The 143541-nt window shown below is 48.3% G+C and overlaps 2 protein-coding genes and 1 pseudogene across 3 annotated transcripts in view; all 3 read right to left on the bottom strand.

Moving 5' to 3' along the window:
• LOC121443308 (ephrin-B1-like) overlaps window positions 1-8824 on the bottom strand; it is a 10941-nt gene extending 2117 nt beyond the window's left edge. For both annotated transcript variants that reach the window (XM_041645016.1, XM_041645014.1), the window contains exons 1-2: window positions 8310-8824; window positions 1-111 (exon numbers count right to left, since the gene is read on the bottom strand). The exon at window positions 1-111 is cut by the window's left edge and continues 167 nt beyond it. In XM_041645016.1, the coding sequence (XP_041500950.1) occupies window positions 1-111; window positions 8310-8437 (239 nt within the window). In that variant the 5' untranslated portion in view covers window positions 8438-8824. The remainder of the gene's footprint in view (window positions 112-8309) is intronic.
• A 51886-nt stretch (window positions 8825-60710) lies between these two features.
• On the bottom strand, window positions 60711-62852 carry LOC121443296 (annotated as a pseudogene).
• Window positions 62853-63252: 400 nt separating this feature from the next.
• LOC121443295 (stAR-related lipid transfer protein 8-like) lies at window positions 63253-137968 on the bottom strand. Its single transcript, XM_041645000.1, has 17 exons — window positions 137756-137968; window positions 121476-121509; window positions 121107-121167; window positions 118480-118634; window positions 76494-76574; window positions 72998-73070; window positions 72032-72095; window positions 69476-70872; window positions 68703-68876; window positions 67808-67967; window positions 67140-67338; window positions 66547-66757; window positions 66204-66318; window positions 65028-65252; window positions 63953-64170; window positions 63671-63847; window positions 63253-63501 (listed from the first exon to the last, which is right to left on the bottom strand). Exons 1-17 carry the CDS (start codon window positions 137966-137968, stop codon window positions 63384-63386), a joined length of 3675 nt encoding a protein of 1224 aa, XP_041500934.1. The 3' UTR covers window positions 63253-63383.
• Between the last annotated feature and the right edge of the window lie 5573 nt (window positions 137969-143541).

Genomic DNA, 143541 nt, shown 5'->3' with positions numbered 1-143541 from the left:
AGGTACAGCTTGTAGTACTCGTAGGGCCGCCCTGCTTCTGCTCGGGGGCAGATGATGTCCAGTTTGTCTCCAATCTTCGGGTAGATCACCAAGCCCTTCCCACTTAGGAACCTGCCCAAAAGAAAGAAAATGGTCAACCTCAAGGTTGGGATCTCTGGCTACCCCCAAAACCAGGGGTTATGAAAATGAAGGCCAGACCAGTCTTACTGGGTAGAGATATCAAATCAGCCTTCTGTTCTTCCTCTATCCTTAGGCTGGGGGTGGGGGTGGGGAGAAAGAACCACACTGCCAGCAGGGTGTGGAAGGGGTGGCCCATAGGCAAGGCTGCCAGGCTTTCAGTGCTTTGCAGGGTGGGGCAATGCCTGGCTAGGGGAGCCCTTTGTCCTAATGGGGCATTTCCGCAGGGGGGCTGACGTGGCCAAATGGGACAGGTACCAATGTGTCAGGCCCAGGCTCCCTGGAGGTGGTTCCCTGTTCCCCATACTTCCCAACACACTCACATTCCTTCAAAGGCCACTACTACTATTTACACACACACACACACACACACACACACACACACACACGGCAGGGGGTAGGCAGGGGGGAGGCAGGGGGAAAGAGAGAGAGAGCAAGCCCACACATGTCTTAGCCACCACCCCCGCAGCTCCCAGCCAAAGGCTAGAGGAGCTCAACCTGCCTGGGACCTCCCCCCCACTACCACATCTTACTAATCTTGGGCATGATGGGGAGATAGGAACAAGCAATGAAGCCAGGATCTGATGGCCACCATCTCTGGTTAGGAGCAGCTCTATCATATCATTCTGATGATGCACCCCCATCCCAAGAGCCTAAATCCCCAAACTTGACCAGTTTCTCACTCAACATGACTAAGGGAAGTAAAAAAAAGAAGGGTACTTCTACCAAGGACAGCAGGTAGAAGACAGGATCGCCTACATACCTGTCATCTAACCTCTTCCTTCCACACTGCAGCTACTACAGATCCCAAGAGGAGATGACTAAATGCCTTGGACCAGGCTTCACTGTCTATCTGGAAAGCACAGTAAAGAAATGAAGCTCTGTTGGCCATTTCTCAGCTTGTTCAGGCAGAAGCCGGGAACAAAGAGAAAGAACACATGTTGGAACCAAATTCCAAAGCTAGGCGCTTAGTAGCTCCATAGTCTTGGGTGAGCTGCACAGTCTCTTTGAACTTGCTTCACTTATAAATGAGGGCCCCTCACTCCTAGGACTGGGGGTGGCTGAGAACCTAGAATGCAGTAGGTACTCAATAACATTGAATCCATCTCTGAAATAGTCCGCCAAGAAGCAGGAGATCAGATACCAACATTAAGTTCTGTGGTTTCTCGGGCAAGATCTAGGAAGAGAAGATACACCTTGACTCTCATGGACTTGATTATCTGGTTTGGTTCCAAAAAGTAAACAGCCTACACTCTAGCCATAGACAGCTCTAGGCTATCTGCAGGTTACATGTGAAGATGGTGCTTCACATACCCAGGGTGGGAGGCATCAAGAGACATCCCATCTGACCATAACACTGCAATGCTCTGAGATGGTTTCATACAAAGATCAGGAAGAAGGTGGGCACTAGGTAAATGATAAGACGTCAGTGCATAGCAACAGTGGACAGCAATGGCTGAGACAAAACCCAGGCCTGCTGATGACTCACTCAGCCTGCACAGGAAAGAGTGGAGAGCATCAAAAGAAGTGAAATAGTTATCTAGGGCTGGAAGAAATTCCTCAAGGGCCATGGCAAGCAGTGTGGGCTTCATCCCCTCGGTGACAGACACCCTAACAGAAAGGACAATGGAGGCTGAAAGGGATGCATACAAAGAAGAGTGTCGTTGGGGTGTTGGTGCAGAACCCCAGTTCACAGGTTCCTACAATGCGGTTCCGATTGGACACAGCGAAGACAAGTGTACTGAGCTCTGGGCAGATGTCCTCACATTGTCAAACATGTGCCCTTGTCCTGACACCTCACTAGGCAGGGAGGGGATTTGACTAAGTGGCTGAAGTAGATGGAAAAAATAAACCAAACCCTCCATGTCCTGTGATGTTCTACAAAGCTAAGAGGTTCCATCTTGATGTACAGGAGGGTCAGTGCCAGAATGGGACACTTCATCCTTTGGTCTCTACCTCTCCAGTTCTTCGGCGGACAGAGAGTAAGCAAACAGGACATGGAGGCCCAAGGAAACATTTGAGATGGAACACCCCATCATCCATGTGCCGTACGAAGCCCACAAGTTTCACCAAAGCCTCTACTTCTCAAGGCATTTTTTGCTTTCCTCTGGTTCTCCCCGGGTGGCAAGAACAGACCATTTTTAACATTTCAGAGCTCAAAGGAACCCTAGAGACCCAGCCTAGACTCTTAATATGAAGAAATAAACGATCAGAGAGATGTTCCCATTCAGGAATGTTGCTGAAATCCCTAGGGCTCTAACAGGACTCAACGGTGTCTGATCCTTATACAGCTGCACTGCAGCACGACATGGAAGTGTAGCTACGCAGATGACACGGAGGCCAGCTCACTTCCTAACCACTGGGCCGCAGCTTTCTCACCAGAGAAATGTGTCCTCTCTAATACACTCTTTCACAGCTACCCACCCAGACTCCAGAGCCCCAGCATTCGGCAGGGCTTTTTAGCTACTTGGGGTTCTACTTTGAACCCAGACACATTGAGGAAACAGATGTCTGCTTGGTGGGGGGAGGGGAAGAAGAAAGGACTATTGCCCCCAACACCCCTCAGAGTGTCTCCAACCTCAGTGAACAGACTTCATAAATATTCATCAGCTCATTTACATAGCAGCCGGCAGAAGAAAACTCACCTTCTCCTAAAGTGTGGAAGGGAGAGGAATCTAATGAGGCCTGAATCCCTGACCCCATCCCACACTTTCTTAGCATCTTCCTCTAACTGGACAAATTTCACTTAGGCCCATGAGAAGTCCAAGACATGGGATCACAACAAGGGTTGAGTGAATAGCCAATGAAAGTGAAGCCCAGAGCCAGGCAGTGTTTGTGATACTTTATAGGGACACCCTACCTATCTTCCCCCTTTCTCACCGAGTGGGAAAAGAGGAAAAGGAACAGGCCCCTAACGTAAACTCTTTAGGTACCACCTTTCAGAAAGGACTGTCCCCCCCCCCATCATCAAGCCAAGCTTTCCTGCCTGGGGCCACCCCCAGACAAAGCCCTTTTCTAAAAAATAAGGGGATTGACATGGCCCTGCAGGAAACCTAAAGCAGGTCACCATGGCAACCCGAGGCCTTCCCTGCCTAGCCTCTGATAGCCCTGGGACCCCAGGGAGCCACCCCAGGGAGTAAAAGGACTTTAGGAAGGCAGTTGGAACTACTTCAGCTCCAGTCCTGCGACTGCCCTCTCCCTAGCCCAAGTCTCTCCCTCATCCGATCTGATTGGAAATGCCGCTGAAAACTACGCAAATCCCGAGCTATGAAAATCCCACGGGCTCTGGGGACAGTAGCCTCCGAGGCCCTGAAATGATGAGACACTAACAGCCCTCACTAATAGCCTTCAGCTCAGATGCACTCGTCTCTACCTTCCTGTCTGTCACCTATACTACAGGGGACGAGCTCGCAGCTGGGACCCTTCTGCCTAGAAAGCTATTCTTGCCCCACCAGGCCTGTCTTTCTTCCCTCAACCTCTTGCTTGGGCTCTCCCAGAGAGGTTTCAGTGGGAGGCCAGTTCTCAGTCCTGCAAGTCTAAATGCGGTAGGAGACTCCCGCCACAATTTTAGTTTGGTAACCCCACCACTACTAGGCCTGTTCTCACCCCAGGATAGTAATACTGATGAGGGACAGACCCCAAGCCAGAACTCAAGTCTGCTCTCATCCCAGCTAGGGTGGGGAGCCCCCAAATTAAAGGCTCCTCTTTCACTCCCCCTGCTCCACCCAGCCCCCGAGGCAGCAGGAGCAGGCCTGGCGTGTCCCAGCAGTGCCCGCCCAGGCGTGGGTGGGCAGGAACAGCAGCTGGGCCCTGGCACACACACAACTCTGTCGGAGGCAGGCAAGCCAGAGAGTCCTGGAGGAAGTCACTCTCCCCACCTACATGAACTATGCCCGCCTCTTTGTCCCACCTGATCAAAGCTGGTCCACTGGGGTTTAGTCTTCCCCCTGCCATGTTTTCCCCGCTCCCCGCCTCACCTCCCAGAGTTCCTAAGAGGAAGAGATTCCTGGCCCAGAGAGAAACCAAAGGAACTACTCAGAGCTGGGAGGGGCAGCGTGCTGGTTGGTGAGTTGGGCTAGGTCACCTGTGCAGGGTGCCCTCAGAGCTAAGCCTAGGGAAGGTAAATGAAGAGGCTGGAACACTACTTACCCTACAAGAGGCAGGGCCTGAGTTATACACAGAGCAGATGCAGGCCCGCCTGGGAGGTGAGAGGGGAGAGCCCAGGGGCAGTAGAGGTCTCTTTCCAACCCTGATTTGAATTCCTATTCCCTGCAGCAGGCCAGCCTGGAAAGAATGGCACTCGGCACAGCTCTCCCCGATTCAACAAGTCAGTTCCCCTTCCTGGGCATATGCCTCCTTCTCTGGAAAATGGGGCCAAGGCCGACTTCCCAGGGCTGTTGGGAGCACCCGATGAGATCATATGTGAGAGTACATTGTAAGAAGCAAGGTACTACCTGCCTATTACTTAGCATGCCAACCACAGTAGCGTTCAGAAGAAGCAAGGTGAAAATGCTCCCACCTCTGGCTTGCTGGCACCCTGACCCCAAACCACCACCACAGAAACATCCTAGGGAGAAGGGTCTTTCACAGTCTTAAAATGCTGCTGGCGCGCAGCCTCCACTTCAGATCCCCTTTTAACCACAGAGTGAGCTAGCGCTAGCCCTCAAACCTGGTATTCCCATGGCAACCAGCAGCCTTCTGGTTGGCCCACTGACCCCATACATAGCCCTAACCCCAGAAAAGTGCTGCACTGATCCAGCAGTGCCCAGGGCCCAGCCATCCCCATGCACCCGAGCTGGTAAGGCAACGGAGAGCCCCAAGAGCCCAAGAGAAGAAAGGGAACCCCCAACTAAGGTCTCACCCCAGCTTCCTCATAGGCCCTTGCCTAGCTTCCCTGGGTGGGGTCAGGAGACAGGAAGTCTTAGGAACTGCTGGGTTCCCAGGCCTCTCACCTGTGGCCAATCAGACATAAACTAGAATACCTGACTATTCCGAGAAACTCTGGAAAGGAGTCCCTTGGGCTGGCCTCCCCAGGACTACGAGCTGGAACAGCTGTGAGGGGGCTGGGGCCACCACTTTAGCTTGGAGAAAGCAAGCAGGAGTTGGGGTCTGCAGCTGCCCCACCCATGCTGGATGGAGTCAAGGGTCCTGGATGCCAAACTGAGCTCCCTACCCCACCCCCATTGTGGGAAGGTTTGTAATGTGATCTCAAACACATTCCCAGTCCTTGGATGTGGGGGGACCTGAGTGGGGGGGCAGTACAGGGTCAGAATGGGACCAAAAGACTGAACTGCAGCAGATGGACTTGGCGGAGGACTCAAGTGTGAGGCTTACCGGCTGCCCCAAGTTCCCGAGGGGAAGCAGCTGGGGGAGGTGGCTTCCCTGAGACCTTTTAGGCCATGCCCCCAGGCCACGAACATACTTGCTCCAGTTTTCACCAAACCCCAGTGGAATCAAACCCATCTTCTCACCCTTTACTCTTGGGGCACATCTGCCAGGAGGGACCCAGGTGGCAGAAGCTCCCATCACCTAGGGACCACTACCCTGACAGTCCCTAGCAGCAGTTCAAGAGACAGATAGGCTGGGAGCCTTCAGCGGGCTCTTGCAGCTCCCCAGGGCCAGGGCTGCATGTGCCCTGCAACCTAGAAGCAGACCCTATCACTTCTTTATTTTGATTTTTTTTTTCTCAAAGAGGAAGCAATTAAGCAGGGTTTATAGGCACTGCGAGATATTTAGAGGGAGGGGTGCCAGCTCCTGACAGGGCTGAGGAGAGGGACCAAAAAGCTAGGAGAGGAAGAGGGGAGGGATAAGAGAAAATGAGCCTGCGAGGGAAAGCACGGGCATGTGCGAGAAACAAAAGGACTTGAGAAAAAGAGGCAGAGAGTGACTAAGAGTGAGAGGGAGTGTGAGAAAGAGGGAGAGCAGGCGAGCCTAGCTGGAGAGGGAGGTGAGCTCCACTCTCACGGGGTGGAGAGGGCAACAATGCCGGCCTGAGAGGGCGAACTCAGGCAGGACCCAAGAAAGCAGAAGGACAGACAGCGTTTATGAGAAAAGCTGTGGCAGCCCAGGGGTTGGGTGCGGTGGCACAGGCAGGCCCCCCGAGCCCAGGGCAGTGCCTGGGTCCTGTCCTCCTGCCCTGCACCTGGTGCCAACAAACGCGGATACAGACTGCATTCCAGACCCCTGAGCCTAGATGAAACGGAGGGGGGGGGCACCACCAGATCAGTCCAAAACTGTTCCCAGAAACTGTTCATTACAGGACACAATCCAGGCAGGTTCTACTGAGTCCAAAGTCAGTCCCATTCCCCACCCCAGGAAGCCTGGCCTCAGCTTGAGCTGGACAGGATGAGAGCAGAGGGGACACAACCTTCTCTAGCTGGTTAACTGCTCTGGAGCTCTAAAGGCAGAGAACACATAAAGAGGGATGCTCTGTAGATCTTGTTTCTCCCAGCAGCCCCAACTCTGCAGGAGGGCACCTCTCCAGCTGTGGAGTTGCAGGGTATCTCAACCCAAGAGAGCAATTAGGTCACTCCCATGAGCCCCTAGGATGGGCTACCCTAGGGGGATTGCAATTCTCCTCGCTAAGGAGCATTTCCAGCCTCCACCCTTACAGAAAAGAACTGGGCACTTTACAAGCTCTCCCCATGGGCTTAATAGCCTAGAGGGGTCCCCAAAACCATTTGAGTCCCAGCAGTTAAGGCACAGTAACCAAAGTGGCTTCTAAGTAAGGTAGAAATCCTTGCCAGTCCCTTTCCTTGTAAGGAGGCAAAATCCTTCACCCTGACCCCCCTTTAGCCACCAACGGGTAATGGGACCCTATCTTAACCAAAGAGAAAACAAGAAGCCCTCTTCTCTCACTTTTGGGGTGAGAGATACACCATCCCTGGGATTCAAAAGGCAAAGGCAGGCGAGAACCTAGGAAGTTAGCAGGGAGCCCACAAGAGTGGACAGGAGGAAATTCCAGAAACAGAAATATGGGAACATGGAAGGAACAGTCACCCCCCTCCCCCCAGTTTTCCACTAACTGTGTCGTCCACACACTCCCTGGACTTCCAGAAAACGGGCAGAGCAATTATGACCCTGAGTTCCAATCTGAGTCCTAGATGCCAAAAGAGAAAGGGTCCAGAGGTCACAACAGCCCAGAAACCACTGAGCCACCGCCCTGAAAGGTGTGTGTTGTTTAGAGATGGGAGGGGGCAGAGTTAGGAAGGGGAAGGAGAAGAAAGAAAAGGCCCTTCTTTATATCACTCCCCCCCCACCACTGGAGAAATCTAAGCAAGGCTCTCCAATCTTGAGGGGGGGGGTGACTAGAACCTGCCTGGACAGGAATCACGTTCCCCACCCACCTCCCTCGCTGGCTCCACTACCATTCTCAGCCCTGGCTGGCTCTCGAAGAAGCTCTGCTGCCTGGTTCAATTGGACCCCCGACGGGCACAGGATGGAGCCCCCTCCTCAAACAAACCCTCTTCCACTCCGCCCTTCTCCACCCGCCGCCTTTGTGAGCCAGGAAGCAGCGCCCGCCTTTCTACCTCCCCGGCAAAGAGAAATGGAGGAGGGGGGGGGGGTACTGCAAGAAGAGACGGCAAAGAGAAAGACGGGGAGACAAACAGGGAAGAAAGACAAATGAAAATGGGAGAAGCCAGAGAAGCGATACAGATGCTACCACTCGCTCGGGGCGCTAGGTCCAGAGCCGCCCTGACACCTAAGCAAAAGAGGAACCTATGTTCTGGCCTGATCCCTCGTTCAGGTCGATCTCACCCCTGGAGTGGCTGTGAGTGAAAACCACCACGTTCCCAGGGGCCCCGGAGTGGGCTGCTTACTCGCCCCCACCCAGCTCTCTGGTGCGCTCTCGAGCGCCCAGACATCCTAATCTGCCTGGTGTGATCATCGCGACTCGATCTGGGACTTGAGGAAGCTAGGGCCAAACCGAAGGGTCACAACACAGTCAAGTGCTCCCACCCCACCCTTCTGCACCCTGCCCCGACTGCCCGCAAGAAAACATTAGGAAAGGCCAGACATAAAACAGGGCGCCGGACGGCCTATGGATACCCCCCCACGCACTTGGGGGTGCACGACCTCACCCCGAAGGAGTGCCTCCCACCCTCAGGGACCAGAGCCGATAAGTTACTCACTTAGGGTTAAGAGAGCTCCAGGACACGGGCTCCAGGTTCTTGGCCAGCGGCGTGGCCAGCCGGCACAGCGTTAGCATGACCATCGCCACAAGCCACTTGCTGAGCCAACGCTGCCCAGGCCGGGCCATTTTCCCGGGGGCAGGATGCACTTCAGGATCCCCTGGCGCCTCCTCAGTAAAGCTCGCCTCGCCTGCCCGTGCCGCGCAGCGCTCGGAGCCACTCAGGCGCCCATCCTCCGCAGCCGCCGGCCTTGAAGTACTCCCCTCCCGCCGGCCTCGGGGTCGCTCTCCTGCGCCCGGCTGGCCAGGAGGACTCACTGGGCAGACGTCCCCAACACGGACATGAGCTGCGGCCTCCGCGGACTCTCTCCCCTGGCCTCTCCGCCGCACGAGGCGCGACGGGGGCTCGCCGCCCCCGAGTGATCCCGCCGGATTCCGCTTGGCTCCCCCAGACTGTTTGAGACCTCGAGTCCTTTCCCCGACGGGGTCTCCCCGCAGAGCGCTCAGTGGTTGCCCCGATGCCTCGATGGTCCTGGGATTGTCGCCTCGGGGAAGAAGAGGGGGGATATCTCCCAATAACCCAAGCTCGGTCCCGAGGCTCCCGACGGAGTGAGTCCCCCTAGCACGGACTCCGTTCCTCCGGGCCACAGTGGGACTCCGCGCCGCGCGTCCCACGACAGCTTCTACTTTAGCACCGGCCCCTCTCAGTGTACTTAAAAGACTAGCACGACCCTGCTGAGCAAACCAGTCCCACCAATTTGCACCTCTGAAGCCTCGGCCGGGTAGCCCGGCAGCCCGGTCGCCAAGTCCTTAATCCCCGGCGATTGAGCCCGAGTGTCTGCAGCCAGTGCGAATCTCACACACCCCCCACTGCTGTCCATCGCGCTTAGACTCCCTCCGCTGCCGCTGAGCTTTCTACACCCCTGCTCAGGCGAGCACAAGGCCAACCCTGCTCCTTCGAACCAATAGAAAGCTCCGTGACGGGGTCCTTGCCCCATACCACGCCCACAGAGCAGGAAGGGGCGGGGCTTCGGGGAGCTCTTAAGGACGCTGCGCTCTCGATGGCATTAATCTCAACGTGCGGCTCTTGCGGTTATGCTAGTGCCCCGCTTAGTCTGGTTCCCAGGGCGTTCTTGGGAAGCTGGCGCTTTTCAAAAGCTGCTGGCCTGCTCTCTTTTACGCACACCTGGTCACCATCCGGCCCACTGACCTAGACCAGACAAGCCCTGTCCCAAGTATCTCCAGAAAGCATAGTTCTTGCATTCTTTTTCACGCGCGCGCCTACGCACACCCCCCCCCCACCTATGCATACACATACTCGCGTACCAGCCGCAGAATCCCACTGTTCCCACTTCTGTGGCCAAATCAGTCTGTCTGTTCCTGCCAGTACCCACACTCTGCTGAGACCTCTTTCCACCCTCGAAATGCACTCCTTCCTTTCACTGACCACAACAAAAGTGTCAGCTCTGGGTGCTGGAGACTAGGAAAAAGTACTGTGTCCAAAGGGCAACGGGAGTTTATTTGCATCTAGAGACCAAGCCTTTAAGAATCTCATCTTTGACAGTGAGCCCTGTGAGAACACTCCCTATCCCCCAACCCGGGTACACAGATTTAGTCAGTCTTGTCTGAAGGCACACGAAAGGGCCTGGGGTAGGCGAATAGGGACAAAAGGTCAGGACTATACAGAAAGCTCGAGGGTAGAGAGGAAAAGGAGCAGAGCAGAAGCCCTTTGAAAAAGCATAAGCGGGCATCTGGGCCCTGAGATTCCGGACTCCAGCCTTTCCCGGCCTCGGCCTCACCATCTGGGGCTTTGTCTCCCAGCCCTGGCCCATTCTCTCCGCCCCTCCTTGTCTCTTTGCTTATAATTTGGCTCAATCCCATAGCTCAGACCCCCCCCCTCCCGGTTTGACCTACTCGCCTTCCTCAGGTCCCAGCGGACGTACCCACGTGCCAATGTCTCCCCCTGCTGGCCTTCTGTAGACTTGCAGGCTCCCGGGACAAGCCGAGGCCAGACCCAGAGCTTGCCCTGCAAGCCTGGCACTTGAATTTGAGCACACAAACAGGGACAGGCGTGGCTTTAGCGAGAGGCGCCACTCGGTGTAGGAAAGATTGGAAAGATCTAGGGGAAAGATCTGGATTTGGGACTTGGTTTTTGGGGGTTGCCAAGGATAGAATGACTTCCTATTCATGCTCCTCTATCCCCTCCTTACCTGACTCTTCCTCTCCACTTTTCTTTCTCTTTTTAATGAATCCGGGCTCTAACTTAGGGCCTCAGACTTACTAGGCAAGGGCTCTATCAAGAATTGAATTCTTCTTCCTTCTTGCGGCTTTTCTATGGAGATAATTGATTGAGCGCCTTTCTTTAAAAGTGCTCTGCCATTTATATGAGTTCCATGTCCACCATTTCCCCTGATGGGAGTGGAGCTACGAGTCTCCAAGCACCACCTCTGTAGTTGCAATGTGGTCATCTATGTCGGGCAGGGTAGAAGGGAAGAGGCTGAGTCCCTCCTACCTTTGGAGATGGAGACTTTGCCCCACCCGGTGGCTCTGGGTCCGTAGTCTAGGTTCTCTGTGTTCCCAACTGGACCCTGCACTGGGATGTAAGCGGAACAAAGAGAGATGAGAAAGGTGAAAAGACACGCCAGCAGTCCACCCGAGACACGCCAGCAGTCCACCCAAGACACGCCAGCAGCCCACCTGAGATCCACGCCATCAAGAGGAACCAAGCATGAATCTAAAAGGCAGCCAGCGGCTTGCGGCAGGAACCACCGACGTCAGGCCGTTTGCTTTCCCCACCCTTTGAGGTCAGTTCTGCTGTCCCTGTTTTTACTTCCGAGGGAAACTAAGGCTCAGGGTTGAAGAAGTGACTCTTCCCTGGGGGAAGAGGCTTCGGTTTCTGATGTCTCTATCCCCAGTCTCGTGTACTTTGGCACTCCCATGGACAAGGACATCTCCTGGCCATTCTCTGCACAGCCCAGATGGACACACTGTGGCCCTCTGCGCTTGCTTGCTCTCTCGGTTCATTGACAGTCACAGGCTGGATGGGGGCCTGGACAGCAGCTGCCTTCAGACCACGGCTCCTCACTCACAGGTCTCAGAAGGTCACCAGGCCTGGGGAAGGCCATTGATTTTGTCCCCAAGCTAAAGTTCTTCTCAGACAGGATCATTAGTGCTAAGCCCAGGTTGGCCCCAGAATCTTCCTCTCCATGGCTGCCATGTCCTGTGCCTCTCCAGACAACAGCCCCAAATTAAGTGGGAGCTGCATGGTTGTGATTTTTGCTCCCGGACTTGGGAAACCTGGGAAGCCAGTAGCTTCTGAGTGTGCTGACCTCTAATTCGGGAGGAGGGGACAGTGGAGGAAACGAGGATTGGATTCTTAGGTCCTGACCTGCTCCACACACTGCCCAGCTCTGGTCATAACATGGCCTTTCTGCCTCAGCCTGCCCACGCTAGCCTCAGGGACTTCAGGGCCATGGCCAGACCTACTCTCTGCCTCGGCCAGAGCTGGCCACTGAAAGTTCCCACCCCTGCCAGACCCTGGCAGGACCTCAGTTTGTAGTGATCCAGGTCCCTGACTGAGGGAAACAATTATTCCCTCCGTGAGCCCTAGAGGATCCGTGGGGGAATGCTATTCTCTTATCCAAGCCCTTCCAGTCACCAGACTGCCAGAGCCCACAGCTCCCCGGTCACCATGTCAGCATAAACACGTGCACACCAGGATTCAAGACCACTTGTGTTTCCTAAGTACGGGCCAGGCTAGTGAGCTGAGCAAGCCTTGTCCACGGAAGTGCCAAGCATTGTGGGGCTCCAGGCCCAGGTATGTAAGGAAACATATGGTAGCAGCAGGAAGCCTCAGGCACTGGACGGCATGTGCGCATGCTCCTCCCACACACACCATGGAGCTGCGCCTTCTGGTCCCAGCTGCTCACGCCCATAGGAGGGAAGGGAGGGGCTAACTTTCAGTTCTATCCCCTTGGGCAAAGCACCTCACATCTGGGGGCTTGTTACTGTTCTTGGCCTGGAGGAATTTTATTAAATGAGATAATGTGCAGACAAGGTTTGGTTAGCGTCTCCCCTGCCCTACCAGGGGGCTTACTCAATGGAAACTTCCTTCTTCCACAGAGCCTCCCATGGAGACGCGCTTATCCCTAGTGACACACCTTTGCTCCAGTCCACACATGCTTTGTGTGCCACGTGCATATTTTCCAGTTCCCCTCTAGTCTTACACACATTCACGTTCCCATCCAAACTCCTGGGCTGCAGCTGGCGGGGCAAGGGCCTGCCCTTCCGGCACCTAGAGTCTAGTCCTTCATCTCTCACTTGTCGGTGCAAAGGTGCCTTCCTCTGGCTGCAGATCTTGTCCTTGACCTTTCTCCCTGCCCAGAGCTAGTTACCCCAGGCCACCCCTCCAGAAAGGACAGAAGGCAGGCCACCTGGACAAATGAGTCTCTAATCACAGCTCTCTGTCACCACCCCAGGGCTCTGGGCTGGGGAGTGGCGTTTAGAGGAGCCACCAGGACCAGCCAGAGGCAACAGCTGGAAAAGCAACTGAAGGGGCAAGGGGCAAGTTTCCTGACTCTAGATGCCATGCCAATTGGCGAACCCAGTGAGTCTGGCCACCCTCTGATCTCAGCAGGCAACTCTGGCACCCCTGGGCTTCTTGTCTGTCCCCTCAAAATACGCTGCATCTGCCTGTACCCTCCTACCATTGTACACGCCCGTGCCCCCCAGGCAAAGAAGAGCCCCAAGCCAGAAAGAGCAGGTGACTGCTGTCACCTGGTGCCACAACACCTCACTTTAGTCTTGCCACATCCCTGACATTGCGCCTTCCCGTTTGAAACAGAAAGCCCGAGGCCCCGAGTTCAGTGTGGCTGCATCCTGTCCTCTGCTCCGCCATCTTGAGTCCTCAAGCAGCTCAGCCCTAGTCCTGCTTACGACCACCTCCATTTGCCTCCTAGCTGAGGGCAGCTCATCTCCAGACTGGGCCCAAGCTAACTTCCCTCCTCCAGGGGATTTCCTGGCTTGTCCATGTGACTCTCCGAGCCACCCCCCTCTTCTTTCTCTACCATCTGTTCCAGGACCCTAGAACTAGACCACCCAGAGCCTGTCCTGGGCAACTTGCTGGGGAAGTACGTTTCACAACAGGGGCCGGGGACTGTCAGGGTGATCCCAGGGGCCAAAGGTTCGACCATTCTTTACCCCTAGCCCTTCTCTGTCCCCACCCCTGCTGTGTGCCTGGTTTATGGGTGTTTGCACTGAGGTCACCTTGATCTGTCAGTTGACAGCCTGGCTCTGGTCAGGCCACTAATGGGGATGACACCAGGAAGAAGAGCCCCCACCAGGTCTGGTCCCTCGCCCTCCTGTGTCTCTCTGTCCCACCCAGTCACATCCCTTAGTCCTAGTAACCTGACCCAAGTCTTCAAGTCCCATTTAGGCAAATGGTCTGCCTTAGACCCAAAAGAACGTGGAAAGGGCATAGAAAGGGCATAGGAGAGCCAGTGCCTAGCAGCTGGGTGAGGCTCTGGCCTGCAGCTAGGGGTCAGGGTTTCTTTGAGACATTACCCCTGGCATCTCAGCCCTCTTGTGTTTCGCCAAGCTGGTCTCAGCTTCTTTTACAAGGTCCTCTGTCCTGCCTGCTCTCTGGTGCAAGAAGAGGTGGCCCAGGTGTGGGGGGAGCCTGGAGCACTGTGGCCCAGGCCACCTGTCGCTCCCTCACTCTGGTTACCTGGGGAATGTATAAGGAGGGGTAAGGCCATTCATCACTGTCTAGGGCTCAGGAATTCAGGGGAAGGGAACAGCAGCTGTCCCTACTTGTCACTGACCCAAGCCTGGCTTCCTATCTTAGAGGGGGAGGGCAATGGTGTCTGGAGGAACAGCACCTTTGCCCAGACCAAAGAAAACAGCGGACCCAGCAGTCTCCGTGTTTACGGAGCCAAGCTTCTGTGGAGGAACAAGCCAGGTTGAGCAAGCAATGGAACAGTCTGAGGGGCGGCAGCTGCCTGGAAGAGCTAAGCCCGCATAAGCCTGTGCACTCGCTTCTTGCCTCATACCTTAGCAAACAGGCTAAAGGGTCAGATTCTGGGGTTTCTTCACTGATAACCCCAGGCCTGTGGGAGACAGGTCACGAGTTTTAAGGGACTTCCTTGGACAGATAAGAGCCCAAATCCACCTTGCCAGATAACTCCTGGCAGATATGCGGCACTTAGGCCCAAGGCCCTCCTGCTGTTCTTCAATCAGTTCAGATGACAACATGGCTGACCCTGAAACCTCCATTCCCTGTGCACGACTTAGCCCTGGTGGGGTTTATAGCCCATTCCCACCTCCACCTACTTCCCACAAGAGCCCAATTTCTTTTGAGACCTTTAGACTCCCCGCTACATCCCCACACCCAGGTCTCTACCTCCCCGAAGCTGCCTCTGAGGTAGGTGAGGCTGAGGTGCTGATCCCAATGAACACACCGCCTAGGGGCTTCCCCACAGAACGCTGACACTCACACTTCCCACTCACGCTTTCAAGGCCTGGCTGGTCATTCACAGCCCTTCTTCAGGACACAGAGCAAAGCATATGACAGCCTCTGCCTGGTGACAAGGGCGTGTGAACTTTCTTCCAGGGATTTGTCCTAGGTGAGCGGTGTGAAGGTAGAAAGATTAGAAGCCCATGAAAGGAGAGTGACTGAAGGTATCAGAATTACAAAGACAGGAGAGGGAACGAGGGAAGAGGTGGGTATCAAAGGTAAGAAAAGTAGGTTTTTTGACAGGTCATGAAATCAAGGAGACAAAGTCCTTGAGGAAATACTTCCCTTGCCCCAGCAGCTTCCCTATTCTTCAAACTCTGTCTCCCTCCAGTGGCCAGTTTAAAAATTGCACTCTCAAAGCTCACCCAGCCTGATGCCCAACAATTCAAACAACAGCTCAGGAGTCTGCCAATTTGCAGTGCTGGCTGGGTGAAGGCTAACCTCCGTCCTAAGATGGAAAATTAAGTTACCAAGTCTTAAGCATTCACTTCTGGGTAGCCTTCTTAGAAGACGCTAGTCCTGACTCACAGCACTGTCTCAAATTGCCATTTTTGGACTCAGGCAATTAATGTGCATCTTACCTGTCCCATTAAACACTAACCTGAAACAGAATCCTCTGACTGTTTCTCCTTTATCCGGCGTGCCAAGTCTAAGTACAAGGGCGGACACACAGGGACACTAATTGCCAATAGAGATGATGGCGGCTCCGAGCGTGAAAGCTATAATTTACTGAGCACCTGTTATGCTCCAGGGACTCAAACAGAATGGATTTTATATACACACAAGGAATTCAGGGCTCTCAGAAGCCAAACAACTTAAACAGCATCTCTCGTCCAAGGGTTCTTGTGTCAGAACCCGAGGTTTGACCCAGGTCTTTCTGGCTCTTAGGTACAGGCACCGCCATCTTCTATGCGACAGATACTTTCTTTATCCTTGAAAGGGAGAGGAGGATGACCCCAAGTCAGTTCCTAACAGCACAGCTGATGTGGTCCGCAGTGAGTCTTGTGTGGAGCTCAGCACACGGAAAGCCTTGCTGTGTTAACATCCTTCTATCTCCCCTCCCCAAGGCGACTCTGCTCCAGTTTGATCAATTGGCTGATGGATCAATATAGGCTGAGTTGCTCCGTCTCCCTGATCTGCCAAACAAGGACGCTGTCTGTGGTCCAGCCAAAGACCCCTCCAGTCAGCGGACCCAGGGAAATGTCTAGACTCCAGGGCCAAGGAAAGTGATTCCATGAGAAGTTTGTTCAGTCTTCTAGGGATCAGCATGGGTCGGTCCAGTTCACAAACACTGTTGGCCCTTCCATGGGAGCCTAAGCATATTCTGAAGCCTGAAACCTAACAAGAGAGATGAGAACCAAATTTGCTAATACAGGCTAGTAATCACAGCAGTCACAGGTTCAAGGTCATCCCCAGCCACATAATGACTTTGAGGCTAGTCTAAGCTATGTGAGGTGCAGAGAGAGAGAGAGAGAGAGAGAGAGAGAGAGAGAGAGAGAGAGAGTTGTGTGTCTTTCCCTCCTTGATGCTATGCTGTTAGCTAACATTCTCAAGCCAACAAGCACCGTACAAAAGAGGCCCCCACCAATTGGCCCTGGATTCTTTTTCAATCTCTATTTTATGCATATGGGTGTTTTGACTGTAAGTATTTCCGTGGAAGACATGTGTGCCAGGTACCCACCAAGGTCAGAAGAGGGCATTAGGTTCCCTAGAGCTGGAATTCGGCATGATGCAAGCCACCACATGAGTGTTAGGAACAAAATCCAGGACTTCTGCAAGAGCAACAAGTGTTCTTAACACTCGTTCAGCCATGTCTCCAGGGCCCCGAAGTTTACTCTCGTCCGGCCTTGCTTGAGACATTTTATTTGTAAGCAGCTTGATAACCCTGGAGGACGCTGAGATAGGTCACTGTGGCCCAACAAAGCCCCTCCATGAGGGTCCCTTCAGGAGCTCAGTTGTCCAGAAGAGTGCCTGCTTTGGCTTGAGCCAACTATGAGGGGCCAAGGTGGGCGCCACCCTCCCTCTTTTTTCCTGCCTCCCCACTGACTTGGCCACAGTCGGGCATTAAGGCCCAGGACTTGGTAAACTGTGATCCCTCCTCTTTCTGCTTTATTTGGGGAGGAACACACTGATTACTGTAGAGAATCTTGGCTGTATCCCCCAGGGCCTCCCAGGGCCCGCTGGTGACACTTTCGGAAGGGACAGGCCATCCTTAGCAACTCAACTTCCACCAGCGACTGACAGGCTCTCTTCCAGCCTGGCTGATTGCTCAGACTGACGACGCTTGCCTGCCACTCGGAAAATCGACACTCCAGGTACTCACTCATTAGAGGAGATGGGCCTGCTGCTGCTGCCTGCACGTATCGGAACCTCCGGGAGAAACACAGCTAGCGCCTACACAACGGGCATTAAGGTCAGCAAGCCTTCCCCGCACACTCTTCCACGCCCTGATGAAATCGGACCGCTGGAGTCCGTGGGGCCCAGGTGGGCACTGTGGGAGCATATGTCACCCTACTCGGCTCATCAAGGCTTGGACAGGGAGGGCTGTCACCCAGGCCTCGTCGTGAGGGAGTAGGTCATCGCGGAAGCTGAATGATGCGTGAAAAGCATTTATCCTGAATGCCATAGAAAGGTTAGGCCTTCTTGGCTGGTTTTGAGCACTTCAAATATTTGCTCACCATTTATATCTCATTCCTGCTCTTCACTTTTATTGAAACTGGGGTTTGGAGTCTACGTTACTTTGACCATGTCACTGATTTTCAGGTTTGCCCTTATTTCTTGACAGCTTGACAGAGGGCGAATGTGTATGCCAGAAAAGCTGCTTCTTTAAAGTGTCCATCCAGAGCCGGGGGGTGAGGCCACACCTCCCCAGCAGACTGCTTGCCTGCCATGTTAAAGCCCAGGGCTTCTCTCCCAACACCATGAAAATCAGCCAGTCGACCAATCAGCAGTACCTAGCTCTGTGCACCTTAATGCACTTGGATCGCTTGGTAAATATCACCATAGACTAATTTCAAAAGGTTTCACTACCACCTTGGTAAACCTATATCTGTTTTCAGCCACTACCCATCCCATCCTCCTTCCTCAGTCCAACTGGAGACTACTCTTCTCCTCCTCAGTAGATCTGCCTATCCTGAACATGTCATATAAATGCACACATCGTGTGCGCTTTGGTGGCTTTCTATGTTGGATTTATTTTAGAGGTTCATCCATGTTGAATGATATTTCTATGTGATCTATTACTGCATGGACCAAGGATGCAAGTTTACCCCTTTCTCACTTCATGAACATTGGGATCGTTTCTCCTCCTGCCTATTATGAGCCACATTGTAGGGCTGGAGAGATTGCCCAGTGGTTAGAGACAATGGCTGCTCTTGCAAAAGATCTGGGATAGACTCCGGCGCCCACATGGTGGCTCATAACTGTAGCTCCAGTCCCAGGTAAGTGATGCCTCTTCTGGACACACACACGCACGCACGCACGCACACACACACACACACACACACCCTTCCAGCTGAGGTTTGGGAGCTCAACCAAGGATGAACATTCAAGAATAGGTGGGAAAGGATTCGGGAAGTGAGTGGCCAGTGGATTGTGGGGAATTGTTTTTAATCTTACAATAAAGTCAATGGAAGTCATGAAACAAAGAACCCATCAAAATCTGCAAAGCTAACATCTCAGTTTGAGTTCTGAACCAGAAAGAGCCAGTGTTCCCACTGAAGACCGCCGGGAAGATGCTGTTACCTAGGCAACGACCAGGCAGCCCTTTGTTCTCCTCAGCAGACCTTCTAGTGATTGGATAAATCTCATCCACTTTAGGAAGGGCAATCTGCTTTACTCATTACACCCACTTAAATGTTAATGTTGGAGCGCAAGGGTTAAGAGCTCCTGCTGCTCTCACAAAGGATCAGTATTGGGTTACCAGACCAACATGTTGGCTATGGTCATCTGTATGTAACATCAGATCCAGGGGATCCAATGCCCTCTTCTGGCCTCCGCAAGCACATGGCATGCATATGGCGAACAGACACACGTGTGAACACTCATACATAGAAAAAACTGGATTATAATATAATCCAAAATCCCTCGCATAGAAATTTACAGGATAATCATTTGGGTTTGGTGGTGTGGTTACCGTTAGTCTGTTTTCTTCTGTCAGTGAACTTCGGAGCTTTATTATACTCTGATGGAGGGGCTCGTGCCTTTGGCCTCCTGCTCCCCAAACTTTAATTCACTGCTACTCTGAGATTCCCAGCAACCCCTCATGATCTCCATGTGGACTTTTGAAGACAGTGAAGAAAGCTTATGTTTTCTTTCCTTATACACAGATACCATTATTTGCTGAATTGATGTTTGCATAGATGCGGAAAATCATACTAGAGTTTATCGCTAACTTGACTTTATTTTTGTCCTTAAACCTCTTCACTAATTGTCTCCACTGTCTCATTGATTTCTTGCTCTTCATTTCATGATGAACACACTATGTCTTTTTTTTATTTTCTGTACTGTTCCTGTCCAAAAAGACCATGAAGACTTTCCAGGAGATGCAGCTGCAGAATGATGGAGACGAGCTCCAGATGATGGAGATGAGCTCCAGATGATGGAGGCGAGCTCCAGATGGTGGAGACGAGCTCCAGATGGTGGAGGCGAGCTCCAGATGGTGGAGGCGAGCTCCAGATGGTGGAGGCGAGCTCCAGATGGTGGAGGCGAGCTCCAGATGGTGGAGGCGAGCTCCAGATGGTGGAGGCGAGCTCCAGATGGTGGAGACAAGCTCCAGATGATAAAGATGAACTCCAGACGATGGAGACGAGCTCCAGATGATGAAGACAAGCTCCAGATCATGGAGACAAGAAGCCTATTTCTAGGGGCAAAGTCAGTGGAAAAGAACATGCTTAATGTTTGGAGGACTGATTGAGATCTCCCAGCTCATGTGGCAGAGGAGAAAACAAGCGAGAAAGATATGGGCACTCCAACAAAGGTTAAGGAAATGAAAGCAATCCCTGGGAACACAAACCTTAGGTGTCTGAGATCAAGAAATACTGGAGCAGAGCCCAGAGGAAATAATGAGGATTTTTAAGACAAGATATTTCTATGGACCCAGGTTGTATTTGAACTCTTGATCCTTCAGCTCAGTCTCTTGAGTGCTAGGATTATAGACACCACATATCCACCTCCCAGAATAATGTTGGATCAAGCATCTGTATACTACTTGGTACATTCAAATTAATATACAAAATTAAACATTAAAAGACCATCTCTTATTAAGTTGGCACTAATACACATCTCCTTAAACCTGTTTTAACCTTCAAAGACAGTATAAAGAGGCATAATTCCACCCAGAATGTAGCGATATCCTACAACTATCCTGTGCACAGCCCCAAATGCACTAAGCCTGTCCCCAGAAATGAAGGAAAGGTCTTGAAGTGCTGCTATCTTCTCCAGGTGGCTTATAACTTAAATATACTATAAAGGTAACAATACTCAGATACTATGATGATAAAATCAAATAGCTCCCCGCTTTTCTTTCATGGGGACACTTGTTATTGGATTATTTACTAAGATAACCCAGACAGATCACTTCATCCCAAGATCCTTAACTTAGTCATGTCTACCAAAAATGCTTTTGGAAATAAGATAAAACCACAGGTCCAGGATTTAGGACATATCTTTTGACATACATCATTCACTCTCCAGGGTAGGCACTGGGATAAAGAGGATGAGGTGAAAAGCAGGGACAGAGACAGTGCAGTCCTGATGTGCGTGTCTCAACGTGCCACCAGCTCATAGACATTGCCTGAGAGCTTACTACTTACCACACTCCATCCTACTTCCTTTATGTACATGACACCCTTGAAGTGGCTCGACCCTCCAAGTTCTCACTGTTATTACTGCCATTGGTCATCAAGGAGATGAGAATATGGAGAGGTAAAGTACCTTGTCTGCCTTCCCACAGTTAGGAAGTGCTGGTGTCCGGTTACTAGCTGTCTGACTTCAAACCCCTGCAGACAAGCGGAGGGATTGGGCATCAAGGAGCTGCAGTGGTGTCATTTGCCTCTTAATATAGCTCATGAGAGAAGCTGGACTCTGAGGTCAAATTGATTTGGGTTTCAATACCACTTCTGACCCTTATGAACCGCGATGTGACCATTTTGAGTAGAGACTAAGGCTAATGCACACAGCCCTCTAGAGTGTACCGCGTTGTCTTAAAAAAAGAAGACACACACGCGATGTGTGTGTGTGTGTGTGTGTGTGTGTGTGTGTACCAGCGCGTGTGGTATGTGGTGTGTAGAGAGTTGGATAACATAGCCTGAGTCAAGTATGGGAAAGTCCTGCTAGGGACACCTTGGGTCATACAAGACCCTAGTACCCATGTTAAGATAATGAAAAGAAACAAAACCTCATGTGATGGAGGAAGGTCATTGGCTAATAAAGGCACTGCCCTGGCCCATTTTATTGGTTAGAGGATAGGTGGGAGGAGTAAACAGAACAGGACGCTGGGAGGAAGAGGAAGTGAGCTCAGACTCGACCGCTGTCCTCTCGGGAGCAGACGCCTGAGAGAGACGCCATGCTCCTGGCTCCTGGGCAGACGCACGCTAAGAAGCTCCGACCCAGGATGGACTAGGCTAGAATCTCCCCGGTAAGCGCACCTTGGGGTGCTACACACAGATGATTAGAAATGGGCTAAATTAATATGTGAGAATTAGCCTAGAAAAGAATGGGCCAAGCAGTGATTAAAAGAATACAGTGTTCGTGTAATTATTTCAGGGCATAAGCTAGCCAGGCAGGCGGCTGGGGTGTTGGGGACGCAGCCCCGCCGCCGCCCTTATTACTTCACTCATGCCTCTCTATGAGGCATATGGGCACGGGCAAATGGCAGATGGGCATCTCCAGTGAGCCTTCAGCCAACATGAGAGATGAGATGGGCGTAGGAGCAGTTGAGGGCACTCGTGGCAAAGTTAGAAGCTCAGTTTCACTCAAAACTGTGTGCCGTCTAGGATTTACTAGGTCTCAGGTAGTAAGTGAGGGAGGATAGGAATGAGCAGGCAACACCATCCTGCTGTCTCCCTTGTCCCTCAGCCCTGCAGCACAGCAGTGAGCACACCCGAGATGGCCTCGTGCTCAGATGCTCTAGATGGTCCTTACACTCCATGGAGCGAGGTGGGGACCAAGACACTTGCAGAGTCATCAACGGTCTAGAGAGGAGACGATAGGAGTATGAGACAGAAAGGCTGGAACTGGCGAGTGGGGACCCTTCAGAGACAGGCATAGTGGTACCCTTGGGGAGTTCTTGTGTGAAGTGGGATCAGGACAATTAAAGGAGCCTTGCACTATCGCTACAGTTCCCTACACCGCACGGGGCTGCCTATGAGCTCTCACTGCAGCCCAAGGTGGCAGGAAACTCCCAGCAATCCCCCTGCCTCAGGCTCCCTAGTGTTGGAATTACAAACAGGTAGCGCTGTTCTTGACCTTGACTGGTGACCTTACTGTGAGTGTTCCTTGTTTCCATCTCTCCTGGCCTTGCTTGCCACGCTGCCAAGCTATGATGAAGGAAGAAAGGGTCCTCAGACGCAGAGTTTCAATCTTTCCTCATTCGTTTCTTTTTGCTTGCTTGCATCTTGTTTGGTTTCTTGTCAAGAGGATACAATTAGGTCATCTGGAGAGAACCGAAACAGAGGAGACAACACCATCATGTTGGTATTTTCTTTGATTAATGATCCATAGAACTTGGCTTCACTTAGAATGAGTTCAAGGCTCATCTGCGTCTTGGTATAAACCAACATTTCATCTTTTCTCATGGTCAAATATAATATCCTGTTGCTGGATACACGATATTCCACTGGCTCATTTTTCAGTAGACAGACATTTGAACTGTTTTCTTCCAGTTGTTATGAATAATCCTGCTGTGAACATTTGTGTCTAAGTCTGTGTCAACACATATTTTCATGTCCCTTAAGGACTGGATTTTCAGTGTCATATGGTAAATGTGTTTAATATTTGGAAGGATAGCTTCTATTTCTTCTTTCTTTTCTTTTCCTTTTCTTCTTTCTTTCTTTCTTTTTTTTTGAGACAGGGCTTCTTCTCTGTGCATCCTGGACTGTCCTGGAACTCACTCTGTAGACCAGGATGACCTCGAACTCAGAGATTCACTTTCTTTCTCCTGAGTGCTGGGATTAAAGGAGTGTGCCACCATTTAACCTGACTTAACCTCTATTTCTTTCTTCGTGGCTCTAGTGATGTTGTCATACAGTTCACTGCATTGGTTTCCTGAAACATTCCTGTTTTCTTCCGTTTCTTGGTGAGTACCGTTTTTGAAACATCCCTCTCAAAAATTATAATCAGCTCAATATTCTATATCTTAGGCCTTGAGCACAGAAGCCAGAATAAAGATGTGTCTTTCGATACAGAGGGAAACTAGACACGGCTGGGTAAATTCCATGTGACCTGAGCTACCACCGAGAGCCAAATGCTGAGAAAGCACAAAGAACAAGAAGAGTCAAATTTCCTGTGGCGTGCTAAGGAGAGCTTCTGAAGGAAGGCAACACAGGCCCAGCCTGACAGGATGAATGTGGAACTATGAAAGACATGGAGGAGAGGGCACGTGCATCAGGTAGAGGCAAAAAGATGGGCTATCTCTGTGTGGCGACACACCTTTAATCCCAGCATTCAGGAGGCAGAGGCAGGTAGATCTCTGTGAGTTTAAGGCCAGTCTGAATGACGTAGTAACTTCCGGGACAGTCGTGGCCTCTGTCCGAAATAAAACAGGAATGACAATAATAACGCCTTGCGAAAGCATGGAGAACTGAAGAAAATGGTTTCCAAGATGCCGCAAATAGATCGGCGGCATGGCCAGGGGCCTAAATCCTTTCAGAAAGAGCCAGTTGTGACATTGGCAATGTCAGCCGAGATGAAGCTGTGAGGGGATCAAAGTGGTACATGAAGGAGTCACAGTGTAACCTGCTTAGCTTTAGTAAGAATTCGGCCAGGAGGAACACGGTCGGCTTTGCAGAATTGATGACATCTTTTAAAAGAAAACTAATGTGTTTGTGGTTAAAAATCAAAGAGCAAGCATTGTTTATGATGGCAATCAACAGTCATGTTTGCCCTCTCATCTCCCACAATATACCTTCCCTTCTCTCAGCTGTTTCTCTTGGTAATGAGTTCCTTTGTTTATTCCTACGAATAAGCTTAAGCTGTTGCCTCCTAATGTGTCGGCTGAAGATAGCATCTCCGCTGCCACTATCTTCTGAGTGCACACCTTATCCTCCATTCCCTTACTGCTTTTATGTGTAGCTTTAGATAGTATGCTCTGGCCTATATTTCTTGTTCTGCCAACCCTAGACCGTATCTCTTGACTCCCCCATCCTATGAGATAAGGATGCTCGGCGGGCTGGCTGACCCTCAGCCCTTCTCTTCTTCTCTGCATCTCATCTTCAGTTACATGCGCATTTCATTTCACATTGTTGACACGGTCTTTCTGCAAGCGTAGTTAAATCACCCATGGCTTCTCCGTAGGCTGAGTTTAGAAGTTGGGAAGAAGGAGGCAGATATAGAGCTCAGACGGTAAGCTCATTTGTTGCTCTTGCAGGGGATCAGAGGACCAGGGTTCAACTCCCAACACCCACATTGTGGCTCACATGCATCTGCAACGCCAGTTCCAGGGGATCCAACATAGTCTTCTGACTCCTGTGGGCACCAGGCTCACATGCAGTGCACGTACATACATCCAGGCAAGACACTCATACACGCAAAAGAAACGAACCTTTCAAAACTGAAAAGAAACAGAAGCTACATGATTGAGGCTATATATTGTGGTCCATTCATAGCCCAGCTGTATATTATGCAACCATTTCCATTTCTTACACAGTGGTTTTGTTTCCCTAGAATTTTCTTTCTTTTCATTAACAGCTTTTTTTCTTGATTGTTTTTCTGTCTCTCTCTCTTTTTTTTTTTTTGAGCTGGCCCAATATATAGTCCAGACTGGCCTGGAATTTTTCAATGTGGCTCAGACTGGCCCCTAGTTAAGGCCGTCCCACCTCAGCTTTCAAGAGCACAAGCGCCGCCACACTAGTCGTGACTGGGGAGTATTTCATATAGAGACGGAATACTCGGATTATCCATTTATCCATAATGGACATACTGGTCATTTCTACTCTTTCGCTAGTATGAATAATGGTGTTATAAACATTTGTAAACAAACGTTTGAACATGGGCTCTGTTTCCTTGAGTCACAGAAGAAGTGGGATTTCTAGGTTTAACTTACTAAGTAGCTGTCAATTACTTCGACGTTGGCTGCCTCATTTTACACTGCAGCGACTATATAGTTCCCAGTATGTCCACATCTTTACCAACCCGTGTGTGTGTGTGTGTGTGTGTCTCCTTGGTACACGCACATGTGTGTATACATATGTGTATGTATGTGTTTGTATGCTTATATAAGCATACATGTATGTAAATGGAACGTGGTAACTTTTAGGGTCATTCCTCTATAAAGCCACCCACTTTGTTTCTTTAGTTTTGGAGTCTTGCACTGGCCTGGAATTCATCAGGTAGGCTTGGCTAGGTGGCCAGCAAACCCTGAGGATCTGTTTATCCCCATATCTCTTGGGCTAGGATTATAAGGGTACCCCATCACCCTCGGCATTCATTCGCGTGTATTCTAGGGATCAAACTCAAGTCTTGATGCTTGCAAGACAAATACTTTAACTGACTGTCTTCCCAGTACACTTTTTGTTGCTTTTGGTTTTGAAAATTGTGACCAATCTAGAGGTGGTGAAATGATAGTTCTTGCAATGTCCAAGTCCTACAGTCAATAATCTCACTAGTCTTGCTCAAAACCTATCCCTGGTCTCGTGTGTGTGTGTGTGTTTTTTCAGAGCGTTCATCACAGTTTATACTTAGGGATTATTCTGAAGAATTTCTTGCCTGATGTCTGCCTCTCCTAGCAGGCCAAAGTTCCATAAAGCAGAATGTCAAATGCCCACTCTTTAACATGGTGCTTGGCACATAGTAGGCTCCATAAATGTTTATAAAATACAGGGAACAATAATTATTAAGAAAACAAAAATACCTGGCTCTAATTTCTTTTTCTTTTCACTAGCCCATTCTGCTTTGACGCTGAATATTATACCTGGCAACCAGGTAGAGCTCAAAAATAGTTTCTTCTCTCTCTCATACCTGAATATCCTTCATCCTCTCACCCTCCATCCATACTTCCTCCTCCCCCCGCCCATTTCCATTGCTAACCAGTTTTCCAGGAACGTCTGCCTGTAAGTGTTGGTAGATGCTAAACCACAGTAGGTCTGCCTTAAGTATCCAAGACCTGTCACTCACCTTGCAACTAGGGCCAGGGTAGAGAACTCACGTCCATGAGGCAAGCATGGAAAACAAGAGGGATATCAAGAGCTTTCTTTGGGGCTGGAGAGATGGCTCAGAGGTTAAGAGTACTGCCTGCTCTTCCAGAGGTCCTGAGTTCAATTCCCAGCAACCACATGGTGGCTCACAACCACCTGTAATGAGATCTGGTGCCCCTTCTGGCCAGCAAGCATACATACAGACAGAACACTGTATATATAATAAATAAATCTTTTTTTTTTTTTTAAAAAAAGAGCTTTCTTTGACATTTCTCACTAGCCCCAAATGAAACCTAGCTAAGGTTGCTAGAGAACCGAGCCCCACTGCGCATCCATAGGAAACCCACATGGAGAACTCTGCAGAAAACAGCTAGACAGAATCTCCAAGCTCCAATTCTAAATCAGGAAAGAACACAGACGTGTCAGGTTCTATTCTGTGTCACCAACCTCTGACACTCAAGCCACTCCACACATCCCTAGCAACAATTCTCAGAACACAGGGAAGTCACTACTCCTAAAGAGAGCTATAGTAAGTTCCCTCTCTTGTCAGTTGGGCCGTCTTTCTCTCCATACTATGCTATGAAAGTTCAGACCCCATCCTAGTCAGAGGATATAAAGGTTTGAAGGACTCAGCACATATATATATATATATATATATATATATATATATATATAAACCTATATCTATATTTATCACTATAACTGTATCTGTCTACATCTAACATGGAAATTAAATACACTAAAATATTAGCAATGATTACACTGGATGTAGGGGGGTTATTTGTGATTTTTCTTCTCTATAATGATCAACACTTGCTAAGTGTTGTCCATTAAATCTATGAGATAAGGAAGGAGTGGCCTGCGATATGCTATAATTGAACCTTAGTGGCATTGCACTTACTGGAAGAAACTAGTCATTTATTTATGGGAAGTTTCCAGGGGAGACTCTATAGTTGGCAAACAGATCCGAATGACCTAAAGACAGCAGTTATGTGGGGCTAGAACTGTCTGAAGAGTGTGAACTTCCCTGGAGAGATGAAAACATTCTTGACTGCTGTGCTGGTTGGTTTTTGTCAACTTGATACAAGCCTAGACCTACCTAGGAGGAGGGAACCCTAAGTGAGAAATTGCCTGTGGAGGTTTAAATGACAATGGCCCCCACAGGCTCATTCGTTTGAACACTTGGTCCTTGGTGAGTGGAACTGTTTGTGTGTGTGTGTGGGGGGGATTAGGCCGTGTGATATTCTTGGGAGAGGTGTGTAACTAGGGTGGACTTTGAGGTTTCCAAGGCCCACACCATTCCCAGTTAGCTCTCTCTGTCTCTCTGCCTTATGATTATGAAGTGGATGTAAGCTCCCAGCTACTGCTCCAGCACCATCCCTGACTGCCAGCTGCCGTGCTCCCCACCATGACGCTCATGACTCTAACCCTCTACAGCCATGAGCCCCAAATCCAACCTTTTCAGTTATCAGTTGCCTTGCTTGAGGTGTTTTGTCATGGCAATATAAAAGTTAGTGACTAGAACAGTGTCCCATCAGATCGGCCTAAAGACAAGTTTCGGGGCCATTTTCCTGATTAACGGTGCGGGAGTGCCCATCCCTCTGGAGGCAGTGCCCGTCCCTCTGGAGGCCGTGCCCATCCCTCTGGAGGCAGTGCCCATCCCTCTGGAGGCAGTGCCCATCCCTCTGGAGGCAGTGCCCATCCCTCTGGAGGCAGTGCTACTCTGTGCCCTTTGTCCTGGGTGCTTGAAAAAAGCAGGCTGAGCAAGCCAGCAAGCAGCTCTTATCCATGGCTTCTGCTTTAGTTCCTGCCTTCTGGTTCCTGGCCTGCTTTTGTTCTTACCCTGACTTTCCTCCACGAACTGTAACCTGGGATGTGTAAGCCAAACCAACCCTTTCCTTTCGTGTTGCTTTTGATTGTCTTTCTCAGAGCTATAGGAAGCAAACTCTGATCATTGTGATGATAAACCATGTAACTGTGTACCTTCAGTTTACAAAGCGTACTCTGTAGGATATGGGAATAATATCTCAATTCACTTGCTACTTAAAAAAGGATTATGAAACTAACTTTTAAAATATGTGTTGTGTTTAGAACCTGAGAGAGTGTACTGGCCGTTTTGTTTGTCGTTTTCATTGTATAACTTGTTTTTCAAGAAGAAAAGGTGAGCGTGGAGAATAAAGGCAAGAAAGAGTCAAGCAGGCGTGGAAGGAGTGAGGCCAGCAAGAGGCTGCCTTGCCCAGGTGGTCCTGCCTGATAGCCAGAGTTCACAGGTCAAGACAGGGAGTCTGCACCCACCATGACTCTTCAGCTGGCCTGCCCTGCCACTCCCAGGCCCGAGAGAGCCCTGCTCTGCCTCACCAGGCCTCACTCCCAAGATGCCTCCATGCCCTTCCATGTGTGTGTTCTACTCCCAGCCCTGTCTTGTGTGACCTCTGAACGCGAGTCTGTCTCTTCGCCTGGCAAGTAGGCATATTCAGAACAGTTTGGTAATACTCTGGAGAAGGGAATCGGCACGAGGTAGGAGAAAACACTTCCAACTGTTCGATTCTCTGGAGGGGGTAGGGCTAGAGATTATATGCATATACACACAGTTATATGTATATTGTTTATATACAAACGCTGGTGTTTATTATTTTTAAAAACCAGATGACTTACCACTGTGCTGGATTCCCAAGTGCCCAGGCGATCTGAATCTTTTCAGAAGATAAGAGAAACACACTGAAGAGTTCAGTGCTCTGGAAGCAGAGCTGGTGAGCAGAGGAGGCCAGGGAGAAAATATTCCAGATATGCAAACAAGCACAAGGCCACACATATAGTATCTGAAAGATAGCAGATAGCAGATGGAAAACCCTTTTCTTTGCTCGGTTCCTCATTCTCTTTCTGTCTCAGGTTTTCAGAGCTGTGACTGCCACAGGTTGGAACAAAGCTACGGTTCTGGGAAGGGGTAAAATATAAATTATATGTAGATTATCTTTGAAGTATGTAGTCAGAGAGATGAATATATAGTCAAGAAAGTGCCACCGGTCCTGGCTAGCTTCCATGTCAAGTGTGTGTGTGTGTGTGTGTATGTGTGTGTTTACATTATGTTCTTGCTTGTATTATGCAGATACACATATGCATGTGTGCGTGGATACCAGAGGACAAAGTCCAGTGTCATTTTGCCACAAGGTCGTCTACCTATATTCAGGGTCAACCTCAATTCTCCAGAGACGGATGTACTATTCCAGTATAAATCTTTTTGCAACATCTTTATAGTTTTCTGCATGAGGAACTTCAGCGACATTGTGGGTGGCCTTGCCCAGCTGTGAGAAATGGCTAAACTCTAGGAGATGCTTCAAAGGCACACATAGACTTTGGAGAAGACCACCATTATAGTGCCACCCACTATGGAAAAAGAGTATGTCATCTAGACCAAAACTGGGTCAGGTAAGAGGTATCACGTTCTTTTGTGGAAATAGTGACTTCTCCCAAGATGCCCCGAGGCCTTTCTCTAGGATGCAAGGGACATATATAGGGTGCTGAGTGTCAGGTTGGTCCCATTTTCTACCCTCACTTCTACTGTGAGGATTTAGAATTTTCAGCTATGATGAGGAGATAATGACACTGCCCCACAAGGTAGCTGTCAAGTCTCTAACAGGAAGGTACTCAGTCAGGCATGGTAGAAACTGTCCAGTCAGGCATGGCAGCTATGCCTGTGATCTCAGCACTTGGGAGACTGAGGCAGGAGAATGGCCACAACTTGAAGGTGAGGCTGGACTATTTAGTGGGGAGTTTCAGCCCAGTTTGGACTACAGTGTGAGACGCTGCCACCAGAGTATGTTGAAGAACAACAGGAGAGGAGAGGCATAAAGTGAGAGAATGGGGAAAAAGAAGGAGGAGGGAGAGCAGGAGAGAAGGGAGGAGGGAGGAGAAGAGGAGGGAGAAAGAGGAAAAAGAAGAAAGGGAGAGGAGAGGAGAGGAGAAGAGGGGAGGGGAGGGGAGGGGAGGAGAGGAGAGGAGAGGAGAGGAGAGGAGAGGAGAGGAGAGGAGAGGAGAGGGAGAGGGAGAGATACCCAGGGCTGCAGGGAACCACCAGTATGTGACTGCTTCCCTGCCTTCCGCACATTAGACGCAGGACATCCAAGGGCCCTGGCCTTGCTATTTCACAGCCTGTTTGAAGAGGATAGAGTGGCGATTGGAAGGGCACAGCAACAAATCCAAATTAACTCTCAGTGAAGCCATTCTGCTCCCAGGGCTGAAGACATTAGATTAATTGCCTCCCTAAATGTCTCCATGCACCTTGAAGGAAGATGTTATCTAAGATGTTATCTTGGAGGAAGAGTCTAACCTTGTTGAGGACCAGGAATAATCAGTAAGGTGAGGTGCCTGGCCCAGGGTTACAGGGCCAGCAAGTGGTAGAGACAGCTTCTGCAAGGTCTTGATGGTGCATGCCTGACACAATAGAGTTGAGGCTCATGGGGTATGAAGTAAGACTTGGGGCTCAAAGCAGTATGAAAAGGGACAGTCTTCAGCAGTAACCAGGCTGATTGCCTTTGAAGACGAGGGGACAAAAATCTCAATTAGAGAAGACAATGGAAAGCGAAGCAGAAAAGCAACCCGAAGATGTGTGTAATGGTCAGTAGAGCCCCAGGGAAGCACTAGCCAGGAATCAATGCCACCACATCTATCCTTAATGCTTAGTGTCCCTATACACAGTTTCTCTTCCTTGGGCCTCAGTTTCCCCTGCAAAGGGGAGGGAGTTAGAGAAGGTCCCTTGCAGAGCCCTTAGGGGAATTCAGCGAGGAAATTCAGATACAGCTCCTGAAATACTGTTCATCAGTTCGTATTCCTTCACAGAGGTCAGGCAGGCGAGTCAAGGACGGAGGTCACAGTCATGGGTGCCCTGGGAATTTTTTTCCTGAAGAGAACAGAGAGCTCGATGATTTGCGAACTTGGGAGTGTCTCTTGCCACAACTGTGTTCTTCTACAAAGGTCAGATTAATGGACTCATAATAGAGACTCTCCTGCAGAGGTCAAGGAATTCCGACATTACTTTGATGTGTGGCTACAATGGAAACATTTTGTACTTGTGAATGGGATAGAGAGAAAGCAATGGCAACTTGAGTACCCAAAGCATCCACTCTGGAATGTGGTGTCTTAGCCAGATAGCCAGGGGTGGAGTCTTCTGTGTTTTCCTGAGACCTAACCTGCTACAGCTTCCCGGCAATCAAAAACCCAGGTGCACTCATCTTTAAGTGATGAGGTCTCATTATAGTTTTTCTCCGGGTCTGACACAATGAGAGAGACTTGCTGAGGATATGGGAGGCCGAGACATCCGAGGGAGTGGGGCTGAATGGGAATAACCCATCACGACGTGGCAGGAGAGAGGGGAGGGAAAACAGGCGACTAATTGTGTATGTCACTCTCACAGTAACTGCTCCTGAAATAGTGACAGCAATCCACTGACGAGGTCTTCGTGCTCATAACCTATTTACCTCCCCCTGGGACTTCACCAGACAATCCTGTTGTGCTGGAGTCTAGCCTCCAGTACCCGAACAGAGCAGACTCCTTACTATAGCAGATAAGCTGTTAAAAATGTAATGTGACGCTAAGCCCCAGTCTCTTCCAAGGGTCCAACAGAGACCTATGGGTCTTGCTTCCTCACAAATCTGATTCAGGTGGGGCTCCTTCAGCCTGCACCACCGCCTGCCGCAGTCCAAACAGTCTCGCTCTTCTACCATCTCCTCCTGTTGTGCCTCTGCTTCTACTTGTTCTTGATCGCCTTTGGTCTTTCCTGGACAACAATGCAAGGGAACTTGCAAAACAAACAAACAAACAAACCAAGCAAAAAACAAAAAGCAGCTAGCCTCTGGCTTTTTAAAGCAGAGGGTGGGCTTATAGCACACAGTTTAGAAGCACAGGGTTGTAGACATGGCCAAGATGGGTCTTCTGGCCAGGAGGTTCGCTAATTGCCCCAGAGTAGGGCAACTACAGGGATGGCCCAGAGGAAGAGGATGAGTGTCAACTTCCTGTGGGTTAGTGAGACCGATGAGGAGGAGAGGGCAAACTCCTGGAAGGACCAAACAATCCGCCAGCATTCTCTGCTTGGCCTCTGATGCCCCAAGCTGGCTGCCAGGGTAGAGGGAGTCCCAGGCAGGCCTTGATGCTTCAGCAGAGCAGGGGTGGTGAAGAGCCTGGGAACTCGGGTGCAGTCCACATCGACGCCCCTCCCTCTGTGGCTTGAGATCTTCTTTGCGGGTAGTCATGGGCCAAGTAACCCAGCTAGGTGAGGTCCAGCTGCTTAGCCAGCCAGCCTCATGCCCAAGTGTGGGCTTCCAGAGATGCTCACATTTCCTAGGCACCCACACTTCTGATAGGACCTGTGACCACACAGAGCACTGAAGCTGAGAACGTGCATTTCTGGCGAGCTCCCAGATGCTGCCAGGCTGCTGGCACTCCCGAGCTAATTCGGTGCCCTCCGATCCATGAGTCCTGGAGGTCCATGATAATGGCACAAGTTCTTATGAAAGTGAATCCAAAGCTGGTGACTGAACTCCCTCTTGGGTCCATGCACAGCCTCTGAGGGCCAGCGGTGGGAGATGGAAACCTCCACATGATCACCCAGTTCTAGTTACGTGACTTATTACCTAAGTCACAGAGCCCGTGTGCTCTCCTCTGTTCACAGAGAGGACACAGCCACATGCACAGATCATAGTGGTCAGCTGCTTGCCCAGCGCCCACCAGTGTTGTGTCCCTTGTTGTCGGTTTGTCCTCCTGATGCTACCTAACATCTTCCTTTGTTACTCTGCTTAGGTTGTGAGCTGAACTGTAGCGGGAAGGACTTTAGAAAAGGAGGAATGGGTGCCTGTTCTGGGTGCCCTAGTGTCACCCCAAACTGTATCACCCTTCACCCACCCACCCTCCTTGGGTGGTCTTCATTGGTTGTTTTACCAAGTCCATTCATTCCCTTCTAGGTAAACTGCATGAGCTTTCAAGTAAGACTCCTCTAGGATTTGGCAGGTAGCCTGGAAGGGTAAGTGCTGGCAAGGGACCAGACTGCCAGAGAGGGCATTTCCACCAAGGGGGACAGAGCTTATGCCTTTCCCAGCTCTCATGCCCAGGTGGGAACATGGGTGCAGAGCCATAGAGCCACGGCTTTGAGGGTTCTCAGGGAATCTAGACATTCAGTCGTTGACATGAAATCTACCTGTTTGTAAATGGTTTAGTGAGCTAGATGAGAAATTCAAGTTCAGGGTAACCGCTAGTCAGTCATGCAAGCATGCTTGCGCGGAGGCATGCACGCTCCCCAGGTCGCTTACTGGACCATTGTTGTAAAATGGCGTGGCCATCCTTCAGAGCAGTGGTTCCTCACCTTCCTAATGCTGCGACAGCTTCATACAGTCCCTCATGCTGTGGTCACCCCCAACCACATAATTATTTTCCTTGCTACTTTGAAAGTGCAATTTTGCTACTGTTATGATTTGTAGCACAAATATCTGACATACACGATAGCTGATATGTAACCCCAGTGAAAGGGTCATTCGTTGACAAACACTGCTCTAGAGTCAGGGCGAGGCACCCATCTCTCTTGGGCTCAGGTCACGCCTGGTGTCACCAGCCACTCAGCGTCACCCATAATTCACAGCACTACCCATACTGGCATTGACCTCTAAGCTTGGGTGCCCACAAAGCAGCTGTGCACACGCACTGTGGGAGTGGCCTGGGTGGGTGACACAGGCACTATACAGACATTGGTGGGAAGCCGCTGATACAAAAAGGAGGACTTGCTTCCTGGGCTGCCCCTGCAGCTGCCCTGGTGATAGAAGCAGCTGGAGCAAGCAGGTCCCTGAGAGCTGGGCTGCTGGGTGGAGGGGAAGCTGCAGCCTGGAGCCAGCTAGGCTTGGTATAGTCCACAAGAGGGCAGTGGTACTCCACGGGGAATGTAGCCATGGGCACCAGGAAGCTGCTGAAGTAAAGCCCACCTCCAGCTACTGCCGCCTAGTCATTTCAGGGTTCTCTGGTCTCTAGGTCTTACCCTTCCCAACTTGTTCCCAACCGTGTTCCTTCCCCTGCCCACTCAGTTCTCCCCAAGCCCTTAAAATAAAGAGGCCTCCTTTCAGGGGGGCAGTAACTGTGCCAACAAATATTTACTGAGTGTTTAATATGTGACAGCCCTTGTTGTCATGACCAGGTATAGACCAGGGACCGACGTCAGTAAGAACCGTGCACTTGCTTAGCAAGCATTCTACACGAGGAACAAATATAGTAAGTCATCAAAACAGTGAGTGCTTGAAAGTGACCAGTTCTTTGGTGAAGAGTAAAGCGTGAAAGAGACAGGCAGCAGAGAGTGTATTGTGCTTCCACTGATTCATCCATCCGTCCATCCATCCATCCATCCATCCGTCCATCCATCCATCCACACACCTATCCACCCACCCACCTATTCAGTTGTTCATTTACCCACCAGTGCATCCACCAACACTCTGTCTGCCTACCTATCCACTTGTCTGTCCATCTAATCATCGACCAATTCACACATCCACCTACCCATCTGTAGGCCTCCTAGCAACTTATCCATCCACCGACCCACTCATTCACTTATCCATCCTTTCACCCACACTCCAACCCAAATTTCTTACTTTCTTTTCATAAGCTTTCTCCAGGGACGGTGACTGGAGGAAGGTAGGTAATAAGCAAGCAGATGCATGAGTTGTATTCAGCTATGCCAAGGGCTGTGAAGGTGACTAACCAGGGTGACATCGTCCTGGGTAGATGCCTACTTTGGTAGGGTGGTCAGCAAGCAAGTCTCTGAGGAGGTTAGCTACTCGAATAAGACCTCCAGGAAGGAAAAAGTCATCTAGGCAGAGACGCAGGTGGAAGGGTTCTGGGCAGTGGAAGTGGTGAGCAATTGTAATGGTCCTGGTGGGAACGGGTGAGCATTTTCAAGGACCAGCAGTCAACAAGGTTGCTGCTGTCCAGAGGTCAAGGGGAAAGAGGGACGAACAGGTTGGAGGGGTCAGTAGGTCCCCTGATGCGATGGGGCCTTTGGAGGTACTGGCTCAGTCTTGTTTGTTCTCCATCCACAGCTTCTCTGTCCCCAGCCCCCGTTCTCAGTGTCTGAGTTTCCTTCACTTATTCTGTTTCCTTTCCTTCTGTTATTTAGGAGTGGTTCCCGCTTCTGCTTTCTCTTCTGCCCATTCCCACCCGCACAGCTTCCGCTTCAATCTGTTAGATGTTTAGAGCTGTCTTGGGCATTTCTGCCCTCTGACCATCATGTCCTCCTCTTTCTGCCAACTGACCACCAAGCTGCCATTTGGGACCCACAATATAGCCCTCCCTGCCCACCACATTCCTCCGTTTCCTTTTCTTCTCTTCACTCGCCATGTATTAGGTGAAATCTGCCACAGGTGGAGGTATGGACCTGTTTCGAAGGCAGAAAGCCCTATGTCTGGGGCTCTGAACAACCTAACCATTCTGAGGCTTAGTTCCCCCAGGAATTAAAAAAGGCTTGCCACGTGCATCTAATACCTAGCAATGTTATGCTGTTTATCATACAAAGTTATCAGCATACCTACAGGTTACTGTATTTTAAGGCCTCCTGGAGCCACACCCATCTGATGATACTGACCTCAAACATTTCTCCACCTTGAAGTTATCACAGAGGCTTCCAGAAAGACATGAACCCTGTTTTGTCCGAATGGCTATTAATTATTTCATATTTTATCAGGGCTCCATCTTGCTTATACCCAACCCCCTCCACACACACTCAAGTTAAGTTTCTTAAGATAACCATCATATAATGTGTGCATTTCCAGGGAAGACATGAACAAAATTCTACTCAGTCCAGATAAAGCGCCAACCACTGGTCCAAGAAATAATTCCATGTGTAGTTTTGTCGGCAGTTAGTTTATTGGGGTTACTTATAAGAATATGGGTGCCTTGTACTTATAGGAGCATGGACGCCTCAAAGGCAGCTGCATTGCCAGGAATCTCATCCAGGAAATCAACAATTCTCCAAAAGCTGCACCCCTGAGCCTTCTTTTACTGTGTAACAGGTAGTTTTGCTGGTCAGAATATCTCCTTTCCCAAGCAGTTATTTTTTTCTTATATAAACTTTGGATGGGGAGGGTCTTGTGTAATCTGAAACCTTATGCAACTTCCTGAGACTTGTGACGTTTGTTTACTTCCTGAGCCTTCTAAGTTTCACTTACTTCCTAAGACTTCAGGAGCCACTTAGCTCCCTCTGAGAAAGAATTTTCAATGCTGGGGAAAAACCCACACAACTCATGACCACCCTTCTTATAGCTTGGGAACATCTGGAATCAGGCGCCATTAGTATTCAGTCCCAAGTCTTCTGCCCTATCCAGTGCAATGAGGTAGGAAGCCCAACCAATTGCATTTGGAGCCACTTTTGAGATGTGTTTACATTCTGCTTCTGCCAGTTCTTACCAGTCAGAACTTGTCCAGACGGCATTGTTCTCAGCAGCTTGGTTCTCTCATCTATAAATGGGCAGAGGAGTACATGACTTTTAGGGTGTTGTCAAGACTCCATAAAACGCACGGACACCTAACAGGTTGCCCAATCTGATCCTGGCATAAAGCAAGCATTTAATCCCCGTTGACCATGCTGCCTCATTCACTCTAGGGTCTTGCGCTACAGAGTCTCTGGCATAATTCACACAGCCTCCTTCACCTTCTGTAGGGTCCACAATCTTCAAGCCTTAGACAACCTTCCTTGGTCAGCTCCCCCCTGATCCCTTAGTACTCTAATGTCTTGTCATGTCTTGGGCTATGGGCATCAAGGATAGGCACCGGGAAGTGTTGTCTCATATGGGCACGACCAGCACAAGGTCTTCTGTAGAGAAGCCTGTGGAGTCTTCTCAGGGTGCTTGTGGCAGGTGGCATGTGCTCAGACTCAAGGGAGGCAGAGAGTTGTAGCAGAACCGGAGCTAGAAGCTGTAAGCAGACAACAGGATTGAAACAAACCTAGGGAATGGTGGTAAGGATGGCACCCACACTTCTGTGGCACGTGAGGGAATACATGGATACTAAGAACTGCTGCGTGCCAGGCTCCATGCCCTGCTCTTTCTCTGAGAATGCCCTGCCAACCTCGAAGTTCACTTGTGAAGTGTCAGCTTTCACTTGGTCTAAGAGACCTGGGACACCCCCCCACACACACTCCAGCCTGCTTTCTTTACATGGCAGCCCCGTGCAAAAGGTAGGGAGGAGTCTATGATCTTCTGCTTGAAGACTCTAGAATTGGGGTGCAAGAGCAGGTGACCGAAAAGTGGTCCGTGAGAGCTATTGAACATTGAGGAACTATATCTTACCAAGGGTGCCAGAAGCTAGCTGGCGCAGAAAACAGAGACAGCACGGAATGGGGTCGGGGCTGCTGCGTGCACACGGCTCTGCCCCATCAAGATTGCTGTCCTCCGCAGGCCACCCCAGAAGCTCTCTGGACATGGCCTTTGGTACCTTGCCTCTTGGATTTTAGCTATTGTCAAGAAGGTCCCTAAGTGATATAGGTATGAATAATTTGCATTGATATGGACTTTGCTTTAGTGATTTAAATTTAAGGCCAATTTTGTTATATGTATATATATTTCTGATATTGATTAAGGTATTGTGATTGTGTAGTTCATTTAAAAATGTAATGTACATAGGTTGTTAATGGATAATCATCGATAATAGTCAAGCTTGTAGTCAGTCTGGGGCTGCTGCAATACCTCAGAAAAACCAAGCCGAGTGTAATGAACGTGGGATTGCCACACAGTCCAGTGGCACAGATGAACTTTCCCAGGCCCTAGGTCATTTTACTTTCACGCCCCCTTCATTCATCAATAATATTAGCATGCACTTTATAACTGCATTGTTACAAAGTAAGTGTTGTCCAGCCAGCATCAATCGTTCTGCCTTGATTATTTCTACATGATTTTTTCCGATGTTTGTATAAATTAACACCAAAACATTCTTGTGCTGGACCATGCTCAGTGGTGACTTTACCTGGCAAAGCTCACCCAGAGGCTATGCACGAGTAAGGAGTTGCTGCTTGGTGGGCAGAAGGGCATACACCAGGACAACTACATGTCTATCTCCACACTCTGGGGACAGGAAGCACATGGGCTCTTTCAGCATTCTCTGTATCCCTCACTCTAGTATAGACACTCCTTCTCATTTCTCCCTTCTAAGTCTTAGCCAGACCCCACTCTGTTTAGGTTCCAAGATCAGACAAGAGCAGGCATGTTCTGAGTAGTCTTGTCATTTCTCAACTGTAGTCCAGAGGCTGTGCAAGCAGATTCCTGTCAGGGCCTCTCGCTGTCTCCAGTGATCTTAGGCAAGCTTCTTGCTGTCAGCTGAGAGCGATTTATGGCACCTGAGTGGGAAGGGATGAAGCAAGGCATGAGGAAGCTTCAGGGAGAACCCTATGGCTCCCACCGTTCTCCCTTCTGAGGGGTCGGGGAAAAGCTGCATCCAACTTGAGGCTGGTCTCCTTCCAATTACCTTCAGGGCCAGGGGACATCTGAATTGGTGGCGGTTTCAGGCTGTCCATGGACTGGGACACACTGTCCAGGTCGTTGAAAAACAGAAACACAAACAAGTACAGGAAACGGCTGTGTTCTGGCCTGTGACAGCTTTATGAGGAGGGGAACGGGGAAGATGGCAGAGTGTGAGGTGGAAGTTGGGGGGTGAGAAGAAGTTGTGCTGACAAAGGTTTCAGGGCTCAGGGAAAAAGGGTGGCATCTCAGAAACGGAAGAAGAAAAACCGAATAGCACTCTCCAGTATGGTTAACGTGACCTCCCCACCCGTTTTCTCATTAGATAATTGCAGTCCCTTTTAATCCTCATCTTAGAACCAGGCTCCAGAGACAGCGCGAAAACAAAGCCTGCCTTTTATACTTAGTTATATTTGGTTAGTGGTGAAGCTATATTTGGACAAATACTGTCTGGATGACTTCAAAGTATTGGGTAGGTGGGAAATTAGTCAACGATGAAGCAACAGGACTGAGGGTGGGTGAGACAGAAGTGCCTTTTCTCTTGTTTTCACCCATCTTGGGAGTCAGATCCATCTCTGTACTACCTGTAAAAACACACCTGACTTGTTTCCAAAAGGTGAGCGGCATCAGAGCAGCTAACATTTAATGCCTACAAAATGCCAAGCACTGCCTCATTTACAAACCTTTTTTTATGATGCTTGGCACTGTGCTGAGAACCTAATCTGCATGGGCTCATCTCCCTTGTGCATCAGTACTGTCACCAGTGACCCTGTTTCGTAGCTGAGAAAAGCTGAAACCCAGAGAAGTGAAGAAACCCTCCTTAGGTCAATTGCGTGGTAGCAAATGAGGATGCCCGGATTTGACGACTGGTCTGGCAAGGTCCAAAGCCCAAAGAAAGATTAGGATTGTGCAGGATGCTGAGTATTAGAAACAGGAGGAAAATACAGCAGAAAGTAGAACACAGTCATAAAATTATCAGCAATGACCCACGCACGGTAGAGACACCGGGGAGCGGGCATGTTTAGAAGATGACAGGAATTCAGCAGAAAGAACTGCAATAGAGGAGGCATTACACGGTAACACTGAAAGAGAGCTAGCAGAGCGAGTCAAACTGAAGAGGACAGAGGCAGTCTTGTGAAGATGAGAGAGAAGCCACATAAATAAGAAATGAATGAAAACCTATCAATTGTCTCATGAAAATCAATTCAGAATGATCATATGAAAGCGGTGCCATGAGTTACAAGGATAAACAGATTGCTAACTAAATTAAAACAGGAAGTGATACTTGAGTAGACTGTGAGTAGACAAAGAGATTGGAACTATGAAAAAAACAAATTCTTGAACTAAAGAATAACTGATCTAAAAAAGTTATACAGAGCTTACACATCAAACTTGATAGGCAGAAGAGAGCAAATAGAGACCGTGGAAACAGTTCATTTGAATTTATCCAGAATGGAGGGGCTTATGGGATACCATAGAGTGAACCAATGTACACATCATAGAAATCAAGAAATAAAAGGAAGAGAAAAAAGGGGGCAAAAAGAGTATATAAAGAATTAATGCTCAAAACTTGCCAAATGTAGATGGGAATGTTGGCATTTACATTCATGAAATAGAAAAAAAGACTATACTTAGATACACTAATGCTATATCTTTTTCATGTAGATAGATTTAAATTTTATAATTTGGCAATTTTATGCATGTATATAATGTATTCTGTTCACAATCTACACGCTCTTACCCCTCCCATTCCTGCCACCACCAGCAAAATGCCCCTGCTTCTTCAATGTCCTTTTTTATTTGGCTTTTAGAGTTCAAAGACAAAGAATGTGAAAGCATTAAAGGGGAGCACTCACCTTCTAGGCTGGGGAGGAATGGGGTGTAGAAAGTCCTGAAAGAAAAACACAGTCAATCCACAGCTCCAGCGCCAGCAGAACTGTCCTCTCCAAGTACGTGAATGATAAGGACATTCCTTCATCAACCAAAACCAAAGGAGATTGTCTCCACTTGCCAGATTTGCAAGAAATGCTAAAGGGAATTCTTGAACTTGAAACGAGAAGCTGCTAGACAGCAAAACGAAAGCATAGAGAACTGTCAAATTCCATAAAGATTAATATAGAGACGAGCGCAGCCCACTCCCAGGCTGTAATAACACTGGGGAAGTCATCTGTTAACTACAGAATGGAAGCTTAAAAACAAAACATTAAGAAATTTGCAACTATAGCCATGTATTAATGAGCACACAATGCAAAGGATAGCTATTCTGACATTGATAGTTTAAGAATACAGCAGAAGAGGGAAAGAGGAGGGAAGAAGAACGATATGACAGAAAACAACAGGCGATACTAAATCTTTAACTGTCAGTCACTGTCTTGAATGAAAATGCATGGAACTCCTAATCAACAAACTTGAACTAAGTAAATGGATTAAATAAGGCAATACCTAACTATATTTTACTTACAAGGAACTCATTCTATGTTTAAGTATGCATACAATCTGACTGTAAATTATGGAATAAGTTATTTCATGAACATAGTAAGCCATAAAGCAGGGGTAAGTATATTGGATAAAATAAGCTTTCTTTAAGTAACAAAAGGCCATAAAAGACAAAGGGCACGATATGAAGATAAAAAGTTAATTCTCCAAACACATATAATAATTATTTGTATTTAACATCAAAACACTGAAATATAGGAAGCAAACTTTCACAGACTTTGGGAAGAAATAGCAGCACATAAAAGTACATTTCAGCAACCACTTTCAACAGCAGCAGCAGAACTTAGGTAGGCGGAGAAGGCAGAACTGGATGCTGGGAGAAGGAAGGAGTCAGAGAAACGCCATGGATCTGCCACCAAAGATAGATGTGCTGAGACTTTGCAGGTAGACCATGACCTCGTGGTGATACACAGATTAATAGAGATGGGTTAAATTAAGATGTGACAGTTAGCCAATAAGAAACCAGAGCTAATGAGCCAAGCAGTGAGTGATTTGATTAATTCCGTTTTTGTGTGATTATTATTGGATGTAAGCTAACCAGGCGGTAGGGAACCAACAAGCGGCCTCCCTCCTCCTACACACACATGCTGATGGTGTTCATGTGGAAGGCAGGGGACAGCTTTATGGTGTCAGTTCTCTTCTCTTACCTTTATGTGTGTTTGGGGGCTCAAGCTCAATCATTAAGGCTTTCATCATTAGGCAGCTAGTGCCTCTACTGCTCAGCCACCTGGCTGGCCTAACCTCATGCTCTCCAATAACCAACAGGCCAAAGAAAAGATCAAAGGAGAAATTAGGAAAATGTGAAATGAAAAAGAAAATACAATATGGAAAACTTACAGGATACAATAAAAGCAGTAGTGCAGCAGTAAAACAATAATCTCTCCTTCTCTCCTTTCCTCCATCCCTTCTTCCCACCTGTAACATGAGGGCCAGGTTGTTGGGGTTTCTGTCCTGCCCTGTTCTCACAGCCAACAAGGTCACAAAGAAAATCACAGAAGTCTACATAAGTTATAAAACTGATTGGCACATTAGGTCAGGCTTCTTATTAGCTCTTATAGCTTATATTAACCCATTATTCTTATTTATGTTAGCCACATGGCTCAGTACCTTTTTCAGCCAGGAAGGTCACATCCTGCTTCTTCCGTGGTCTGGGCAGGACTGGAAGGAATGAGCTTCCTCTTCCTAGAACTCTCCTGTTCTCATGGCCCACCTGTACTTCCAGTCTGGTTGACCTGCCTATACTTCCTTCCTGGCCAATCAGCGTTTATTTAAAACATGATTGACAGAATACAGACAATTCTCCCACACCACCCACCCCTCTCTCAGTTTAGGTGATGCTTGGGATTGAACTCAGGACCCCTTACACACTAGGTAAGCATGCTACAGATGAATTATTTCCCCAGTCCTTTAATAACACCAAAATGGAGACATGTGTGCTCTAAGTTGAAATTTAAGTTGTAGGCTACAGCACGGTTTTAAATGTGTGGTTTTTCTGTTTCAATTTCCCAAGCAACTGGAGTTACATGCCTGTGCCACAGTGACTGACTCAATAGAGATCGTGGGAGGGAACCTGTGGCAGATTCTTTACATATCATGCATTAAGCCCCAGGTGTCATTCCCAGCAACACACACACACACACACACACACACACACACACACACACATTCACACATACACGCACACATATACACCTGCATGCTTGTGCACATGCACACATACAAGCTTGTTAGGAAAACAATAGTGAAAAAAGATTAACAAAACTGAAGAAGTACAACATTAATAGACATACTAACATGTAAAGGGGAAATCTCGAGGTATAGGTCCCCTCCACCCTACACAAAAAACTGCAGGCTACTAAGGTATGCCGAGAGTGGGAGAAATAGCTATCTAAGGGCTAGGCCTCCCCCAGTTGATTATTCGATAGCAGCTGCTCAGTCCTGAAAAAAGAAACATTATATGGATTGAGTTGTATTTTTATGTTCATGCATATATGTTTATGGACACACACACATATCACAAAGAAAAAAAGGCTTTCTGTGGATGCAGTTATCCACGTTGGGCACCAGCCATAAATTGGAGAGGGTGTGGGGGGACTCGGAAGGACGTAGAGAGAGGAAATGGAAGGTAAGAAATGATGTAATTATATTTTAATTTGAAAGTTAAATAAATAATTTTTTCATGACAAAAATTCAATTTCTTTAACTGGTAAAAATTCTCAAAAGGTTAGGAATAAAATGTACTTCATTATAATAAAGGTCACATACAACAAGCCCACAGCTGTCATCACGTTCAGTGAAAACTGAAAACTTTCTCTAAATTATGGAACAGGGCAAAGGGACATACCCTCATGACTTCCAGTCAACATACGACTGGCAGCTATAGCCAGAACAATTAGGCAAGCAAACAAAAGAAATGACATTCAAATTGTAAAGGAAGAAATAAAATTGCCTCTGCTCATACTTGACATGATCTTATATATAGAAAACATCAAAAACCCCTTCAAACAAAAAAAATACTAGAACTGATAAACAAATTAATTTCCAGAAGAAAATGTCAACATACAGGATTCAGTTATATTTCTGTAGACTAACAATGAACTATCAAAAGGTAAATAAGGAAAACCTAATTTAAAGTACCATCAAATATAACAAAGCATTTGGAAGTGAACAAATACATTCCCCCACTGAAAGTTGCACTAAAGTGATGAAGGTAATTAGCAAAGACACAAATGGAAAGATACTCCTTGCCCTAGGACTGGAAGACTTAATGCTGTTAAATTATTCATACTAACCAAAGCAGTCTAAAGGGCCTGGAGAGATGGCTCGGCAGTTAAAAGCATTTGCTTTGCAATCATGAGGGCCAGAATTAGATCCCAGCACCCACATAGCAATCCAGCATCCAGTACAAATACCTGTATCCCCACTGCTCACTGCTGTAGATTGAATGGGCAATGTTCCCTCCAGAATTCAGGCTGAAACTTCATCCTCAGTGCGAGAATGCTAAGAGGTGGTACCCTTGAGTTTAAGGGCTCTATCCTCATGAAGGAAGAGATCTTTATAAAAAGTGGTGGGACTTGAATATGTAAGGCGTGCTCTTTTGCCTCTCCATCCTTTCTGCTACTTGAGAACACAAGTCTGGAGGATGAAGCAAGTAGGTGCTTTCTAGGAAGTAGAGATCAGTTCTCAGCAGCCACTGACCCTGCTTAGGCCTTGCCCTTGAACTTCCAAACCTTCAGAAATGTGAGAAATAAATTTCTATTACTTGTGAATTATTCACTGTGGTATTTTGTTACAATAGCACAGATACTTGTTAAGTCCTTTTCTCTTTTTTTGAAAAAATATTATTTATATTATTGCTATTTGAACTTAATGAGAAACTTTATAATCCATAATTTGAATAATGTGCTGAGAAAGTTTTAAATTATTTTTTCCTTTTATTGAAAATAGATTTTTTTTCACATAACAATCCTGATTATGGTTCCCCTTTCTGTGTGCCTCCCAGTTCCTCCCCACCTCTCCTCCCAGCAGGCTGCGCTCTTTTCTGTTTCTCATTAGAAAATAAGGAAGCTCCTAAGGGATGATAATAAATTAAAATAAATAAGACAAAGCAAAAACCAACACATCAGAACTGAACAAAACAAACAGAAGGAAATCAGCCCAAGAGAAGGCACAAGAAGCAGAGACCTACTCGTTCATACACTCAGGAATCCCATAGAAACACTAACTGGGAGCCATAATATATACACAGAGGACCTGGTGCAGACCCGTGCAGGCTCTGTGAGTGCTGTCTCAGTGAGTTCATATGAGCTTTGATCAATTTGATTTAGAGGGCATGATTTTCTTGGTGTCATCCATCCCCTTTGGCTCTTACTCTTTTTGCCTCTTCTGTGGAATTTCCTGCGCTCTGAGGGGAGGGATTTGAATAAGAAGACATCATCCCATTAAGGGCTGAGTGGTCCAAGGTCTCTCACTTTCTGCACAACGTCTGGCTGTGGGTCTTTCTGTATTTGTTCCCATCTGCTGCAGGAGGAAGCCTCTCTGACGATGGCTGAATGAGGCTCTGGTGTATGAGGAGAGCAGCATATCATCAGGAGTCATTTTATTGCTATGACTTTTGATTTTGTTTTGCTTTGTTAAGAACAGCAGTATTTGGTTTTACTCTAGGTCCCTAGGCTATCTAGTCTCAGGTTCTTGGTCACCCAAGTAGTGTCCGGTATGGGTTCCATTTCGGGGAGTGGGCCTTAAGTCAAATCAGATATTGGTTGGTTGCTCCCATAGATTTGTGCCACCCCGGGCTTGGTCCCAGTCCCATTCCAGTCTCCTCACTTGACAACTGTGTGCTGGCATGGCGGCAGGACTGTGTTTTTGGCCTTTGTCCAACCTGAAACCTTAAAAGGATGGGGTCCCATGAAACCCACAGTCGACAATTAATTTCTTCCTAATGGAGCTTCAAGCATTCTCTTTTATGAAGCATTTGATGGCTTCCCATTAGAGGGAATTTGCTGGAAAGCCTGGCTGGTTGCATGACGGCCCTGAAATGATGAACTGCGAAGATGTGTCTGGACTTGAATGAAAAGCAAATAGCGATTCTTGTTCCAGTGCATTAGCCTCCTTTCCTTGCCACAATGAAGTGTAGAGTCAAGTTATAGGGTGGCACCCCTCCGCCAGGCTATTTCTATAGGCAAGGCTGGCACACATATACTCGGTGTAAGCTGAACAAAATCCCACAGGCATACAGCAGAGATCTGGGCTGTTCCAAATGCCCATAAAAAGGACTCCATGGTTCCCTCATATGCTTGGAAGCAGGCACATGCAGTAACACACACACACACACACACACACACACACAGAGAGAGAGAGAGAGAGAGAGAGAGAGAGAGAGAGAGAGAGAGCGCACATGGCATTTTGACCTGACTGCTTTGATGCATCCATTTAGACACAAGGAACATTGTGTTCTGACGGCTTTGAAGAGATGGCTTTCACACAAAGAGATTTTTATAAGGCCTAAAATTAAACCATTAAAGTTTCAGCTTCAAAACGAGCATTATTATCCAGCACTATTTGAAAAGGACATTCCCATCTCGTCACTTAACCTCACTCTGTTGATGACCTTCGCCCTGATAGGGCTTGATAGAGGAACTGAGGAATCCATAGGCCTGTTTGGAGCTGCCAGAAGAGTACAGCACCTGACCATAAAAATAAGGCCATCTGGCGAATGTTCAGTGTTGACGGCAGCATGATCCCCCAAAGAGTTCTTGGTGTGACAACGTGCTGGGATATGCTCGTGCAAGGATAGGCATGCCACACCAACATGTGTTCACACAGCATCCCAGAGAACCCCCTGGCACTGAGGCACGCGTGGACACACAGGCCCATTGACCTTCACCGTCTGGTTGACTGGAGGAGTGACCTTGGCTCTTGGGAGCTGCAAAGACTCGCCCTCTGCTGGAGTCCCGCCGAGAGGAGGGCACGGGAGTCCTACGGTAAGGGCAGTGGTGCAGCTCTAACGGCAGCACATGCAGCAGGAAGACCTGTCTGCCTAGTCGGTGCTGGGGCTGACTGTGCTCAGAGCCCAGAAGCAGGAAGGAGAGCTCCTCTTCAGCGGTCTGCTATAGCCTGTGAACCGTACGGGAGCCAGGTACTCACAGAACTGCCATATTGTCTGAAACCCGAGGGACAGTTCTGAGGCACTGGATGGAACAGTCATGAGTCTGTCCCCAGTGTTGCATCCAGAGTGGGAAAAGCCTAGTTCTGTGAGACCACAGGATAGCAAAGATGCAGAAGTCAGAAGATGCCTCTCAGGCCTCCTTCCTGCCCCTCCTGATGATTACCAGTGGGCCGTATCTGAAGGCATTTGCTGTACCTCCAATTGATGAGCTCCCACCAAAAAAGGAGGGAGGAGACAGAGAGAAAGAGAGCAAGAGAGCGAGAGCAAGCGAGAGAGAGAGAGAGAGAGAGAGAGAGAGAGAGAGAGAGAGAAACACCCCCATCCTCAGGCAGATCGGCCCCTCTATTTGTCTTTTACAGCTCTCGCTGTCAGGAAATTCATCCTGATGTCTTAACCAAAGTGTCCATGTGATCAATTGCACATCTGGGAAGCATTCCTCACTGCCACCCTCATCTCCAATACAAATTAAGTCAGGCTCCTCTTGTGGGGCCTTGAGGAGAGATTGGGGGGGTTAAGTAAACACAGAATGGAAAATGAGATCTCTGTGAGGACCCCTAGATGGGGTAGCTTTAAGGTAAGTGCTGGGGGATCTGGCATGGTTTATACTATGACACCTCCTCATGAGGTGTTGGTCATGGAGGTCTCAGAGGCACCCCCCCCCCAAACAATACAAATTATTGTCATTCTTCTTAGTTGCCCAATACTACTAGATTATAAGACCCTATTATTGAAGACATCATACACTTTGGTATTTTACAAAGGGCAGAAGACCAAAAGGAGACGACGATAAGGAGGACCCACAACCTTGTTGTATGTTTAATCAATGATCTCTCTTTAGTAAGAAACATCCATGAAAGAAGTCTTGGCAATTAGGAGATAATGGCAACCCTGCAAAAGGTAAGTAACCGTTCTAGAAATACTTTCCATGCGCAGGGTTATGAGTCAAACAGCTGAACTGCCAGGTGCACTCATAACTGTTCTCGAAAGGGGTGACGGTGCTAGCTAGATTTGATTTGAGTAATAGGGTCAGAACCACCTGCCAAACTCAAAGTTTAACCACTCTTGGGAGTTGGAGCTTGAAGCCATCTGGGCCCAAGTCTCCGGGAGGCGATTATCTCTGGTTCTGTGTCCCAGTTCTGTTGGGCCGCTCTCCTTATTGTAACCACAGGAAACTGAGACCCTGAGGACAGAAGCCCCAGCCCACAGCCACCCACTAAGACGGGGGAAGGCTTTCCAGAGCCCCTCCAGCTTCAAGACTGTTTTCTGCTCTGCCAGGAAATAAAAAGGAAAAAAAAAGGTGTGGGGAGGGGGAGGGTTCTGTCTTTTGATGGAAAGGTGTGAGTAGAGAGGTGGAAATTTCTATTTGCTATGAGTGTGTCATTGTCACATGGCTGCCTGCAATTGCCCAGCAGGATAGGAGGTCAGGTGCTGTTGGTTTTATCTTTATAGACTTATTTCCTGAAGCCAGAGGCAGCAGAGCAAGGTAGTGATAGAACCAGAAGCTGATCCCCTGATTCTCAGTCCCAAAACTGCTAATTCAGCAAAGGTCTTAGGTCTTGGAGGAAATGGGTGGCTTGGCATATGCCCCGGGAGATTCAGAATAACAGAACGCATAGGACAAGCAAACAGGAAGAAGGGGATTCGTTAGGAGGGATTGGCTTGTGTGATGTCAGAGGCTGTGACGACTCCAGTTCTATAGTTGCCATCTGGAAGCCTAGGCTAGGTGAGTTCCCATCCTAGGGCGAAGGACTGGGACCTAGGAGAGCCAGCTGACTCAGTACCCAAGAAAAACTCACATTTCTGTTCATGTTCCAAGGCTGGAGAAGACTAATGGCGAGCTTCACAGTCTAGCTGGACGCATCTTCCTTGTCTCGGGGGCCTGCTGGTTGGTCAGGCTTTCTCCTGGTTGAATGAGGCTAGTCCGTTACTCAGTTTACTAATACATATTAATCTCATTCAAAACTACGTTCCCCACACTCTAGAATACACTGGACTAAGTGTATGGAACCTCACAGCTCAGCTGTGTCACTACTGAGAGCTTCTGGAGAGAGACTGGAGGAGCCCATTTATGGGATAGAGAATAGGGATCCATTTTTCAGTCCATAGGTCCGGGGCCCGGGAACAACTAAGGGACTGAGGTTTTAAAGCCAGGAGTTCAACGTGTTGGTCAGCATGGAACAGAGTGGCCACAAGCAGCTCCTAGAGTGGCTGGGTTAGCCGATGATAAAGAATGGGTAGGTAGGGGAGCGGAAAAAATGTATAGTGCAATAAAAACAATAAAAAAGTGGCACTGAAGGTTGATCATAGGGAGATGTGGATGAATGAAGTTGCTAAGAATAAAAGGGGGGTCACTCTCTTCAGGGGATTATTCGTCAATCTAAAAATCATGATAACTACACTGTTTCTCTCTCAGTATCCATCCTTCCTCTGTGCTTATTCCCAAGATGAAACTGCACATAAAACTCACAGTCAGGTGTTCTGCTTGTCTCTTCCGCTCTGCATCCACTTTGAAGTATTAACATCTCTCTTGTTCAATACTCCTCGAGGACTGGAGAGACAATTGGTCCTCATAAGGATCCCATGCTGTCGTACAGTTGGACTGATTGAAGCCATGACGGAGATTTCATAAGCAGACTCACTGAGGGAAGATGACAACTCAGGCACCCAAATCGTGAAATGGAGAGTTAAGGTCTACGGATATTTCCTCCTGGATATTGGCATGATGAGGACCAATTGAGCAGAGGTGAATGGAGTCGGGAAATAACACCATCTTTGAAGAAATGACTAGAGAATCTGGAGCCTGTCCAAGCCATAACATTGGGGAAATGAGAGCCAGGCCCTTAGGAAGGGCAGTTCCCCTTCCTGTGGCGATCCTGAAGTGTGTGACCACTTGACGTGGAGCCCCGAGTCTCCAAAAATCACATCACGTGTTCCAGTCCATCTGACCAGGCACTGTGGCCCTCTCCACGCACACAGTTGCCGTCACCGAGAAACTATGCCATGACTTTCACCTTTGCGGTCCTGCTCTGCTTGGGTGAGATGAGAAGAGTGGGAGGAAACTGTGACCCCGAAGGGACTGTATAGCACAGCCCAAGACTTTCCCAGCAGAAAGGTCGAGGGGCACGGGAGGTTCTCTGGAGGGAAGATCTTTCTGAGAGGTCAGGGTGAAATCCTGAACAGGGAACTTTCTTCCAGGATTGAGTCTGAGACCCAGGAGCCCAGTGCTGGCAGGGATCTTTGAGAATAAACCCCGCCTATCAGTCCTGCCCAGATGTGTGGTGACCCCAGGAGAGAATGCGACCTTCAAGTGTTTCTCACAGGAGGAATATGACAGGTTCATTGTGATCAAGGAAGGAGAACAGAAGCACTCCATGATCATGGAGTCACAAAAGACATCGGCTGGGCAGTTCCAGGCCCTGTTCTTTGTGGGCCCTATGACTTCTAGCAGCAGTGGAACATTCAAATGTTATGGCTACTACAAGGCAAACCCACAGGTTTGGTCAGAACCCAGTGACCACCTGGAAATACAAGTCTTAGGATCAGCTATGAACATCAAACTATCAAAGGATGCATGCAAACCTAAAACAGCCTCAGACACCCAGGATCACACAGTGGAAAATCTCATCAGGATGGGGCTGGCTGGCTTGGTCTTCATAATTCTTGGGACTCTGCTGTTTGAGCACTGGCGCAACCAGAGTTGGACCTATCATGAAGCTGGGAAGTAATCAGAAGAGATAGAAGTACATCTTTTAAGGTTCTAAGGTTTAAAAAATAAATATGATAATCCAAAATTTCTGTAATAAAAAAAAACAAAACAAAAACAAAAAAAAAAGAATGGGTAGGTAAGATTCCCCCACGATCCCCAGCGGTCCCAAATGGCATGGTCCTTCTCACCTTTGCAGCTTGGTGAGGATCAGGGAGGATGAAAGAATCACAGGCTTTCCTTGAAGGTCAGCATTTCTCTGAGATGCAGCTTGCGAGATTGAGGGGGGAAAAATACAATGTTGTCTTCCAATGCCAAGACAGTGAAGACTCGCTCAGGACACGTGGCGTGTCAGAGTCAGGAGCTTTGGATTCTGGCCCTAGCTCTTGCACTCATTGGATATCTGTGGATAAATTGCTAGACTTCCAGAGCTTTAGCTGACAAATGGAACTGCTAAGCTCTGACCTGTTTCCTCCCAGGTTATGGTGAAACTGACAGAAGATGCATATGAGAAAAGCCTTTGTTCTCAACATCCCTCCGGATGCTTAGCAAATATACAGCTGTCCAAGTAAGGAGGCTGGTGGGCATGAGGCAGAGCCCAGGTAATTGCAACCATCAGCAATGTCAGGAAAACACTGGATCCGTGGTCCTTAAGCCTGACACCATATCAGAATCACCCTGGGAGCTCTGACACCTCCATGTGTCCAGTGACCTCAGTCTCTGGGGGTGACACCCAGACATCTATATTAAAAATGATTCATCCATCATTGGAGAAGTTGAAACAGCAGCATCTTGCATTCAAGGCCAGCTTGAACCGCATATTGAGGACTTGTCTTAGAAACACAATGAAGAGAGGAAGGAAGAAAGAAAGGGACGGGGAGGGAGGGAAGGAGAGAGCGAAGGGAGGGAGGGAGGGAGGGAGGGAGAGAGGGAAAGAGGGAGGGAGGGAGGGAGGGAGGAAGGAAGGAAGGAAGGAAGGAAAGGAGGGAGGAAGTTCCAAGCGATTCTAATTTTCAGGCAGGGAGAAGAGTTAGTTCCCTGAATTCCCAGACATATAGATTGCTGCTGCTGCTGCGAGAACACCAGCAGCTGAGATGGGAAAGCCTCTGGGAGAAGGCAGTGTTGAAGGGAAGGCTGCATGAGGCTTAGAGTCAACTCATCGCCAGTCGTATTTCCCACTTGCTAGTACCATGCGCGTGCCGACATCACCGCCCCTTTCTAGAACCACCAGTTTTATTTTTTTAGCCTACGCTAATTGTAAAAGCTCATGGGATTCATTGTGACACTTTCATACACGTGCTCTGATCATATCACCCCCTCATTACTGTCCTCACCCCCTTCCCACTGATCTTCTTCCTCCCTTCCTCCTCCCAAATAGTATCCCTTGTATTTCCACTACTCTTTTTATGACTTAGATATGACTTAGATTCTCATATAAAAGAAAACATGAGACATCTGTCTTCCCAAATCTGCAGTATTTTGTTTATATTATGATCTCTAATCCCATCTATTTCACCTGTAAAGTGACATAATTCTGTTCTTTAGTGCTGAATAAAGTTCTCTCTCCCCTTCCGCTCTTTCTCACCCCCCCCCCATCTTAGCGTGTTCGATATCTTGGACACTGTGAATAACTCACAATAAACATAGATAACCAGGTATATAATAGGGTAACTAACTCTGGCAACTGGTTTAGGTTCCTTCCTTCCTACACACACACATGCACACATGCACACACACACACACACAGACACACACACACACACACACACACCTCCAACAATCAGAGCCATCAAGTCCATTTTTTTTCAAAAATTCGTTTTAATTCTTACTTTGTATGCATGTGCAATATTGGAGGCATATAGAGGTCGGAGGCCAGCTTTGTGGATCGGTGCTCTCCTTCTACTTTTACTGCACGCAGGGGATCCAACCTAAGATTTCAGGCTTGCTGGAAAGTGCCTTTATCTTCTTGGCATCTCACTGTAAAACCTTCAAGTTGTAAAAGGTTCAGTAGTGCATGAACCGGGAAGATGATAATTGACAGCACTCTTGGCCCTTCAGACTTCCAGCATTTACTCTGAAAAGCACCTTAGACTGACACATCAAAGTCTAAATGAAGCATCAGATCAACCTGAAAGGCTTGTTTCTCTGAGGAGACAATTCTTTTTCGCTGCTGACAATCCTTCTAACCCTTAGGGAGGGGACAGCATGTAGCCTGTACGCCTAACTTACTCCCTCAACTCCAGGAGGGAGGGAGTCACAGACAGAAATACAAGAAATCATCATGCTAGTGGTCCCTTGAGTTTGTTCCTGGGTTTTCCAAGAAGCAAGAAATGAGCTGATATGCTCATGGTGAGCAAAAACGACGGAAGGGGCCATTTCTGGGTTTCTCTAGCACCACAGAATCCTCGCATCAATTCTGGGAGATACACTGTTGGCCACTCCTCTCTCCAGATGAGGCAAGTGAGACTCCAACAGGTGGCAAGCTTCAGCTGAGGCCACACAGCTAGAACAGGAATAGCACATGTAAAACCCAACCAGGCTCGATGTGTTAATAAATCACAAGTGTTTCTTCAGCAAATATTTCAGGAATACAGTGACCGCAGGCAGAAAAAGAAATAGAATCATTACCTCACTCCAAATTCTAAAAAAAAAAAAGAGAAAAATGAACTTAAAGTTATGTAAACAGATGACAGGATCACGCTGTTGTATAGACCACTCTGTGGGAAGGTTTTTATTGTGGATTTGAAAAAGAGTGCAGCCAGAGGTATCTGGAAGATTCCAGAGCAGGGAGAGAAAGAAGTAGACGGAACATGGCCAACAGACTGGACGTGAACAGAGCTATCTGTGAAAGAGGGGAGAACTGTAGGGGATAAAGAATAGAGAAAACAGTAAGAGAAGCAGGGGTATAGGGAGGGAGAGAGAGGGGGTGGGGATTATAAGGGAACCTTGTGAGCTGGAGGGAGTTTGGGGCAGGAGAGGAGGTAAGAAGGGCTAGGGTGGATTCTGAACTGTCCAACAGCTACTTGTGCTACTGAGGGAGCAGGGAGGCCAACAACACTTTGGTATGCTAATAAGCACCAAGGGCAGCCATTTGTTGTTGTGATAAGGGAAAGGACTCCTTTTGGTAGAGGAGAACTGGCTTCACAGGTTCCACCAGAAATCCTCTACATCCAGGTTGAGCCCTTTTCTGGATATTTGGACTGCCTTTAGGAGTTTGAGAATTGGAGTTTCCTTTGGACCTAATAAAAATGAAATGTCAGAGCTAAAACCATTAGCAGAAAACAACAGTAAATCTTCATGATTTCAGATTTGGTAAATAACTTTTTTCTTTTCATCTGAGATGGGGCCTTCTGTCTCAGAAGGGAAGAAGGTTGGCCAGCTTAAAGGATGACTTCTTCATGGCCCAGGTTGACCTGGAAAAATCTGTCTTCCTGCCTCAGTCTCTGAAGTGCTGGGATTTCAGGTACCTATCAGCACACTTGCTCTGATTTTAAAACCTCTTACATTTAAAACTAGAAAGCATGAACAACCAAAGGAAAAAAATATAAATTGGAGTTCATTATAATTTTAAATTTTGGTGCTTTAAAGGACAGTATCACATAGTTTAAACAACCTACAAATTGGAAAAATATTTATGGTTTATATATCTAATAAAGACAGTGGTCAGAACAAAGGAGGAAATTTTACAATTCAACAAACAACACAATTCAAAACTAGACAAATGACGTGAATAGTCATTCCTTAAAAGAAAATACACAAGAAGCTAACAAATACATGAAAAGATGGTCAACATAATTAGTCATTAAGAAGACACTCAAAGGCATAAGGAGGTACAACTTCATACCTGCTCTGATGACTATAAAAATGGAGAATGTGGAGAAATAGGAGATTTGAGAATGCGAAATGGTGCAGCCACTGCAGAAAACACCTTGGTGGTTACTTAAACTGGCAAACACGAATTAGTTGTGTTTTAACACAGATTTTTACTTCTAGGTTAAAAACTTAAAGCAGACACACTCAAATATCAGGTCACAAGTGTTTGTAGTGGCATTATTCACAAAAAGAGACAGAATACAGAAATAAATCAATACATAAGTAAATACACATTATCACTTGGGTGGAACACACAAATATTGATCTCAGTGAAAGAGGACTAACAATCTCATATTTTCTGTGGAATATTAGCTAAAGATGTGCTATATTTGTTTTTGCTGTGGAATATTTGTTTAATGCTACAAAGATGTGTTGCATTCTTTTATGTTGCATTTGTTTATCTCTGTGAAGTTGTGTTACTTTGCCTGCCTAAAACACTTGATTGGTCTAATAAAGAGCTGAGCAGCCAATAGGTAGGCAGGAGAGGGATAGGTGGGGCTGCCTGGCAGAAAGAATAAATAGAAGGAGAAAAGAAGAAGAGGAGGAGTAAAAAAAAGGAAAAGGAGATGAGGATGCCAGGGGCCACCCACACAGCCACGCAGCCACGCAGCCACACAGCCACACACAGAAAGACATATAGAGAAGGACAAAAGCTCAGAGAAAAGGTGGAGTGGATAATTGAAGAAAAGGTGACTGGAGACAAACCAAGTTAAGGCCGGGTATTCATAAGTCTCGGTGTATTTATTTGGGAGCTGGGTGACAGGCCCTCAAATGACAAAGAGTAAAAGAAACCAACTTTTAACAAGTAATCAAACAATATTGTTTGATTCATTTATATGAAATATCTAGAACGGGCAAATCCTAAAGATAGAAAGTACTTAAATAATTGACGTTGAAAAGGGCATGTACGGTGATTGCTTAAAGGACATAGGTGTATTTTTCATTTGTTCATTTGTTTTTTGTTTTGTTTTGTTGTACTTTTTCACACAAAAAGAAAAGGTTTTGAAACTAAAGAGAGATTAGTTGTGATGTAAATGTATTGAATGCCAGTGAATGCTAAACATTAATATGATTAAGTATATGTGATAAAATGACTGGCACCTCAAGAATCCTAAGAGGGAGTAAGGCCACAACGAATATGGAAACCTGGATAAAGATGAAGATTGCTATGGTTATTCGGAGAAAGGAGTAATCCCATTTTCTGAAGCTTAAAGGATGACTTCAAGGTGTTGACATGTTTGAGCTGAGTGTCCCTAGAGGTGTGAAGTTCGAGGAGGTCTTAAGATTCAGTAACCTCTTGATTTCCACTAGGATTTAGTTGGTGGAGTGCTTGCCTAGTGTGCTCTAGAGTCTGGGTTTGATCCCCTGTACCACATAAAGCCAAGTATAGTATTCTATACGTTTGTAATTGTAGCATCAGGAAGATGAAAGCAGAATAATCTACTATTAAAGGTCATGTTATACACAGTTCAAAGCGAACCTAAGATATGCAGGACCTTGTCAAAAAAACTATAATAGGCACAAATTAACATATAAAAATATATTTAAATGTATAGTTAGCTGTGGACAGGCTGATAGCATTATGCAAAGACACAACACACTGTTTAGCTTACTTGTGAGCCTTCCCCAATGTCTGGGGAAACTGATTCTCTGAAAGGATAATTTTCCCAGACTCCCATAGCTATAAAGTGTCCAAGCTGAGCCTTGAGCACTGGATCCTCTGACTCCAATACAAACCCTACCTCCACCTGTGCCTAATATATGATAAGTAAACAGATGAAAAGGAAACGGAGGAATGTGGTGGGCAGGGAGGGCTACATTGTGGGTCCCAAATGGCAGCTTGGTGGTCAGTTGGCAGAAAGAGGAGGAAATGATGGTCAGAGGGCAGAAATGCCTGAGACAACTCTAAACATCTAACAGATTGAAGCGGAAGCTGTGTGGGTGGGAATGGGCAGAAGAGAAAGCAGAGTAGATCATTAAACAACTGAATTGGTGGGTGTGTGGATGGATGGATGGATGGAGTGATGGGTGGATGGATGGAGTGATGGATGGATGGATGGATGGATGGATGGAGTGATGGGTAGATGGATGGATGGAGTGATGGATGGATGGATGGAGGGAGGGATGGATGGAGGGATGGATTGATGGGTGGATGGATGGATGGAGTGATGGGTGGATGGATGGAGTGATGGGTAGATGGATGGATGGAGTGATGGATGGATGGATGGATGGAGGGATGGATGGAGGGATGGATTGATGGGTGGATGGATGGATGGAGTGATGGGTGGATGGATGGATGGAGTGATGGGTGGATGGATGGATGAAGTGATGGGTGGGTGGATGGATGGATGGAGTGATGGGTGGATGGATGGAGTGATGGGTGGAGTGATGGGTGGATGGATGGATGGAGTGATGGGTGGATGGATAGATGGAGTGATGAGTGGAGTGATGGGTAGATGGATGGATGGAGTGATGGGTGGAGTGATTGGTGGATGGATGGGTGGAGTGATGGGTGGAGTGATGGGTAGATGGATGAATGGAGTGATGGGTGGAGTGATGGGTGGATGGATGGATGGAGTGATGGGTGGAGTGATGGGTGGATGGATGGATGGAGTGATGGGTGGAGTGATGGGTAGATGGATGAATGGAGTGATGGGTGGATGGATGGATGGAGTGATGGGTGGAGTGATGGGTATATGGATAAATGGAGTGATGGGTAGATGGATGAGTGGAGTCATGGATGGGGGGATAGATGGATGATGAGTGAATGGGTGATGTCTTAGGTTTTCTATTGCTGTGCTGAAACACCATGACCAAAAAGCAAGTCGGGGAGGAAAGGATTTATTTGGCTTCTGCTTCTGCACATTACAGAAGTCAGGACAGTAGCTCAAACTGGTCATGACCAGGAGGTAGAAGTTGATGCAGAGGCCATAGAGGAGTGTTGCTTACTGGTTTGTTCATCACGACTTGCTTGACCGGCTTTCTTATACACCTCGGGACCACCACCAGGGATGGTACAATGCACAATGCGTAGGGCTATCCCCATTAACTCTCTAATTAAGAAAATGCCTTACAGCTGGATATTATGAGAGAATTTTCTCAATTGAGGTTACCTCCTTTCAGATAATTCTAGCTTGTGTCAATTTGACAGAAAACTAGCCAGCATAGGTAGGTAGCTGGATGGATGGAGAGACAGATGGTTTATTCGATAGTTTAATGGATGGCTGGTGGGGTGGGAGGAAAACTGAGTGCATGGGTGGGTAGATGGATGGATGATGAATGGATGGGAGGATGGATAATGGATGGGTGGGTGGATGGATGGACAGATGGATGAATCAGTGGAAGCACAATACACTCTCTGCTGCCTGTCTCTTCCACGCTTTACTCTTCACCAAAGAACTGGTCACTTTCAAGCACTCACTGTTTTGATGACTTACTATATTTGTTCCTCGTGTAGAATGCTTGTTCAGCAAGTGTACGGTTCTTACTGACGTCGGTCCCTGGTCTATACCTGGTCATGACAACAAGGGCTGTCACATATTAAACACTCAGTAAATATTTGTTGGCGCAGTTACTGATCCCCACAAAAGGAGGGCTCTTTATTTTAAGGGCTTGGGGAGAACTGAGCAGGCAGGGGAAGGAACAAGGTTGGGATCAAGTTGGGAAGGATAAGGCCTAGAGACCAGAGAACCCTGAGATGTCTAGGAGGCAGTAGCTGGAGGTGGGCTTTACTTTAGCAGCTTCCTGGCTCCCATGGCTACATTCCCCGTGGAGTACCACTGCCCTCTTGTGGACTATACCAAGCCTAGCTGGCTCCAGGCTGCAGCTTCTTCTCCACCCAGCAGCCCAGCTCTCAGGGACCTGCTTGCTCCAGCTGCTTCTATCACCAGGGCAGCTGCAGGGGCAGCCCAGGAAGCAAGTCCTCCTTTTTGTGTCAGCCACGCCTTTTTGCAACAGTGGTCCAGCGACTGAGTATGCGACCTGGGGGGGGGGGGGGCGTGCATGCCTCTGTGCAAGCATGCTTGCATGACTGACTAGCGGTTACCCTGAACTTGAATTTCTCATCTAGCTCACTAAACCATTTACAAACAGGTAGATTTCATGTCAACGACTGGATGTCTAGATTCCCTGAGAACCCTCAAAGCCGTGGCTCTATGGCTCTGCACCCATGTTCCCACCTGGGCATGAGAGCTGGGAAAGGCATAAGCTCTGTCCCCCTTGGTGGAAATGCCCTCTCTGGCAGTCTGGTCCCTTGCCAGCACTTACCCTCCCAGGCTACCTGCCAAATCCTAGAGGAATCTTACTTGAAAGCTCATGCAGTTTACCTAGAAGGGAATGAATGGACTTGGTAAAACAACCAATGAAGACCACCCAAGGAGGGTGGGTGGGTGAAGGGTGATACAGTTTGGGGTGACACTAGGGCACCCAGAACAGGCACCCATTCCTCCTTTTCTAAAGTCCTTCCCGCTACAGTTCAGCTCACAACCTAAGCAGAGTAACAAAGGAAGATGTTAGGTAGCATCAGGAGGACAAACCGACAACAAGGGACACAACACTGGTGGGCGCTGGGCGAGCAGCTGACCGCTATGATCTGTGCATGTGGCTGTGTCCTCTCCATGTACAGAGGAGAGCACACGGGCTCTGTGACTTAGGTAATAAGTCACGTGACTGGAACTGGGTGATCATGTGGAGGTTTCCATCTCCCACCGCTGGCCCTCAGAGGCTGTGCATGGACCCGAGAGGGAGTTCAGTCACCAGCTTTGGATTCATTTTCATAAGAACTTGTGCCATTATCATGGACCTCCAGGACTCATGGATCGGAGGGCACCGAATGAGCACGGGAGTTCCAGCAGCCTGGCACCACCTGGGAGCTAACCAGAAATGCACGTTCTCAGCTTCAGTGCTCCATGTGGTCACAGGTCCTATCAAAAGTGTGGGTGCCTAGGAAATGTGAGTGTCTCTGGAAGCCCACACTTGGGCATGAGGCTGGCTGGCTAAGTAGCTGAACCACACCTAGCTGGGTTACTTGGCCCATGACTACCCGCAAAGAAGGTCTCAAGCCACAGAGGGAGGGGCGTCGATGTGGAGCTCCCAGGCTCTTCACCACCCCTGTTCTGCTGAAGCATCAGGGCCTGCCTGGGACTCCCTCTACCCTGGCAGCCAGCTCGGGGCATCAGAGGCCAAGCAGAGAATGCTGGCGAATTGTTTGGTCCTTCTAGGGGCCTGCCTTCTCCTCCTTATCTGTCTCATTGCCTGATGAGGCACACTGTGTTCTGGAAATCCATTCCTGTTTATGCTGCCTCCCTGCCGAAACCTACCTTCTTGTGCCCACAAAAGCCAGAGGCTGACTGATATTTCTGCCTGCCTGCCTTACTTCCAAGGTCCCACATTTCACTGATGAGGAAAAACCAAAGACATGCTTTTGTACGTAGAAAGAGAAGACAATGAAGGAGGTTATAGAGGAGACTTGATGGGGACCCTGGTCTCTTTGGTCTGTGGCTGGTTGTGATGCAGGTCAAAGAACCCCCACCTGAACATGCTGGGAGCCAGCTGTGTGACAAAGCATGATTCAGAGATCCCTACTGGAGCTCTGATGAAGATGAATTCTGACAAACAGCAGGACTTTCGTATTCCGGCTAATAGTACTCCTGGGTGAGTAAATGCTATAGGATTCCAAAGCCTGCACAGTGGTGTGCCATTTAACAAGCATTTATCTCAGGAATAGGCTACATATTGATTGGCCATCTCATCAGATTCTCTCCTTGAATGATGTCATAGCTCCCACTGACTAGCCTAAGCACATTATGGTGCTTGCAAAATTCCCTTGCCTTGCTCATAAGTCTAAGTTGCGTGACTAATTTCTTTAGACCTGTCCTTAGAAGTTAGTTTTATTTTGCTTTCTAGATTGACAGTTTTTTAATATCCACAAATGACAGTAAATAGTACTTTATATATTTTAGTAATATTATTTCGGTGACATCAGTATTGCCTCATAGAGAGGGAGGATAAAAGCTGGATTTTCTTGTGTGCCATGTACAGGACATGTGTAAAGAAGTTCACATAGACAACAGTTGTATAGCATCAATTCTAGGGAGGACTTGGTTTACCATAATTGCTCCAGACCATTTTGCATCAAAACTTGGATGCCACACAGTATTGTCTTATTTCTACGATGCCAGATGTGACCCCGACTACTTCCTTTTGGATTGCCCCCACTTGCCTGTTTTACTTCTGCTGCTGATGTTTCTAGATTTGCCAAGTTTGGGGAGAGTCTTGTCTTGAACTTGGAACCCAGCAACTCATGTTGGAATTGAACATACACGTTCACCACTCTGTCTTTTGTCTCATGTCAGGATTACTTGTGTTGACCACTTTTGGCAGAAGTACAAATAGCAATGAGGAAAAACCATCATCATAACTATTGGCTTCATCAGAGTATGTCCAGCACTATGATCCAGTCCTAATAAAGTATGAAGGCTGGCCGGGTATGGTGGCGCACACCTTTGATCCCAGCACTCGGGAGGCAGAGTGCTGAGAGTTCGATGTCAGCCTGGTCTACAGAGTGAGTTCCAGGACATCAAGGGTTGATAAACAGAGATACCTTGCCTTGAAAAACCAAAATAAATAAATAAATATATAAATAAATAAATAAATGATAAAATTAAGAAAGTGGACCTGAAGATTTCATTTGGAGAGAATGGAGTAATCTGAGCACTTCTGTTGATTTGAATGGAATTCACATATCTTGCTTTCATTTTTCCTTTTGAAGTGATATTGACTCAGGGAGGATCAAATTTGGAAGCTGGAGAAAAACTTCTACTACATATGGAATACCATGAACTACAAAACTCCCATCTGTCTTAAGGAAACCAACAAACTCTTCTTCGTCTACCAGCATTCAGGCCATGAAAATCCCAGTCCTGAGGCTTCACCCCTGAAACAACTGCATGCCCCTTAATCTTGAAACAATCTCTTAGACTAATCCCACCATCTCCCGGACCCTCAGCAGCAGCCCTGGATACCTCTGATTTTTTGGCATCCCCTGCTAGTAGCAGCAGTAGGGTGGAAAAGAGTCCCCTCCCCCGAGTGCCCCAAATGGCAGCAGGTCTGTGGGTCCAGGCCCATAGCCCACAGCTTAAAAGTTTTATGGCCACAACAAAATGGCAAATTCAAGCTCTTTCCTTTGGGAAATTCAAACAGAACCTGGCTTAGACACCCCAATGCTTTGCGGCCTCAAGGCACCCAGCCCTTTTAGGGTGTCACGTATGTGGCACAGGACCCCTCCCAAGCCTCTGAGGACTGCATCCCTACTGCTTTTGCTTTGCCCAAGCTGCATAGGAGTGAAAAGGAGGAGACCTGAGCCCGGAACACCCCTCATTAGAGCTATTATGGACTCGTGAGGTCATGGTGCAGGCTGGTACTCAAATCCAGGACCCTGGCCTAGGCATAGGATGGAGTTTGAAGTTTGTGTCTGAGTCTGCGCTTCTCCAGATTCTGCCTGCCTTCCCAATCCTCTTCCCAAGACAAGAGGTCTTCCCTTTCCCCCATGGTGTTTCCCCAAGTCCTGACTCCATGTGTTGGTATCAGCAGAATGCAAGGAAAATGCTCACAATCTGTGACCTATGGGTATGGTTGCAACCCCAGGCCCCAGCCCATTTTCTCAGCAAAAAGACATCCCTAAAGGCAGTGCACATCTCCAGTCATGCTTTATTGTTCTGCAGAGGGAACTGCTATGGCCTGCTCTTCACCTCTCATCTCTCATTAGAACAGAAGTGTCATAGCCCAGGCCCTCCAGATCCTGCTCCCACCCAGAGATTATAATGTACTCAAGAGGGAGTTGTTGTGTGTGCATGCAGATATGTGTGTATATGTATTGATATATACATATGTATATATATACATATACACATATATATTCTGGCTGTACAGTATTTATAGGTACAGAGAAAAACAAGATAAACATTACAATGATAGCTGCAACCCAACACAATCCAGTTTCCTTAGCCAAAGACAAAGAAAGCACCACTTGTCCTCCGAATGGTTGCCAGATTTCTATCTGAACAAATATAGCCACTGGGTGGGATAGATTGGGCTGGAATCAGGGCCTGGATGGCTAAGGGAAGAAGCCCTTTGTGTTTGTTCAGGGTGTTTGATTTAGGTCAGGATAGTTCTTATAGACCACCCACCATGGGCAAAAAGCATGAAGATACATCTGTACATCTTGCTGCCACTGTCAGCTTTGGCCTGGCCTGTGTCGTGGGAATGACCTAATTTACCTGTAGCTATGGCCATGAGTGGCCAAAGGCTGCCCACAACTCTAGGGAGTAACAAAGCAAGTGTGGACCAAAGCAAGGGAGTATGGTTAATTGGTGTCTTGGGGATTGAGAAAGAAAGGTTCTCCACCCTTATATCCCAAACTATCCCAATTCGTCATGTTACCTACCTAGTATGGGCCCATAGGGCCATCCTCAACCTGCCTCATAAGTCAGCATCATGTTTACAGAAATAAAGTGGATTGTGATCATTGGTGTTTTCCTGTGCTGTACCCCAGCTGTTGCTCCAGACCTGTATTCAGGGTCAATGTTGGCCCCAAAGGCAGGATCAGAGCCTCCAATCCAAACTCAAAAGAACCCTAGCAGCAAGCAAGATGGCTTGCCTTCTTGGTATGCAGAGAGCCCGGGTTGCACAATGCTCTCCACCTTCTTCCCCTTCTCAGTAGGTAGCTGCTGGAGATCAAGATACAGCAGGGTCTTCTTGGTCAGGTGGGCAGCAGCAGTCTTCTTGCTTTGGTGAGAACAGAGTGCAGTGTGGGGGGGTGAAGGGAGGTGGAGATAGGCCACCTACACTCTCTTCGCTTGTGTATGTGCAGACTAGCATTAGGATGTAAGCTGCCAGGCAGATGGCCACCTGGGCCTGGCTCTGTCCCTAGGGGTGTCTCAGTTCTTCTTCCCATTCATTTCTTTGGTAGCAGAGGCCTAGGCAACACCAGTCTAAGGCTCACAACTTGGTTTCAGGGCCAGCTGCCTGAAGTGTGGGGAAAGAGTCCCGGATCTTTGCCACTTCCATGGCACACAAGTGCCCGAAGACTTTGTTGTACCAGTCAGGAGAACGGCCCCTGGGGAGGAAGAGGTAGGGAGACATGAGAAATTGGGTTTCCACTGGGGCCTTTGTCAGGGAGAAGGAAGAAAGGAACTGTCTTTCACAATGGGGCTCACTGACATAGGGCAGAGGCAAGGGATGGACTCAGGGCCAAGAGTGTGAGGCAAACAGCCCAAGTCTGGTACCTGAGGTCAGCGCGGCAGATATGAGTGAGGCGAGAGCGGCCAAGGCCACAGGGCTCCATGAGGTACTGGGAAGTAAGCATGAGGGCCCGCACTCCAGACTCTGGCACGGGTTGCTCAGGATCCAGGGACTGGGAGACAAGGAGGCATCCACCACGAGGCAGGTCTGAGCGCCACATCCTGGAACACGGACAGCCAGACCCCATGTTCAGATCCTTGCTGCTGGCTCCTGCCCCACCTTTCTGGTCCCCGAAGCACAGCAGGGTGGTAGCAGTAGCCCCTCACCTGAGCACCACAAAGTCTCGGCAAGGATGGGGTGCCATGCTGTCAGTGACGTAGTGGTACAGCTCCACCCCTGGCATCAGGGCTTCCAGCACCTGGGCCCGCAGTAGGTCCTCATCCCACAGGGCCCGCTCTCGCAGGACACGATGCAGCACCACAGCTGGAGGGGCAGCCACTTCTGTGGATGCCTTCCACATCCGCAGGGGGTGACCGTCTGGTGCCTACAAGCCAAAGGGATGAGGTTAGGAACACTAGCAAGGGGAGAGCACTCCAAATTCATGCCAGGCCAGGTCTCAGGCTAAAGAGCCTAGAACTCCCTTCCTGTAGCTACTAGGCTCCTCTGATGAACAACTCTAGATTCAGATAAACAGGTAGACACCCCTGTTTCTCTGTCCTTCTCACATGTCTGCTCTTCAGTCTGCTCTAGAGCAAAAGGCAATGATGGATCCCAGGCATTTAGACGCTTGCTGAGCCTATGAAAATGGGCACAGCATGTGATATTTTTGGATGCAGGAAGAGAGGGGTGATTTTGCATGTGCCATACTCTTTGCCAGCTCCCTACCTTGACCCCATGGTGAAGATTAGTCATGATCATTCTATCACAGAAAATACCTGGCTCAAAATGTCACTCAAGATTAATAGCCCAGAAAGAGCAAGGCTACTAACAGAGGGGCACTGTTAGGAGCCACCTCCAGCTCTGACCATGACTAAACGTGGCCTGGGAGAGGTCTTAGTTGGGAGTAAGTCAGTTCAGATAGCAGGACAGCACAAACAGAAACAGAGAGTGGAGGTATCACAAGGGGTGTTGCCTGTTCAGGGCCAAAGGAAACCCAGGCATTTCAGGGAGCTATCGTGGTGGTACTGAGTCTGAAGTAGAACTGTGGAAAAGAACTCAGGAAGGCGTCCACAGAGGGATGCACTGGACTCATATGGTTTCTGACTCCTTCAGACACTTGTGCAGCTGGCTGCCATCTTCCAAGTACCAGGCACAGGCCCGGTAAGGTTGATTGAGCAACTCTCTGGGGCAGACTCAGGGCTCTCTCCCAGCCTACAACAAGATGAAGAGTGGGGTGCTCACCTTCCTACAAGCCAGTTCTGTGTGCTGGGGCCCTGGCACATTGGTCCAACCCTTGAAGCGTTCTGCAGCATCCCAAAGCAGCTCCTGCACACTCTCCTCCATGTAAAGGCTGAGACTCACTCCAGCAGCCTGTGCCTGCCTGAGCTCAGCCAGGGCTGGTCCAGGGGGGCTGAGTTCAGCTGCACTATATGAACCACACAGTTGCACCACCATATCTTGGGGCACCTGGAAGGGCACACACACATAGACACACTGAGTGGGTGCTGTGAGAGAAGGGCACCCCACAAGTGTCAGTGTTAAGACAGTAGAGAGGCACGGCTATGGCCCTGCAGTGGGACAGATAAGAAACTGATGAAGAAGGGTCACGAATTAGAGCCTAGCAGCATGTGACAAGCTGGGCCTCTTGCCTGACTTGGAGGCTGTGATGGCTGATCTTGCTTGTCAAGTTGACTAAGACTGGAATCAACTAAAAATCAAGCAGCTGGGCACACTTGTGGAGGATTTGCTTTACTAGATCCTTTGAGGTGGGAAGACCCACCCTAAATTGAGGCCATTTGAGGCCAGAACACCCACACTAAATCTGAGCCACACCTTCTGGTGCCAGCCCACATGAAAGAACATGTTAGAAAGCCTTTTGCTTTTACACTGCTTGCCCTCACTCTTGCTGGCAACTTTATCTCTCCTGCTGCTGAGGCATCCCTTCCCTGGTATTAGAACCTATTTTAGGATTCCAACAGAGATCAAAAACCAGCCTCATGGACTGAACAACTACTGTGACCTTTCTACTGGGAGGCAGCCATTGTTGGACTAGTCTGACCACAGCCTGTAAGCCATTCTAATAAGTCACACGCACACGCACACACGCACACACACACACACGCACACACACATCCATTCTATCAGTTCTGTTCCTGTAGGGAAGTGGCTCTCAACCTTCCTAACGATGCAACTCTTCAATACAGTTCCTCATGCTGCGGTGACCCCCAACCACAAAATTCTTTTCATTGCTACTTCGAAACTGCAATTTTGCTACTGTTATGAATCGTAATGCGAATATTTTTGGAGATAGAGGTTTGCCAGAGGGGTTGCAACTCACAGGTTGAGAACCTGATACAGGGTCCAAAGGTCAGGGCTGATAATTCTCACAGTCAGGTGCTATGGCCTTGCCAGACTCACCTGGAAAAGTTTCTTGCAGTCACTGATCATGTGTGATAGGCCCTGGGTGGCAGCCATGTTCTCACTCAAGTCCCTGGGGCCCGGCCGACCAACCAGGCTGCGTTTGCTTTTGATCCTGGAGGGATAGAGGGAAAGAGCAGGATGGCACCAAGGCACCAGACAAGATGAGTGAGAGCTGCCTCTCAATAAAGTCACCTGGTGTCCTTTAGACATGGCAAGCTTCACAGTGGCGAAGGCTAAAACTCCTTGGTACAAGGGTAGGACTAGCACTAATAGCTCCCCAGGCTGAATGTTCTGGGAAGCCAAATTCGGGACTGGCGTCTGCATGCGCTACCCGGCTCACCTGGGAGAAGGGCTATCCTTCTTGGACACATTGAGGTGGAAGATGGAGGGTGCCAGGCACACTGCTAGGTTGCCAGCTGTCATCTGGTTTTCCTCTGCAGAGGCAATGTCACTTAGGAAGTAGAGCAGGGTCTGCAGCACTTCTCGGTTCTCATCGGGGAGCAGCAAGGTGGCAGCTTGCGCTGCTGCCAGCCACTGTTCTTTGGGGAGGACTGCAGGACAGGAAGGTCAGAGGGCCTTCTTTATTTCTCCAGAAGCACCAGCAGCAAGCTTCTTGTTTTCCAGAATGTACAAGGCCCAACAGTTTCCAAAGAAAAGGATCAGGATGGGCTCTGGTGACTAGCTCAAGCACTGCTCTGATATTCAGGGCAGCCTTTTGAAAGGTCCTTTCCTCAGGGCCTCAGTCTACCCTACCAAAAATGGGTTTGAGGGGGAGTAGAATGTGGTCCCTTCGCCAAGCATCTTTTCAAATTCAGAGAGTGAATGTTCCCATGAGCTCACGTGGCCAGCTGCCAGGTTTGCTTCCCAGAAGCCCTCAAGATCAGGCAGGCTGAGTGCGGGGCAGGTTAATAAAGAGGGGTACAGGGGACTTACGCTGATAGATCTGCAGGAAAGTGGTGGTGAGCTTGCTGGTGAAAATGGGCTCAGGAAGATCCCGGAAATACTGCTTCAGTAGGTCAGCCACGTCATAGGCCGACTGGCCCTCATAACAGACGTTGTCAGGGGAGGTCTCATTCATTTGGCGCAGGCTCTGGATCCTGGACTTGACCCCAGACTTGCGGAAGATGCCCACCTGACCCATTGAAAGGAAGGAATAACATGATATGAAGAGGAGAAGGGAGACTGTGAGGGCTGCCCAGGACTGGGGTGGCAGGAACATAGGCCATCTTGGAGACCAGGGAGCCTGGCAGGCTTCCCGATGGGCTCAGCAAGTCCAGAGAGAAAGTTGTTTACAGCCTGGTGCCAAAGAGAAAGATAGCTGTCATGGGGATGAGGGTGAACAGGTGGCCTTAGGCTAAGGCAGGTCCTGAGACTAGGGGGACTGCAAAGCTGGGGGCAGGAAGAAGTTGCCCCCAAAGTGGGCAAAAGGCTCCATCCATAAAGAAAGGAAGGGAGCTTTGGCATCATCCCTGCTGAGGCTTGCAAGGGAAGGAAAGGTTTCTGGAGAGTAGTCCAACCCAAGAGGGATGGCAGAGCAGTCAGCCTGGGGCCTTGTCACCTCCCAACACCACTTCTCTGCAGGCTTCCTGAGGACTACTCACCTGATCTAGGCACTGGCTCCGTAGGTAGCGCATGGCTTGCTGGATGCTTTGGGGCAGAGGCTGGCCGGTGCGCTGCACATGAATGAGGGGTGGTACTCCAAATACATGGAGCCCCCGGTAGTCTGGGGTCTTATTCCTTTTCATAAACTTGGGCACTGACCTATTTGGGGGTTAACAAGCGATCAGGAAGAGAGATCTCAGTTGGAAGGCTATCAATCATCTAGAAATGAGAGGAGTAGCGAACACAGTATGTCCTCAGAAGCCACATGGACAAAGGTTCCCTCACCGATAACTCATGTGGCCAGCGGTAGGTCTTGAACTTAGAGGAAGAGCCGCTAGGAAGGGAAAGTACACCTACTAGGTCAGAGAGGCCTTCCTAGAGGAGGTGGTAAGTCAGCTGACTCTTGCGGGACAGAGTGGTATTGTCCACGGAAGCAATAAGGCAAAGGCAGAGGACAGCAAGTGCAAAGGCAAAAAACGCTCAGAGAAGAGCGACGAGTCCCACAGGCCATCATGATTCTGCTTGGGAAAGGCTGACAGAAGAGTCAGAAGGATGGGGCCACCCCAGGACATGAAAGGATCATGAGAGAAAGGAATTGACACTGGGAAGCCCTGAGGCTGTTTATTTACTCAATACATGACCACCGAAGTGTACTTTAGGACAATCTCACGGATGGTGCATGGAGGCTGGGATGGAGAAAGGACAGCTGGAAGACCTGGGGATTTCCAGACCACATCTATCCTTACCCGACCCTTTCAGCCTCCTGGAACAGTATCATTCCACTGGCCTGTGCACTCAGCCTGCCGGTCTATCCTGCCTCTGGGCTGTGATCCCAGGACATAGAGCCTAGGAAAGTCCATAGCTTCTGTCCTGCATGGCTCAGGAGACACTCACCAGACCCAGGCCTGTTTGTGGGGCACAGTGTACTTCTCCATGAAGCCAGTGAGCAGCAGCAGCGAGCCCTTGTGAAGCAGGTTGATCTGGCCTGCAAACTGCCGGTTGATTTCCAGAGACTCTGAGTTGAGGCTGGGGCGGTGGGAGTTCTGGAAGCTGTGCCAGCGGAGTTTCCTGAAGTGAGAGGGGCAAAGAGCATCAGAGACACAGTTTTGCTAACCCTTAGAAAAGGCCATGTCCTTTTGGCTCCTTTTTTTTTTAATCTCCCCAAGGAAAGGAAGTACAGGGAGGCAGAGGCACAGTGAGTACTTCTATGGGGCCTTGGGATGACAAAAGTTTGCTCTCAGCTTTTATGTCATCTAGGGTTCAAGAAGCTCTCATGGAGGATGGCACCAAGCTCAGACCCATTTAGTCCCCAAAAGGCAGTACTGGTCTCTACCTGTTCTAAGGCTACTATGGCAAGAAACACTCTTCATCAAAACTGAGGTGAAGAGGCCATCTCTAACACCCCTGTTGCTAAGATGAGGAGAGCAAGGCCAGAAGAGGCACCATTTCCTCAAGGCCACACTACGGTTAGATCCTGTACTGAGCATTCAGGGCTCCACATTCTTAAGCTCTGTCTCCTTTTCTCTTGGGACAGGCTGCCTGGAAATGATCTCCTGACCCCCCCCCTAGAACTTTCCCCTGGGCTTTATGAATAGGAAAGCAGGACAGATAGAAGGCAGAGACTGAGAAGGGACTCCACCCCCATCCCTACTACCCCAAACTCCCACCTGCATGGTCTGGTAAGTGAGGCCCCAACACCTGAATCACGTCGCTCGCGGGGCACTGATGCTTGGAGTCCTGCCTGGGCTTCTGCAGCCTCTACCTCATTCACGGAGTTGCCACTGCTGTCAAGTTCACTGGAGGAAACAGCAGTGTCAGAAATGGAGTGTCCTTCTTCCGCAGACAGGCTGGAGGCAGAAGCAGGCTCGACAGCCAAGTTTGCTTCTCGCTCATGGTCCTGGGCCTGGGCTGGAGCCGTAGCCTCGGCCTGTACCAATGGCTCTACCAGAGCAGGGGCCTGAGCCAGTATTATCAGTGGGACTTCCTCCTTGGCTTGGGGTGGAAACTCTCTGAGGACTTGAGACTCTGCCTGGGCTAGATCTTCATCCTGGCCTTCCACCTCAGCTGTGGCTATTTCAATGGATGAAGCAGCTTCCTCCTCTTCCTCCTCTTCCTCTTCCTTATCTCCAGGCCTCAGGTCCGGGTACATGGTCTGAGACCAGAGCTCTACCCGTTGCTGCAGCCCCCACAGATGCTCCAGGATGTCATCTAGATGGGCATAGCTGCCTTCGCCCTCCTCATCTCCAGCCTCAGCCTTGGCCTGGAAAGGCTCAGCTGGGTACAGCTCAGGTAAGTTGTCGTAAGTGCTGGCATGGCTGCCTGTGGAACCACAGGAACCCCGGCGCCCTTCATAGCCCCAGCACCTACCTGGCTTCCAATCTGCCAGGTGATGGCCATCATCTGGACAAAGACTTTCAATGGACAAAGAACGAGGGAATGTGCCTGGTTTATGGTCTCCAGGCACATGCACCAGGCAGTCACGCCGGCGAACAGGTTGAGGATGCCGGAATGTGGCTATGGGCCAAGCCTCCCAGGCCTTCTGCGTCTCACCCTCTCTGCCTCGGGCTGAAGTAGCGGCCCTGTTCTTGGCCCTGTAAAATCCAGCTGAGAGAAAGCCACGGCAACTGCGGAAAGATGAAGCCTTGGTGGCCTTTTCCGAGGTGGCCAGGCATTGCTCAGGCTCTGTTTGCCGATTGTCACCCTTTTCCTTCCTCCTTAGAGATTCAAGGTGCTTGAGGAAGCTTCGAGAATAATGCTTCTTTGCTTTGTCTTGAGCAGCCTCCTGGCCCTGGGTGGGACTAAGGAAGGGCTGGTTACTTGGGATGGGGACACGATCTAGCAAGGCCAGGTCTGCTGACTCTGGTGAGAGGCTCACAGAGATGGCAGGCAGGGAGGCTGCACTGAGCTCAGTGAGGACACTTTCACAGCTTGAGGTCCCCAGAAGGCTGGGGCTTGGTGGGGCCAGCAGGGCAGAAGAGCCCATGGGGGACCCACATTTGCTTTCCTGCTCAAAGGCCCAGTGGCTGCTGATGGTGCATTGTTCTTCCTCTTCGGAGTCTTCATCCTGGGGAGGCATCATAGGGAGGGGTCACAGAAGCCTGACAGACAAGTACCAGCTTGTGCCTTACTCTGCTTCCAAATGCTCTAGGGTGGAGCAGGGTGAAGAGCTTTGCTTTCTGGGAGAGGGCCTGGCCTGCAAATGGAAAGCTGGCTCTGGGAGTGTTGTAGGAAACCAGGACTCACAGCTAGTCTGGATGTATGATGATGGTCATCTAACCCGCTACCGCCATTTCAAAGACAGGAAATCCCACAAACCAGAAGCTATGTGCCCAGCATTATGTACTGTCATGGTTATGTCAGTGGCAGAGATTCTTAAATATTTAGAGGCTGTAGTCTTAGATTAAAATTATGCTCTCTAAGAACTGGAGAGGATTTTAGATGCTCTGATCCATTTTCTCCTTGGCAAGGTGAGAAACTGAGACGTAGACAGGGCACTTAGTAGTCAGTGACAGAAATGCCCCAGGCCAGGGATCTGTCAGTGCGGCTACCCTATCTGAATGCAGGCCTCTGGTGGGGAAAGCTCCAGAGGACACCAACAGTACTTGTCCCCAGGAAACAATGAAGCCATGAGGCTTACTTTTAAGGCCATGTACAGACAGAGGCCTTATGGCTTCTATAAGAAATGGACAAATTGGAAAGGCTCTAAACAGGTATGAATCCAGTCCCCTAACTCATTGTAGTGATGGAGAAAATGAGGCTATGGACCAAGGAAGTAAAATTTTAGGTGGTAAGGCTGTGGTGACCCTGACTTCTAAGACCATAGAGGCCATGATCTTTCTGCCACATTACCCAGTCTCTTCTCCCATTCAAGGAATCTTAGCCATGACAAACAGAACAGCAGTGGTTTTCTCCTAAGTGAGTGCATTTCTCTAAGGAATGCCATCACTGGGTCATGTGACTGACAAAAACCGAAGGGAGTGGTGGTTTGAGTAGGGTAGGGTCAGGTATGAGCCAGGGTGCTTGTTCCCACATGCTCCTATAGGGGAAGCTCCTCAAAACCCTAAGTGAGCTCATAGGGCCTGCAGTATAGGAAATCCCTTCATCTCCACCCCCATGCTAGAGACCCCGAACTCCTTGGATAAGGGAGTTTGTTCACAAATGCATGTTCTGGGATTTTCCCAGGTGCTGGGAGACCACAGACCTCGCCCCTTGCCGGGATTCACCTGTTTGCATTGAAAATGAACCTCGAGCTTCATCGAAGCACAGTTGTTCAAGGTCATCAGCCTCCTGCAACACAAAGTAGGTGTTCACTCAAGGTTCCTAATTCCCCAGAGGGTGGCACTTTCAAGATGCCATCCACCATTTCCCATGGTCTTCACCATGGTGCTGGGGAGATTAGAGCGCTGTCCTCCAGGTACTGATAGATATAGAAACAAACTACTGCAGGTGTGATCAGTTGGAGAAAAGAGCATGTGGAAGGCACAGAGACACACCGAGGATGAGACCAGTAACTTTCAGGATGAGATGCAGTACAGTCAAAGAAGGCTTCCTGGAAAGCAGAGGGGCATTCTGAGGATAAGAGAAGCAGGGCAGCGATTCTAGACTTCTACAGGAGCCTGTCACAAGGTAACAGGGCACAGTCGGTCAACAAAGAAACTAGTGGGAGAGGATGTGATCAAAGGTAAAGGAGGGCAAAAGAAGGATGGCAAACACCATGCTGAAAAGGTTTTGTACTTTTGCCTATAGGCAGTGGCAGATTTTAAAGAGGGGAAAGTACCCACCTGGAGTTTTACAAAACTGATTCTGGTAGCTATAGGGAGAATAGCTTTGTATGGAAGGAGGAGCAGAATACAGAGGCCAGCTGGCAAGGTGCCTTTAATAGATTTAAGGAGAAATCATGGTTTAGCCTTAGGAAACATCAGAACTGGTTTAAGTAGAAACAGACTGAAACCAAAGCATGCTTTGAGGAATTTGAATCAAGACCTGATCTGGATCTTCTAGTTACAGTGACAGGGGTAGAAGAAAGTTTGAGAGACACAGTAACCACAATGAGCAATGGGATTGCAGAAAATGAGCCCCATTGATAAATTATGCTCCCCTATAATAGAAGGTACAAAGAGGTTGTCATTTCCATGAAGAAGCACAAAACTGGTACCAAGGCTTCTTAGGCCTGGCCCTCAATCCCCTACCTGCACAGGGCCCCCAGAGAGTCCTGGTCCAGAAAACTGTAGTCCTTCTTCACAGAGCCAATATCCAGGTGATGGAGGAAGGTCATTGGCTAATAAAGGCACTGCCCTGGCCCATTTTATTGGTTAGAGGATAGGTGGGAGGAGAAAACAGGACAGAACTCTGGGAGGAAGAGGAAGTGAGCTCAGAGACTCCACAGCTCTGCTCTCCGGAGCAGACTCCTCAGCAGAGACATCATGCCCCGCTCCCAGCATGAACTCCGACCCAGGATGGACATAGGCTAGAATCTCCCGGTAAGCACACCTTGGGGTGCTACACACAGATGATTAGAAATGAGCTAAATTAATATGTGAGAATTAGCCTAGAAGAGAATGGGCCAAGCAGTGCTTAAAAGAATACAGTGTCCGTGTAATTATTTTGGGGCATAAGCTAGACGAGCAGGCGGCTGGGGTGCTGGGGTGCTGGGGACGAGGCCCCGCCGCCCCTAATACTACATCCAGGGGGAACACACCCTCTGTGTGGGGGAAAGAAGCAAAGATGAGTCTGGCAGGGGATCAGAAATGACCCCAGATACCCTTCAACTGCACTGGGTTGGGGTGAGGAAGAAAGGAAGCAAGAAGGCAAGGGTCAAAGCAAAAGGGAAAGCTAGGAATAAAACAGAGGTGGTAGGGTTTGGCTCTTAAGGTTTCTCTAATCCTTAGACCTTAGACCCAGAGGGATCACATACCAGATATTTACATTATGAATCATAGTTACAGTTAGGAAGTAGCAATGAAATAATTTTATGGTTAGGGGTCGGTTATCACAGCATGATAAACTGTATTAAAGGGTCACGGCATTATAAAGGTTGAGAACCACTCAGAACTTGAGACCCATGCCTAACAGTCTAAGGCATGGGTTGAAGGCTTAAGTCTCCAGGGGCAGGTGCCCAGAATGTGGTGGAGCCTTTAGGAAGGAGGGCCCAGGGGAAGGAGCTAAAGTATTGAATGGGTATTAGAATTTCCCTCCTATCCACACTATCCCTCATAGCCCTCCCTTCTTAGCCCACCATGAGGGATGAAGCTTTCCTCCACTCTGAATTTCCACCATGACATTCTATCTGGCCACAGGCCCAAAGCAACAGAACCAAGCAACCATGGATGAAAACCATAAGGCCAAATAAATTGCCCCTCTTTCTAAGTTGCTTATCTCAGTGCCTTAGTTAGGGTCTCTATTGCTGTGAAGAGACACCATGACCAAAGCAACTCTTATATAGGAAAACATTTAATGGCTGGCTTACAGTTTCAGAGGTTTAGTCCATTAGCATCATGGTGGACATGTAGGCATGCAGGCAGATATGGTGCTGGAGAAGGAGACGAGAGTTCTACGGCCCGCCGTTCCTATTACTACATTCTTTATCTTGCAGGCGACAGGAAATGAACTAAGATACTGGACACAGCTTGAGCATATATAAGACCTCAAAGCCTGCCTCCACAGTGACTCACTTCCTCCAACAAGGCCATACCTACTCCAACAAAGTCACATCTCCTAATAGGGCCACTCCCTGTGAGCTTCTGGGAGCCAATTGCATTCAAACTGCCACACTCAGGTATTGTGTCACACGGAAAGAAGGCTAATGAGCCTGGGGGAACCTAGGGAGGTCAGAGTTGGTAATTAAGGGAAAAGCCAGAGAAGTCTAGGAGGTCTGAGCTGAAATGAACCGTGTAAAGTATGTCCAGGCCCAGACAACAGGCCTGAGCTTTTCAATGACTGCCAACATCCACCTTGAGCTCTTCTCTTTCATTTGAATTCTGGACTTTCAGACAGGCGATCTCCTGCAAGTCCAAGGCAAATTATGGGGTGTAGGAGGGAACAAGGTCAGAGGGAAAAGCATGTAGCTATACAGTGTCTATCCAAAGCAGTGGGAGCCATCTCCCCAGGACTCAGGGAAGGAAAGCAAAAAGGAAGACATGTGGAGAGAGGGGAGAAAGGTCAAGCTGCTCATTCTACTTATACTGATGCCAGTTCATGCCAGGTACTGTGCAAGGTAGTAGTGAAGAACACAAAATTGGGGTCCCTACCTTCAAGGAATTGACACTCACACAGGTAACAGGCAGAAAGCAATACACAAACCACAGATAACACAAACGCCATAACAAACCTGATCCAGGGTGACAGAGTAAATAAAGGCTGGGGCAGGAATGGCTACTTGATGAGATGGAGTCAGACCAGGCCTTTCTGGGGGAGATTTCTGAGACAGAATGCCTGAAGGCTGAGAAAAAGCTGGCTAAGCAGAGAAACTAGAACAAGTTTCAGCCAGAAATAACACAAATACCAAGGTTCTGATGAGGGAGAGACCAGGGAAGGAGCAGGGAGTAGACAGGAGCCAATGGTGTCGCCAATCAAGGAGAGCAGTGGGTCAGGCAGGGTGCAATATTGATTGGTCTCTCCCTCATCAGAGCACATGAGCCACGTGGTCTCAGGCTGTGGTCGACAGGTCTGGGGCACTGAAAGCGAAGCATGGAGTTCAAAGAAGGATCCTAGTGCTTTATTCCGGGTGAGCAGTGGTGGAGCTCAACAGGCCTGGAAGTGGAGGTGTTAGGGAATGCATTCACTTTGAAAGAAGAAAAGACTAGCAGGACATCTAGCCACGGGGAAGAAGAGAATTCAAGGGTAACTCCTGGCTATATGGAACCTGAGCAACAGAGTGGACAGAGTTGTTTTAGGCAGATCTCAGAGGTACCTGCTAGACCGCAGCATAAAGACATTGAGTTGGCGGCTGATTAGATGAACCATAAACTCTGAAACGAGGTCTGGACAGACCCATTCAGAGCTGTCACAGAAAAGATGAATGAGCATCTTCAAGAAAATAAACGTGGAGAAAGCAAAGGGTCTAGACTGAGCCCTGGAATACCCTAATATTTAGATGCCAGTTAGAGGAAGCAGAGTCAACAAACAGAGGGCAGCAGCCAGAGATGAAGAGGCAGGCGGAGGTACTTCAGAAGACGAAAGGGAGTGGCTACCAGTGCTGAATACTATCGAGAGAAAAGAGTAAAATGAGGGTCGGGAAGTGGCCATGGAGGTCATGGGTGAGCCTGACAGGATGAAGTAGGGGTGAAGCCAGGGTGCAGCAGGGGTATGTAAACAACAGGGGACGAGGGAGCAAGCGTCAAGAACAAAACCCAGAAAACGAAGAGAAATGAAGAAAAACAGAAATGAGGTTATTGCCGTGGGCAAAGTGGGGTCCCACATGAGCCACAAGGATGCGCAATTCCTCCTTCCCATTGTCACCAGGGTACACACAGTGAGCCGCTAAGACACAAGTGGCACCAGAGCTGGAAGCTGATGAGAGCACTCCCCTAAGGGTCCTGAGCTTCAGGAGTACAGTCCCTGCACAGCTGGGGGGGATCGGGAGACACAGGGGCTTTGTGTGGCTGCAGTGAGCATGTATTCTACCCAGTTTGCAGATGAAGAGCTGTAGGAGAAAGAGAGTTTTGGAATAGGATAGGGAGAACAACTAAGCTTTACCTTCAAAAAGCTGAGCATACTGAGGGAATCCTGTTGCCCAAAGCCATTCACATGCTTTTTTGGCTTCCGCTTCTAAAACAGAACAGAGGAAAAGAAACAAGCAGAGTTAATTCCAGCACTTGAGAGGCAGACACAGGCGGATCTCTGTGAGTTTGTGGACAGCCTGGTGATGGAGGAAGGTCATTGGCTAATAAAGGAACTGCCCTGGCCCATTTTATTGGTTAGAGGATAGGTGGGAGGAGTAAACAGAACAGAACGCTGGGAGGAAGAGGAAGTGAGCTCAGAGACTCCACAGCTCTCTCGGGAGCAGACGCCTGAGAGAGACGCCATGCCCAGCTCCCAGGATGAAGCTCCGAACCAGGATGGACTAGGCTAGAATCTCCTCGGTAAGCACACCTTGGGGTGCTACATACAGATGATTAGAAATGGGCTAAATTAATATGTGAGAATTAGCCTGTAAGTGCTAGAGCTAAAGAGCCAAGCAGTGCTTAAAAGAATACAGTGTCTGTGTAATTATTTTGGGGCATAAGCTAGCCGAGCAGGCGGCCGGGGATGCTGAGAACGCAGCCCCGCCGCTGCCCCCTAATTACTACATATGGCGCCCACGTGGACAACTGCTTCCACATAAAGCCTGAGACAGCTTGGGAAGTAATTCTAGAACAAAATGAAAGCATTGTGCCTGGTTTCTTGGTAGCAGCAATTTCTCGGTTCTACTCTGCTTGCTAGAGGCAAGCAAGCGCCTCATCTAAGAGAGGCTTCCTGACTCAGCTTTAGCTGCAGAACCCTGAAGCTCATTAAGAGGTCCTGCCACAAAACACTTAAACAGTGTTGACGAAAAGCTGAACACATGCTTTTCGGTTTTCAGCCATAGCAGGAAAAAAGCTGCGCCGTTTAAAAATGCCGGCTTTCTGGGCTGTCCTGCCAGGGCAAACTCTGACTCTTTTACGCAGGCGGTTTGTGCGGTTTGCAAGCACAGGCTGCTGAAGCTCGCTTGCTGGCTACAGCCAGTACCTCAGCCATGAGGCTGGAAAGCTAAGGAATGGGCTGGATCCAGCGGGCAAAGCCACGCCTTTAATCCTACTGATATTGCTTGGTAAATTAAAGACTCGTGTGGTCAGAAAAAGAGAGATATACAGTAAAGAGAGATTCAAAGACAAAGAAAATTTCTAAATGGTTTGAAGTGTGTTAAAAATATATGCAGACTAAAATTTAAAGTTCTTAAAGTAACAAAAAAAAAGGAAGAGAGTTGTTGTGTGTGGTAGCACACGCCTTTAATCCCAGTGCCTAGAAGGCAGAAACAAACAGATCTCTGTGAGTTCAAGGTGTAGTAGTGTACACCTTTAATCCCGAATGCCTGGGAGGCAGAGACAGGCAGATCTCTGAGAGTTCAAAGACAGCCTGGTCTACAGAGTTACTTCAGGTCAAAGATACAGAGAACCTGCCTCAAAAAGCAAAGAGTTAAAAGTAAAAATAAACAAAATAGAGGTTAAAACACAGCTGCACAAAGATGGAAAATACACAGAGAATTTTGATACTGTATGCTATTATGCTCTCTTTGAATTGTTTGAATGCTGAGGAAGGACAAACAACTGCTAAAAGATATTTGTTTATAAATGCTGCTGAACTAATCCAACATAGATACTTTGAAAATGCCTTAAATTTGAAATTTGGATCTAAGGACATGATACTTTGGAAAGGAGTTTCTTATTTTGTTTTCACAGAGGATGAGACGCTGTTCATTTCTTCTATTCCAATGTGGTATGATGGACCACGCCCTCCTGAAGGGTTGGTGTGAACGCCTTCAAAAAATTGCTTCGCTCAACTGCCAACTGAGATGAAACTAGCACACAGGTTATACCATGAAAGACCTAATTAACGACGCCCCCATTCAGCAGGAAGCAGTTTGGAGAGAAATAACTGCGCCCATATTCCCAAATATGGTTTATAAATGTTCTTTTACATTTAAAGGGGGATATGATATAGATATGAATAATTTACATTAGTATAGATTTTGCTTTATTGATAGAGATTTAAGGTCAATTTTGTTATATATATATAAGTGTTTCTGGTTTTGATTAAGGTATTGTGATTGTGTAGTTCATTTAAATATGTACTGTATAATTAAGAAATATATGTTGTTAATGGATAATCATCGATAATAGTAAAGCTTGTAGTCATGTTAGTTAATATTTTCTAGATGTGCGTAGATATATTTTAGATAGACATTCTTCATGTCTTTCAAAGATTACAGAATAGGACATTTAATGTTTTAATAACTGAGGACTTTTCATGACAATGAGACACTCTGCTCCTGGCAGCACCAATCTACTTCAAGAGGAAGATGGGCATCGAAGAGGCTCGTTATGGAGTTTGATAGCCATTTGGGCAAGAAACTGCTCTTGCCTGGACTATTGCATAAACTGGACACAGAGAACCCACAGAGAGAGGACTACTGAACTTGCCTAAGGTGAGATGATCTTTCGGGGTTCCTGATTCATGAAAGAGTCTGCGAGACATTCTGCAGGACACAACAGATAGTGACTGAACTGACTTTGAATTTTCCTGCTTTATGGAAATGTCTGCTGGATACCATGGGCCTGAAGGCATGAAGATGGATGCCCCAACGGTACAGAGGAACTTTGGGTGACTGTCCAGGCAGCGAGATGTCGCTGTCATTTCTAGAGTTTTAAAAGTTGCTTTTTTCTTGTTTGCTTAGGTAGTATTGTATCTTTCTGGAGTCTTTGATGGAGTTAAGAATAGTTAGTTATAGTTATAGTTTTCCTTAGTTATGACAAAGATTATTGTAACTTTTACTTGATAACTGTTTTGTTATATGTAATTTTGCTATGTTAAAGCCTTTTTTTTTTTTGTTTAAACCGAAAAAGGGGAAATGATGGAGGAAGGTCATTGGCTAATAAAGGAACTGCCCTGGCCCATTTTATTGGTTAGAGGATAGGTGGGAGGAGTAAACAGAACAGAACGCTGGGAGGAAGAGGAAGTGAGCTCAGAGACTCCACAGCTCTCTCGGGAGCAGACGCCTGAGAGAGACGCCATGCCCAGCTCCCAGGATGAAGCTCCGAACCAGGATGGACTAGGCTAGAATCTCCTCGGTAAGCGCACCTTGGGGTGCTACATACAGATGATTAGAAATGGGCTAAATTAATATGTGAGAATTAGCCTGTAAGTGCTAGAGCTAAAGAGCCAAGCAGTGCTTAAAAGAATACAGTGTCTGTGTAATTATTTTGGGGCATAAGCTAGCCGAGCAGGCGGCCGGGGATGCTGAGAACGCAGCCCCGCCGCTGCCCCCTAATTACTACAGCCTGGTATACAAAGTGAACTCCAGGGAAAAAAAAGAATAGCATGATACTGGGGGAATACTGCCTCACATCCTGTAGGCAGGCATACCTAGCTCTGATGGTTCAGGAACCGCAAGGAAGACACAATGCAACTGGCCAAAGCGCACCCTCTGCTCCCTTGATTCCACTTCCTGTGTCAACCATAGCTTTCCTGAACCTCATTCCTGGCCTGTTGCAAATCCCTCCCACGCTCTCCATCCATGTCCTAGCCCAAAACACACCACCACCATCAGCTGCTAGAACTGCCAGTCTTCCAGGCCCTGGGGAGAGCATCCTAGTTCAGCTAGGAGATAGGAGATGTCCAACAGGACTTTCTAATTCCTTTTTCGCTAGCACGGCTACCATCACCCATCCCGCTGAGAGGCAAATCTCATTTCAGCCATAATCACCTGTGAAGAAGGTCCAAACATTCTCACTGCAGCCGCCATATTAACAAACTCGGAAAGGAAATGACTCAAGCCAGGCACAAGACACACTTATAATCCCAGAAGTTAGGAGGTAGAGGTAGGCGGGTTGTGAATTCAAGACCAGCCTGGGCTTTGAGACATGGAGAAGATGGGAAGAAAGTGGACAGGATGGGAGAGGAGACTTGCCTGCAGTCTCACAGCTGACTGAGTGGTGGTGCGGGACGTGGTCCACGTTAGGTCTGACTCTCCTCTGGCCTTCCAGCCCTTGTGACAGCAGCTGCCCCGGTTCTTTCTCTCCCCACCTACTCGTTAATGTCCAGTCCTCCTTCCACAGGGGACTTCCCAGAACACTCCTGCCTCTCCTATGGCCTCAAGCCTACTTGTGGAATACTATAGTGTTGAACCTTAGGCTATCACAGTGCTGGCCTGTGGGGTCTTGGAGAGTCTTGGAAGAGAAAGGCTTTCTCTTCTGCTCTGGGAGTACCTGACAGAGCTGGATGCAATGGACAGCCAGATCTGAGACACAGAGGAGACCCTCCTGGTCACTAGCAGCAGAGTCCTGGGACTACACAGCAGCAGCAGCTACTTCTTCCCCATGCAGGCGTTGCCAAGGTACTGCCCAGGGTGGGGGTGGGTGGGTGGGAGGGTAGAACTCTACTAGCAGTACCTCAGCTTGTCTGACAGGGGGCGATGCAGGTCTGGTAAAAGATTCACCTCCCCAGGCCAGTGGTTCAGGACCAAAGGAAGGGGAAAGATGAAGGGACTACCCACACCAAGTAAGGGAGCAGCTGAAACATACGGTTTGTCTGCTAGGACAGCTAAGCTGGGTACCACAACCACTTCCTTGTCCTCTGTTTTCACCATAGTCCCAAGAGAAGGCGCTTCTAGGATCTGAGCACCCTGCATTGTTTTCCTGTCATTAGGACGAAAAGAAAAATCGGAAGAATGGACAAGGTCAGACTTTCCAGAGAGGTGAGGACAAGAGACAGTGACCTCTAAAGGGTAGCAAGTTTAGTATGGTCACTAGTTCTCTGCATGCCAGGAACACATTTATCTATCTATCTATCTATCTATCTATCTATCTATCTATCTATCTGTGTGTGTGCGCGTGTGCTTCTCACTAGCCCTGCATTAATATTATTTCAAGCTATAGTGTACAAGCACACACAAAATAAAGACAGTAAGTATCCAGTGTAACCCACAATTAAATATCATAACTGAAGCTACAATCCTGATCATTTAATTCCATGTTCCCATGATATTACATTACCAGTCCTCAGACTCCAGACAAGCAAGGAACCAGTTCTCAGTTCTGACAAATTGTTTTCTGCTCCTTCTTGTTTAGTGAAATCACAGACCTGTGTTCAAATCCTGATGTTGCCAGTCACAAACTCTGACAATGAACAAGTTACACATCTCTCTATTGCCTCCACTAAAAGGAGCATTAAGTAAAACATGAGGGGAGAGAAAAGCCATCGGTACACTATGCCAAGCACTCAATAACTGTTCCCTCCCAGATCTGGTTTTGAAAGTCCCAAATAAAAGAGAAAAGCCATTGGCACACTATGCCAAGCACTCAATAACTGTGTGCCCCCCCCACAGATCTTGTTTTGAAAGTCCAAAATAAAAGGGAGAACTGGAGAAAGTGGCCTGGCCAACCTGAGTTTCTGTGTCTGTAGAAGGAGTCCCATCAATCTCAGAATTGGGGCCAAATGGCCCAGGGAAGTGAGGTAAAGCAGCAGAGACTTTGGAGGGGCTGCAAGACAAAGAAAGGAGCAAAGGAGCCTGAGGTAGGTCTCAGGACTGAATTCCTCAGCAGCCCTCCAGAGCAGGAATCCAGAGAATGTAATGGGTTATTAGCGAGCAGGATGTCAGGGACACTGACTTCTGACAATGCACCATCTCAGCAAGGCCTGGAGGCCCCGGGGCTCCTTCTCAGATGGAGCAGTCAGGGACATATGTCTTGGTGATTAAGGGGTGAACTAAAGTACTTTGCTTCATCCATCTAACATGTCCCTGCCTGTCAGACTAGGCCAGGGGTGACCTCCCACCCCCACCTACATGAAAGTCAACTCACCTGAGGCTGGAACCAGCACAGCCCAGACCGAGATCTGGCTTATGTGCCCAACAGGAAGAGTGACACTGGGCAGGCTGAGGCGAGTGAGGCAGGAATGCCTGTAGCCCCTGGCCCTAACCTCTGTGTCCAGATCCAGATGTGCAGATTCCAGAGAACGACCGCCAGCCATTTCAATTGTTATATTCTGCAGCTGGTGCTCTGGCCAAAGCCAGGACAGGTCAGTAACAGCATTCAGCTGGCCAAAACTGGATTCCATCTATATGAAAGCTCAGATTCTCTCCCTGGGAAAGTGCCTAACTTATATAAGCTTCAGAGTCAGGGCACAGGAAAATGGGAAGCTCGAGAGAAGAATCGGGCTCAAAGGTCAACCCACAAGTGTCCTTTACAGAGTGCCACAAAAGAAAGGGTACCACAAAGCAGCATAGCAGAAGCCTTCTGAAGCCAGTGATAATATATGCACCTCCGTGCATACAAGCCATAGCATAGATCTTCTTAGCACAGAGCATGTTTATGCAGAGGAGGGATCAAGGTGAAAAGTAGGCATCCTGTTGCTGACATTCTATGAACACTGGAAAATTTCACACACTCGGGGAAAAAAGACCAATATCTGCCAAAGAGGTTAATGCCTAACAGCAACGACTAGATTGAGGGGGAAATTCTAATCAAGACAGTTCCCTGTTTACTGCTTAAATCATCGTGGGCACCTGGCTTCCCGCTCTAAACTATGGTTGCTACATTTATACAATGGGGATCAAAATTCTTGTTAGAACAAGGCCCTCTGAATCGACTAAGCAAGGCACATACGAGCTTACAGAAACTGAAGCAGCAAGCACAGGGCCTCCACGGGTCCGCAGTAGGTCCTCTGCATATATATTATAGCTATTAGCTTAGTATTTTTATGGGACTCCCAACTGTGAAAATGAGAGGGTCTCTGACTCTTCCTCCAGTCGGGTTGCCATGTCCAACTTCAATATGATAGGTTTTGCTTCATTTTATTATATGTTATTTTTGTCATGCTTGGTTGTTATTTCTGAGAAATCTGTTCTTTTCTGATGACAGACAGAAAGGGAGTGGATCCAGAGGGGAGGGCAGGGGAGGGGGGAGGAACTGGGAGGAGTAGAGGGAGGGAAAACTGTAATCAGGATATATTGTATGAGAAAAGAATCTATTTTCAATAAAAGGAAAAAAAGAGTCTGCTGCCAACTTCCTTGGTTACCACATGGGTGTGATCAAACCTTTGATGGTCCTCCTCCTCCTCTCCTTCCTCCCCTCCTCTTCCTGTTTGTTTCTGCGCTGGAGATAGAATCCAGGGCCTCATTTGTCCAGGCTAGGCAAGCTCTCTGCAGCTGAGCCAGACACCCACAGTCTTCCTTTGCTGGGTTTAAATGTGACAAATTTAAGTTGCCATTACACAGGGATAGTTTGGTTAAGGCTGTTTGATCTTTGTAACCTCCTGAGACTTTAAGGCTCATGGAGATGCTGTGTTCGTTCCAGGGAGATGAGAAAGGAGAACTAGGAGGAAGACATAAGGTACCAGGCAACTATGTTCCAAGAGGCAAGCAAGGCCTCACTCAGCCAACAGCATGAACCTTAGTCCAGGGATGGTACCCCTCTTCACATGTGTATCTGCGGTAAATTAAGGTCCTTCTGTTGAGATGCCCAGTAGTCTGCAAAGGAGCTGCTCAGGCTCCAGGTTCTTTTTTCTCTTTCTAACCAAAAAAGCCCATCTCAGGCCTGGGCGCCAGGTAAGATAATGGGCCCGAGGCTGGGAACAAACAGGTGTCCCAAGGACTGACATGAAATTGTCTCTTATTAGTTACTGCTCATGGGTAGTAACGGCTCTTGGGTAGATCTCACCATCACCTTCTACTCTATGTGCCCATTAGCTCCTGGGAAGATGTGAAAAATGCCAGTGTCCTGACTATTTAAATTTGAATCTCTTGGGACAACGTTGCATTTTATTTGTTTCTTTGCTTCTGGGAGCTCTGCAGGTGGTTCTAGAGTGTGGGAAAAATAAAATCTCCTGTCCTACCAGTCTTGGCCAGAGAAATAGACACACACACATACACAGAGCCCTGGAAAGATGCTCTCCAGGGGCCGGAATCAGGCATGTAGGCATGTTCGAGCCACTGGTTGAAGTTTGCTCCAGGCCTTGAGGGTACAAACAAGAGTACGACCAACACTAATAGGAGTGCCTATGGTGGGGAGAGGGGAAGGATTCTGTGGATGTTTGTGAAGGTCACTTAATCAAATTGTTAGCTGACTGTTCCTGTCTTTCAGAAGCCATAGTGGCCTCTTTTACCTTACTTACTAGCTTCCTGTTTGATAAGGCGTCTCATGACCCCCGCCATAGGTCGGATGCTTCACAAACAGAGTCTAGTATCAAGGCTGGTCTCTTCCACTTTTAGTGGGAACAGGAGGAAAAGCTAGTATTCCAAAGGTATTGTGATACCACTGTCTATGGAACAATGTAAGTTCCCAGGGTAGGCTCTGTGAAGCCCTGGGTTGGACGAGGAGAGGGAGGCTGGCCACAGAGCTGCATATCACTACAGGCCCTGTACTGGAGCTAGGAGATGCTAAGCTCTGTCTCAAAATTTCTTAGTTCATTTCTCTTGGCTGATCCAAGGTGCATTTCCTATTTTCACTCGCCACCCCTGGAGAGGAGCATTTTTAAGACAGAATGGCCTTGAGAGGGGACTTTGTGGCACAGAAGTGACCATCCTTGGCACTGGTCCCAATTGTTCCTTCTTCTTCTTATGGGCACACTTTACCCATCTAGCCTTTGAGCTTAGCACAGGAATGTGACTCGTAGAGGTGCGGCCAAGAGATGCTGTGACAGGTGACTAGCTGGCTTTTCTACCTCTTTGGGATAGAGAGAAAAAGGTCTTCACGGAACTATCAGGTATTCTGGGGCCACTGAGACTTCCCTTCTTGACCCTGAGGTGGAAGAAGGTGGATTAATCCCTGCCAAGTAGAAGGCCCGCACATCCACAGCCAGTCTCTACCACTGCGGCTCTTAGCTAGAATGGCCACTCTAACTCAGTTCTGGCAGGGGAAGGAGAAGCAGGGAGGAAGGGAGACAAAACAAAAATAGCTCCCATCCCACATTCCAAACCTCACTGGAGGGGCACCACGGCAAGGGCCGCTGTACTTCAGCCGGCCTACTTTGGCAGTACTAGACACTGGCTGGCCTTCTGCTTGCTAGGTCGTAGGGCAGGATTGGGGCCCTGCTGCACCTGTTCAGATGCCAGCCCGAGTCTCTGCCGGAACTGCAGCTGGATGCCAAGCTCCTCGGGCCATGTGAGCAATACTTTTGGAGTCTTCCTGTCACAAATGAAGGACCAACAAAGCAAACAGCTTAGGAGAGCTATATGGCAGAGGGTGGTAGCAAGTTCCCAAGCCACTGAAGTTTGGGGCTAGCTAGTGTGTATATGCAGAGCCGCTAAAGTACCACCCTTCAGACCCTTCACGTCTGCACCTGCTCACGGGGTGAACCTCAAGATTGTCCACCAAAAGGACTCCCATCGGGGCAAATTTCCTTCCTAGTTGACGATTTCTGAAGCTGTCTTTGATCATCTCAACTAGATGTGAGGGAGAAGGTGGCTGAAGGGTCAATTTCAGTCTTGCCAAGACACCTCAGGTAGCCCTACCAATGTCATGGTGAGGTGAAGCATAGCTACCTCTGTCAGTGGCGATCCTTTGACTTTATGGGTCAGCCAGCAAGGTGGCAGCTCTGGTATGGAGTTCTATATATATGGAAATCATACAAGCCCCTCAAGCACAGTGCTCTGGCTCCTCTCCCACTCCCCAAGGTACTGGTTTGAGCCCTGTAAGCAGCTCTAAATAAGAAGACTTGCATGAGCTATGAGGTTAAGTCAATCCTGGCTCACTAGGGCTATTTGAGAATCTGGGTCCAGAGGCAGCCAGGCCTGTGGTCTCCTAGGCTAGCAATTGACACAGCGGGGCCAAAGCAGTCAGTTGACATTCCTACCCAACCCAGGGTTTCCCCAGGACAGTGAAGGTCAAAGCTGCCACCTGCTCTGCTGCAGTTGCTCTATTAGCTTTCTTGCCCCCAGGGGCTCCTGTCCCCATCTTAGTCCCAGGTGCTCTGACAAGGTCACCACAACAAGGAAAGATGTTTGTTTTAATAAGCTATGTGCTATTTCACCCATTCCAGTCTCCAGCCTAGAGGCAAGGGATGCCAACCAAACTAGTCTAAGGCAGAATGCTAGAACCGCAGGAACTGCTCTCCTCTGCCGTATGGGCCCAAACCTTTGGCCTGAAGGGCAGGCAAACCACTTGACAGTTTTAGCTCCCCTACTAACTTGTGTGTAATATTAGGGGAGCCCCTACCTCTCTCTGAACCTAGTTTCTCATCTTCTGGTTGCTATCCCCCAACCTCTTGAGTGGCAATGGCGCTGGGTGGTTCAGTGGAGGTGCTGGCCTAGATTGTGGAGGAAGATGTGTTTGGTCTTAGGCACCCCAAAAGGGGAATGGGAGGGAAGAGCTCTGCTGATGTTCTTGCCTCAAAAGCCATCCAACACCTTGTCCTCCTGACTGAGTCATCAGCTTCTAACAAGCACACCCACTAAATGGTCAGGCTTCCCATACACAGCTATGTTCTAGATAGTCTCATGCCTAGCGTACCTCAGCTCTCTCTGTCTCTAGTTTCCAGTTTCTCCTGTCAACATGTTACCCTACTAGCTTCTCCTCCCAAAAAGATTCCAGTCCTGACCTAGTCACTCTCCTACTCTGCAACCTAATCGGCTCCTCACTGCACAGAACCTAGGGCAGAAACTGGCCTACTCTAAACAGACACCCAAGTTTCAGACTAGAGCGAGCATCCCTGTCCCCGAGGCCTCCCTGACTGTCTACATCCATCAGCCTGTGAAGCTGCCTTCCCCATTTGACTGGTAGCCCCATTTCACTGGCTTCTATTTGTCTGGGTGCTCCCAAGGCTGTGTGATAAGGGATACTAAATGTTCTGGCAAAGCCCAGACAGGAAGCTCTGCTTCCCAACTTAACAGTGTCCCTGCTTCTGGCTCTAGCTTCTGTAGGAACCAGAGCAGAGCATCTATCTACCTGAAGCTTACAGCGGGCGCTGTACTATAAGGTGGCACTGCTTGGCAGAATGCCATGCCCCGGGGCCGAAAGCAATGACTCGGGAACATCCAGGTAGGAGACCAGAAAATGAGCTCTGCCTAAGGGTGGAGGCATTCTACCCCAGGAGAGCTATTAGTTCTTCAACTTAGCTTAAGGACAGGCAATAAGGTTCATCTGAAACATTCACGAGCGCTCATTCCCTCTTCCTTCCCTCTCCGGGCCCACAAAGTCTTAGTGCTGGCTTATTTTGACCCCAGGCCACCACCTCTTCATCCTACTCCCCTTGCCTATTTCCCTTTCCTTTTGCTGAAGCCAAATATAAACTCCTGGGCAGGAAATGCCTTAAAGTAGTAGCCTGGCTCCACCCTGGGATCCAGAAAAAAAATTGTCTCTGACAGAAAGGAAATGGGCCTTGAAAGAAGTGACCTCTTCAAGAAGCGAGCAGACAAGACTGCTCCCTTCAGCCCTGAAGCCAGCCAGAGAGAGGGGTGGGGTGTGCATGTGGCCAGGGGTAGGGCAGACCATGTGAGTGCTGGGGCCATGGCAGGACCATTGGGAAGAGAACTCCAAATGGCTGTGAAAGGCCTGCCCGGACAGCATTGTGCGGTAAGGTGGGAAGACTGCGGCTAACAACCTGAAGACACAGCTGCTTTCCATCCTTGTTAATGGACTGTGCTCATTAATGGCAATATGGATGATACCAAATTTAACGATTAAGAGCAATGAGTACCAGAAAGTCATAGTTACTGAAGAGTTACTGTCTTGCCACCCAAGGACTGCACAGATGGTATTCCTTGGGCTGCAAAGTTTCCCCATGCCTCACTGCCTTTATCTCTGAAATAGGGTTGTAATCACAGAACCAACATGATGTTTTTTTGCAATGAGATAACAGCCCATTTATCATGTGTGTGCGTGGTGGAGGGTATGTGCCTGGGTATCTGGGGTGCTGAAAACAGGGCTAACCACTGGTCTCGCACTGATCTCACTAGTCCCAACCTGTGCCCCCACCACACACAATCCCAGTATGAATCCCATTTATGGGAAAAGCACTAGATCATCTCACATTCCATTTGGCAGTCCCAACAACCCTGTCCAAAGCAAGAAGTGACTACTGCACAACCAGAAGCCCGAGGCTGTGAAAGGGCAGGAGTCTTCTACTGGGGGACAGATGGAGCAAGGAACCTGCCTAAATGCCAGAACCCTTTCGGCCCATGTGTTCCCATTTCAGCCCCTCTTGGATTTCCCCTCCAAGATCATTCCCTGTGAACCATGGATGTATTCAATTTATGGTACATGAGTACCAGGCCGTATGCTAGGCACTGAAGTCTGAAGATACAACAGAAGCAGAGCTCTCCCAGTGTATCTAACCAGAGATGGTGTCTGGCCCATCTGCCGCAGGAAAGCAGAGACTAAGACAAACTATCCTTTGAGGCACCCCTGAAGCTTGTTTTGGAGACAAGATAACAGGGAACAAACGCCAAAGCAGGGGAGCTGGCAGCTAGCACGACCTAAGGAAGGAAGCTTGCAACCCCCGAAGAGTCTAAGATGGGTATACTTGGTGGGGGTGGGGAAGCTAGATGTTCTAGGTAACTCCCCCACCCACATAATCCCAATACAAGCATGGGCCACATGAGCTGAGGAGATCTCACAAGTGTTAATCCACCCAGCCTTCTCCCTGCCCCTACCCACCCACACTTTCTAAATAATGCAACCGGTTGTCAAGACAGCACATTAAAACGTCTCTTCTTCCCCGATGACACCCAGCCCCCTGCTCCCCATCCTCAGTGAAAGAAGGTGCTAATAAAGCAGACCTAGTGCCAATGCCAGAACCACCCCCAAACCCCTCCTACAGGCCCTTCCCAACTCCAGTGAAGCTCTAGTTTACAGTCTCTATCCCAAGATTTCTTGCTTTTCCTCCTTCTACCTTAGAGATAGGGTGGGGGGGCAGAGCCAGTAGGCCAGTGGTTTGGGGGACTGAATGCCCAGAAAGACGAGTTGCTTCTAGACATGATGAGCACTTGGAGGGAGAAGAGTGGTGTAAACCAATGCCCTTGCCTTCAGGCCAAGCATCTAGAAAGAGTCTGCCATTAAGGTTACAGGAGGTATCGTCAGAACACCTAGGTTCTCATTTTATCCCCCACTCAGTTGTCTGACCTTGGACATGTCTTTTCTTTAATTGCTTCTTACTCATCTTCTTTATATGTCATAGCTTTAACTGCCTCACAGAATCGTCACAGGAGCTAAGTATGGTAAAAATGTGTCAAGGATTTAGAAGAGGTCACTATGATTGCCATTATCATCATTACCACAGTCTGTTGCAGTGTATAAATGCCACCAAAGATGACCAGAGGAAGAAGCCCTACAAGAGAAATTTCTTAGACGTGATAGAAGCTCAAGTCACAGGAAGTCCAAACCCCATGTACCGAGGTGGTATGCTGGAGCCCTGCATAACCCCAGGCCGGTGAAAGACAGCGAAGTAACAAGGCTGCACCAAGTACTACTTAGCGGCACTGCACACACACTTTATTTACTTAGCTGGACTGAATACTCAACAGCCTTGGGAGGCAGGTACATGTCTCCTCGTTGTTGGCAAACGCAGGCTCAGAGATGTGAAGCTACCCAGGGCTTTGTACAAGACTACCGAAAAAGAGCACGTTCTCACAACAGCCTCTTGCTCGGAATACCTTGTGTAGAGAGCTCTGCTCTACTCTGGGCCTTCCCCACATCCCATTCTTTCCTTTGCTTTCTTTCTCTTTGACGGGGTCCTATATATCCCAAGCTGGCATCAGATTTGCTATGTAGCTGAGGACAAACCTTCAACCTCTGATCCTCCTGTTCTGCCTCCCAAGTGCTAGGATCAGGAGTGTGTCAGCACATCCGGTTTATGTAGTACAGGGAGTTGTACACAGGACCTCGTGCATGCTGGGCAAGCTTTTTATCAACTGAGCCACGTCCTCAGTCTCTCTATTTTTTGTCCATTGAGACGGTCTTGCTGAGGTACAGGCTAAATGTGCCAGCTGTCTAGAGCCAAGCCCTTCCTACAACATCCCTGCCCCTGCCCCGCCTGATTTGAACTCAGTTTACAGCAAAATGGTGGGCTACAAGTACATACTTCAGACAGGCCAGTCCAGATAAAGGACAGGAAATCCCAGGCCACCTCCCCTGGAGGTTGCTCCTTCTACCACAGGAACAGAGTTGCAGGCAAGGCAGAGGTTCCTCTGTGGTGAGGAAGCTGCCGAGTCAGCCTCAGCTGCCTTGAGCGCGGGGGTGGTTTGAGAAAAACAGGGAGAGCGGAGTGTCGTGACCTGGGATCCAAATCTTGTCCCATTGGAAGCTGTTCTCTTCTCCTCCTGAGCCTCAGATGGGTTTCCCAAAGATCACATTGAAGGGATCAGGGCAGCTATTTTGCCGGGCTGTTTTGAGAACACAGAGGGACCATGGAAGTGAAAAGGTCCTGGAAACTAAAGAAACGGGACTGGCTGCTGTCATCATTGCTTGTCACAGGAAGGGATGACTGAGCTGGTATTTATCCCTGCCTGATTCACTCTTGTAGTCCCCACTGTAGGCATATCTCACACCCATTTCTGCCTCAGTACCCCCCAAAATGCCCCCTTTCCTTCCTCCCCACCAGTTGCAGAGGGCAAAGGGCAGAAAAGCAGAGTTTTTAAAGCCCCCCAACCAGGCTACATTATAATCAGCACATTTGGCTGAATATCTATCTCAACAACCTTGTCATCTGTCAAGGAAGAGGACAAACACTAAGAAAAAGGCCCTGCTTTCCTAATGGTTCCCCAATTTTGCAGACTGGACCCGAACAACAAAGCACCTGGACAGGATTGTCTAAGATGTCTCAAGATTCTGGGATCTTAGCATCTGCCTGGTGGGATCACTAGAGAGGGCTTATTAAAGTGGTCATCCTGAAAAGTTCAGAGTGAAAAGAAACAGAGAAGATTCTTGTGTACCTCACTGCTAAAAGGGCCACAAATATGAGGTTGAGGAGGAGGCCAAACCAAGCCCCAAAGGAGTATTTGCAGGAGCTGATATGGATGGGCTGAAGAAAATAGAGGGGTCTGCTTTATCTTCAGACTTCTGAAGGCAGAGAGAAAAGGAGGTGGTAGGCAGTTCCAAGGGGCAGAACTGGGTCTGGGGGTTAAAAGCCTCAAGGTGATACTATTAAGTCAACAGGAGACAAAACATGCAGTCATCCCACTGATGGGAAGCAGCAGCTTGCGACTTACATTGCTCCAGGGTGCTGAAGCCAGCTGAATAGCTCCTACACAGCACTGGGGGTTGAGAGTCTAGCTTGAGAAGGTATGGGCCTTGTGTGCTCCGAAGGCCTAGCTTCCCGGACTCTGTTTGCATACCTACCTCTAGGGGAGATTGTGAGGAAACAAAATAAAGGTGACTGCAACAGGCCAAACCCTCCCCTGATTCCCACACAGCCCTGAGATCTCAGGAACACCTTGGGCTCATATTCCCCAGAGGGAAAAGTCACTCATTAACTTGTGACTGAATGGGTCAGAGGGAGACCTCCTGGGACAGATGCAAACATGGGGAGGAGCTAGGGAGCAGACTGCCCAAGCCTGAGAGAACTCCAGCTGTGGCAGTAGTGGACTCAGATGTCCCAACCTGGCCCAGGCCCTGCAGATGTAGTAGCTGGGCCTGGGAGAATTTGTAGCCAGCCCCATATCACCCTGGGGATAAGCAAAAGGTGTTAACTGGAAACACAAGCTTGCACAGCTGGAAGGGAGCTGGGAAATCCTGAGCCCATCTACCTGTCCCACCCAAGTTATAGATGTAGAAATTGAGGCCCAGGGCTAACACATGCATTTTCCTGAAGTCACTCAGAGACAGAAACAGAGGCCAAGTTCCTGGCTCTATTAGACACACAGGGCTCACAAAATGTTGGTGTCTGTGTTTGGTCTGAAACTATAGAAAAGTGTTTGTATCCTAGAATCTTCTAAATTGTGTCTGGGTTCTGGCCTGACTCTTCCCACCTCCCTCTGCCCATCTAGACACGGATTCATGGTGAAAGACTTTATCTTCCACACCGGAGGCCCTCAGTCTCTCAGATAACTGGCTCCAGTCCCCTCTCCCCTCTTCCCATCTCAGCAGTATGTGGGATTGGACACTGGGCTTCACACATGCTAGGTATGAATGAGAGCTGAGCCCCGCCCCCTTATTTTGAGGCAAGATCTTGCTAGGTTGGCTTTTGAACTTATTCTGTAGTCCAGGCAGGCTTCTGCCACGACTTCCTGGGTAGCTAGAATTACAAGCTTGTGCTACCAGGGTCATTGCTTGTTCTTTTAGGCTCCTAGAAATACCTCAATCCCTATCTGACTCTAAAGCCTACACAAAAGTCGACAACATCTAACGTGAGTATATATACTTCAAACAATAGGAATAGCTACCTTTGTTTGTCCAAACAGAGGACAGAGGGGCAGAACTGTAATTGGCTCCAGAAGTTTTCATGACTGGATATTTGTCAGTATCCCTCTGGGAGGATGTAAATGTTTAGGATGGGGTCCCTTTAAGGCTTGGAGTGGACAGGGAGTTAGTTAATGGCCATCCTGTAGAGGTGACTTTCCAAGGTGGTTATTATGTGGCTCAATTATTAACCAAGCAGTGGCAGGACCCCAGGCTTGCTGGAAAGGGGCCACTCCTTTCCCAAGGACAGCCCAAGAGCAAGAAGCTGTAGCCAGGCAGGACATTCCAGGGGTCTTTCTCTCCCTGACAAGACAGCCTGCAGTGGGGCAGATGAGGGCAGAGGCCTCACCCTGCCCACGTGGGGCTGGAGGAGGGCTGGCCCGGAAATGGAGGAAGTCAGCACACCCTTAATGGGGAAGGAGGGAAGAGAGAGACAGTGAAGGGTTTTTTTTATCATAAATGAAAGAGGAAGCTCCAAGCTGGGCCTTAGTGATTAGATGACAAGCTGGGAAAGACGCTCATCCTGAACGCATCCTGTTTTGCTTCAAATTGGCCTCAGGGTCCCAGAGCTGGGGAGGGGCCTGGACAGAAAGCAGCCTCCCAGGAATTCTCTCAGGCCTGCTGACCTCAAACTCTTGGGTGGCCCCTGAGCGCAGGACGCAAGTGGGAATTAAATCTCTCTTTTGCTGCTAGAGGAATGAAGGCAGAGTTTCTGGAGTTTCTACAAGAAGCTTCTGCAGGTCAGCTTTGGGATCAGGAGCCCCCAGAGGCAGCTAACATCTGCTACTGGCAATGTGACATCTGTAAAACAAAGAGCCCAGGGTCTCTAACCCTTCTAGCCTCTCTTCTCCAGTTCAGATCAAATGTCATCCACTGGTCAGTCACCCCCTCAGTCAAAAGCAGTTCCCCTCTGCTGGGAACTCTAGGGCAAAACAATGTGAATACTGACCAAACCTCTGGTGACACTGCGACACTGCGGGACTAGGTTCGGTGTGATAAGGATGCTGTGGTTATTGTGTTGCAAGTCCTTATCTTTTAGAAAGACATATTGACATATTTTAGATGAACTGATAACATGTCTGCATTTGTTTCAGAGGAACAAGAAATGGAGTGAAGGAGCAAGGAGTATTGGGTGTTTGAGATCTAATTATGCCATTGTTTCTCTTTTTAAAAACAGGCTTAGAATTATTCGCGATGCCTTTAAACCCTCTCTGAGGACATCTCAGGCCACTGAACCCCAAGTGGACAGCAGAGTTCCCCAGGGTCTCCTAACCATGGGTCCTCCATGAGCACTGGTGCAGAGGCTGACTCTAAATGACTAATCATCTAGACAGCAGCTGGTAGCTAACAAACACTCCGTGAGGAGTCCCCCTCATTTAATCTGGCCAAGGGAAAACCAGCAAGAAACTGTTGGAGGCACTGGGAGAATGAGAGACTAGATTTAGACCTCCAGGTGTCTAGCCCTCTGAACCCTCGTTCTTGGTTCTGTGGCACCATGGACTGCTAAGGAACTTAATATGTGGGTTCTCAAATCCCTGCCTGTGGCTGTGGTACACAGGAACAGCGACTACTCAGCGAGTCCTCAACAACATGGAGGGCCACGCCAGAGGAAACTCAACACACAAACTTGGCACTTGAGACTTGTGACGGTGACCCTGACTGGGGTCCTCTAGTCCACTGACTCTCATCTACACGGACCCGTGTACGTAAGCACAAGCACAAGTCAAGCCCCCGAGTCACAAATGAAAGAAAGCGCTCTTTCCCATCTTCCTCTCGGAGAGGCAGCTTCGCTTCTGCCTCTCCCCACTTCTCTGCTTCCCCCTTTCTCTGTCTCTTTCTCTTCTTCTTCTTCTTCTTCTTCTTCTTCTCTCTCTCTCTCTCCCTCTCTCTCTGTCCCCCCTTCACCCTTTCCCCTCCACAACCCCCTGAATGAATATTCAACCTCAAAAAAAAACAAATGAAAAAAGTATCAATAAACCCTTGACCAACAACCGCACGACTGGCACAGCGCTCAAAGATCTCATCTGGAATTGCGGTGTGGGAGGGAATTTAAAACTCACCAATAGCTAGGGCATATCTCAGTACTGGAGTGATTGCCTAGAATGCACCAGAACCAGGGTTCAATCCCCACATTCCAAGCACCAAAATAAAGCAACCCCTGCTCCCACATCCTCACAGACTTTAAGACCATGCCTCCCATTCCAAACCCTGAAATCATTGCCACCCTCACACTGAGCAGCTAAATGACCCAAGGACATAAGACTTGATCCTACCCAAATTGGGAACTCGAAGAAAAAGTTCACTTTTTCACTCAAGAATAATCCAACTCCTTCTTTCAGCCAAAGACTTTTTTTCCATCCTTCCCTCAAGAACTTGCCATTCACGGAACCCATGGCTAGACCAAGGAGCTCCAGAAGTTAGCTAACAAAAGGCCCAAAAGCATGTTGGCCTGACATTCCTTTTCCTTCTTTTGTGACTGTCCTGATGTCCTGTCCCGCTACTATGCTTATACCTGGCTCCAGAGGTCCTGTGCTCCCATTCCAATCTGTACTCCCCCAAAATAGATTTTTTAAACAGATGGATGGCCAGAGATGGTAGAGAGGGTGCATATGAGCAAAGTACAATAATAGCATGCACCTATGGAAATATTATAATTGGCATTCCTTATTTTGTACATTAAAAATTAAGAAAGATAAAAAGACAAAAGGTCAAAGTTTGGACCTCTTGGTGTCTCCTTTCTTTTTCTCCCCTGCTCCAGCTTTGGAAGTATTAAGGCATCATCTTTCCAAGACTCATTGTCCCCATCCTCTGCATCCACACAAGCTACACGGCCACTTCGCCATCTTTCCATCTCCAGATATCATCTCCGGGCAGTCTCTCAGGAAGGCAGGAGGGACCTGCAGATGCTCACAGAGGCTTGGTATTCTTCAAAGGGCTGTTTGCAATGCGGAAGGAGAGTGGGCGAGCTAGGGAGAGCAGCCCCTTTTCAATATGCTGTTTCTCAGACCTAAACTAGAGAGGTCGAAGGAGCAGAAATTCCAAGGCAAGAGCCTGGATGAAAGAGCAAAGCTTGGAAGTAAGGACCAACAACAGATGACCCGTGAAATGGCATCTACAAGTCCAGGATGGAAACATTTACCCCCCACCCCTCCCAGACGGTCATTCTCCCCGCTGGGCTCTTTCCAGTCTACTAGCCTCCTAGAGACCGCCTGAAGTCATCTCAATGCCTGGGGCTGCCCACCTCCAGTTCCCAGAAAAGAAATGTCCCCCTTTCATTCCAGGAAGGCGAAAACAAGAGGAAACCCAGACAGCAAGGATACAGATGGCACAGGCAGGGACTGCAACCCTTAGAGTGGGTGTGGGCGCTGGTGGTGCGGCCGGAGTCAGGGTTTGAAAATAGCCCTGGGTGATTCATTACTCTCTCCTCCCAGGATTACTGGGTGCTCTGAGTGAGACCCAAGCAAAGCAGGACACCAGTACTTTGGCTGAACGTCGTGTCTAAGTACAATCTCTGGGGTCCCCAGTCATGTGTAAGTACAATCTCTGGGATCCCCCAAAGTGAGAAACCTAAAGTCTGGAAGAAAAGTCCCATCCCTCCTCATATTCAATATGATCGCTGTCTCCCCCAGAGTTCTCCAGCTAGTCTACCTGCATAATCATCCTAAGACTTGCAAACTGCCTAGCTCCAGTCACCCCAAGTATCTCGGAGACCATCTTCCTTTACTCACCCATTGAGAGACTGGGTTCAGGCACCCAGTTAGCGACTCTCAGAGCCCTTCTGTTATTGAGATCTTAGCTGCCAATTGAGGTACCGTTGAAAACACTTGACACTCACGAAAGCATGACTCGCCTGAGGTCACATGAACTGGCAGAACCCCGGTTTCCTGCGTGGTAATTTAGTGCTGAACTTGAGCAAGTAGTGGAAGAGACACGGGAGAGAATCCTAGACTACCCAAGTTAGAGCTCCCCCAAACTTCCATGTAATAGCCTGTCGCCTGAGCTTTTCTAACTTAAACTTCTGTGGAACTTCATGGCAAACTGAGTCCCAGAAAGATGAGACGTATTCAATAATATTTATTAACTTGCTCAGCACAGCTACCTCGAATGCAGGAGTAAATTCACAGGTGTTGTTCAGGTAGAAAGGCAGTGAGGCAGGGGGGGCCGACGGGAAAATCCAAGGGGCTGAGGCCTTCCCTGGAAATGCCCCCCAAAGTAGGAGGGCAGAGTGGGTGAGCCCCCAACTGAGTTCCTAGGAAGGCTGTGGAGCCAGTCAGGCCCGGGGGTCCTCAGGGGCCAGACTGGCCCATTTGCGGGGCTCGAATGGGAGAGTGCAGTCGGCGCACTCGCTCAGGAGTCCCCAGTTTCGAAAACTCTGAACCCCACCTCCTAAGCAAAGGCAATGCGGCTACTTTTCTTCCTGCCTCCCGCGTCCTTAGCCCAGCTGAACTACCATGAGATCCGCAGGGCCACAGCGCCAAGGAGGCTCGGCGGGCCACCAGAGCCCGTGGCCCCGTCTGTCTGAGTGTCCCCCTGACGTCGCCCCAACACTTACTTGGCAGCCGCGTCCACACAGAGGCAAAGAGACGGAAGGCGAGAGCTGGTTGAGCTGCTGGATGAGGACACGCGTGGAGCCAGGGGTAACGGTGCCAGCCAGAACAGCAGCTGCGGCAGCTGCTTAGCCGTTGTCAACAGGACTCCGCTCGCTGCGCAGGTGGGGAGGGAGGGAGCGTCTGCGAGTAGGCTACATAGATGATCCGCCCACCTACAGGTCCCTAGACCAATGAGGGTTCAGTCCACCCTCCCCACGGCTCCTCCCGAAAGCCGCCCAAATAGAGTGGGCGGGGCTCTGCCAGCTAGCTCCTCTAATGCCCTGAGCCCGTGCCTTTCCCTTGGGTCACACCTCTGGAGCCAGGAGGCACAAGCCCTGGGCCCAAGACAGAGCTCGAAGGAACAGAGCTTAAAGGAGCAAGAAGCGAGTTGGCCAAGCACGCAGATGTATATTTATTGAGTTCTGAATGTGTCTGGCACTTGCATGCAGGCTTCAAATATAAATGCCATGTGCATGAGAGAGTTTAAATGACTTGTTCAGGGTAATTTATAGTAAGTCCAGAAGACTGCTTCAGTGAGATACACAATTAGTAGAGACAACCAAATGAGAAGAGAAGAAACCCCAAATGTGACAAGGATGTTGTTATTCCTACCTTATTCAGGCCAGCCTTCTGAAACCTTCCCAATGTCACTCTCTGTCCCCTGCAAGTCCAAACTTTACTTCCACATAGAAACACATGCAGAACTTAGGGTAGCAAAGTTAATTATGGAAAGAGAGGGCTTCCAGGAGTTCTGAAGCCAAATACCCCCCAGAAAACTTGTTCAAATTCAGTAACAAACAGTCTTTAAGAATTAGTTTCTAGCCGGGCGATGGTGGCGCACGCCTTTAATCCCAGCACTCGGGAGGCAGAGGTAGGCAGATCTCTGTGAGTTCGAGACCAGCCTGGTCTACAGAGCTAGTTCCAGGACAGGCTCCAAAGCCACAGAGAAACCCTGTCTTGAAAAACCAAAAAAAAAAAAAAAAAGACAGGAGTTAGATGGTGGTGGCACACGCCTTTAATCCCAGTACTCAGGAGGCAGAGGCAGGGAGATCTCTGAGTTTGAGGCCAGCCTGGTCTACAGAGAATTCCAGGACAGGCTCCAAAGCCACAGAGAAACCCTGTCTCGAAAAACCAAAAAAAAAAAAAAAAAAAGAATTAGTTTCTGCCTAGCCTTGCCTGTGAAGTTTCCAATGTAAGTTGATAACCTGAATTTCACTGTGGAATTGAGCACTCCTATTTAGCCAGGGCTAGGAGGAGCCAAGCTCCCAGGGCACTGCAACTATGTTTACGACAGAAACTGAAGAGAGAATACTTATCCTGGGGTACTCAGCAAACACATGGCAGGACTGCAGCATTGACTTGCACACTGGTATTTTCTCTATCCCTAATAGATGATCAGACTCCAGGAACTGCATCCATCTCACTGGATTGCTGAGTATCCAGTGTGGCAGTTTGCTCAAGGTCACTGGAGCCAAGGACAGAATCAGGCATCCTGCCTCCAGTCTACTAGGCCAAACAAATCTCCCCACCTTCCTTCCCAGCTAGCTCTCATGAGAACCTAACTAGTGACAAAGAACCAAGCAAGGCAAGCCCTAGCGTGTGCTGTCCCCCTAGTGTGTGCTGTCCCCTAGTGTGTGCTGTCCCCTAGTGTGTGCTGTCCCCTAGTGTGTGCTGTCCCCTAGTGTGTGCTGTCCCCTAGTGTGTGCTGTCCCCTAGTGTGTGCTGTCCCCTAGTGTGTGCTCTCTGCTCTTCTCGACAGAAGGGCTTCAACTGGTATCTTATGACAGTTTTTCTCCCAAGTGAGCCATGTCCCCACATATCTTAAATGTGGTTTTAGCCTGTACATATGAATTCACTCCCCAAGCCAAAATCCTACCAGGAGGCTCTAATCCTTCTGATGGGTCGGAAGCCTCTTCCCTCAGGCAGGGCTGTAAATACTATTGTAAGCATGCTTCAGGGTCTGAATTGAAGTCAAATGTGCGTGGTTTGCACACAATGCTAGAAAGAACTTACAAGTGGGAGACCTGCCATGGTCCGATCCACAAGAAACCAAGTCAGAAATGAGTTTATCTACCCCATGGCACTGAGCACAATGTTTTCAATGGTTTCCCAGTAACGTTCACTAGTAGGTGAAGAAATGTTAAAGACACTTAGGGATAACCATGACCATCTTATAGGCATATGAATAATGGAAAACCCAATATAACATTCAGTAGATACCACTTTTTATTTGTAGCCCAGGTTGCCCTCAAGGTGATATCATTCTTACTTCACCCTCCTAAATGTTAGGACTACAGACTTGGGCCACTACTTGTAAGTTAGTAGATAGTTCTAACTGGATTAATATTGTCTAGGTTCTGAAATACCAGTGTGTGTGTGTGTGTGTGTGTGTGTGTGTAGGTGTGTGTGAGAGAGAGAAAGAGTGAGCACATACAAGTGTGCACATGCGTGTGCAGACTAGGGAACAGCCTCCAGTGTCATTCTTCAGGTGCAGCCAACCTGCTTTTCTTTTCAGACAGGGTCTCTCAGTGACCTGGGGCAGGCTGGCTAGACTAAACCTGCTAACCAGAAAGACCCAGGGACCCAGCTGTCTCCAGTAGCCCGGTGCTGGGATTATAAACCCAGCACCATGCACAGCAGTTTTTATGTGGGTTCTGGAATAGAACTCTGGTCTTCATGCTTGTTACCAAGCAAGTCATCATCCCAGCCTCTCTTGGTGTTATTTTTTTTAAGCACTAAAACCAGAGACATCAAAAGATCGAAGTACAAAAAAAGCACCACCAAAAAAGTAAAACAGCATGAAAAAGTACAAAAGCTAGAAAATGCTATAAATTAATACAATGCCATTTCCACAGTACCTGACACAGAACGAAAACATTTTTTGTTGCAACATATTCTCTCTTGAGAAGCCCACACCCACATCTTTGCTACTTGCTGCCCCATTTCTTTAAGTGCCTCTCTCTTCCCTACCTCTGCACTTAAATGCACGTTTAATAAACACTAACTTTGATTCAAAAACAAACAAAAATTTTGATGAATGAGCGAACACAATAAAGAGAACTTTAGTCCTAACATTTATAATGCATAGTCATGCTACTTTGAAATAGCAAGAGGGTCATTTCTTTGGATCTTTAAAAAAACAATCTCCCTCTTTTATCTTGAGAACTTCAGAAAGACTAGTGTGTTCAGTCTCTTCATAGGGGACAAGATAGCTCAACAGCGCCTTCAGAAGTACCTGCCTCTTTCTTCTCCCCGCCTCAGCCCGCCCTGCACAAGATGGATATTCTGTAATAGTGCCTGGAAAGGATGGGGGGAAATAGTGCCTTTTCATAGGAATTTTTCTGGAATGCAAACTAATTGCCCTGGAAATAAGCAGAGCCTGCAGGTCCTGGCTCCCCCCTTTCCCACGAAACCCATTCTTGCCTGGGTATTCTGCAGTGCTTCGCTGTCACTCTGAATGCCAGCACAGCCATCAGGCAGGGAACGGGTGATGAAGTTTGCTTTATTCTACCACTACCACGGGTGAGCTTTTTCATATAAGAGGAAGTATAACAAACTCTTGAGGCAGGTGTTCAGTGTACAAACCAAAAATCTAATCAAGACCGCATGCATCATTTTCCTCACCTATGAAACACAAATGAAAATCACGGTCTTGTTAACTTACATGGCTGCTGAGCAGACGCATTGGGATCGTGAATGCTGGAACTAAATCCTAGGTATGGACAAAGCCACTGAGCTGTGGGGGAGAGCATCCTAGCTCAGGAAGCATGAGAGGTGCCTGTTCTACCACTTTCTGGCAATGCCACCCGGAACAAGTCACCGTGACACTGTAACTACCAGTCTTTTGACCTATAAAACAGGAGCGGTGTGCGGTGGCTAGTGGGCAAAGCAGAGACAATGGATGTGAGAGTATCTTGTAAAGGCTGGCCCCAGGCAGCAGAACATCATTGAAGGAGCCAAACTCTCCTGACCACAGTGGTAGTGAAATTGTTTTTCTTCTGGGATGTGCAGAGAGTACCTCCAGATCCAATTACCCAAAGCCTTCCTCTAAGATCCTTGGATCCTAATAAGGGTTGAGATGAGAATACACTCCTCTCTCTCTCTCTCTCTCTCTCTCTCTCTCTCTCTCTCTGTCTCTGTCTCTCTGTCTTTCTCCCTCTCTGTCTCTCTCTCTCCCTCTCTCTCTCTGTCTCTGTCTCTCTGTCTCTATCTCTGTCCCTCTGTCTCTCTCCCTCTCTCTCTGTCTCTGTCTCTCCCTCTCTCTGTCTGTCTCTGTCTCTCTCTCTCTCTCTCTCTCTCTCTCTCTCTCTCTCTCTCTCACACACACACACACACACACACACACACACCCTAGCTCCATACCTTGTCCCTTTAATTTGGAGGAGTGAGTACATATTATATTTGTCTTTCTGGGTCTGGGTTACCTCATTCAATATGATTTTTTTCTAGATCCATCCATTTGCCTGCAAATTTCAAGTTGTCATTATTTTTTACCGCTGAGTAGTGCTCCACTGTGTAATCGCACCACCACATTTTCCTGATCCATGGTGGCAGGCCTACCTGGGCTGTTTTTAAGCAAAGTGAAGCCAGAAAATTGACAGCTTTCAGACTTGGTCACTTCTATTCCAGTTCTTTTAATGGCTAGTCAAGGGACCAAGATTCTTCTTCTGGCTCTGGGAGAACAGTGACATAACCTGGGCCATCTATCACACCAAGCCTCAACTTCCTTGTTTGTGAAATAAGGATAATAATTCCACAACACAATGGGACTAATCAACATATCAACACAGTGTGTACCTCTTATCATCTACAAAGCATGTTCCATATTCTTATTGTAGCACAGGTCTTTCTCTCTTTCTTTCTCTCTCTCTCTCTCTCTCTCTCTCTCTCTCTCTCTTTCTCTCTCTCTCTCTCTCACACACACACACACACACACACACACACACACACACACCCTAGCTCCATACCTTGTCCCTTTAATTTGGAGGAGTCACAAATTCCATTTGTGAGTGTAGGCTAGCCAGAGAGTTTGCAGTTGGTGTTTGCTGAGATCTGGGCTATCTCTTTAGGAGACTGTGGGCACTGGAAGAGGATGAGAGGGCTACATTTTGATCTCTTCTCCTTGGGGTAATGGAGGCACACAACTATTTAGGGATCAAATGAGTGTGTTTTACACGTGGGGGTGAGGATTTCCTCAAGGTCACGCAGTGAGTCTATTTCAGAACTAAGAAATCTGACTGTCCCCTTCCACCCGGCCATTCTATATCCCAGAATCCTTTCTGGTTCTCTCCCAGATGATTATAAGTGAGGAGCCCGCTTCTCTCTTCCTGCCCTCCAGCCTATCCGCAATCATATTCTGGGCTAGGACAGTTGCCCATCGGGATGCGCCCGGTTTGGTACTGTCAACTGGACCTTAGGACATCTGAGTATCCAGAAGTCCTTGTCCTGTCCCTTACACAGGGCCAAAATCTTCCTGAGGAAAAGGAGGCTCCCGTCAACTTCCTTCAAGCCCAGGAGTCTCCTTTCTGCTCTCTGCAGGACGAGAGTATGGAACACAGCTCCTGGGTGGCAGCAACTCAGGAGGAAGAACAGCGGCAGCCATTTCCTATCCTGCGAAGGCACCTCCCTCCCCATCTGTCCCTCCCTCCCTTCCTCCCTTCTGTTGCTGTCACAGGCCAGAACAGCAAAAGGACTCCAAAAACTGCTTTAAAATCCGGGAACTTTGAGCTGGAAAGACCACAAGAGGTCACTTATTCCCACAGCCTCCCCTCCGAAGGATGGCCAGCTCTTGCAGCAAGAGAGTGTCTTACCTAAGCCCCTTACAGTGTCAAAGGACCATGACCCTGGACCCAATGGACATCTGGCCAACAGTGTTGCTGGGAATGGGTATGCAAACGATAAACAAATGAAAAGGATTTTTGTTGTTGTTTTACGACCTGCTCTCTAGGCTGGCCTTGAACACACAGCACTTCTCCAGCCTTAATCTCCTGAGTGCTAGGATTACGGGTGGGTACTACCATACTTGGCAAGGAAACATTTAATAGAAGCCAAAGTAGATCGAGCACCAGCTCTGTGTCAGTCATTGTTCCAGGGCATTTAAAGTAATATTGAACGTTTACAAAGACACTCTAAAGTAGATGTTTGATTTTTCATAACCCTCACTGTTGCCTCCACTTTACCTGTGAAGAAACACACAGAGGCTTGTCCCAGGTGTGCGACATGCCGCACTCCCACAGCCTGTAAGTCGCAGTGACTGAAGGTGAAGCCGGAGTGCTATTTTCACCTGCTTAAGGGGAGGCTCACACTTGGGAGTTGCTGGAACTTTTGCATTCATTTACCCCCTAGGGGCTGAGGGAAAGAATGCCAAAGTTGTAACCTGAAGCTTTGATTTTAAACAGGGAATGTCTTTGAAGTCCCCGCTCTTATCTGAAACATCCTTGTGAATTTTCCAGTTGACTCGAGTATATGTCCCCATTGCTGTTTTCTTCTTTACGCCTTTAAGTTGGTTTGGCAGCAGAGGACGATGGCTAACTTCGGTCTCATGGATTTCTAGGCTCCCCTACCACTGCTTTGTATCCCAGGAATTCCAGACACTGGGGGTAAGACAGGCCCTCAGTCAATTAGAATAGCTCACATTTGTGGCATGCTTATGGTAGGAGCCAAAATTCTGAGCACCTTTGTCATATAATTTTTGTAATTCACATAATGCCTGTCTGTTTGTTGACTTGCTTGTTTTTGAGATAGTGTCTGACATTTTAGCTGGAGCCGGGTTGGAACTCACTGTGTAACCCAGACTTTATCTCAAACTCATGGCAACCGTTCTGCCTCATATCCAAAGTGGTTCTACGTATTAACTAATTATCAACTCTGGAGAAGTCAAAATATTCCTCCTGCCTCCATTTTCGAAAGAAAACTTCAGCAGAGTAAACTTGTGTAATTTGCCCAGCGTCACGATTTGTGCTGTCAACTCTGGCTCATACCCACTGTACATACTGGCTTTGAAGGCCCAGAAGAGTTTCTGTTACCCTCTTCCTTCCAGCACTTCTCCCTTGGGCAACTGCTTGATCATTGACTAGCAGCAAACTTTCCAGTCAGGTGGGCAGAGCCCTGAAAGCAGACATGCGGTTTCTTTTCCCCACACCGGCTTTCTTCACATCAACGCTAAGCCCACAGCGAGGTGGCCTACACAGTGTTCCTCTTTCACACTTGGCCTCTCACCTGTTGCCTAATGGTTACAGCACTAGCTTTTCACCCACAGGTCCTCTGCCACCTTTTATGCTAAACCTTAGCTTCAGAACTGCTTCTCACCGCCTATGGAACGAGTCCATGTTTCTAAGGTTGGCAGTCAAAGTGCTGGCTGAACTCCCACCGCCAACTCAGCTGACCTTCCCAGAACGCAATATTAGCTGCATGCCCTCCCAGTGTATTTCATGTGCCCATATCTCTCCTGTGAATGATCATTGGATTTTCTTTCTTCCTACACCAAAAACATTTACATGGTAATCCCAAGTTGTCTCAAAGCCTTCAGGTACTATTATCATCCCATTTTATAGGGGAAGAAACTGAGGCATAATCATGCGTAAGTATTTTTGCCCTGTCTACTGCATCTGGAAGAGTCTCACAAATCTCTTAAGTATCCCTTATAGAGAGTGTAAATCATTCCTCCTCTTTTTAAAAAGTGGGGGGGGGCTACATGAGTATGTGCCCCACTTATGTGCACGAGTCCGCAGAGGCCAGAAGAGACTGAACTTCTGAAATTGTAGTTACAGGTGGCTGTGAGCTGCCATGTGGACACCGGGAACTGAACCCTTGTCATCAGCAAATGTGGTCAGCTTCTTAACCACTGAGCCACCTCTCTAGCCCCCACCATTCCTTTTCTTGACTACTCCACAGCTCAGTTGCATTAGCGGTGATTCCCAATAAAAAGTAATTGTCTGTATGTCTTTTTGTCCAATAAGCGTGAATTTTCTTGAGGCTAGAGAGATGGCTCAGTGGTTAAGAGCACTGGCTGCTCTTCCAGAGGACCTGGGTTCAATTCCCAGCAACCACATGGCAGCATATGACTGTAACTCCAGTTCTAGGGGACCTGACACCCTCATGCAGACACACATGCAGGATAAAACGCCAATGCACATAAAATAATGAATAAAATAAAGGAGAAAAGAAAAAACTGCTCATCTTTTAAGAAAAAAGACTGAATTTTCTGAAGGTAGTGACTGCATTTTACTAGAGAATATTCCCTGCCCAGAAAGGAGTTTGTCACAGACTTGGTACTTCGAGGACATTTGTGAAAGGCTGGCATGAGCAGTAACTGAAGCACTACCTGGCCAGGTGAGTCCCAAACCTGCAAGGAGCCATTACCAAACCAAATGACGGCTGAATGCCCTGAGGTGCTCTTTCTTCCCCCAATATTTGGAATGAAGGAGCATAAGAACACCTCGACAACCATGAAGGAATTGCAATCTCAGGGGACAGAAAGGAAGATGAAAACCCTGGGACTGCACCAAACCAAACTTCATAGTTTCAATGTCCCTCTGGCTGAGGAGGCATCTAGCTAGTCACCAAAGCCAGCGCCTCTGGGGCTGCTCTGGGAACTTCTAGCTTCTCCGCTTTCCTCTTAAAGGCCCCTTGGTTGCTTCTGGAAGGTCAATTCATATGGAAAAGATTGAAAGGCTTCCGCTCACCCCAGGGAGTTGGGGTTTGTTGTTTTTGGTCTAAACCACTAAGCTTTGGTGGTGAACTTGCTCTGTCCTCTCCTGGCTGGCCAAATGCACTTGGTGGAAAAATAAGAGGGGAGTTTGGATCCAACTCCGGGCTTCAGTCCTGGCTGTGGCACACAGGAGTTCCATAACCTTTGGCAAGTCACTGGACCTGGGTTTCTTCATGCAGAAAGTGGATCCCTCCACCCCTCCGTGGGATAGGCCTTGGGAGAATAATTCTGGTCAGGTAGAGCACTGTGTGTGTGGAAAATGACCTGCCACAGACGGACTTTCAGCATTCCTGTTTCTTCCAGTGGTGTGCCACAGCTTTGCAAAGGCGAGTCTCGGGCCTTCCCCAGCCTTGCCTGGAATGCCTATGGCCCAATTCCAGACACTCGGTAGCTTGTCCGGTCTTAAGTAAAACCAAAGGGGACTAAGCCTTTGCAGCCAAACATTGAATCAGAGGTTCTCAACCTGTGAGTCACGACCCCTCTGGATGGACACATATCCTACATAGCAGATATCTACATTACAATTCATAACAGTAGAATTTTACAGTTATGAAGTAGCAATGAAAATCATGTTATGGTTGGGGTTCACCACAGCATGAGGAACTATATTAAAGGGTCGCAGCATTGGGAAGGTTGAGAAAACTGCCTTAGACAGTTATTGGATAGGCAACCAATGGACACATGAATATAGGTTCTTTTTCCCCAGTGCTGGAGAAAGCAGCCTCTAAGGACAGCGACTCTCTAAGAAGCCTGGGAGACAGACACTAGCTTCAACAGATCTCGCATATCACTCTGGGTCTTGTTAACTAAGGGAAGTATAGCTGGGCTGTAGCTCAGTAGTCACTGGTAGAGCTACACTCAACTAGCAAGCACTGAGCCCTGAGTTCAGCTGCCCAGCTAGAAGAGAAGATGGGGATCGGGAGACAGAGGACAGCGTATATCTGCCTACCTGAACTGTCAAGTAAATCAAACACAAAGGCATTGGTCAGATGTGTATGTCAATAGGAAGAGCCTAAGTAGAAAGGCGAGAGGTGGGATTTAGACTCAGCTTGACTGGATCCCTCAGAACTATAGGCCTTGTCACATGATAGGAACATGGAGAGAGCCTTGGCTTGCTGTCTTGAAGTTTGGGGTGGCCCAGTAAGTTAAACCTGCCCAGTGAGGCTCATCACACTCAGACACCTCCCTTCTGTGCTTACACCACTTCCCCACTTTTTCTCTACCCGCAACCTTGGGGTGTCTGTTTTATATTCTAGCTTACCCAAGGAATCTCTTCTCTTTGTCCAACTTATTGGCCCTCCAAGCCTAGTAGTGCCACCCATATCCCACTCGGCCTGCCACTTGCTGTTGCCTCTGCTTCCATTACTTGCCCTCTCTGGACTGTGATACCTTCATTTCAGCATTAGGATTACCATGGAGGAACTGGGTCAGGGGAGAACTAGGGAAAACTGAACCCTTCGCCTATCCCACCTTGTTTTTATCAAAAGCATATTGTCTGCATCTGTGGCTTCTTTTAGGACTCAGTAAGCTGGCTTCAGGGAAAGTGTCCATCAAAGGAAACTTTTAAAGCCAATAGACACGGTGGTGCAGGCCTTTAATCCCACCACTATGGAAAAAGAGGCGGGTGGATCTCTGTGACTTGAAGGCCAGCCTGGTCTACAGAGGAAGTTCTAAGCCATGCAGGGCTAAATGGTGAAACCCTGTCTCAAAACAACAAAAACAAAAACAAGGGGATGGAGAGATAGCTCAGTAGTTAAAAGCAGTGTGTGTGTGTGTGTGTGTGTGTGTGTGTGTGTGTGTGTTGAGTTGGATTCATCCTTTTTTGGCAATTCTGACTTTATTATTAATCACGTGGTTCCACACAATTTTAATTAAACAGATTTTGAGAAAATATACTTGGATCACTAACAGACGTTGGTGATATGACGAAAGTGTTAAAGCGTTTATATAAGGTGCCAAGAGATACCTCTGCCCCATCAGACCCAGAGATTTGTACATTTCGTGGAAAAAGAATAAAAATAGCTCATTGGCATTTATCTAGCATTATTCTTTGTATTAAGAAGAGTTTTGGTTCAGCCGGGTGGTGGTGGCGCACACCTTTAATCCCAAACACTCGGTAGACAGAGGCAGATCTCTATGGGTTCGAAGCCAGCCTGGTCTACAGAGCGAGTTCCAGGACTAGCTCCAAAGCTACACAAAGAAACTCTGTCTCGAAAAGAAGAAGAAGAAGAAGAAGAAGAAGAAGAAGAAGAAGAGGAGGAGGAGGAGGAGGAGGAGGAGGAGGAGGAGGAGGAGTTTTCATTCATTTTTGAAACAGGGTTTCACTATGTAAGCCTAGCCTCAGACTCTAAATCCCCCTGCCTCGGTCTCTAGGCTACCAGAATTATACAGGCCTGCAGCTTTAGATGTTAGTTTCTGCACTTACACCGCAGTTGCCTACTGACTTAGCACTGAACTCAGCACGTAACAGTGATTCTTACCACTTCTAAAACCACATTTATTTGTTTGTTTCTGGAGATGTGCACCTGTGTGGCAATCAGAGGACAACTTAGACTTGGCTCTTCCCTCCCACCACATGGATTCTGGGGACTGAAGTCAGGTTGCCAGGCTTGGCAACAGGTGTCTTCACCCACTGAGCTATGTCACTGGCCCACTTGCCATATTTAAGCAGTAATGACAGTCCAGGCACCGGTGGCTCACACGTTAACCCTGGACCCACTTCTTTGGTCCTTTAGTGCCTCTGCGGGCCATGGCCCTTATTTTATAAATACAGTCACTGAGGCACTGAGGACTTCAGCAATTTGTCCAAGGTCACTCCGTGAAGGAGGGATGTAACTCTGTACTCAAATACAAGTGCCTGGGAGAACCTAGGGCTTCTTCCGGCAGCCAAGAAAGGCAATACGATGCTCTCCCATTGTGCCAGATTTGCTGAGGCAAAGCCTAAGTCCTGGGCCATTTCTCCAAATAGCCTACAGTGGCACCATGCTAAGTTTGTTAAGAAAATGAGGCCCCTTTGGCATTTTTAGAGCCTGGAAGAAACAAGCAACAGCTGTGGTGGCATCTTAGCAGGGCGCTGGGTGTGCCCATGGCATAGGACTCTACAAATTTTCTCCCTTTCAGCTTTTGCTGACCTCGTTCCTCCGGATCACCCCATCTCCCAGCTTGGCTCGCCTCCTTCCTTTTTCACTCTGTTTTTTATCCTGGCCCCTCTCCCTTTGTCTTCCTCTCTCCTCCCTCCTCTTGCTCAGCAAGATTCATAATAACTTACTAAACCACAACCCTCCTCTATTTCCACTTTCCAGGGGAATTCTGCAGCTGATCTGACTGCCTGTCCTGATTGATCCTCCCCACTCCCCTCGCTGGCCACATTCATCTCTATTCCGGGCCGCACCTACCTCCCCCAGGCTAGTTCCCTCAATTTTAACCTCTCACCCCACAGGTAAATTGCAGTGGCTTGCCCCTTCCCACTTCAGCCAGCTTTCCCAGCTGCTCACTGTCTGGACAAGTCCCTTATCTTTCCAGGTCTCTTGGTTTCCCCATTTACTTGTTGACTGTTAAAAGGGCCCGACCGAGGTAGGGTGGAATGCTTGACCTCTGACGCGCTTTCCGCCTTTCATTGCCAGAGGTTTCGTATCTGGTTTGTTAGGGGACTGAATATTCTTCCCCGTATCTTTCTACTTCCTTTATAGAAATACACATTTCTTTCTTTGGCAGGCAACTTTGAAAGAATCCATTGAAGCGAGAATCTGAGGAACTGGATGCTAAGGGAGGCAGAAAGCGGAAACAAGGCTTGCAGAAATTTCACAGTGATGAAAGTGCTTGGGACAAGGCCAGGCCAGTGCCCACTTGGTGGAGCAACGATATTTGACAAGCCGAGCAGTTTTAGAAAAAGTGGTCCCCTCAACTAGGTTTAGCTTCAAAGAAAGGTCAGGGGACCGTGCGTCTGGAAATAGATAGTAGTCGGGCAGCTCTAGGTGTGTAGCCCATAACCCGGAGCTGCTGTCCCCATTGCCCGGAAGCACCAGCTGCCTGCTCTGCACAAGACGTGGGGGGGGGGGTAGGGGCACTGGGGACAGAGCTCCCTATGGGCTGAGGCTTCTATTTCAAAGGTGCAAAGACAACATGGAGATTAATAGAGAGCCCCTTGCAGTTCCTAGGCTGCTTTCATCTGGCTTGCTTTTACAGCAACCCTGTGAGATAGTGATATAGGAATGGTTATCCCACTTACAGATCAAAGAGGAGACAGAACTCACTCAAGTTGATTTGACAGCAAGGGTAGCCAGACCTTACTCAGAGTGTTTTGACTCCAGAACCGGTGTTCCCTTCAAAACCCTCATGCTCCTGTTTTGTTTTTCTTTAAGGGAGTGGAGACAGAACCCGGAATTTCATACATGCTAAGCAAGCACTGTACAGCTGAGCTATAACTCAATCATCCTTCTTTCTTTCTTTTTTTTCTATTTTCTTTTTGTATTTTTTACTTCGACTCGGGCTAGCCTTAGACTTGCAGTCCTTCTGCCTCAGCCCCCGGTATCTGGGATTATAGGTTTGGGGCACCAGGCTCAACAAACTTTTGTATTTTCTTTTAAAAGATATATTTTTTATTTTTTACTCTTATTGTGCGTGTGTGCACACGCGCGTGCTCCTGCGTGCCTGCATGCTAGTGTGCGCAGGCGCACATTGTGCTCCTGGGCACACATGTGCTCGTGCACGTGTGCTACATGCTTGCATGCATGAGCAAATATCATAGTCCATGTGTGGAAGTCAGAGATGACTTGCAGTTTTTTAGTCCTCTCCTTCCTTCATGTAGCCTCCCAAGGTGGAGTTTAGGTCCTCTGGCTTGTTGGTAAGGGTACCTGCTGAGCCATCTCACTAGACAACTTTTGCATTTTCAGTAACACTGATAATAATTTCTGGCAAACTATAACACACACACACATACACGGGGGGGGGGGAGAGAGAGAGAGAGAGAGAGAGAGAGAGAGAGAGAGAGAGAGAGAGACTGTAACAGTAGCTAACTCCAGAAAGTAAAGGATCGTGGAACTTGGGCTATCTATTTTTTAGATACCCAGTTTGAAGTTTTGACCTGAAGCTTGTATTTTACTTAATCTATATATTAAAGGAAACAGCTCAAACACAAAGCAGAATCTGATCCATATGATATCGCAGATACATAGTGTGCTGGGGATTTGGAAGAGGGAGGAGGAGACAATGTTTGAGCTAGGCTCCCCAGAATGGCAAAGGTCTGAAGAGACCAAGATGGGGGAAGCCCAGAGGCTGCAAAGTTTGCCATTCTCTCTCAGCAGTGCTTGCTAACTTCTGAGACAACAGACCTGCTGCAAAGGAATTCTTCCTGAACAATTAGGTGCACAGAGTACGTAGGATTTCCTGTTTCCTTTCCTTACTTCACACTGTATTGTGGTACCTGTGTCAGAGCCCCAGGCTTGGGAAACACCTGCTTTCATCCTTATGGCCTTTGGTTTTCCCTGGGCAGCTCCAGCTGGACCAGTTCAGCTAGACACAGACAGAAGGTGTTATCAGGACTAGTGAAGGGCCTCCTCCAGCTGCTTTTGGCCATTTCCTACTTGAACCCAGGAGTTTGTGTCATAGTATCTGATGATCAGATTGATCACAGTTTTGGTTAATCAAGGCCAAATCCCTTTGCAACAACATAAGCACAGAAAGGACCTTTAAAAACACAGACTCCAATTCTCTCATTTTAATGATTCGGAAATCTGGGCCCAGAGAGAACAGCAAATCTGCTGAAGGTCACAGGTCTGCTGGGAGTGAAGTCAACACATCCGGCCGGCCTGGTTGTACTTTAGTCTCAGGAGAGTGAGGAATGTCCAGCCTGGGAACTGGGTGTTTTCAAAGGTGCTTACTGGCTGATAGGAGAAGAAAAACACATCTGGCTTTTGGAGACCTGAAATCACAAGGCATTTCTTATCCTTCCCCATCACTCCACCAGAGGTTTCTCGCAGGCTTTGGCCTCTCTGGAGTGGGGGTAGGGCTCTGGAATCCTGATTCCATCAGGCAGTCTCTATCCCAGAGGCCTAGGGATCCGTTCCTTGAGCCTCAGTTGATGCTTTTGTGATCTCAAGTCAGGTTTCTGGATAGAAGAATAACTCTTTCCTTTCAGCCATTCTGAATTGAACCATCAATTGGGAAAGTATCATCTATATCTTGTCTGCAGACTTATAGGGCTCTCTCGTTCCCATGCTCACACTTAGGTCCTACAATCTAAAAACAGAGTACTGTGACCTCCATTTGAAAACATGAAGAAATGCCAGGGGTGGCGGTGCATGCCTTAATCCAAGTGCTCCAAAGGCTAAGACACAAAGATCACTAGTTCGAGGCCAGCCTGGACTCCATAATGAGTTCCAGAACAGCCTCAGCCACAAACAAAAAAGGAAGAGAACAAAGGCTCGGAGAGGTATCACAGAGCTGACGGCCAACAGTCAGACATGGAACTGTCCAAATTCTCTTGCCATTCTAGAGTTACTTTTTTTTGGTTGTTTTTGTGGCAAAGATGGAAGGATGTATAGGTAATTACAAGGAAGGATAGAAAAACAGGAAAACTGTGCCAACCCAAGACGAAAAAGGAATCCCTCACTCTGGAGTCTGGTTGATATTGATCAGGTAAGAATCAGAAATTTCAGTACAATTAACATTTGCTGTGATCATTGCCTACATATAGACAATATTTCTTTTATATAAAATTATATATAATTCTCAAATGAACATGTTAAAATAGCAATTAACTATGCTTAAGGCCTAAGCAGGTATGACCTTGAATCTGGATGGCCTTACTCCTCTGGATATTTCCTGGGAATCACATAAGCAGGCTCACTATTTTTTTGTTTACAGTGAAGATCTCCTCACTTCCTCCACTATGTTGTCTGAAATTACTTTCTGCAGCAAAATCAAGGCTTCAACTTTACCTAAGTGGAGGCAAAGTTAAAGTATAAGGGAACTCCTTAGACTGTTGCTGTGTCTCAGCCTCCCGTCCTCTGCCACCTCTGACAAGTGGATGAAAGGATGCAGGCGGGTGAAATGGTTCCCAAATGTTCTCCCTGTGTCTGGCTCTACATCAGATATGAGGTTACAGAGAGAGAGGAGACAAGGTTGCTATTCCTGAGGAGCCCACTGCTTCACTCAGCGCTGCACAGACTTTTGTTCTAAAGCTCCCCTCTCCCGCAAAGACCAAGCAAAGTGAAATTCTTTCCTCGGGAGCTAGAGGAAAATTCCACACCCACGTTTTATCCTAAAATGATGTTTTGCCCCAGATCTTTGTGGACAAACAAGCCATCCTAAGCAGATGGATGGGCTCGGGAGCATCCTCCAGAGAGGGTCTGTCTCCTTTGGCCTAGGGGGAAAGGATAGTATGTTTCTATGTGATGACGGTCCTTTCATACTGCAAAAACTTGGATTTTGGTAGAGAGGTTCTGTGTGCATTTGCAGTGATGCCCTGGTGACATGCATGCCTATAGAAACACTGAGCTGGGTGGAGTTGATTTTCTTGCAGCGCTGTATTTATATTTCTCTGAGACCCAAAGGTGACTACACATTTTCCCTGAAAACTATCGATGGACTATCCATGTTTTTCAGCCCAGAAACTGGAACTGTAAAAGACCTAGAGGCCCAGGAATGTTGGGCATTTTTCCTGGTTTTCTAGCTCACCCTTTTGCACTGGTCCTATTAGTAATGGGTAGGGTATGTTCTCCTCAGTAGTACGGAGCTGAGGTGGCAAAGCCAGGTAAACACACAGCAGTTCTTCAGAAGGGTGTAAGAGCTTATCTTAGGAGACAGGGGATGGCAAGGGACTTGCCTGCACTGAGTTTGCAAAATCAAGAAGCTTGTACTTCACAAAGCCTAGATACTCGTTTGTTTGTTTGTGGTGCTTGTGTGTAATTAATATCTGTTCCTTCTAGATTTGAAGGAAAGGATCTAAGTGAATGTGTAATTTGGCTATCCTCAAACAAGAGAGAAGTCCACCTCTTTCTTTGGCCATAGCTTAAAGAGAGCAGGGCATTGCTGGGGGTCAATTGTATCGATAATATTGGTGAGATCAAAGTATGACAGTTGCAGGTGAGGATAGGGTATGAGCAAGGGCTGGAGAATGTCAACCAACGGCTCTTCCGCTCCTTAAAAGTCTCCTTTTGAACATTTTCTCTTTCCAAACCTTGAAGGACTCCCTGTTTGTTTTGTGATACGGGAGGCCATTCCCTTCTTCTGTGGAATATATGCCCTGAGCTATCCTGCTCCAGGGACAAACGGACACAGGGTTGGAGGTTTGTGTTCCCAGGAACCCCGCTTCCTATGTTTTCCTTTTTCTTTTCAAAAAATGCAAACCAAATCAACTCTTCCTGTTTCTGGGTTTGGGATGTGGAAGGTCACACAGCGGGAACCTCCAGCAAACAGTTCAGACAGGGACTCGGAAAGCTGGCCCTGGGCTGTCCTGCACTAGCGGGGAGGGCTGTCTGAATGGCTTCAGATGCGTGAGAAGACATGGATGATGAGAAACAGCATTCAGGTTGTGGCAAGGGTCAAGTCTGCTTCTGACACTGGTTTGTCCTGCTTTTCCACAGCAGACCAAAGCCTGGCCACCATGGAGTAATCAACAGCATAGTGCTTGGTCTCCCTGTGCACTAGGAGGCTAGCTGAGGAGGTCAGAGGACTGTGGGAAATGATCATAGAGTCAAGGCTATTTAGTCCAGGAAAGAACAGGGTCTGAGGAGAACACCGTGGAATAGTAGGTGTTTGTCTCTATTTCGTCACTCACCTCGCTAGCTACATGTTCCTCCTCACTTACTTATGCTGGCTTTTAAGTTCCCAACGTCAATGAGCACATTGGTCTACGCAGCAACTAGGTCCCCTCTACCCCAAACGCCAGAAAAGTGTAAATACCGACAGTCACAGGGAAGATGGAACATACTGCTCTCATGAAACTCCAAAGGATGCAAATAGGATGAGTAAGTAGACGTTGGTTTGCACCCAATCCAGACTCAATAACATTCAATGGGCCAAGTAGCAGGTAATTGAAAACTTAACACTAAAAAGGCAGAGGCATATGGATTACTGCAAGCGTGAGCCCTCCTGAACTACATGGTTAGACTCTGTCTAAAACCAGCCCAGGAGAAGGAGGAGAAAAAGGAGGAGGAAGACTTTAAACTGATTAAGATATGACAAAGGTTCACCATACCTAGAAGGTTTGATCAGAGCCCAAGTGGACAGATAGGAGAAATGGTATAAAAATGGAGCCAGCTAGTGCCTGAATACAAGGTTCAGCTATACTCCCTAACATGTGTTTTTATGTGGAAAACTCAAGACTCCAAACTATATCTTCAGGAGACCACCCCCCCCCAATTTGTAAAGCTAGAACTAACTGAATGAAGAAGGTAGGAGATATTTCTCAACTCTGTCCTCTCGCCTGGCTCCCAAGGACTCTCTGGGGATTCTAGGACTCCTCAGTACTTGCTGTGAGATGCATTCATTAACATGGCTCTTACTGACTCTTCCTATCCTGAGATGTAGGGCAAGCTCCAGGTTCTAATGGTTTAGTGGGAACATGTGCTACATGGATCTGCACCGTTGACTGAAGCTTTTGCGCCCCCAAAGCTATATCATCTGAATCCAGTGGGGCTTTCTGTTAATTTGTAATAGCTAATTCAGATAAAATGATAGGGAAGAAGGTATAAAAATTCACCAATTCTATTGCCAGAAGTTCTTTGGCTAAACTATCAAACAAACAAACAAAAAAAAAAACAGTTCCTGAAAGATTCACTGTTTATGTGAAGTCCAGGGCTTAGATCTGGAATACAGAGGTCAGACACGTGGACAATATACAAGAGTTTGATGGTCTGTTGGAGAGAGGAGAGAAGAAGACAGTATCAGATAAGGTAATGCGTTGTAATGGAAACACAGGCAAGATGGAAATGCTATCTAGATGGTGGCTTGACGAACTGGCAAAGCTAAGGATAGAGTTCAGTGGAAGAGAACTTGCCTAACATATGTAGCCAAGGGTTTGATTCTTGGCACTATAAATAAAAGTCAGAGGAGGTATGGGAAAGTTGTACTAGTGCAAAAAGCTTGGCGGTGGAGAGAGCGTTCATTAAACAGTAGAATCCATCCATGCCTGAGTTCCTGTAGGTGCAGATGGAGGGTTGTGATAGTGCGGGTGGCAAAGAAGGGGCAGATTTAGGAAATACTGCAAAGCGATCTCTTGTGTATGACTTGGTGGCTGAATGGCAGCATGTAAGAAGGATGAGGGAGCCCGTGGTTCTTGCTTGAGTGTCTGAGTGCATTAACAAAGAAAGGGAATCCCGGATGACGGGGTCTCCTGAGGAATGATGAAAACCTGTGATCTCTGGTGGTGAGTTTGAAGGAAACACAGGCCCTTCTGTGACTGTGCTAAAAGCACCTTCCAGATCCTTCTTAGACTAGCACTCTACCTGCAGTTCCGACTCCTCTCTGTCCTCTAACATCTGGATTGGCTTGGGCTATGAAAACGGGCAGGTATCTACTGTGTCTCAGTGTGTTCATCTGACCTGCACCTACAAGGCTAAGATGAACTTCATTTCACACTCTTGACCACAGGAACGAGGAGGTGAGGCTTCATAGCACCTTTGCCCTCAAAGAAAGAATTTCAGGTTCTCCACAGCCCTGGAAAGCCTTACCATCTCCCCCTCTTTAAAATCTTCAAATTGTCCGTTCTATCAATCCTACTACCATTCAGTTTGACTCCTGGCATGGTGTAGGACAGTATGGAGGTGGGACATACGAGACAACACAGAGTCAAAAACGCAGGAGACCATGGTCACTTTTTGGTTCAAACTTCTCATTGATCAGATAATGAAACCAAGGTCCAGTAAAAGCAATGCTCTCTCTGTCAGAGAAGGAGTTAATGTCAGTGTTGGGACTAGATGCTAGGTCCCTCAGCTCAAAGCCAGCTTCTGCCTTGGCTGAAAGCCAGTGTTTCTGCCTGTAGATTATGGCTGAAAGATTTCCTGTCCCAAATGATAATCCCTTCCAGATACCCCTACAACTAAGGAGATGTTTATGATCTTCCAAGTTGCTGAAGAAAAATATCTGTCAAATGATAAACAAGTCATGCTCCGCCAATCTTCTTTGCAAAATACCAAACAAGGAGTGACTGAGTCTATCAAAAATCAGCTCTAAGGATGATTTAGTCCTTTTCAAATGAAGGAAGTGGCCTGAGTTGTGATGACAACAATGATGGTTTTCATACGCTTGGCATTTTAGTCTCCTGCCCCTTCTGAATTTGGGAGGTGACACCCAATAGCATCTTGAATTTATGTATTTAAGTGGACAGATCTGTTTCTATTTTCAACCTTTTACATAGGCCATCCTACCGCTCAGAATTGGAGGGAGGGTACTGGACAGCTGATAGGCAAAGTCCAGCGCAGAAGACAAGCCTGCAGCCAGACTGGAGCCAGTCGGGTTGGGAGTAGGAGCTCTGGTTACAGGCAAATATTACCCCCCAGGTTGCTGCAGCCACTTCAACAGGAGCCTGGAGAGAGGCTCGGAAGGGCTTTGGGCAACAAAGGAGCTTTGTGCAGTGTGAGCAAGGGGCCTCCGAGAGGATTTGGCACAAGAGAGGTAGGAGAAAGGCCCGGGCCCCCTCATCTCTGTAGGCTGCTAAACAGGCGAGCTAATGGCTTCCATAGAAATGTGGAGTTTGCAGGTGGAGTCATTAACTTCAGAGCAACACACACCTTAGCAGGGCTTTAGTGAAGACTAAGTAGTTGTGTAGCTAGGGACACTTAGGCCCAGGGAGGAGAAGAAAGAAGCCTAAAGTCACACGGCTGGCAAGGGACAAAGCCCAAACCAAAACCAAATAGAGATCTTATGCCATCACTCCTCCGACCTGCCAAATATTGGAGGCTGGTTTGGATTATGGTTTTATTTGGAGGAAGTGGGTTCCTGTTAGGTTCAGAAATATATTCATCATAGAAACAATCCATGAAAAAAAAAAAAAACATGGCGGGAGGCCTTAGAGGAAATGGAAGGTCGGTGAAAGCTTGAGTATGGCGAAGGCCCTAAGGACTCCACGCCTGACCTGCTAGTTCCTATTCCCATAGTCTATATTTTCCACTCTTAGCTATATTTTGGCCTGAGATGATTTGCGGCAGTATGTTGGCTCTTTGAATTTAAATAACCATTGGTTTCATTTACCATCTATCAGGGAAAACACGACTAGTACCGTAAAGCCTAATAGAGGCTACTAGTTAGAGTGGCTTCGTTACTGAAAACAAGGCTGACCTAAAGAAGTAGACTGACTGACTACTCACGGCACAGGATGAAGTGGTGGGGCAAACTCAGAGGCTGCTTCATGGACCTGTGACGCTTAAGAACTGTGCAGGAAGTCTGCAGAAGGATGGTGATAGCAGGGGTCCTGGGCCGTCCCCCTGAGTGCAAGCAAGCTGGGCAACCTTCTTGCCCTTTGCTAAGGGAAGACCATAGCAAGAGATCTCATTAACTCTCATACCAAGTTTTCCTCTGCCCATGGAACAGAGGAAAGTAACTCTGTCTTAGAGAAATCTTTGATTGACTCACCCTAGTAAGATGATTATATATGCAAACCACAGGCCCCCGCCAGATTTGAGGCACTATCTTGATTTTTTTTTTGCCTCTAAAATGTGTCTGGTTGGTCCTCTCCTCCCCCACTCTGCTCTGCTGTGCCAACACTCAGGAGCACGTGGCTGTACTGCAATTTCTAGAAGGGAAGGATCTTTCTAAGGGTGGTTCCAGCAGAGGGGGTGGAGTCAAGACTGACCCCCAAACAAATGCTGATTCTACTGCCTGTGTTTCCTGCAGCCCCCCCCCTCCTCCTCTGGCACCATTTCCACAGGCCCCACTCCCCACCCTCCACACTAGCTATCAGCTCACGTTCTTCAATCCATCCAAACTCATTGAGGAACCACGAAGCTGGCAACATTGGTCACATCCAAGAGGATTTTTTGGGAATTGAGAGACAAGGGCAAGAAGATATTTGGGGTTTGTAAAACTTGAATTTCAAAACAAGAAGGCACTGCCTATTCAACAAAAATAATAGAAGTCTAGGTTTCTGCTAATTCTCTCAGAGAAATATCAGAAAAACTCCCTTTGCTCAGTCCTTTGACACTTTTTTGGGCTCAGGCTCTCAATATGTAAGTAGACCAGCCATCAGCCCTGGACCTCTGTCTCTGCTTCCTGAATGCTGAGATTGAGGTGGGAGCCACATGCCCGGCTCAGCATTTTGCGATTCTTGTGTCTGATCCTTGTGCGGAGATCATACTTATTTTCTCTAGCTTATTCCAGTTTTAGGATCCTTGCTACTGGTAAGCACAGGTCTGACATCTGTAATGCGCTATTTCTTCTGATCCATCTCAGTCTTGTGGAAGAAGTCCCATTTTACTGATGTGGATGGCACTCCAGGGATGAAGCAATTGACCAGGACTTACACAATAAGATCTGTAAGGAACTCTGGGCTCGTGCCTTGCTGCTGCAATTACCACATTCATCTAAACTCATAATTTCTGATGGCTTTTCCTTGACTTGACCTGAGAACATATGTTCTTAAATAGACATTTTCAAACTCGAAGCCAAACCAATAGTAGGAAGAGCCTTCCCATCTCAGCTTCATAGATGGCAGCCTCTCCTGCCACCCACTGAATGGCATTCCTCTCTCCTCTGGAGGCCACACGATACCCAACCTCCCAGGGCTCAGCACTGGCGAGTCAACTTTGTACAGATATTCTTTTTTTAACTCAGTATGTAGACATGATGACCTTGAACTCTGATCCCTCGGCTGGCCTTCTGAATACTGGCTTAGCCATCTGCCCCACCACACCCCATTTTTGCTGTGCTCCGGATTGAACCCGGAGCTTCACGCATGTTAGGCGAGCCCTCTACCAACTGAGCTGTATCTGTGGTTCCCCCTGACACCGAAATTCTAACGAGACAAGTGCATTTGTCTGGGATAGGGGGTCACTATTTCAGGGCCTGAGGGGTTTCTTTTAGCATGTGCAGCTGGTGTCTGGGAAATGGAGAAATTTGTCATTCCCTGAGTATGGGCAGCACCCGGAACTTGTGCTCTTGGAGGTCCCAGGCGCAGAGAAGGAACTGTACTCCACAAGAAGCCGTGGAATGATGGTGGGGGTTGAGAAGCAGATGCGGACTGTGTGCTTGTCAAAGCAATGTTTCTTCTTCAAAATAGGTCTCTCTCATCCGCTGTCATAGCAATGCAAATAAACACCCCACCCCGCCAGTTCTCCTTTTTAGCAACCGCCACCCAGGAACTCGGCTTCCTCTGGCGGAAAAGTCCTTGGGAAGTCAGCAAAAGCCCCCTCTGACTTCTGATAAGACTGCCTAAAGCAACTCCAACTGTCTTGTAAGGTTCCTAGGGTCCCTTCTAACACCTCCACAAGATGCCTCCTCACCTTGATTTTTAGCGTGACACTTTCTCGATGCTCTTCTGTTACGGTGGCCACCCCCACCTCCAACCCTAACTGGCACCCAGAAATGATATCCATTCAAGTCAGGAGCTCCTCTTGCTGAAAAAAAAAGTGAATGAATGGGAACGGCTGAGGCCTTGATGACCTCAGCAAACCTGGCCTAGGCTACGAGTTCTGGCGGTGACTGCAAACCCTTTTCTGGCTAGCATGCTACGTTCTCTTGTTTGCCAAAGCAGTCATCCCTCTGCAGACAGCTGTATTCTCTTCAGCACAGCGAAGCTGCTTGCAGACTCACATCCAAGACGACACCAGAGGGCAGAAGGCGGATAGGTGGTCAGACTCCAAGAGATTTGCCAGAGAGCAGAGGGAATTATTTAACTACACGCGCCCCCTTAGTATAATTAGTCCTGAGGTCTACCTCCTGGAACCCTTCCAGACATGAACCCCAAATACCAAGTCTCCTTCCTTCTACCTCGTCTTACCTCTGTCCCTTTCCTGACACTTTGTCCAGCCGTAGTACTCTTGCCAGGGGGAAGAAGGCATCTGAGAACAAGGGAAGCGCATGGGTGGCTGCCGCTTGCTGATAGCTCTGGAGGGAAATCCTCCCCTGGCTCACAGACAAGAACAAGACCTTCATCTGAGAATTAAAGAGGCGCAGCCCATAAGCCGGAGCCAGAAAGCAGAGCGGAAAGAGGCCAGGGTGTGCCCAGGGGAGGGAGACAGAGTGAATGTCTCCAGTTTTGCCCCTCAGCCACTACCTCCATTCCCTCAGCTAGCCCATACAGACGGCTGGCACGTTTCCTCTCGCTGTAAGTCATTTGTGAGGTGTAAGGTGCGTCTGGCATACTTACCGACATTCTTCCTCACCGGCAGCAACGGGAAGCACTGCAAAGGAAACAGAGAAGAAATCATGGCTTCGCAGGAAGAGCATGTCAAAATCGAAAGTGGGCCAGTGAGATGGCTAAGCTGGCAAAGAGCTTGCTGCCAAGCCTGACGACTCGAGTTTGATTCCCAGAACCGTCACAGTAGACGGAAAGAACAAATTCCTGCAAGTTGTCCTCTGATCGTCCTATCTGTGTCGTCGCACATATGAGTGTGTGTGCATACACACACTGTACACGCACAAGAAATAAACATATATTAAAAAAACTGAAAGGGCTCTTTAAACTAAGCAAGTGCCGTCGAGCCATTTTGTGGAAGGACATATTGAGGCCCCCAGAAGAGAAAGAGAAAGTAAGAAGAAAAGTGGAGCCTACAATCCCAGACTCCTCTACCTACTCCACACGACTTCCCCTACTCCACTGAGTAATTCTTCTGATTCACTTTTGTCTTACAGAAAGAAGAGTGCCCCATGTAGTTCATGGTACAGTTTTAATGCCTGATGACACAGATTGTCAAAGAATTAGGAAGCATCTATTTGGCACAGATGTTGAACGCTGGGCAGGCTAGAAGTAAAGTTATTTGGTGGGAATAGAAATACTTAGAACTGGAAAGGCCAAGCTGAGGGCAGCCCTCCTTTCTTTGTGTGACACCAAGTAATGCTCACAATCTCTTGAGTATTCATTTCTGAATACTTCGGAGCAGGAGAGTAAAAATCCTGCCCTGACAGGTTTTGTGGGGAAAAAAAAACAGATATAAAAATGTTTTTCCCACCGGACAGAAATCTCAAGGTCCAAATCAGGAGCAGAAGGAGAGAGAACATGAGCAAGGGACTCAGGACCACGAGGGGTGCACCCACACACTGAGATAATGGGGATGTTCTATCGGGAACTCACCAAGGCCAGCTGGACTGGGTCTGAAAAAGCCTGGGATAAAACCGGACTTGCTGAACATAGCGGACAATGAGGACTACTGAGAACTCAAGAACAATGGCAATGGGTTTTTGATCCTACTGCACGTACTGGCTTTGTGGGAGCCTAGGCAGTTTGGATGCTCACCTTATTAGACCTGGATGGAGGTGGGGTTCCTTGGACTTCCCACAGGGCAGGGAACCCTGATTGCTCTTTGGACTGACGAGGGAGGGGGACTTGATCAGGGGAGGGGGAGGGAAATGGGAGGCGGTGGCGGGGAAGAGACAGAAATCTTTAATAAATAAATAAATTTTTTAAAAAAAGTTTTTCCATATGTAAAAAATACTTTGTGAATTCATCCAGCAAATATTTACAGAACACACCATACTGGGTGTTAAGAGTATAATTGCCCTCTAGACAAACGAGGTCCAATGGCAGACACTTCTTAGTGGTAGGTGACAATCAATAAGGAAAGAAACAAGGACATTTCAGGCATCACAAGCTCCAAGGAGAAACAAAAACCAACCAACCAAACAAACAAACAAAAAACCCACAAGCTACAGCGTGACAGGAAAGTGAGTAGGGAGACAGATATGCGGGGTGCCTCTCCCTCCCTGGAGCTGAACTTTGAGCAGTGACCTGGGTGATAAGGAATTTTCTATGTGAGAATCCGAAGAGACAGAGAGGTAACAGCCAAAAATCCACAGGGCTTTGAAAGGCACAAGTAGGTGGCGGTTGGGGAGCAAAGAGTGCACTGATAAGATCTGACTGCTGCCTTAAAAGGCTCATTTGGGCTGCTGCACAAGGAGTGGGTCGCAGAGCCATGATGGAAGCAGGGAGAGCTACCAGAAGGCTTTTGCAGGTTTCCAGGCAAACAATGTCAGAAGCTTGGGCTAAAATGATAGTAATCAAGCTGTTCAGGAAAGAAAAAAAGGAAGGAAGGAAGGAAGGAAGGTTTATTTCTCAGAGATAGCATCTTCTTGCTTGTTGTGTCCTTCATGCAACCTGAAATCCACCCCAAGGTTATCAGGAAAGGGGCTGTCTGTGTAGGTGCCTGTCTCTTACCCTCAGGACAATGATGAGCACATCTGATACGCTTAGGCCCAGTGATTCCCAACGCTAGGAAGACCTGCCTCCATCTTAGCTCACCCTGGAATGGCTCCAGGTCAAGTCTGTCCTTGAAGAGCACATTTGTCAACAGAAAAAGGAGCAGATTGGAAGCATATCTATTTTAGTGTTCACTGGTAAGTCCGTGGAGGATGTTAGTGAGATAGACAGAAAGTTCTAGAATCAGAGAAACATGCTCAGAGAGGTAGAGCTACGGAAGTCTCCTGAGAAGTTACAAAATGGAACATATAAGGGAGCCAATATAATGCTCACTGGTGGGCAAAAGGGAACAGAAGAACAAGAAAGTGAAGGGGTGGGATTAAAGGACAAAGCAGCGCCTTGTGGGGTCCAAAATGTGACAGTTCTGGGAACGCAGGAAATGCACTAGCAGTCAGCAAAGACGAGCACTCTGCAGTCCTATCCTAGTCTATTAAATCCCTTCTCGCCGATCCTACTACCAGCCCAATTCATCACGGGTATAATAAAATCAAAGTTTGTTCAAAAGATAATTGGAGAAGGGCCTGGAGGTACAGACCTATAAAACTAGCTCTTCAGAAGGCCAAGACAGGAACACGTTCAGTGCCTACCTGTGCTAGGAGTGACTTCAAGGTTAGCCTGAGCTATGTAGTGAGACCCTGTCCCAAAATAAAAACATTGAAAAGAGAGGGTTTGGGATACAGTGCTCTCCACCCCTGGCCCTCCCCAGTCCCCCAGACTTGGTGTCCTGTGGTTCAGGCTGGTTTCACATCCGTGATTCTTCTACCTTCACTAGTGAATCCCTTGGATACCAGGCCACCACATCTACCCCCCACTTTATGTTTGCCCTCGATCCTGATGTTAAGCTCTGTAGAAGAAGATGGGGCACGAACATCTGCATGCTGGGGTGGTAAGCTACAGTGGAACTTCTTCCTGGCTCCAGGTCACAGAGCATATTCCTGCCAGATCTGGGAGACCTGAACCCAAGAACCATAAGGGCGACATTGATAAAAGACAGTCACTCTGATCTGGAAGAGGTGGTGGACACCTAGAAATCCAGCAGTCTGGAGACTGATCAGCAGACTTGCAAGGTTGAGGCTAGCCTGGGTACACGGTAAGACCCCTAAAGCAGGAAAGAAGTGAAAAGGGCAAAGATTAGCAGCGACAGCATCTTACTCAGTGAGCCATTGGTTCATAACGTGTGTATTCATTTCTTCATTCATTCCCTAAGTGTCCGCTCAGGACTAGGCCCTGTGCTGGGTACTCAGGGACTGATACAAATCAGACAGGTTTCCTCCTTGCCTGTGAATTCAAGCTACATGGGGAAGCTGTCGCATGTTGAGACGAGAGCAAGCCCCTTTGCTGCTGTAAAGCACGTGCTTTCTGGACAGAGCCGAGGGAGTCATTTGTTGGTGTTGGGAGTGGGAGGGTGCTTTCTCGTAAGGCTCTTTTCAAAGCACTTGGCCCGGGTCTTGAAGGCAGATAAGGGGGTGAAAAAGCCAGACAGTCAAAAGGAAGAGCATTAAAAAATGGCAAGCACGGAACCAAACAGGTTGTCTGAGAATGCCTGTGGTCTGGCTGGGGAGTGGAGTATCAGATGTGACCAGATCAGCCGATAGGGCCCCATCACAAAGGTCCATGACAGTCTGGGAAGCCTTTGAAAACAAAGGAAGAGCACACTTACATTCATGCTGTAATTGGCTGTTGTTATGTGGTTGGTTTGGTCTGCTTTGTTTTGTTTAGTTTGGGGCACTTGGCACACTTTATTAACATCATTAGCCATCAGAGAAATACAAAAAAAAGTCAAGATTTTGTTTCACCCCAACTGTCAAGAAAACAAACACTAGCAAGGACAGGGAAAGGGTCCCTTAGACACTGATGGTGGGGATATAAGCTATGCCAACCACATGCAAATCAATGTAGAGTAAAATTGATTCATCATATGACCCAGCTAATCCACTCCCAAATATTATATGTAATTTATCCTTTGTGTTTTTCACATCATGCTTCCCTATCCCACCCATCCTCCTCCCGGCCCCCAGAATAAAACAAAATAAAAATTTAAGAGAAAACCAAAGGGAGAAAGGTAGAATCTGCTCATGGAAGCTGCTATGTGACACAGTGAGTCACGCAGTAAACCCGCTTAGCCATACACTTTTAGACACAGGTATTCATCGCAAAGATTCATTGTTCAGGTTCAAGGTCCCTGGTCTATGCTACACTATCGATGCTGGGCCCTTACTGGGACTCTTCCTGGATATCCTGCCCTGTGTTTTGGAGATCCTGTAGCCCTGGGTCCACAGGATCAATGGCATCCCCAGTCCCCACCCTCGTGCTTCAACAAGTCATAGGTGGAGGGTATGTTGGGGTGGATCAACCCACAACCCTGGTTCTGGGCCTGGGTAGTCGGCCTGCCAGTTCTCCCCTGTCCTCACCACCAGGGTGAGCTCTTCACCACTGCCCTTGCTAGTTCACCCTTGCCGCAGTGAGCAGGGAGTGCGGCCAGTTCTCCACTTTCCCATCCTCAGGGTTCTCGCATAGCAGGGCCCTGCGCTACTGTGTTGCCCAGGCAACGTTTATAGACTCTCCTGCTCTTATGACATCACAGCCAGCTCCTCCACCTGCCTCAGGTACTGATGGGGAGGGGGCAGTCCAGGGGACATCTCTTCCCTTCCCATGCTACGAAATGACAGATGAGTAATGGGGACAGCTCTCCCATGCTCACAGATTCCTCTGGCCTCACCCACACCTCTGCCCTCAGCGTCAGCTCTGCTGTGCTGCCCAGGCAACGTGCAGGGTCCATTTTCCTGAGTGCTGCAGCGGATAGGTGAGAGAGTCAGCTTGCTTGTCTGTCACAGGGAAGGAAGGGGTGAGGAGTAAGGGGGTGCATCTCTCCCCCACCCACACCGTCGCATAACAGATGAATAGCGGGGACAGCTCTCCCATACTCACAACTTCCAGGCTGGCTCACCCACACTGTCGCTAACAGGTTTGGCTCTATCGTGCTGCCCGGGCGAAGTACAGGGCCCGCTTTCTCGGGTGTTGCAGTTGGTGGGTGCAGGGACGGGTCTCCTGATCTTATGACCTCAGAACCAGCTCTCCCACCAACCTGAGGCATTGATGGGGGGGGGGGTGCGGGAGGCATCGTTCCCCCCTCCATGCGGCCGCAAGCCAGATGAGTAATGGGGACAGCTCTCCCAGACTCACAACTTCCGGGCTGGTTTGCCCACACTTCTGCCAACAGAGTCAGCTCTGCTGCGCTGCCCAGGCAAGGTGCAGAATTCACTTTTCCCAAGTGCTGCAGCTGGTATGGAGGAGCGTCAGCTCCCTTGCCCACCACAGGCAGACGCGGGGGCGGGGGAACGGAGGAGGTGGTGGCCAGATAGCCCAGTCTCACACATTAAGGGAAGGAACAGGGCCCCCTTTAACCAGTACTGAAGATGATAAGGGGATCGGTCAGCTTCTTCTGTTCAGGCATCAAGGGGTGAGAAGTAAGGGGGGGGCATCTCTCTCCGACCCACACTGCCACATGACAGACAAAAAGTGGGGATAGCTCTCTTAGGCTCACACCTTCACTAACAGGGCTGGCTCACTCATACCTTCACTAACAGGGCTGACTTTCTCGTGAGGCCCAGGCAAGGTGCAGGGCCTGTTCTCCTGAGTGTGGTAGCTGGTGAGGGGCATGGACAGGTCTCCTGCTCTCATGACCTCAGGGCCAGCTCTCCCACCTGCCTGAGGCACTGCTGGAGGGGCATCTCTCCCCATCCCTGCTGCCGCACATGGCAGATGAGGGGCGGGGCTTAGGTTTCCCACGCTCACATTCTCAGGGTTGGCTCTCCGGTGCTCTTGTCAACTGGGTCAGCTCCATTGCGCTGCCCAGATGAGGTGCAGGGGGCCTGCTTTCCTGAGTGCTGCAGCTGGCAAAGGGCTCGGCTCCCTCAATAGCTGGAGACATAGGGGCCTCCCTGCAGACAAAGGAGGTGGTACCAGCCATGCCCCTCAAAGCTGGCTCATGTGCATCTCTGTCTACAGGGAAAGCACTACTGTGCTGCCCAGGTGAGGCAGAGGGCCCTGAGTGCTGCACCAGGTGAGGGGTCAGGTCAGGTCCTCCACCTGCTGCAGGTGTTGAGGGATGGAGAGGAGGGCACCTTTTCCCTCCCCCATGACATCACATGACAGACAAAAGGGATGCGACCTGTTCTCCTATTGGCATGCCTTTGGGACGAGCTTGCCTATGCTCCTGGGAGCAGGGTCAGCTCTATTGTACTCCAGAGGTGAGGTACAGGACTCTGTCTCCTGAGTGCTTCAGCCAGTGATGGGCAGGGCCGGTTTTGTACAGCCCTATCCTCTATGCTTTCATCAGGGTCACAGACCAAGTCATGGCCCTTGGAAGCAGCCCCATAGGCAGACAGCTAGCCCTGGGTGGCAGTGGGCATCTGTGTCAGCCCGTTCCTCACCTCCCACGCCTCTTCAAATCTGTCTCTCTCTCTCTCTCTCTCTCTCTCTCTCTCTCTCTCTCTCTCTCTCCTATAGCACTGTCCTGTACTCACTTCTGCTTGAGTCCTGCCCCTGCCAGCCACATGGCATGGCAGGGTGCTGATGTTGTATCTCATCCGGGGCTAGCATCCCCAAACGGCTCCTGGTTGAGACCTGAGATTACAAGCATGAGCAACTATTTGTTCATGGTTTTGAGTTTTCTTGTGTCTGTTGGTTTGGAAGCTGGGGACTGAACCTAGAGCCTCACACATGCATGCTTGGTTAGTGAACTGTGTCTCAGTCCATAGTTTCATACTTCAGAATGTTACCCTAGATCAGTGGTTCTCAACCTGTGGGTTATGACCCCCATGTGGCGTCACATATCAGATATTTACATTATGATCCATAACAGTAGCAAAATTTTAGTTATGAAATAATTTTATGGTTGGGGACCACCGCAATGTGAGGAGCTGTATCAAAGGGTTGCAGAATTAGGAAGGTTTGTTTTCTACCTTTCTTCTCTCCACCTAGCAACCCCCTTCCTGCTTATGACTTTGGCTTTCCCCTTTTTTAACGTCAATCTATTTCTCTCTCTCTTTTTTTTTTCTTTACGGGAACTCTCATTCTGTTGCTCATGCTGGCCTGGGGCTCATAATCCTCCTAACTCAGACCTCCAAACCCTGGAGTATAGGTGGATGCCCCTAGACCTGGCCAAGATTCAGCCCTCTTTTTTTCCTGTCTGGTCACATTCTTTTCTATAAGACCACAGGCTCTTTGGTGGCAGGGAATGCATCTTTCTTTGTTCATCTTTCCTTCTGCAAGTGTACCCCAGTACCTATTAGACTTCTCTAGGGAGACGCGCCATTCTCTTAGAATCGATCAGATTCAAGGCAAGATTCACAGTAATGGAAGATTTCCTCCCATACACTCGAGAGCTGCCCTTTGTTCTGTTTCTGATTTTAGGGCCAGCATTCAGTCAGCTGCCAGGCCAGATACCTAGATGTCCTTCCAGGAACCCATTTTCATTTCCCCATCCTCTGTCCCTTCTCTGGCTTCTACCATGTTTATAGTCCATTTTTTATTGATCCTTCAGACCTATCTTAAAGGTCTCTGCCTTACTACAGCTTTGATCCCTCTCTCTGGTTTTGCCTAATGCCCTGCCCATCTGAAGATGTTGTTCCTGTAGTCATGAACTACAAATTAGCTCCAGTACTGAGAGTCCTCCCAACAAAGAAAAATAGGAAGAGAAATAGATTGTTGGAGAGAGAGAGAGAGAGAGAGAGAGAGAGAGAACACCTAAGTGAAAAGGAGGACGGTGGTTGCTGGGTGGATGGTAATAGTAGGAAGGTCTGGGACAGTGTTGGTAGAAACTGCAAAAGCTATCAACAGGCTTCATCCAGACCCAGAGAACTCTCAAATTCACTGCTCCTAGCACCCTCTCTGGCCAGCCTACAGGCCCTCCACAGTCCCTGCCATGCTATCTGATGGGAGACCTGGAAAGTTGTTGTTTTGTCTTTTCACTGCCTGGTCTTTCGGCTTCCCGTTCCACCTTTGTCGCCCCCCCCTCCCCGCCATTCCGTCACCCCTGATCAACCCTGTGCTACAGACCCAGGCCTCAGGCCACAGTCATGAGAGCACGTTCCTCACATTCCAGCCTCCCCCAGTCCTCTCGACTTGGCCACACAGAGTCCTATTCATGGCCTGGCCCACCTCCCTTCACACTGGGACCTTACCACCCCCAGGCCAAACCCCAGCTCTTTTGCCACCACAGCAATGGTTACTGTGGAAAGCAAGCTCTCCTGGCCGCGCTAGAGCTCTAGGTTCATGCTACCAAAGTCTTTCAGCTGGGAGATGGGTGCATGAATTTGACAGGCTCTGTGTTGTGTGTGTGTGTGTGTTGTGTGTGTCGTGTGTGTGTGTGTGTGTGTGTTCGTGTGTGTGTTGTATACTATACTCAGTAAACTTGCTAGGGCTGGAATGGGTGCTGAATTGGGCCAGGCTCTCACTGGATATGAGTGACTGAGACACAGGCTGGGTCCTTAAACAAGTTCAAAGTTTAGTGTGGCAACAGCTGGGTACATGGTAGATGGCATGTTGGTTGGGGCTGGACTGAGCTCGTCACTAAATCCTACATTGGAACACTTCTGTCATGGCTCCACTTTTAACCCCATGCCAGTGTCCTGGCAACATGCACTGGTGTTCAAAATGTAATGTCTGCTGATAGCGGAAGATCTAGATGTTGGCAGTGGAGAGTTGGTTTTAAGAAGGACACTCTAGACTTCACCTTGCACCTTTGACTAGCCAAACCTCTGCTGGGCCTCTGCCTTGCTGCCTGCTATAATGACTGGGCTCTAGCAATTCTTCCCCTTCCGTATAATAGAAAGAGAAGGACAGTTCTAGTTGGCTGAGAGCAATAGAAGAAATCCTTCTAAAAGGCTCTTGTGAAGCTCCTTCTGAGACAACCGCTCCCTTTTTGTTTTTGAGACAGAGTTTCACGTAGCCCAGGCTGCTTTCAAACTCACTGTGTAGCCAAGGATGTCCTTGTATTCCAGACCCTGCTGCCTCTACCTCCTGAGTGCTGGAGTTGCAGGTGTGTGTCACCATATCTGGCTTTGTGCCACACTCTGGATGGAATCCAGAGCTTCATGCATGTTAGGCAAGCACCAGGAATCACCAGAAGACCCATCCTCCTGTCTTCTCCTTGAGACTGCTAGTTGTCCCATACGAGCTTGGAGATTATTGTTTCTCAGGAGAACTGAATGTCCGTTCTTATCCTTAGGACTACTGTGACCTCCTGTTTAGTCACCCACTACCCAAAAGACTCCCTGACCTATAGTCTCAGGATCACCAATCATTCTACAAGGCACCTTCACAAATGCAACCAGTAATTGCTTCTGATTTGGCCACACACCCCCACCAGATCTGTTAGGGCTGCCTTCTTCCTCCACCCTAATCCCTCACCAGGCCTTCAGGGCTGGCTCGATCCCTGGCTCCCCACATTTTGACCTCTTACCCTCAGTTCATCTCCAGTCTCCCTCCACAGTGTTGCCTTAGCAGGCTAACAGCCAAGTCATGGATGAGAGTCAGGGAGAAGCTGCAACCCCCAGGGGTTCCCTAGATAATCTCAGGAATGTCCTGTCCCAAAGATCTGACTTTCCCACCAGTCAACACAGATGCTCCTTCCTGCCAAAACCTTGGGAATCTTTTTAGGATGAGCAGAGTGGCCTTAGAGGGAGCAGTTTCCAATGTGAGCCGAGCCTCTTCTCCAAGCCCTGAGCTGTGACCAGAGGTGGGCTGAGAGATTTGGCGACATGAAAACTAGGAGACTGCTTGAACAACTCACTCCCTGAAATCCAAGGTGATAACATCGGTGTTTCCTATCATCCTTTCGCTTCCCCAAGATGCGGTCAGCAATAGGCTCCCCAAAGTCAAGGGAAGAAGGGACTGGCAGGGCTAAGTTTTCCGTATTTCCTAAGAGAGAGAACTGAGGGCTCAAGACCGTGAAGAGTAGTAAGTCTTCTAACTTCACATTAATTCATACTTACTGATCACCGACTCTGTGGCAGCCTTTTCCACACGCCGTTCCTACAATCAATTATGAAGTAGGATGTGTATCCCTCCTCGTGTTGTAGATAAGGGAACTGAGGCACGGCGAAAGATAAAGAGGCAGAAGCTGGGTGTTTTGCTTCCCTTTACGTCACTGTCTCATCACAGCCACTTTCTGCCCTCCATGTCTCAGTAGGTGATCCAGCTCAGGGCAGAGCGAAAGTTAGAGAGGTTTGCCTATGGCCGGCCTTAACTCTATTCTCCAGGGGCACACCTTCTTTCTGTGTGTTGGAAGCCTCAGCCTCAGAGGCCACGGGCCCAGATGTATGCTCCCTGGCGTCAGAGACACAGGTGGCCACCGAATGGTTGGACAGAGAGATGGGGTTGGTTGAAGAACACCCTTTCCTACCCACCCGGGAGACCTCTGACTCCAAACCCCAGCACTGGCCATCTGGCTGCTGCTCCTTGTTATTGTCACCAGTGATTTGGAAACATAAACCAAACCCTGGCTTCCATAGCTTCCTGGGTCTCCAGCTGTTCTCTGGCCCTAGGGGCTACTGGGAGGAACAGTCACCAATATAGGCGCTTTTCCCTGAGCCTGGGCTCCATTCCTTTCTCCCGAGGGAACTGGAGTGGAAATTGCTGACATTTTGAAAGCAGTATTTTATATTTCATTTGACCTTGAAGTTTGTGTGTGTGTGTGTGTGTGTGTGTGTGTGTGTGTGTAAAACTCTGATAATGAAAGCATCAGCGTAGAAAAGACTCAGTAACCAACCCAACTTCAAGTTTTGTAGGCAGAGAAACAGGGGCCTGGATTATATATGACCACCACAGACTTTGGAACTAAATTACCTGGGTTGAAATGTCCAAGGTGGCCATTATGTGGTGACCCACATAATGGCTGTGTCCTAAAATGTCCAGGTTTCAGTCCATTGAAGATGATAGTGATGACAGTAGTGCCTTAGAGTGTAATAGTTATGATACACTGAGCTAATATACAGGAAAGACTTGCAACAGTGTGGACCCTAGAGTGTGTACTTTATAAATGCTAGCCAGGAGTGGTCTGAGCCTTCTTTAGTTTTTAGTCTATGGTCTTCTCCATTTCTTCCCCTCCAAAGTCCTAGTGTCAGGTGCAGACTTCATCCCACAGCCAAACACGCTTGCCCACATTTTGGCACTAAAGAACCTAAAGACAAAGTTGTGGATCAAATAGACAAAAGGATTAACAACATCCTTTCTCACTCTAAATACTTGCTCTTTCTGACTGCATCGTGAACATCCAAGTGGAACTTCCACAGGAAAGCTCCAAGGTCTCAGGCTAAGTGGCAGAGCACTTGTCCAGTCTATAAAAGGCCCTGGGTACCTTAGCAACAAAACCTTAGCAACATCTTTCGTTCTTATTTATCAGCATCATCTCCACCCATCACCATTTGCTCCCAACTCCTATATCCAGGGGGTCAGGGGAAATGCCTGGATCTCTACCTCCTTCTTCTCCTGCTTCCAGCTTTATCTTCCCTGGAATTTCCGTGTTATTTTCATCAGTAGACCAGTTCTTTAGATCTGGTTCCATGTGCCAGGCTCTTATTTACCAGTTCCTTGGCAATTCCATTAAGGAAGTGACTGGCCCAAGAAGGCTGATTGACTTAGATATGGCAGTTAGCCATTGCTTTCTTCCTTGCCCACTTGTCTCCCAAAAAGCTTTCCTGAGTACAGTTTCTCTTGAACTCCTCCTAGTCCAATAAACTTTCCACCACCTATTTCTTGCTTCAGTCCATAAGCCATTGACTCCAAACTCTGGGGCCTAAGTCAGCATCAGGGACTCACAATTAACCATTCAGGGACAACCCACAGTATGGTCATTCACACAGGTCGAGAGTCAAAACCCACTACTCAACTGATACAATTGACTTGGCTGAAGACCTCTGCTCAGAGAGCCCAGAAGTGAACTCTATCTCTGAGACAGAGAGCTTTGCCCTGCTCCATTAAAGCAGTTTTCTCATGACCTGAGAGTCTATGTCATATTTTTTTGGATTCAATCACCGAGAGGTGACTCCATACAAATAACTTATATGTACACATTTATGTAAACATACACACACTCACCAGAGACTGGTTTGTTAACCTCTGGAATGCAGAGACGGGATCCAGAAGTCCTTTCCTAGCTCTTAACGTTTGTATACATTTGTGTATACTCAAATTCTCCACATTCCCCTTGCCCCTCTCACAAGCAGTCCACAGTGCATGCGATTGGTATCTGTTTGTAGAGATAAGGGCAAAGGAATGGAAAAAGCAGAGATGTCCTGCAAGATAAGAGTGGAAATACTGAATCATTGTCACACATACGCCCCATATCCTTCCAGGCCGATTCCCAGAAGAATGAGATGCTACGAGTTGGCATGGGGCAGAGAAAGCCTGGCTTATGAGCAAGCATATAGGAGAATGTATGAGTGCACATGAGTTCAAGGTTGTGTGGTGAGCTGGAAAGCTTACTGTCACCAGAATGGCTGCTCAAACAGCCACATAGAGCTGGTTGCTGGTCACCTATCCCAGGACTTAGAGGCTCACACAGGTAGATTGCCATGAATTCAAGGCCATTCTGGGGATATATAGTGAATTCAAGGGCAGCCTGGACTTCACAGTGAGACCCAAAGTTAATGGAACAAAAATAAACAGAAAACAAAAGAGCAGCCATTTAGAAGTCCGTGTGTACTCAGGAGAGGAGAGAGAGCATTTACACAAGAGGGTGCTTGAGACTATGCACCTGGGTGAATTTGGAAGAGTCCCATGCACGGATGCACTCAGTGCATGAATACAGTGTATGACTTCAGTCCATGAATATAGCGACTGGACCACGGCTTGCTGACCCATGTTGGACTACATCTGGCTGGCTAACTTCTGAGAGCCTTCCCAGTGTCCAAGAGACTTTTCTAGCCATGATTTCTTCAACTACTGCAGACTGCTTGTGGGTAGAAGAGAGTTGTTATCACATGTGAACATATGTGCACTGTGCGTGTATGGGTAGAATGTGGAAAGACACCCCCACCTAGCACTATCGTAAAATTTTACCAGATAGAAGCTGCAATTGAACTTCACAACACAAGGTGGAATAGTACAGTATATAAGAGAGACTACACTTGATCAGCCTGTGTCCTGACTCCATCCATGACCTCGGGCACATCACTCCTCTCCTGGCCCCAGTTTCCTCATGAGTATTTTGGAAGGGGAAAATAGATGACTTTTAAGGGCCTTTCTATAGCTGATACTATGTAATTACATACTTACATTTTAAGAGGATGAAAAGGATCAGACAATAGGAAAATGTAACCGTCTCAAAGTCACCCAGAGATGATGACAGAGATGGAGCTCTACCTCTCAAACTAGTGTCCTCTAGGCACTGGTGTGTTCTACTTGACAGACAGAGGCCTCATGCCTGGGCTTATTATGCACACAGCACCTAGCTAGGTGCTGGGGGGGGGCGGCAAAAGGTCACAAAGAAATGGTTAGCCCATCAGTATGGAGATAGGGTCTTATGCATGCTGATTGCACAGAAAGGTGGCCATATCTACCTTCCTGGCCCTGCTGGCTTCAGGGGAGACACATTATAAACTGTATATTGACCTTATTTCACAACCAAATGCATTTGCCTAGGCTGCTCCTAACTGAGAGAAACCCAAAACAATTCTAAGACTTGGACTGGCCCCTTGTACCTCTGTAGTATCCTTTGCTTCTGAATCACCAGCCTTCAGTTCCTAAATGAGTCAGTTCTGTCGTTAGACTAAAGCAGGGTCAAAGTAGAGAGCTGAGGGTTAACAGTGACAAAGGAATGGACAAGATCTGAGACCCTAATCCTCACTCTCCAAACACAGAATAAACCCTGCCCTTTGCCTTGCTTGCTCTTAGTGCACTACTTGGAAATCCGCTTTGAGCAGGACAAGCTCACTGAGTTTCTTTGCGCTGCCAACACTGTCAATATACTTCAGGTCGGTAGGCTGTGGCTCAGAAAGCTCATGTTCTAAGGCGCACAGCCAAAATGCATGCATGAAGTTTGTCTGCTTTTCTCTTCCTCCTCCTCCTCTTCTTCCTCCTCCTCCTCACCTTTTCAGCCAATCAAAAGAAAACCTCATGGAGTATGGAGTTACTGGGGCTTGGCTTCCGTATCAAGGCTACAAGAAGGCAGGATTAGATGATTGGCAGGGTCTGCCAGTTGCATCGGGCTCTACACAGCCATGGGTCACCTTCAGGCAGCCTTTTCATAGCTGTGCGACTGTGTGTGGGGAGGCCTGACTCAGAACAGCAGCTTCCTCGGAGCAGGCTGACAGATCCAGAGCACCCAGCCTTTGACTGGCACCTTAAAGCAATAGCGTTGGAAAAGGGGACAGGATGCCGGGCGGTGGTGGCGCACGCCTTTAATCCCAGCACTTGGGAGGCAGAGGCAGGCGGATCTCTGTGAGTTCGAGACCAGCCTGGTCTACAAGAGCTAGTTCCAGGACAGGCTCCAAAACCACATAGAAATCCTGCCTCGAAAAACCAAAAAAAAAAAAAAAAAAGAAAAGAAAAAGAAAAAAAGGAAAAGGGGACAGGAGGCTCAGGTTTAAGTGTGGATCTGGCAAGCTGCCTCTTAGCCTTGCGATCTAATAATGTGTCACTTTGTATATGTAAAGATCACATATGACAACAGTGCTCCTGCCTTCCCTGCCTCTGTGTGTATGTGTGCAAACATTCTTACACATACATGTACATGTGTGTATATACACATGTAATATTGTACTGTACTTAATTTTGTGGATATGCCTGGATCTGTATATCTTCATACATGTGCTTGGAGGGGGTATGTAGTTGTATGTGCATGTTTCTACTTAGTGTTTTTTAACCTTCCTGACATGGAGACACTTTAATATAGTTCCTCATGTTGTGGTAATCCCCCAACCATAAAATTATTTTCACTTTTAATTCATAACTGTATTTTTGCTAACACTATGAATTGTAATGTGAATATCGGTATTTTCTGATGGTCTCAGGTGGCTCCTGTGAAAGGGCCATTTGACCCCGAAGGGGTTGCGACCCATAGTTTGTGTACGTCTATGTGTATATGGCTGAATGTGCACACACGCACACATACATGCTGTGTTCATGGGCACATGCATGCATGGAATCATATATGCTTCTTGCATCTGGGCTGGAAACCTCTGACCTTCTCTTTTCATTTCGGTAGTCTAGTGTTTTCGAAGAGCCTGTCATGAATCAGGGGTGTTTGCTGAGAACCCTGGGCTAATGAATACAAAGGGTTATGCATGCAGTCAAGTGAAGCACCTAGCATGGTTCACTGATGGGGTAGCAGATGGGCCCTCTCAGGCTTCAAACCCTGAAGTCACCTTAAATTCACCTTTCCTTTTTCTTTATTATTCTACCCAACTCTTCAGCAACTCCTCCCTGCCCGTACCCAGACTCGCGGCCATTGCAGCAATTTCCTTCCTAATCCGTCTCTCCACTGGGACCCTTCCATGTCACTCTTGCCTGCTGGGACTGCTGGAGTGCTTCTCCTAAACCCATCCATGCCTACAATTGTAAAATCATCTCCCCAGGCCCTAAAAATACAGACCCTCGACTTCTGGATTTCATGGGTAAGAGTAAGGGTTTTAAAACATATAGGGAAACAGTGTCACAATATTTAATTTTGCTGAAAACAGACAATAAAACTGTTCTCAATCTTATTTTGTAAAAATAAATATCGTTTGGGCGGGCAGTGGTGGCTCACGCCTTTAATCCCAGCACTCAGGAGGCAGAGGCAGGCGGATCTCTGTGAATTTGAGGCCAACTTGATCTACAGAGTGAGTTCCAGGACAGGCTCCAAAGCTACTTGGAGAAACCCTGTCTCAAAAAGTCAAAAAAGAAAAAGAAATATCATTTGAACCATAACCCCATTGGAAAGGTTCAATAATTTCCAAAGAAAGACTACTTCATTGAGTTGAATTAATATATATATATTTATATAATATAATATATAATATATATATTTACAAAAACTGAATTGCCTTTGCTTTTCCCCAGTTCTATTACAGATAGGCAAAGTTATCACTAGAATACCCCTCCCCCCAGTAAAAGAAGACCATAGGCCCCCACATCAATTTCAAAGTCTTTGAGGAGTAGCCCCATCTCCTACTCTCTTTGCACCTCTCTTCCAACTCTTCAGTTGATCCCCACCATGAATTCTTCCCCTTCTCTCAGCCCGCCGCTACCACCAGCACCACAAGCACCAGCGCCAGCACCAATCCCAGCACCATCAGCACTAGCGCCACCACCACCAGTACCAGCACCAGCACCAGTACCACCAGCTCCAGCACTACCAGCACCAGCACCAGTACCACCAGCACCAGCATCGCCACCACCAAAACCAGCACTGCCACCATCGGGACCAGCACCAACACCACCAGCACCAGCACCATCGCCATCATCATCAGCTCATGTACCAACTTCCAGACTTTCTACCCTCTGCCAATTATTGCTCCTGCATTTTCTGCCAAGGATGCCTGGGATTCCCTGCCTCTCTGTGTGGAGTGACAGGGCAGATGCATTTCTTCCTTCCACCTTCAGGCTCAATCCAGATGTGACCTCCTGTGAAATCATTCCAAGTCCCTCTGGGTGGACTGGAGTTTCCTTTCCTAAGAGCCCCAGCAAGTCTTCCATCCTATCTTAGAGTAAGGCCAGTTGCTCAAAAGTCTTGCCAGCAGACTGTACTTTGAGGAGCCATATTATATCAAGGAAAACACAGACTTTAGAGTACAGATGCCAACGCTGCCAGCCATAGCTGGGTACTGGTGTATCACTTTGTCACTTACAATGTCTCCTCTACAACTATCAAAGAGGGAAAGTACTAGATAGTGAGGAAGATCACCCAGGTCTGGCACAAGCAGATTTTAAATACACATTAGTGTCTTGGTACTTAAAAGAAATCTTGCATTCTGCATTCCCATGGATTCCGCTGTGCGCCTGCATTTCCTGTGACCAGGCTAGCGTAGGCCTTCAACAGACATATAGTGCCTGCCTACCTGTCTGTCTGCCTGCCTGCCTACATAGTGTGTGCTTGACCCGCAATGACAGCTAGATGAACATCTGTCATGGTTCTCATTTCCTTTTGAAGGATACAAGCCACACCCTTTTAGCCCTGTGTAGCTCCCTGGTACCTGGGGCACAATAGATGGATTTCAATGTTAATAATAACACACACACCATTACTTATGTGGATGGCACATGCCAGGCATCATGCTAGAAATGTCACACCTTAGTCCTTCGTGTTTGCAAGTATTTGCTGCTATGTGACCAGGAGCAGCAGGCCCTTATTGTCCAAAGCTGGTTTAGCTATCTTAATTTTTAAAGCTGGGAGAGGGAAGTTCAAAGAGCTCATGTATCTTATCTCTGTGGGGCAGGCTTGGGAAGAGACAATCTGGAGACAAATTTTCTGGTGGAAAAATAAAGAGCCACCTCACTTACTCGTTTCCATAGGAAAGAAGTAGAAGTTCAGAGACTCAGTTAAGTGACAAGGGGTGAGGGTTGAATCTAAGCCTCTCTGGCTCCAAGAGCCTTAGCCAGTCTCAGAAGCTAACCAGGCCTTCCCAGCAACCGTGCAATGGGCTCAGCTGCCTGCTTCTCCCATGAGCTGGGGCCCTAGCTGGGCTGCAGCTGAACAGACACTTACCTTGACTTTCCTGAAGCAAGCCCAGAACACATCCAGCAGAGGCATGGTGGGGTGAGTGAAGCTGCAGGGGGCTCAGCAGGACTCTGCTGGGCCTGAACCCTCTATCTAGGAGGAAAGCAAAAAGAGCCCCGGGGCTCTGTGAGAGCCAGCCCTGTCCCTGCGCTCCATCAGCGGCGCTGGGAGGGGAGAGGCAGACAGTGGCAGCCTGCTCAGCTCAACAGCTCAACAGCAGGCCCCTTCGGGAGAGTGAAGGGAGGAAAAGACTGGAAAGAGGGAAGGAGGGAGGGAGAGAGACTGGCTAAGGAGGAGGGACCAGGAGGCGGGCCACTGATTCAAACTCCGCACAGTTAGCCAGTTGGCTGGGCTGAGCAGCGGACACTGATTGAAATTCCCTGACTATCACAGTTCCCCAGCCTGGGTTTCCAGACTGTCTACTGGCTTACATGCTCATCCTGCCACCTGTACGTTGGTACACTGGCCAGCTTGCCTCCTAGCCTACCAAGGAACACACATGCTATCCCTGGCGGCTCCAGGCACAGCCAAGACCACAAGCGAGCTGTAGAGTGCTGGAAAGGACTGAGGAGCAACTCCTGCCCAGGGACCTGTGAAGGCAGGCGGTGGAAAGGGAGAGTCTGTGGCTTTGGACACCCTTCAGACAGGAGCTCTGGCTCTACATCAGGGTGGTCCTTCTCCAGCCCTGTTCTAAAGCCAGCAATCTTGCCTAGGTCTGGCACCTTGCAGAGGTCATTGCCTTCTGGATCTCAGTGTTCTTGACTGGGCTGTGAAAGGCAGGGTTAGGGCTTTCATTCTCTGATATGACTCTTGTTACGGAGTGAGGTACAAGGCAAGGCTGAAAAAACCCTATTGTGGACAATTACATCTCTCAGAATTCCTGAACTGCCCCTTGGGAGTCCACAGAAAGTCAGACCACACCCCCTAGACAGAAAAGGCTGTTTCATCCATTCCCCTGCCTCAGGGCAGAGCGGCTCTCGCCTAGCTCACATATGTTGCATGTGTATGTTTTAATGAACAGCTTCTGAGAGAAGATGATGTCTCTCCTTAATCTGCAGCCATGCCAAGAGCCCTTCAAGTCCCCAAATCTAAACTTCAACCTTCTGGATGTTATGAAGTCAGTTCTAACAGCAGTAACGGAGCAGTGGGCAGTTCTGGAGGCTTTCTGGGCAGAAAGCCATTTAGAAACAGTGATCCTTCCGCACAGCACCCACCCTTCCCCAGACCTCAGAAGGCAGGGTGCCATGGCTGCTGTCCAGAGTCCCCTGGGGACCCCATGGCACAGAGCCAGGCTTGGGTCTCTGGGGGAAGGGCATGTCACCATGAGGCCCAGAATAACTTACTCTCAGTGGCCTCACTTCCCCTTCAGAGGCCAAATCGGTCCGGCAGAGGGCCAAGTCCTAGGACCCTGAAAGGCCCCATGCCTGCTTTGCGCATGCTTCTGTCGGCCTTTGAGGACTTTCTTTATCCGTGGTTTTTGTCCTGAAGTTTATTCAGAGAGTCTGCTCCTAGATATGCTTACAACTTACCTGTGACCCTCTCTTTTCCCGTTTATGTACTGAGGAGTCTGGGGAACTCTTCCCCCACCCTTTCCCCAGCTCTAGTCTGAGAAGTAGCTTAGATAGAGATCTGCTGGGCCAGGTCAGAAAGATAGCAACAGCTAAGACCGAGTGGCTCCTTCCCAGCCACCTCCAGCTGAGTGCAGGCTTAAAGGGAGAAGGTCCACTGCATGGCACAGCAAACCAAGGCACAGAGAAAGCATCTCTTTGAATATGGACCCTCTGTCCCTCCAACTAGAAGCCTGAGCATGGACAACTAAGCAGCAACTGCTATAGGTTAGGGATTGTGGCTGCCCTCGATGATGGCCGTAGTCCCTTTTCCCCGGAGTTTATCTCTGCCTTTAGATTCAGCCCCTGGGAGGAAGTAGAACCTCTGTGGCTTTGGTATTCAGCAAGCAGTAAGGCACAGCGTTCCACACTGGCCTTAGAAAGCCACAGGCTTCCGTTTCAACCCTGACCTTCCACATGAGTGAAGCCTTGAAGTGGCCAAGTCCATGAGCTCCAGAAGTAGACTGCCCAGATTCCAACCCAGCTCTGTTACTCGCTAACTGGGTGGCCCTAGGCCTGCTGCTGTCTTAGTTTTCCCATCTGTGCAGCAAAAGATAATAAGAACACCCATTTTGTTGGGGAGTTAAACTGATGGAGTTACAGGACTTAGGACTACGACTAGCATAACTGAAGTTCTCAACACACGTTATTTGTTATCAGTGAAGAAGCCACTGCCTTGAAGCCTGGCAGACTTACATCTTGAATCTGTCTCTTAACACTGTGCCTTTATCAGAGCCCCATCCCTCCTCTAAGCCCGGCTGTGGCTTCACACTTGTGCTGTTAGGAGCTAATGAGATAACGTGTTTGGTTTCCACTGAACATTCTTTAAATGCTAACCCCTTCCTCCTTTTCCTGTCCTAGATGCTCCTGATTCCTTGGCCCTGAAAGGGCAGTGGCAGCCTTGATTTATCATCATCCTTACATGAGTTCAAATCTAACCCCATCTACTTTGGGTTGTGTGATCACCTTAGAAGGGACCCCCGGGTTTCCTGGCTAAGCTAGGATTCTAGAAATCTCTACCCATCTCCCAGGGCTGTTGTCGTTATGAACAAGGGAGCAAGCAGGCCTGATATGAAGGTGTGTGTGTGGGGGTCTCCATTACACAAGTTCCCAGTTCTTCTGCCCCTCTCCATACAAATGAGGGCTCTTAGTCCAGGTGGGTCTCCACTACCTGGCATTAAGACCTGCTATGATGGGTAAGTGGAATAGGCAGTAAGCCTTCTTTCATAGGGTGCGGGATGTGGAGATTGTAACAGAGAAGGTAGAAGGGGAGTGCCTGAAAAGTTCTGCCCCGGCAGCCAGGAAGGCTGCTTCATCAACGCGCATCTTGGGACTGAACTCTACAATTCTGCGTATAGACTGTGCTGTGAAAGTGTGTCTCCCAGTAACATCAGAAGCTACACTAGTAAAGACTCACCCTTGACTGCCCCAACATGAGCTGAACAAGGAACATATGAACCAAACAGACCAAGATACATGGGGGAAAGCCCATGAAGCCTCAACACTATACAAAGAACTATATGTGACTCAGTAAAACTGGGAGCAGGAGAGGTGGTTGTCCCCAGGGAAGAGCATACCAATTAGCTACTGGGTGCTAAATGGTCAGCCCTGAAAACGTGCATACAAGTAACTTTATATGGACACACCAGGATATATTTGGGAATACATATACATGTTATATATATGAATACACACACACATATATGCATGCACTAACAATTAATGAAAAGAGAGACCATAAATTTAAAGGAGACCAGGAAAGTATAGGGAGGAAAGGTTTTTGAGGGAGGAAAGGGAAGGGAGAAATGTTGAAATTAAAACACAATCTCAAAACTAAAAAAGGAAAAAAACACTAAAAAAAAAAAAAGAAAAAGGGTATTTTTAAAGAAAATGGTCCAGAGATTCTTGAACCGCGCTTAGAGACACTGTTGGGGACTGCGGCCCTTAGACCCTGAATTTTCTATGACCCCTTGCCTGCCAGAGTAAACAGTTTGTTTTCCTGTGCTTGCAGCTGCTCTGAGCATGAGACCCTCATGAATTCCTGATGGTAGCAGAGTGGTTTCTGGTGGACTTGCAGCTGGAAAATCCCGAGAGCTAGGGCATGGTCATTAGTCAAGGAGGGCCCTATATAAGCTGCCCTGGAACACAAGAAAAGGGGACATTCTTGTTTCAAGGATCTCTCTCTCTCTCTCTCTCTCTCTCTCTCTCTCTCTCTCTCTCTGCATGTGTGTGTGCGTGCGTGTGTGTGCATGTGTGCCCGCATGCACATGTGTTTCAATCTCCAGCCCCTTGCCCGACTCGCGAACCATCCCTTGGTGTACAGGCAGAACGGTACAAACACTGCATTAGAAGATCCAAATTAAACCACATCTGAGCTAGAATTCTTTCAGAGAACCCAGTTGAAAGCCCCCATTGTGCAAAATGGGAACACGAGGCCTGAATAAGGAAAGGGGTTACCCAGTTGCACACAGCAGGCCAGTGGCAGGGCTCAGGTTTGGCTGGATCTAGGTCTCCTGCTTCCTGAAAAAGTTGTTTTCCTACTGCTTTTTAATGGAATAAATATTTGAATTCTGAGAGTGATTGCCATGGAGAGCCCTACATTCTGCTGACAGGAAGACTTGGGTACCGGCAACTGTAAGTGATGCAGTAGTTAGAGCTTTCTAAGTCATCCAAAGATGAAGCACAGGCTTCAGCGTAATATAGCTGCTAG

This window comes from Microtus oregoni, unplaced genomic scaffold (genome assembly GCF_018167655.1).
Source record: "Microtus oregoni isolate MIOR12 unplaced genomic scaffold, Mior012 000104F_ref0000108, whole genome shotgun sequence".
Lineage (NCBI taxonomy): Eukaryota > Metazoa > Chordata > Mammalia > Rodentia > Cricetidae > Microtus > Microtus oregoni.
Note: the sequence above shows the minus strand (reverse complement) of the source record. Positions and strands in the feature narration are given on the sequence as shown.

Bases quoted from the DNA above. Each gene is read 5' to 3' on its own strand.
- LOC121443295 (XM_041645000.1), bottom strand. From the start codon at position 137,968: ATGGCGATGGTGCTGGTGCTGGTGGTGTTGGTGCTGGTCCCGATGGTG. The intron at 118,635-121,106 runs GTAAGACGAGGT...GTCTTCCCTTAG, and splicing joins GTGTCAGGAAAGGGACAGAG to CAAAGGGCAAGAAGGTTGCC. The intron at 72,096-72,997 runs GTAGGGGATTGA...TTTGTGTTGCAG, and splicing joins TCTCTGGGGGCCCTGTGCAG to GAGGCTGATGACCTTGAACA.